At 36.7% G+C, this 144179-nt stretch overlaps 3 protein-coding genes, 1 long non-coding RNA gene and 4 other non-coding genes across 11 annotated transcripts; 5 read left to right on the top strand and 3 right to left on the bottom strand.

Annotated features, from left to right (window-relative positions):
* Window positions 1–2012: 2012 nt before the first annotated feature.
* Trnat-agu (transfer RNA threonine (anticodon AGU)) lies at window positions 2013–2086 on the bottom strand. Its single transcript has one exon. It is a non-coding gene; the product is annotated as a tRNA-Thr (tRNA).
* A 312-nt stretch (window positions 2087–2398) lies between these two features.
* Trnaa-agc (transfer RNA alanine (anticodon AGC)) lies at window positions 2399–2471 on the bottom strand. The gene has a single exon. It is a non-coding gene; the product is annotated as a tRNA-Ala (tRNA).
* A 1694-nt stretch (window positions 2472–4165) lies between these two features.
* LOC139780936 (U5 spliceosomal RNA) lies at window positions 4166–4286 on the top strand. Its single transcript, XR_011720384.1, has one exon. It is a non-coding gene; the product is annotated as a U5 spliceosomal RNA (small nuclear RNA).
* Window positions 4287–13721: 9435 nt separating this feature from the next.
* Trnac-gca (transfer RNA cysteine (anticodon GCA)) lies at window positions 13722–13793 on the top strand. The gene has a single exon. It is a non-coding gene; the product is annotated as a tRNA-Cys (tRNA).
* A 13607-nt stretch (window positions 13794–27400) lies between these two features.
* Window positions 27401–88347, top strand: Lim3 (Lim3 homeobox protein). Its single transcript, XM_071719680.1, has 8 exons — window positions 27401–31597; window positions 43935–43979; window positions 79688–79862; window positions 80652–80854; window positions 81206–81398; window positions 82995–83161; window positions 84261–84476; window positions 84876–88347. Exons 1-8 carry the CDS (start codon window positions 31315–31317, stop codon window positions 85088–85090), a joined length of 1497 nt encoding a protein of 498 aa, XP_071575781.1. The 5' UTR covers window positions 27401–31314; the 3' UTR covers window positions 85091–88347.
* A 191-nt stretch (window positions 88348–88538) lies between these two features.
* Window positions 88539–122456, bottom strand: Cnn (phosphodiesterase 4D interacting protein centrosomin). Of its 4 annotated transcripts, none has more exons than XM_071719676.1 (15): window positions 122241–122456; window positions 110155–110210; window positions 100041–100309; window positions 99416–99587; window positions 99124–99263; window positions 97755–98165; window positions 97166–97387; window positions 96769–97095; window positions 93192–93299; window positions 91240–92493; window positions 90751–91038; window positions 90454–90678; window positions 90173–90373; window positions 89551–89770; window positions 88539–89388 (listed from the first exon to the last, which is right to left on the bottom strand). In XM_071719676.1, the coding sequence occupies exons 1-15, from the start codon at window positions 122285–122287 to the stop codon at window positions 89177–89179; spliced, it is 4152 nt and encodes a 1383-aa protein (XP_071575777.1). In that variant the 5' UTR covers window positions 122288–122456; the 3' UTR covers window positions 88539–89176. The 4 variants fall into 4 exon arrangements, with proteins under 4 accessions (XP_071575777.1, XP_071575776.1, XP_071575778.1 ...); XM_071719675.1 differs by lacking the exon at window positions 122241–122456 and adding an exon at window positions 118069–119122; XM_071719677.1 differs by lacking the exons at window positions 110155–110210; window positions 122241–122456 and adding an exon at window positions 103431–103615.
* A 1707-nt stretch (window positions 122457–124163) lies between these two features.
* Window positions 124164–126850, top strand: LOC139780923 (uncharacterized). Its single transcript, XR_011720379.1, has 4 exons — window positions 124164–124458; window positions 125328–125487; window positions 125709–125811; window positions 125892–126850. It is a non-coding gene; the product is annotated as an uncharacterized lncRNA (long non-coding RNA).
* A 1060-nt stretch (window positions 126851–127910) lies between these two features.
* On the top strand, window positions 127911–133672 carry LOC139780924 (uncharacterized). Its single transcript, XM_071719670.1, has 3 exons — window positions 127911–128282; window positions 128363–128625; window positions 128743–133672. The coding sequence occupies exon 3, from the start codon at window positions 130471–130473 to the stop codon at window positions 133615–133617; it is 3147 nt and encodes a 1048-aa protein (XP_071575771.1). The 5' UTR covers window positions 127911–128282; window positions 128363–128625; window positions 128743–130470; the 3' UTR covers window positions 133618–133672.
* The last annotated feature ends 10507 nt before the right edge of the window (window positions 133673–144179 follow it).

Below are 144179 nucleotides of genomic sequence, written 5' to 3'. Positions count from 1 at the left end.
AAGCAAAATAAAGGCAACAAATATGAAATATTGAAGTGTACTGCTTGTAAATTCGAGAAAACTAATATATATATATATATATATATATATATATATATATATCAATATTAGTTTTGCTAAGATTTTTATTTAAATATTTAAGTTTTAATCGTTTACAATAAACATTGTTTATAATTAATACAAGATTTAGAAGCCAAAGATTAATTTCTATTTAAATAGAAAGAGAGAGTAGAAAAGCAATACAAATAGAAAGCAGAAGACGAGGATTTTGTGTCACTTTCAAATTCCCTGTTTAAAATTGCCTGAGACTACTTTAATCCTTTTTTTCCCGTTAAATAATTATTGCGTAATATGTTATAATACACTTGTTTGTCTTGAACTATTACGATTAAGGATTAGGAGCAGAGGGGAATTGTTAAACAAAAAAAGTAAAAAATTGCTTTTTTTAATTTATACTCTTCGTACTTAAACTTTTACATATATTTATAAGTAGTTTGTACAAGACGGTATGCAAATTATGCAAATAATAATTTGAATAGGATAGATTAGTAATTAATAATTAAACAAGAATAAAATACAATAAAGTGACTTACGTAATATCCAAAGTGCTTCTAAAAACACAAGATGTTCCTGGTAACATTAAATTAGACCTTCACTTTTTCTTTCGTCAAGGTTTGATCATGACAATCACTTTGTTCACGGTCACACTTTTTTAAACCAAGAAATATGATTACGTGAGTGGTTTTTAATCTATTTAGATCTAACAGGATATATAAAATATAGTAGCATCGTAAAAGCATAAATAATTATTGTAATATATCCATTTAAAAAATTTATTTTGCATAAGTGTTTGCATAACATATTCACACGTAATACAATACTTACCTTACTCTATTACTCTTGTATAATAAAGCATCTATTAATTCTAAAAATTCTCGAGCGTACAGTAAATTCGACACACTTGTTGTGCAGGTTTTAGGAATTTTTTAAAATGTTTTGTTAATTATTTTTCATAAAAAATTATTTATATTCATTTGTTCATATTCATTGCTTATATAACAGATATTGTTTCAATATTTTTGAAGATTACATATGTGAAAAATATTTTAATAATTATTAACTTCTACAAGAAATATTATGTCAGCAATAATAGTTCACTTTCTTTATTATCATCAGACTTTTCAGTTGCACTCAATAAGTGTATCACGAGACTGTCTGCATAAAATATAATATTTTTAAAAAGCTGTATAAAATGTGGCCATGAACGAAATGAATAAAGTGATTATTATGGCCAATTGTTTCTTATGCTGCCTGCTCCCCCAGTCTTTATTTTAATTATTTTACCGTAATTACAATTTTACAATTGGTGCATGACCGTAATTACAATTTTTATATCATTTTGAATTAATTAAAATCATTTTATTAAAGACCGAATACAAATCAGATAGCGATATATTGACAGCAATTGTTATGCCAGATATTTTTTAATAATAATAGAAAGCTATGCAGCCACTAGTAATGTAATCTCTCTTATCTTTTTATCAATTATTAACTACTTTAATTCGCTAATAAGAAATATATGATAATTATTATCCTACTCATCGCCTTTTATAATTATAAAAAAATAAGAAATTATATAATACAGAATAAAGAATAAAAGAATTAAAACAAAATTTCTGCGTGTACAAAGTATATTAATTTATTGAATTTATGTTTACTTTTAGTAATTGTTTCACTTAATTCTTCAGCGAGTTTATAGCTCTGTTTTATTTAGCTGAACTTCTTGCACAGTTCATCTTTTCTCTTTTTCTCTCCAGTGTGAAAAGAAAAAGAGGATAAAGAACCGTACAAGAAATTCAGCTAAAAAGAACAGGCCTTATCTATGCAATAAATAGCTAATTCAAGAATACAAATAATACGCAAATAACGCACATTACATATCATATATTAATACTTAAAAACTTATCAATATGAATAAAAAAAATAAAAACAGTATCCCCTTGACGGGATTGAGGCCCCGGAGGGATTCGAACCCTCGATCTCCTGTTTACTAGACAGGCGCTTTAACCAACTAAGCCACGGCGCCTACGTGACGTGAGAACGTTGTTGCTACATAGAAAAAGTTGACGCATGCTTTTACAAGACTAGTATGTAAAATCTCTAAATAATTAATTTAGATATCAATATATTCCGAATTATACCGCATTATTCCTGATAAACGTTTTATTTAAGCCATCGATTGTTAAGACTTCTCTGATGAAAGTATAAAAAGATATATTTTCGTATCAAGGAAGAGTAGATTAAAAAAAATTTTTAAGAATATTTCTCTAATAACTGTTGTTCTCGTCTTCCTTTCTCGTTGCAACAAGTTTTCGCAAAAGCAGCAAAAAAATAAACCTGGAGGCGCCGGGTATCGATCCCGGTACCTCTCGCATGCTAAGCGAGCGCTCTACCATCTGAGCTACGCCCCCTTCGAGATTGGGTACTCGCACATTAAGTACAAAGGTCAGCAAAATGCTTGATATATTGAATAATCCACATTAATTAAAAATATTAAAAATTAAGCTAAAAGAGCATACAAATATTAATTGTAAAAGTTTAAACACAAATCAAGGATTTAAAATTTTTTGTGCAGTCATATTTATATGCAAAATAAAATAAAACAGATTCATAAACTAAATGTTAACAGAATGCTTAATTATCTTAACTTAATACACTTATATAATGAGAACAATTAAAAAGAATTTAATTAAAATTGTACAAACATTCTGAGATTTTGTAATTTATCATATTATTGAACATTGTAATAAATAACGAATTGAATCGTAAGAACTACGCGCGAAAATATGTATCTGCAGATACACATCAAATAGCTTCAAGGACTTCATACTACGCTTTTATGTGCAAAGATTAGGGCAAACGAAATTTAGCAAAAACTTTTTCGGTGCGCAGTCAGCAGTAATTCACGAGAACGGGACAGGGCGAAGTGGGAAATTCGCGGTAGCGGCAGAAAATTGGATCCTTGTGATGCCGTGTTACTTTTATTAGATACCATTTACTACAGGTTTACGTTCTACCGGTGCACAGACATTCCTAAGGCTTCGACAATAGATTGGTCGTTCTGCTACTAACTTCGATTGATATTTTCATTTCTACAAGAGACAACAAAATTCTGTAATGCTCATTTCTGAAATAAATTTCAGTACACGAAATAGAAAATAATTTTACAAAGATTTTTATACACGACAAAATCTCTCTCTCCAGAATTAGATTTAAAAGAAAAATTTTTTATACCACACATTTAGGTATAAAATAAATTAAATTATATTTAAAATTATTTAACGGAATTAATTATATTATGTCACATATATTTAATATGCATAGTACAGCTATGGATATACACGTATTTCTAAAATGCTAAAATGATTAATTGTAAAATATCAAGCGACAACCGAGTGAAGCTGTCGGCTACGTTAAAACGTAAGAAGTACGTGCCATATTAAGGCATAGGCTGATTGTGAGTGGACTATTGCCGCTGAGAGCGGCAAATTTCAGAAAGAATTTTAAAAAGAACTTTTACTGCTAAATTATTGATGAATTTTCCGTATTATAGAATATAGAAAAAAAAAACATTTTAACTTCTACTTATTATCAACTTTTTAAATCTATACTTATTATATCCTTCAATTTTTGTATTTTGTTGCGCTTTTTTGGTTATTTATGTACCTATGTACTTCAGCCAAAATAAAAAAAGGATTTCTTAAAACAAAATCTCGAGAGAAAATTAATTTTTAAAATTATGAATTTTGTAAAATTTTATGGGCACTTGATAAGGAGGCCATAAAATATGTAATAATAATATATATAATAATAATGATAATTTTAGCACTTTTTCATGATCTAATATAACTCCTAAAAGAAATTTTATCCAGATGACATCACATCTTATAAAAGAGCGCTCGAAATATTTTAGCTCATGGGCGCAAAACCGGTTAATGCGGCACTGCCAGGAAGATAAACCGGAATAACAACCCCGCGCGGCCCGCGCGGCCCGCGCAACCCGCGCTTCTGCGCTAATACTTATAGCGGCCACTAGATGGCTCGCTTTCTCGTAAGTAAAATTCAACACCGTATACTATAATAAGACGAGCCGGAGAACGTTTCGGCACTCTGGTTTCCCTTCAATTCACGCATAAATCTTTCGCCTTTTACTAAAGATTTCCGTGGAGGGGAACAATTGATGAGTCTATAGACTAATTTTTTGTGTGCCCAACGCAAGTTGGGTCAGAAATTAAATACAAACATAAGAAACTTTTCTACTCTTATAAGAGCCGGTGAACCGGTCCTTGTAGCACAATGCACATATGCACAATATTTATCGAAACTGTAAAATTTTCGCGAGCTCCTTGTTCCTTCCTTTAGAAATATCTCAAAATTTATTTATTCCTTTTCGTTACCTTTTTCTAGAAAGATTTATTCACACTTAATATTCTTACGATATCATTTCCTATTTTTAACATAATAAAATGATAAATAGGAAGATTTCTAACACCTTTGTTGTGCCATTATGAAAGCGTTATAATGCTTCCTCGGATATTATGCAAAATAATAATATAAAAAACTTGTCGAGAGAGATGATACGTACACACACAAGTAGAAATTCAATATCATTAAAATATCATTTCAGATGCATATATATGGCAGTGACTGGCAAAGTTGGCTTCTCTGGAACTTTTTACTCAGATTTAATAAATAAATTAAATATTACAAATTATTGTTGATTTTTTATTAATAACGCGAGCCAGAGGTATATTAATAGAATCTATAATCCGAATCGTTCGCTTTGCGATAATCTCTACTTACAGTTAACGTATAAATTACAACAGTAATTGCCTCTCTTTTATGAATTTTATTTTATAAAATTACCTTTCTAGTTATTTATTAGCCATTTAATTATAAATTAAATTAGAACTTTAAACGTAGCGCGCGCGCGCACATACATATAACTTTTTATTCCTATTTTAAGTTTGGACGATGCATAAATTAATTGTAAACAGAAGAACTAGGAATATGGCAATTTCAATCAAATTCCAATAAACTAAATTGGTGATCAATTCAATCAGCAGAAATGCTTACAGCAAAATTTCTAACTATATCACTCTCTAATCTAATCTTACTTTTTATATATTATATCAAACAATGAAATATTTATAAGTTAATTATAAGTTAATAATTCGTTGAAGTCAACGATTAATCAAAAATACTTATTCCAAAGTAAAGAAGATCCAGTCTTTTTAAATAGAAAAAGTCATTATTTAAATATCTCATTATTCTAAAACTCCTCCACGCGAACTATTCCTGCGAATATCTATATAAATCGTGAATGACAGAACACAATTATGCAAAAAGTAAAGAAAATTACTGTGGGATACTAGGATGGATATATATTATATCTTCTCACATTGAAAGCTAATTATAAAATATTAATTCGGAATAATTAAAAAATATTGATCGTAAAATGTAGGGAGAGGAGAGGATGAGTCCAGAAAAAATACTAAAATGTCTATGAAGACCGAAATTACATCGCCTGCCCGTTCGAAATTGACTTTTCGCTCGCGCTAAGCGAACTATATATCCGGACGAAAAATCCGTGATGTTTTGAGTCACCTATATAAACAATAATATATCCGAAATGTAACGTTCTATTATCAATTCCAATGGTTCGTTTACAATAAAAATAATGCGATTGCACAGCTGAGAAATTTATAAACTATAAGTGACATCTCTCGATCAATGCTCATATTAGTCGTGTTACTCAGTCACGTCAGATGGCGTCACGTACCCTAAAATAATTCGTATTCTACATTGCTAGTACCAAAGAGAAACACAAAACGATTCAACGCGCCGCGGCGCGTTGATTCAGAACGCGAGGACGCGATCACTCCGCATTAATTTTACGTTAAAAATGCGCAACAAGCGCGATTTCTGCCGGGAGTGCTGATTAGAATGACGCGCAAAAACGCTAAAACGTAAACGATTATCGCGAATCTTCACGAACGTGACCATATTCCATCTGCCGCAATTGACGCTGCTTCGTGATTCGAAATGGTTACGGTGCCGGTGAGTACAGATTCCGATGCTACAGGTATACGCGAAAATAATCCTTCTGGTCTTTCGAGAGAATCGAAGCGATTGACATGTAAAGACAGCATATCGGAAATTGCATTCGAATTGTCGTAACGATATTACGTGTGCATTTAATGCAAAATCTGCCACTAGATATGGGCTGCGTTCGGAAACGTCACCCGGGTACACACGGGTATACTCTCTTCTCCTTCTAACTCGCTGAGATAGAAAGAGAAGGGAGTATACTCGTGTGCACTCGGGTGACGTTTTCGAACGCAGCCATGGTATATCCGATATCGTGTCCATATATAGAATCCGTCAATTCCATCAAGTGAATTTAACTTACGTAGTCGTAGCATTGTTTGTATACAATGAATTTACATGCGTGATTAATTGAGATATTTACACGTGACTTAATTGAATATACAATAAAATGCAAAAATGCTTCTTCTCTATTTTAACGTAATTTTTTTTTAATATGCGATATTAATTTAGTACCGAAATTCTAAAGCAATTGATAAAAAATGTATTATTTCTTAATCAAGATCATATATTTCTATCAACTTCATACAATTTTAACTTCATTAAGATTCTGATTATTATCAAACATTATAGTAGAGCTTCATATAGATATACAGCGATAATTTATTGAATAGTGATTCACATTAAATTATGTATGAAACTTATTAATTTTATTTGTGTATAAAAATTTTTGTAAACAAAATAATGCGTAACGCAAAAATAAGAAACTTGCAATAAATTCCCAATTGTTTCAAACAAATGCAATACTGTGTATTATCGCGGGTGATAAAACAAGCGTTCTCCGCATAGTTATCTCTCGTACTGCAAGATGGCAAAAGAGGTTCAGTTATTCGTACGAACCCTTAATTAAAGTGAAATGAACCTCGTATTAAACACAAAATTAGCTTAATATTTTATATAAATATTAATATAAATTTTTCTAAAGAATTAGAGATTATTTACACATATTCGGCATTTTTTATATTAATCTTTATGACATTATCTCAAATTATCAGAGAAAGTAATTCGTATCTTTGCCGGAAATTTATTTGGAAAGCGCTGTGGCTTTTTATTCGTCAATTATATGAACAGGAACATATTTTTTAAATTAATAAGTAAAAATATTCACATTAATTATTCCGTCCATTCAAATTTCTACCATCGAGACGTGGAAGTAACTAAATTTATAAAATAGCAGTCACTGAAAAATTTGATAATATTTTTCATGTCCAATTAACAAGTAATTTAATATTTCGCAAGACCATATACATCTTCTAAAATCTATATTACAGCTCGTTAAAAAGATTCTCCTCCCGTAATGTAATCTTGGGCATATTAATTAATCGAGCATCGAGCGAGAAAAATTTCGTTTTCGTGAAAAGTGATACACGAATTAGATTAGACTGACAACAAGTATAATTTAAAAAAAAACGACAAGAACTGCTGGTTTCGGCTGACAAGATACGTGCGAGAGGATGAGCCCGCGGTACACCTCGATGTCCCTAGCAGCAGGGGGCTCCCTCGATTGAAAAAGGGACAACCGATAACGGTATGAAGGGTAGATGAAATGGAGGTTCGTTTACCCCTGGTATGGAAGAGTCACCCCGTCCTCATCGATCCTCATCCTCCGTCTTCTCTCCACAGTCGTCTCTCTCCGGTGCGCTTCTCTCCCCCTCCCGCCCCCCCCCGTTTCCCCAACATCCCCTCGTATTTTCCCTCAACTGCCGTCACTGCTTCCATCTCTCTGTCTCCCTCTCTCCCCGCCTCTCTCTCTTCGTCGCTCCTCGTCGCTATCCTCTCTATCCTCCAACGTTCACCCTTTAAGCCTTCGCCCGCGTTCTTCCCCATCCCACCGCGTTCTCTTCCCTTTTCGCCCTCACCGCCGCGCGCTGCCTTGTCAGCCTCGCGAAGAAATTCACTTTCGCGAAAAAAAAAAGGGAAAAAGGCACGAAAAATCGATGCGCCACGCCGATTGGCCGCGCTCGGCCGGGCTCGCGTCTGCATTCGTTCGCGGCCTGCTCATGGGCGTGGCTTAAAGATGAGCTCTCGCTGTGTCATCGCTTATATTGATCCTACACTACCCGGTGTGTACGCAGCACCCACCGACGCTACACCCACACACACACACGAAGAGCTCACACGGCTGCGTCGGCCTCGCTCGCGATGCGTCCACGGGCGCGCGATGCATCCACAGGCGAGATCGCGAGCGTGCACACGGTCGGGGTGCACATAGCACCGCGGCACCTGCGTGTATTACAAGGGATGTATACGGGGTGGTCTGAAAAAGATGGGATCCGGCATCGATCGTCTCATCCGGCTTAATTTTAATGACTTCGCATGTTTGTCATTATTAGCATTAAATGTCATGTTTATGTCATCTATGAGTGATGTCTATAAGAGAGTTTCAAATCACATCTTCTATTATATATTAAAATACTCTCATTTTTTATTTGTGATCAGAAGACTTGACAATCCGTGTATCTGTAAACTAATCAGTCGCGTTTATAGCATCAACAATTGAACTCACCACAATTATCTTTACCTTCTGAATAACATATCGACTGACGAACTCGTAATTCTTCCATTCTCTACGAAAATTTAATTGGATATATATCCTGAGTTTCTTTCAATTATTTATTTTAACAAAATAATATAATCTTAATAATATAAGCATAGGCATTGGCTTCCTCTTTATAATATTAGGATTAAATTTTGCAAAGATAAAATAATTTCTGTTTGTAATAGAACTTTTATGCCATTCTATCGCTAAAAAGAATTTAATTTTGCTTAAAAATGCTTATTATCGATGCCCATCTCTTCTGGATCACCCTGTATACGCACACATATGCGTGCAATGTGTTACGTATAGAGAAATTATGAATATACACGCGACGTGACATTCGCGTATTTGCATAATGGATACGCGAGCATGTGTCGCACGTTAAAATGCCTGACAAGGTTCTTCGCGAAGAACAGGAAAGAATCGTGCTAATTTAATTCGTTCTAGGAAAGAGATTCTTATACGCGAATTTCGCGCGTATATTTTTTTCATAATCCGGATTTATTCGCAGCTAATTTTCCAAAGTAATTGACAAGAATATAACATGGTTGTTTGTGCCTAGAACGATACATATATTTACTGAGATGTTCTTTTTATTTTATATGCGACAAAATTAACAATTCTAGAAGAACAATTCTAAAAACTTGTACGATAAAATTTCAGAAAATCGTGGCGAAGATATAGATGTTCCTTAAGTACCTAAGTGTGCAAATTTATGATAAAATTATGGAGACTAAGAATGTGTTTTACATAATAATATTATTATATACTTTATTATTTTACGTAATTATTTTACATTACTATCACTTTAATATTTTACATAAATATATCTATTATTTAATTATAAAATATAACATAAAAACATAAATTGACGCTTATTATAGAAACAATTTTTACTTTCTTGCAAAAGGCTCTATTATTGTTACCGATCATTACTTCTGTCATGATAGTAATAATAAAAAGTAAAATAAGGTGCAAAATGCTTTACATAAAACAAAGACGAAATAATACGCTGAGAATGCGCACGAAAAGAGAATTTCTGGTGGTGAATAAATCTTTGATTGAATCCTGAATTATCGAATTGCGGAATTTCGAGGTCGATAGAAACGAAGACTCTCCTGCGCGAGAGAAATCCGTGATTAATTTATCTGCTAGGTACTCGCCTCATAATGGACGACATATATATATTTGGGTTAATGGTGCCAGTTGGTTTGATGCCAGGATCCGGATATCCATATATGTATATGTATATGTCATAAGAATTACGAGGATAAGAGTGCCAGTCATATATTTTCGAGAACTTCACATGAGCGCGATAACATGGCAAACACACGTGGCTTACTTTACTTGATTCGATAAATTACCGATTACGAGAAAAATGATCGTCAGCAATTAGAATCTATTAGCTTATTAAGTCTCCAACAGCATTTTAAGTTACAAATAAAGTAACAAATTAATTCTTTTGTTTATATTTAAACAGATTTCAGAAAACTTTAATAAATTAATATATTATATTTTTGCAAATCGGCTTTAGAATTATATAATTTTTTGCATTTAGATATGCAAATGCTTATTGAAAATATAATAGAATATTTCTACATTTAAAAAATTTCTTACGTTCTAATAATATCTTTTAATCAACGATTAATTATTGGAAATATATTGTGTATACATAATTGTTATGTATTTTTGTACTCTTGATGAGAAACACTCCTCACCAACGTAGGAAAATATTATGTTGATTATTCATTAATAGTAATAAAGTTCACTTACAAAAATACATTTCGGCTTCATGCTGTACGCTTCCAGCTCAGCACCACGTTACGCTACGCTACTCTCTCTGAACTCTCCGTTCCAAAAAAGAAAGACAAAAACGCATAGTTCTCCGCTACTCATTTTTATCGGAAGGCGCTTTTAAAATGCGCGCCGTGTAATGTAAGAGTTACCTGTTCACAACAATAATGTATATAAATATATAGAAATTTATGATGATTGATTCTTTTAATTCCAAAGTGGTACATATAGGGCCTTCTAGGAGGTTCAGTAATCGCTTTAATTCTAATAAATTTATGCATATTTCTAATTTTCCAAATAAGGATAAGTTCGCTACATTTTGACATTTTATATGGATCCATATATTTATTATTTTATAATCTATTTTCCATGTTTCTAGCAAAAAATCCATCAATATTGTCCGGAAGTAGCATTTGGAAACGGATGCTATTCAAATATGCTTTTCTGATGATCGATTCATTGAGACTTGACTAAGACTGACGGAGTGTTAAAAACAATTAAAATAAACTTTATATAAATATGCGCATATAAATATCAACGTTGTGAAAGAACCGTAGAAATTGAGTGTTTCCAATGCGTCGAGCAAGATTAGATTTAATCTTACTTGCGATTCGAGGCGACTACCAACGAAAAGATAAACGAATAATGTAATTGGCTTAAAATCCACTGATATGTACTTCTTCCATCACCTGATAATTATTTCATTAGGAGAGAATTTTCTCTGGATTAAAGCTAGGTCAATATGATTTTTTGTCCAGTGATAATGCTTGTCAATATCGTTCCGCGACGCGGCAACGCGAGTTAGACTTACTGCCGCGAGGAACGAAGTTATGGATAAGTCAGTCACGATCAAGACAGCGGAGCTTTATACGACACATAATAAACATTCTTGGCAACGAACTGTCTCGAACAAACTTTTATTTCGTGTTCTTTTTATATCCGCTCTTACAAAAGGTGGTAAACTTTCACACAAATTTATGCGATTTGTTTCATATGTGAAGTGTATATTTACGTCATTTCGATCAAATCGTCGTGAATGATCTCTCGATCGTTTAACGATCTGCTTTATCAATGAAATGTTTAAGTAATCGCAAAGATAAATCGATTGTTACTCAGCGTAAGATAGAAAAAGAAAAGAGCGACCGCTTTGGAACACCTTGTATAAAACGTAATCTCTTCTGTCTGCCTATACGGATGCGTAGGAGCGAATCAAATTTTCGTGCCGCCCGTCGTTGTTCGGTTGCATTTAAACGCAGCGTGCAATCGACTCTCGGACTTTAGGAGGCGAGCGCAGAGGCGGACGCGCGCGCGAAACAAAACAAGGAAGGGATGAGTTATACCGTGACCGTTTTGATGGATTAATTCGCAAACCAAACGGAAGGTTGCATAGACCGACTTCGACGTTACCCGCTTTATTTTTCTCGTTAAACTGGCAAGCATTACAAAACGATCAACCGAACTCCTTATCGATTGGTAAAATACATTGGATGCGAGTATCTGTTATTGATTTTTATGCAATAACAATGAGACGTAGTGGCACAATAATGATACATAATCAACGAATATTATAAAAAGAAATTAGATCCCTTAGATCTACAATAATAATAAATAATTTTTAATACTTTTTCAGAGAAAAATCATAATTTGCAATATATTGAAATATAAATGTAAAACGATGATTTTCTTTGCTTTTTTTCACCACGGCTACAATCTGTATTAATTGATAAGATTGTAAAATATAAATTTCTTTATGGTTATCATTCATAATGGAGAGCTTTCAAATTATATACTGGACGCCGCGAGAATTCCGTTAGGATCTCTGAATTATACAAGTAAATTAAGGAAAATTACAGCGACAATTTACTTTAATTAATAATTTGCCAGCAAATCCATTATCTAAGATAATGCACTCTCCACAGGAATATTCATTATTCATAACGTTTTTCGTCGCTATATGTATATTATTAATTATTACGATGTGCAAATATTATATAGCGTACGTAAAACTTCCAACGAAAAAAATCTATAAAAAATTTATGAAAAAGACCGCTAAAAAGCATGTTAAATCATAATTTCACCCAATGAGAAAAGATATAAAATACACATACTTCGCGACTATAATTTTATCACTTCTGTGACGAATATAAAATCGATTTTTTTTCTCAACGGAAATATTGAGAGGCGCAAACATCTTTTGAGTCATAATTAATTGAAAGAGAAGATAAAAATTGAGTGGAAAATTAGATTGATTTACCGCTCCAAAATTCTTCCAAAAATATACCGCTTAAATTAGTTCGACACTTCGAGATGTCGCATTTTAATGGGAAACGGGACATCTCAGTCGGTGTACGGCGCACAATGATCTCGACCATGTGTGCCTTAGTCACGCTGACATATGGCGAAGTCATGAAGCCACTAGGTGGTCCGCAGTATATTACTTTACCTGTCGCCATCCGTGCTCGTGGGGGGTAGCGCTCGAGGCTATTTGTACGACAACAAGGGCTGTTTTTGCGCACTGCCCTAAGAGACTCGTAAACTATACCTGACATTCTGGACGATATATATATTCAGTACGTTGAATATCTGTACACAAATATCTCAATACGTATTTGTCTTTATTCATTATGCCTGCGCTTATTAGCTGCCTCCCGCAATTTTCTACAGTTTTCTCCTTCGTTTCTCTTTTTTACCTGTCGGAGGATACACTCAAGGCTGTTTATATAATAAGAGTACAATAAAGACTGGTTTGCATAAAGAAAGCCATTAAGTACCTGCCATTCCTCGATATATTCGATACAATATTGAACATCTAAAAAGAAGAGTATCTCATTAGGGGAGTAGGGGCTACATTTATTTTATTTAACTCGCACGAAGCGTGAAAGAAAATAAACCATTATATTAAGATACTTTCTGTGTCTTATACATTGGAGAATTTAGTTTTATGTTCTCTTCAGACAAATTTTTTTAGATAAATTTTTATTTGCGACATTTCCGTATATCTCTGTATGTCTCTTCGTCACTTTAAATAGATATTAAAAATTTATAATATTCTGTAGAATTCTTCCATTAATCGTTTCCAGTACTTTGCGATATCTATTATCTACAGTGAATATAAAAGTTTGAAAAATTTCTATAAAATAGCAATGAAATATTATAATTATATTAGCATGATTTTCTTGAAATGCTTTCAAGAGAATAATAGAAGCGAGTATCATCAATTGGGGGTATAGCTCAGTGGTAGAGCATTCGACTGCAGATCGAGAGGTCCCCGGTTCAAACCCGGGTGCCCCCTCAAGATCGCTTTTTTTTTTGCTAAATAAATTTTTTCTCATTTTATTAATTATATTGCTTTCATTCTTATAGCACATCATATTCGGATTGAATTTTTAAAGGTAGAAGCTTAGCAATAGAAAAGGAATGTATCAAAACTGACGAAATTATCAATGAATAACTATTAGTTCTTCATTAAATATTTATTTTTGTTTAGTTATTTATGATTATATATGATATTTAAAAAATAGCAGCATGTAACATTGCTAAAAAAATATATATATAATCATATCATTTTTTAAATAGCAAATAGGAAAATATAAAAGATATTCCACGAAAAAAACATATAATTAGGAAAAAAAATCACTTTTTATTTGAATTCCCGAAATAAACGGAAAAGAAAGGAAAACGGAAAGAGAAGGAAAAACTTTAATTCTTTTCTCATCCTTTATTTTTACTTTAAAAATTTTTCAAAAAAGTTCAAAAATCTAAATACGTTCTTCTCTAATTTTATTCGCGAGTTTTGAGAGGTCGTGACTTTACATCACTATAAACTTATAAGCTAATTGTAAGACACATGCTGCGGAATAAAATAAAGCATAAATGTCGAGAGAGCGATGAAGGATAAAGCGGTGAAGCATGATACACCACCATAAAGACCATGACAAGAGAAGAGAGGGCCATCGGTTAATCCGCAAGACTGCCGACCGCAGAAGATGAATGTTCGATGTGGAAACCACCTGCTTTGACGGCAAGCGTTAAATCCGTAAAACCCCCACTAAATATTCGCCGAATCCGTGAAATGCCCGCAGTGCTCGGTCGGGACGATCAGGCCAATTGGCAGGCCGCCAAATGAAATGTATATCCGACATAAGTCTCCCTACATCCGTGCACGGGTTTTTGACGTATATAGTTCCTTAAATCTTTATCCGTGAATATCGTTTATTGCACGGTCGATGACGCGTATCTTTATGTTTCAACGCGTTATAAATATTCTAACATAATTTGTATATGTGCAATATTTAGTATATATAAAGTTCAACGAAGACAGCCACGATATTTATATCGAAGAAAACTTTTGAGAAAAATTTTTGATGTAATTTAACGTCGCAAAATTGATAACTAAGTTGGTTTCTTGAGGAACTGATTTAAATATAAATAGGCGTGTTGCACTTATTCTTTTATTTTTCTGATAAGATATAATAATTTATGCTAGTGTAAATATATAGGGTGTTGTAAATAGTGGATATAGATTTAAAGGAGAAAAAAAACTAATGATATTGTAAAAATGATTAAAATACAAGAAGATAATAATGATGTAACATGTTATTCTTTCTTTTTCTCTTTTTACCTTTTTCATTTATTGGTGACAAGTGATAGTCTTGGATTCTTGGATTTAAAATTAACTTTAAAAGGAAGGATAGAGAAAGATATTGTACTTATTATTAATAACTGTGTGATTCCGAAAAATACATTATTATTCCGAATTCTTGTTGCGTCAACAAAAAGTATACGTTATTGCATATAAATTTTTCAAAACATATAGCTTTTAAAGTCATAATAAATTGAATCATGATGTCCCTGTAAATGCGTTTTAGTAATGTACGCGAATAGTTCGTAAAATATTTGCTTGTCGCATACGTTTTTCGACTTATTTAAGGAGCACGCGAAAGCTTTCTTGTCTTGCTTCGGAATTCGATTTCACGAGTTACAATTTCACACAGACAATCTAGTTCGAGCCAACGTAGCAGGTTTCGGGGAAACTTATCGGGATTGCATAAGTCAATGACAGATGTGATCGTGCTAATCCACCATTATCGTTAGCAATGATCAGCTCTCGATCCTGAATACGGCCCTTTGTATTCGCCAGGCTTAGGGATCGACGCTGGAATCGGGCTCAATGCTTTTTCAGCAATCGTATGAGTCACGGAGTCGACTCGTGTGGCGCGATCTCTCGCTATGAATAAGATGAAAAGCCATCGATTAGATATTCACCCTATATTTACATTTCCAATTACTTTATTTTGCAGTATAAAAATCTAAGTGCAGCCTATTATTTACCTGTATTTCAAAATTAATTTCTTTAAAAAACTAGATTGTCAGTATTACGAAGTAGAAAATTTTTCTCCAACGTCTTCTCGCGATAATTGTCTGTTTATATATTTTATAATTGCATATATAAATTGGATAAAATGTTTATAACATATAAAGCTACTTAAATGCTCAATTAATTAACGAACTTAATATCTTCTAAGCCAATTTTTCTCAATCACTATTGATTAATTTTCATAATAACTTTTTTTTTGCATTGCAATTCCCTGTTTATTTCTCTGGTTATGCTAATCTTATGGTTAAATCAGAATAGAAGAAATATGGACTTCTGTTGTCTTACAGTGAGATATATTTATTTTATACTACGCGATTCTAAACCTCTCCTGCTTGAGAAGCAGCGGAGAGTGAATTGTAGAATAGATCAATACGGACGATGATCCTCCGTGGCTTACCGCGTAGTGCGGGATCAAACATTGGCGTCCTTGCTCCAACCAGCGACCAGGCAGTAACAAAGGGTCCATGTCCCTAAGGGGCTTCTGCGTTTTGTCCTCGGAGGATTGTCAGTTTTACCCTCGCCCATATTCAGGGGCAGAACGTTTAAATTATTCATAAACAGTCAAGTGATTTGTAAAATATGACTTACTATTGTGCTCGACAAGTTTCTCGCGTAATTCGATTCGGTTCGGTGTTTCTACAATTTACATTTTGCAGATTTATATTCAAAACAATTAAATAAATTTTATACAAAAAAACTGATACAGAAATGAGAGAAAAAAAATATATTAACAATATTTTGAGATTATAACAACGATAAAGTTAAAATAATTTTTAATTACTTTTTTGTATTTGTTAATTAATTTATAAATGTATAAACAATATTAAATAATTTTTTTATTAAAACAATTTTTACCTTTCTATTAATTCTTTGTAGATTAATTTTTTATAAAGGTTTAATTAAAATTTTCAATATTATTTTTTAAATTCTAGACTTTCAATTGCCACATATTTTACATGTAATTGACAACAAAAGATAAGATTTCAAGAAAGCGTGAATTTTTAAGTAGCTTATTTTTCGAACATTGCATAACACATTACATTATTATGTTTTTTTATCATAATGAAACGTATTGAATCAAATGGCATATTTGTTTAAGAATAATATATATTGATTTAACAATATTAAATCTAAATGCACACATTTATATTTTAATTTATTACATTACTTATACTTATAAATAATTATATATAGTTTTTTATTTTACATATACATATATTGTATTAAATAAATAGAATCCAAATACACTCAATCTGTAAATATATATCATAATAACAATCGAATAAATGTCGGTCGACATTATTAATAAATTATGAAGCGCGCAACATTCTGAGAATTTTATAATTTATATTTTTATTTAAAATCTAAATTATCACATATAAATTACAATTTACTTTCCGCGATGCATTTCGCGCAAACATGCTTATTTAAAATGCACGCAAAATGTGAACAAATGAATATACTATATGCGCCGTTAATACAGTATTTACTGCGAGTATTTACATTTCACTTTTAACGACGCACTTTGCGCCGGGTACATCCTCGTGCGTAGCTGACATCGTATCAGTTAAGCCACCCCTAGCTAGCTGGTGATCTAATTTAATTGACACCATAATAGCGAGCCTGTATGGCCGTTAGACTCTTCGGGGCACACGGTCTTCGTGCCGGGGGATGAAAATATGAGGGCGGTTAGCCGGGGCAAGAGATGCGTGGGGCGAAGACAATTGAATTTCATGGGGGTTTGGCCGCTTAACCAGCTAATTGGTTTGTTCATGTTATACTCAAAGTGTATAACTTTTCCCGCCGTGGCGCCGTACCTGACCAGCTTTGTCCAGCGTGCTTGTTCAGCCTCTCAAATTATACAATAATTGCTCGAATAATTTATCGATATGCAATAATTGCCCGGCCGAGTAATTGATCAATAGGTACTGAATATATTTTAAAATCTATGACAAGTTTGAAATTATTTCTGGTCGCAAATTTGACTTGTTCTCTAATATTCAATATATTAAGTATTTAAACAATTAGATATTAAATCAAACTTCTATCAGTTTCGTCTAACAAGGTGAAGTCTGATATGTCTTGAACGTAATCCATTATTATAAAATTAAGAATACCAATGAATATAAATTATTACACCATCGCCACTAATAGCTAAAAAATCATTCTCATTTAAAGATCTGAAATAATTCCTTGTTAAATTCTACAATTTCTCTAATCGACTTTTTAAGAACTGTCTTATTTGTTTTTTTTTTTAATTGACGGATTTGCGTGGTTTTTTGAATGTCTAAAAGGGAAAGAGTCATATTTGCTGGAACGATGTAATTAATACACGAGGAAAATCCGCTTCTGCGAAATGCCGGTGAGGTAAATGAATTCCGTCTCTCCCGGTTGGTCTTCCGCAAGCCATGGCAAGAGAGGAAACCGTGGGCCCTTTACGGCGCTTTCATGAAGTGAATATTTAACTTCACGTCTTGCGGGTTAAAAATGCTGACCTGCAACGCGCCCGGCAGAGGTTTAAAAAGTTGCCGAAGCACGGCGGTAAAAGATAACGGCTTATAAAACTTCCGAAAGTTCCGTCCAAGTAGGTACACGCAGACTTGCTCCGACGGAATTGTTGTCTCAATTAAGAAGTTCTCAACGCTGTTTGATGCGCGATTTTTTATTCGTGATCGCGAGCTAACCGCGTCGATTTTTCAATCGATCCAAGTATTTAAGCAAATAAAATATGAATAATTATATCAGACACGTGTAGTCTGTAAAAATAGGTTCACAACTTTCGCAATATAAAAGTAATTTATTCCTATATTAAGATTAAAGATACGCAGGCTTTATAATTTTACAAAATGAATGTCTAACAATTAATGCTCTTTATTCATTTTTTGTAACTTTTTTGTACTTTAGAATATGATGGAAATATACCAAAAAATAAAATAAATAAATATAAAATCCTTAGTTAAATGCAATTGACAAAGATAAATTAACGACTTGTTTCCAATTTTTAAAAATAAATGTTCTAATATCACGTCACTAATTGATCAAACGTTAAGATAGTTATATTTTGAAAACTAGCCCAGCCAAAACAAATGATTAGCCGAATCGAAGTCAATTTGATGTCGATGCGTCAATATTGAATGGTCGATGTTGAATACTGGTTGATATTTTTGTCATCTTCGATGTCGTCATTTATTTTTATGTTAATTATAATGAATATTATAGAAATATTATGAGCAATTATAAATATTTCTACAAGAATTCTATTGTCTTTCGATCAGTTCTATATCGAATTGATGCAAAATTAGACAGCGCAGTATTCCGTGTATACTATGTACTACTCGACATAGAATTGTGGAAGGGAGGAGGGGCAAAAGATAATAAAAATCTAATAGAAATATTCACAATTGTTCAATTAGCATAAAACAATTATGAGGTCAAAGATGACAAAAATATCAACCAGTATTCGACAGCGACTATTCATATTAATATCAAATTGATGTTGATTGGACTAATCATTTCTGACTGGGAAGTCAGAATGTTAATTAAGTATTGTATCGTCTTTGTATTCGATTTTTTATAAGATCTCTTTCAAGACCTTTCTATTTGACCTCTCTGAATCAATCTCTGAAAATCATTAATAATAAAACATTCCGTGAGTGGAACTGACTATCCTGTCGCCTCGAGGTAAACGTCACAATTGAAAATCTAACGCGGCAGGAATCAAAGCTCGCCGAACGCCAAAATTTGCCTGCATTCGTAATGACGAAGATTCGCGAACGTCGACGAGAATTGCCTGATGCCGTATGTCAAAGGGAATGCGATATGGCGTTGTCTCGCAGAAGCGCGATGTCTGATTAGAAATTACATTATTTCGACGCCGACCTAACGACCCGCCCAAACCAGGGCGGCAGTGCCCGGCGAATCGTTCGGTCTGCAATATTAAAGACGGAATTAATGAAATCGCGGCCAAGGCAGCCAGCACAGTCGGCTGGTTTATTAGCTTTTAATAAAGAAAGCGTCGTAAGTTTCAGCCAAAGCCGAGAAGAGAGAGGAAACCCTTACGGCTGCAGCTTCAATCTGTTCCTTTAGTCGCGCTAGTTTCCTTTGATCTTCCGTGAAAGTTCGCCCGGAGCAGAGCAGCGCGGCGCGCATAAACAGGACACGGTTAGAAAGCTGGTTAAAAAGTCAAATAACGCGCCGACGGATCGAGGTGCGTTAATCAAAGCGCTGCGCTCCTTCTCTTCCAGATACCACGAGCAAGGATTCTCGTAGATGTTGCGAATTATTTATCAAAAGAAATGCTCTCTATCGCGCACGGGAGTGGTATATTGCTACCAATATTTCATGTGATTACATCGGCGAACGAAAGAAAGAAGCTCGCGGATAGTTGCTGAAATTTTTTAACAAGGATGATTCTTTACGTAATAATTTAGAGAGAAAGAGAAAAAGATATTGAAAAAAATATTATATTTAAATAGAATTAAATACAGATATTTATACTAGAGTTTTTCTTCTTAAACAAAAGAAAAAGCAGAAAAAAAGAAATCGATGAAACGAGATAAAAGTCTAAAACAAGCAGGTATAAATTTTAAGAGAATTTTGTTAAAAATTTTATTATCTTTGGTGATGCATTCTTTTAATGTAAAATGTCTTCTTCTTCTTCTTATTCTTAATTTAAGTACCTATATTAAATTAATATACTTAAATCAATGTTATATTGATATTAATTTAATATATTAATTTAACGAAAATGTAAAAGATTTATTTTATACATAATATAAATATATTATATATAAAATAAATCCAGAATACAAAGACAGACATCAGAATAATCGAGCGGTGATATGGAAAAATCGACATTGACAAAAAAAATGTCGACATCCGTCTCGCAAGAAAAAGGAAGTCGACTTTTGATGTTTCCAAAGTGTAAGACGGCAAAAAGAGATAAAAACGCGGAGAAAGAAATGAGAAAGGCGAGCAAATCGACGAAAGCTCCGGAAAAGCAGGAGAGAGGGAGGGAGGGAAAGACAGAGAGAGAGAGAGAGAGAGAGAGAGAGAGAGAGAGAGAGAGAGAGAGAGAGAGAGAGAGAGAGAGAACGATAAAATACAGAAATGGGCGCGATCGAGCAGAGGGAGCGGGAGGGGGGCTACGGGCGCAAAGGAAGAAGCAACGCTGTATATAGGTAGGAGAAGAATGTCGATGGCAGCGTCGTAAATTCCTGCGAACAGCCCGGCGTAAAATATAGAGGTGGCTACGTTCTGCATATGTCATCCGTGCTCTTTCTCGCCCATCGCTCGCGCGCACGTGTTAACGCGCGCGTCCTCGCGCGAAGAAAGAGGAATGAGACGAGAGGGATGATGGCGAGAGGAGACGCGAAGGGGAAGAAGCCGGATGCGGAACTTCGAAGCGAGCGCGAAGCGGCGTTACGAAAGGGAGATGGAAGGAAGAGAGAAGGAATAGGCGCGAGGAAGCAGCGAGGAAAGCAAATCGCGAGGACGTTTCGCACGCGCGAGAGAGAAAGAGAGAGAGCACATGCTCGGTGGAAGAGCGAATAGCAGGATGGGTGGTATGCGGCTGCACCGCTGCACCGGCGGAAACGCATTGGGGAGGACAGGACAAGATGGGCCGCGCGAGAACGAGGACGAGATATCGGACGGAAGGGAGCAAAATGGATGGACGGACGCGCGGAAAGCGCGTACGAATTTGTTTGCCCTTTTTCGGCGGGAGAGACCGCCGCGCCGCGCCGGCTCGTATCGATTTGGCACCGTCGTTCGGATATTAACACTCGTATCTCGCGCGCGGAATTATTCCAAGGTAAATTTTGAAATTCAGCATAGCGAGAAGGGGGGAGGGGAAGAGAGTCTTCCCGCGAAGACTATTCCGTTTCGGAGATGCGTGGGGAATTAATGTGTCAAACAGGAGACGACTCTCGGGAGGAATTGTAGGATTCTAATCTTCTGCCTGACCCACTTTTAATCGTTCCTGAATTTAGCATATAAATTTCTGTACGTAAAAGAGTAAAAGGATCCTAATTCTGATTCTACTTTAAATAAAGTTAAGTTCCAGCAACAACTCGATTCGATTCGTTTCGTATTATAAAACGCTGTTTTCACAATGTCACTATCGCGACTTTTAATTTTCTTAAATGTAAGAGAGTACTCTACTTTTACATCGAAAATTTATTTTTGTAAAATACTCGCTTGTTTACGATCACATCTTTGCAGCAAATTATAAACAGGACAAGTGTATAAAATACATCTGTATTATCACACTATCATAGCAGAGATAAAATTATTGAAGAAATTTTTTAAAATACAGAGACAAAAAAAGAATTTTTAATAACAATTCTTGCATCGAATTCTCTCTGAACTATCAAATAATCATTTTCTATTAAATTACAGCTACTAGAATATTTCTGCATTGCCTCAAACAATTAAAAGTTGTTCGGAACAAGAATAGAACTAAAATCACAGAATTAAAATGAAATGCATGATACATATTTATTTTATCTTCAAACCTTGAAACAACGTTATTCATCGCATGTTTAAACCCCAGATATAATGCTCGCCGAAAAGATTAATCGCCAAGACATTTCAGAATAAGACTTTCTCGGGCGCGTCTCCTGACGTAGAACCATTATCGTTTCTCCCATTCTAATCGTACGGTTCGCGGGCTCGACTTCGGCTCGGAAAAATGTAGAGCACGTTGACGTGGAGCCAGGGAAGAGAGACGAGAGGATATCGAACCGACGAGGCCAGAGGGGCGGAGTTGCCACGCCGGGTTACCATGGAAACGTGACACTCTCTTTCGGGCTTTTCGAGCTTTTCGAGCTTTTCGTGCCGTTCGCTCGTGCTAACCATCGCGCGCGCTATCCGTTTTCGTTATGCAATGCCCCGATATATCCGGGTACCCGATTCCCTCTTCGCATACCAACGGGAAAAAAAAGTTGCTCATCGCTTTCGGTTGCCACTTACAAGGGTATCGCAAACTGGCAATATGATATTAAGTTTTCTTAATGAAAATTATTGTAATACAGAAAAATTCGATATGGATAATAAACTATCAGATATTGAAAATAAAATAACATAGGTGAAGATATTGTTTTAACTCGAATGTCTCAATATGTTAGTGATGTTTCGTAGAATATATTTATAGAATGTAATCGCAAAATTGAAAACAAAAATTAACTTGATTAGATTTGTGTTAATACAAAAAAAGAATACTAATACGTCAATGAAGCTAAAAATTAAAATTAGTTCCTTTGCTATTTAATATTACCTATAGCCAAATATAAAATTCAATTCTTGCGTAAAGTCATTTAAGTCATTTAAGGAAAGAAATAGATAATAAAAAGAACAACAAGTTCATAACAAGAACTAATTACGCAAATATATATTTTTTATGCATATTATATTATTGACTCTGCAAAATAAAATTTCAAAGTTTCCGGGATTGTGTAATATCACGCTGAAGAACGCTACAGACTAAGAATTTTATACGACTATAGATTAAATCTCTTCGAAAACATGCCGTTATTAATTTTCTCTCTCTCTCTCTCTCTCTCTCTCTCCCCTCCTCGTTGCCTCGCGATTCCGCGAGATCAAATACTACATAACCAGAATGGAAGGATTAAGGGTTAAGGGTTAAAATCCGTATACTGCGTGTCGCGGGGGCGGTAAGCTCCAAGCGCCGGCCGCGCTAAACGCGACGAAAGCCGTCGATGTCTCTCTCCTGATGGCGCGAGATTGCGACTGCCACGAGTTGGTCCGAGGTCGAGGAACGTAGCGGGTTTAATTTCGTTGAGTGCACCCCCGTCGACTGATCCGGTTGTACCCCCGCGCGCGCGTGAACACACGCGCGTACACGCGCGCGGAAGAATGTATACACGCGTGCGCCGCGCTCGTGAGCTGAGTTGAGGAGCACCGTACGAGGGAATCGAAGCGAGCGCGTTTACGCGACACGTGGGTGTACGCTATGACAATCCTTGTACGAATGTCTACGTGTATTTGTTCGCGGTAGACATTCGGATGGGGTGTCCTAGTAGTTGCGCAACTATAATTTTAATTACAAATCTTTTTATCGATTAAGGCTCTCCTTTTAACTTACAGTCAGAATTGCGAACCAAAGCGAAGATCTTGTCGCGCGGACCAGCTTTTGAGAGATGATTGGATAACAATGCTCATTTACACATTCACCACATGTACTGAAAATGGACTTCGCTCTTTCTCAAGATTTTAAATAAAATTTAATTGTTACATTTAACAGACAATGTTAGAATATTTTAATAAATCATAACTGTTCTCAAAAATTCCTTTATCATTCGACGTTAAATAATTCTGTAACTATAACGACATGTGAGTATTGTGAGTATTGAAACAATTGTTGTCCTTTCTAGTTTATTATCTAGTATCCAAAGGAAAGGATGCGCGATTTCGCTGCGTTCATGTATCTCTGCAACGACATCGTATTTGAATGCGCGTGTATCGTGAGTAAGCAGAGTAAATTCATACGGACGTGCTGACTGAATACAGACGGAGTCATAGACTCATATGGCGATATACGTGAATACGTGAGATCAAATATATGTAGGTAGGATCAAGTGTACACGGTATATACACGCGTGTATATACAAACATAATATACAAGCCCTTCGCAAATGCTCTTTTCGATGCGAGCTGCAAACAATGTACGCACCATATATTTTGCACGTAACGAGCTCCGTTTCTCGACAAAATCTATAAAAAAAAACCGATTATTTTTTTACTTTTGACATAATTGAATACATAACGATACTTTACTCAGTGCATAAAAGCATTTTCTGTATAATAAAAAGCAGGAAAAGAGGAAACATTTCGTAATAATTTCGTAATAATCCTGTAGTTCTGAAGTCCACTCATACATGGAGAATCGGCGTTAATCCTGTAATCGCGGTACGATTATAATTGATTTTTACTCGTCATTATTGGCACGGTTTTCCACGTGAAAAATCCGTTTACTAAAAGCTGTACGAAGCCTCCATGCGCGCATTTTCTCCAGCAACAAGAATAAAATACAAAATAATCAGGTCCACCGCGCGCGCGTAAAAGCGCGCGCGTAGACAAGCAGCCGGGTTAGATAACACACGGAGAAATGCTCCGTAGCAGTGATTCACCTAGCTACAATAAAAATATGTCTCGCTCTCCAGCTTCAGCCAGAATCAACCCCTGTCGAGCGGAATAGTGGGAGGTAGCTGGCGGCGGCAGCGGCGGCGGTGGCGGCGACTACGACGGTGGTGGCTTAAACCACCCTGTACACGCCCGGCGCCCGAGGGGTAGGTAGGTTGGACTTGGGTTGGCCGACCAGCCAGCCCGTGGGCGCCATTATTGACCATCGGTCTTGATTAGCGCTTGATACTATCCCGTTCCGTGTGCTTCTTGCGGAACCTTCGACGCCTGCGAAAGTTCGGACGCGCTTTTCCTCATGCCGCCCTGTCAGCCCCTTCTGCCGGCCGCGTTATTAATAATATGGCCGTATGATTTATCGCTCGCGTTAGATGTAAATAGGTTAAAGCATTTGCTCGGATATTCTCATTGTGTAGATTCTACACGTCGACTGTAATCTTGGAAAAGTTGGGAAAGTGAAAAGCTTTTTCTTTTGGCAAATCGTCTTGAATACATATTTTTTTATTTAATAAAAATTTCCGTATAATACGTAACTTAAAACGAAGAATATACGTAACACATAATCCTTATTTTTGAAAATATTTAAGATAAATTTAAGACTTGGAAAGATATTAATTCTCCAATTATATGTATATATTTTGAAAGATATAAAGGAATATGAATATCATACAGATTGCAAAAGATTCTAAATTTTCATTTATTTTTAAGATAATTCTTTTGAGGTATACTGTTTATACAATAAATGAATAAAATATTGATATAAATATAGAATTTTTTTTCAAACTTTTTATAGACGGGGCCGCCCGATATTTCTACTTCAAATTATTCCTGCGCATATAGACTTATTCTAACACCCATAGTTTTAATAATGCAGATTAAATATAAGGTTAATAATTATTGCAATTTAACTGAAAACATACACACATTATTGTGTGTGTATATGTATATATACTTATATTGATAAATTTTTGAATGGCTGAGAAAACAACTAATTTCTTATACTCGTAAAACAAAATGTTATAACCAATGGTTATGATCCACTTCTCCCTTTCTTGTCATTCTTTTTCTCAACTCTATAGTAATTTTTATATAGAAAACCGGTAGAAGGTTGATATTGATAACCCCGCTATAAACGTCATGCTCGTACGTGCATCATCGATCTTCCTTCCCATCGCATCGTCTCGTTTATATCGCGAAATCCGTATACAGAAATAAAATACAGTCGCGGTAAATATAAAATTTGGAAATAGAAATCTAAAAATAACATTACAAACTTCACAGATCTCTTATAAGAGCAATTAATATTAATTTGTTAGATATATTTGCCAAGCATATTATGATTAAAATACAATGATACTTGATATAACATCTTGATTCGAGTTATTTCTGCAGGTCTTTCCATAAAAAGAACTACACATGTAAGCGAAATATTTGCAATTAATGTCAACATTGAAATTATTTTTACAGCTGTTATATTATTAAAGTCAATAATTAAATCAAATATTCATAAATTTTATCATTAATAATAAACTATTTTACTTTCTAATAATAAGTATTTAATTATTTTAAATATATCACACAGAGATATTCAAAACCAGCTTAATATCCTTGAGTTTTCGTAATTAACTCCAGATATATACTCCAGATATACTCATTTTGATATTCCATGATTATGAAGTGAAATTATTTATTCACTTGCGTAATATTATTAACCTATATAAGAAATTAAACAGTACTAATCAGAAAACCCTAAGACTCGTATCTATGTCTTTATCTACCTACTTCATATTTACTTACAAATTTAATTGCGCTTTAATTTGAAATTATACTGAACATAACTTCAAATTATTATGAATAGTATATAATTGAAAATATTAAGCAAAGAAAGCTTATTGAATTATCTCTCCAAGGTTTTTCTTCTGTACTTTCAATGAGACTCTGTACATCTCACACATTAACTTCCGAGGCCATTCGCACCCATATGTCGGTCATCTTCAGTCACAGTAGGTCGTATTCTTTTTTCCTCCGAACGGGAAGCGAGGTCCATCGCGCTCGAGCAAGAGATAGCCAGCTCCGTTGGCTTTCGTATCGTAAACCATCTACGAAATCTTGCGCGAGATCGTAGCTCGGTATGCGTTCCCCACGTGTTCCGCCTCGCCGCGAGCAGGCAAGGGGGCCACAAAACGTCGCGCGCGCGCGGGGCGCAGGCGTGCCGACGGCTCCCCCACCGGTGATTCCCCTCTTCGAGGTGGTGTTCGAGGTGGCGGCGGCGCGGCGGCGCGGCGGCGGCGGTGGTCTCGGTGGTGGCCGAGTACGGTGGGTAGGGTGGCAACCTCTCCTCCGATAGCTGCGTACGCGATTTCGGACGGTACGTCCGGTGGGCGACGACCACCTCTCCACCTTCCGCGCGTCCTTCGTGCCCTCCGTGAGCCGGGTTCCTGCTGGCCTCCGGTGTACTACGCCGCGCTGAGGCTGAAGCCGGCACCATAGTACCGCGGCACCTGCTAATCAAATCGCGTGCATTCCACGATCGCGTCGCACGATCCTCGTCGAGGGATCGCAAACCGAATTTGTGTCCACAGTGCCGATGAGTTTTGCTTGAAGGAGACCTCGGGATAAAGTCTCGAAATTTTCATATCGATACGGTATCGTCTCTCGCCGATTGATCGTTACCACCGCTACTCTCCTCGAGCGAGCAGTATTTGCGTTGGAAATTGAAGAATCGCCGCGTGTATCAGATAATCGGATGACGATTTGTCGTTGAAAAATCAGTAGGTAAATTCAGTATCAGTGAATTTTACGGGACGACTCACGGAGACTCTGGGATAACACCGTTGTGCATCAGATATCCGCTGGATGATCTTGCTGGATGATCAGCTTAATATATACTTGTTATAGTCATTTCTTGTTCAAGAATATATCAGTGAGCAATTAAGCAAGATTCAAATTAGTTCTTTATGTTACTCAAGAGCTTCGGAATCTGAAGATCGTCAAAGGACAGTTACACCTGTGGGTACGAGACGTCATTAATTCGCATGGCTTAAAATCTACCGCGATTATCAATATCCAAGCGTCAAACTGCTAAACGCAAGATGCGAAGATACCGAGCCGAGCGGGAACGATCAGCGACGGTCGTCGAGGAGTGTCATCGAACGCGCTCGTAGAGCCGGGCCGGGCCATTGGGACGGGTCCGCTTCACCGATGCGAAGGAAAAAACGGGCAGGACAACGTGGCAGGTCGAAGATCGCGATCAGGAGGCCGCGGAATTCGGCGTTTCTTACCGACGGCCGGCGAGGCTGACCGCATATTCGGGCCGAATCGCCGAATCAACCGGACGGGGAACGGCGGCCGGCTAGATCGGCCGCGGTCCATCGCGTTTTTCTCCGCGTCGGCCGGTCGGACGATTTACGTCGGGCACGACGCGAGATTTACATCGACACGCGCGTAAAAACCGCGCGTCTCGCTACCGATCCGCGCGGCGCGGGCAACGATACTGCGACTCGATGCGTCTCGAGGGGGATCGAGTCCCGCAGGAGAGACTTGGAGGCTTCCAGTTTTATCAACCACGATCGAGTATACTTGGCGTTGAAAGAAAATTTTAGCCGCCCCGTGGAATATTGATCGAGATATAATTGGTGTAATCGCGTAATTGCAAAAAAAGATCGAGGAAATATTTGGATAAGAGGTGAATGCAGCCGCGGGGAAGCTTCGATATTAGAGAAACGAGAAATATGTGATTGTAGAATGATCAAATGTAGAGAACGCGTACAGATATAATTGTTGGCAAATCGATAATGGGAATTAGGAAATTTTTCAGAAACAAAGTCAAAAAAGAATATAGCATTGGTATTTAATACAATCTATATTTAAAAGATTATTGTCTTCTTATCACGATCAATAGAAAAATGGCGCAATGTGCAAGCATGCATTTTTATTAATTGAAGCTTCATTTGCATCCTAACTTTAAGTGGAATAACTTCAAATTCTTTTCCTTAAGATTATTTGTTTCAAATTAAAGAACATCGTTGTGGTTCTGTTGCAAAATAAAACAAACGTCTCAAGTAAATGCTTTCTCGTGTTCAATACTTCTTCAAAAACGTCAACGTCGTTCGAGTAACGTGTAACTTTCGAAGCTGAAGGATAGGTAACGAAATCGCGACGCCCGGCGAGATCGGCGCGATCGGTGCTACGTACTTCAAGGTTACGAGATAAACCGGGTCTCGCGAGCGGATCCGATAAGCGGCTGGCGATCCGTCGGCGGTTCTCGGGGGCATCGACAAGTGCGCGGCTGGCTGCAAGCCCGTACGGACCCTGCCGGAAGACGCGCGGTGCGTCGACGGCGATTTCCGGCCCAATCGAAGACATCGGAGCGACGTTGGCCCGGCACGACGCGATCGCAAGCTAGAAAGAACTCGGAAAACACTGTACCTACCATCCGAAGCGACCTAGATCGGTCGAAGTATAAGGAAGCGGCATAAACTTCGCGATCTTTGATCGGAAACATCGTACATATCGCGAGAAGTGTTGAAGAGAAATATAGAAGGTGGTGATACAAACTTTGAATTATCAACGTGAATCACGTTCCTCAGCATTCGTAATATATGACTGTCCAATTGCATTTTTTCGCCAGCAACAGCAAATGCAAGTGATTTGACATCCAAAAAGTGAAGGTTTTACTCCGAACGACGAAGATATCGTGATCACGAAGGCTCGGACTCCAACTAGATGACGTACGCTGAATGTTTAACGTGAGACGATCTCGACGAGTGTGTCAAAGTAGAAACGTAAGAAGACATAAATTCGACCTCATGTACGCCGAGAAGAAGTAGTGTCTAGAAAATCGCATACACTTGTCGAAAACCGAGTGAGAACATTGACAATAACCGACTTGTAGATGGTAGTATAGGTGGAACTATTTACAAACAGCCCATTCAAGTCTCGTGCAACGAGCTCGTAAACGAGTCCCGAGCGCAAAGAGCGTAACTTTGCGCAAGAGAAGCGTTTTCGTGACTTCGTCGTTTACGAGCAATCGCACGAATTTCGCGACGAAATTGGCCGCGTTCGAGAGTCCTCTTCAAGATAAAGCGAACGACGAAGACGACGAAACGATCGTTCGTCATAGGCAGGTGAAATCGGCCTACGAATTCTTAGTCGAAGACACTACGTAATAATTATTTGTGCAGCTTCCTTCGTTCGAGCATTTTTGGAACGCGTTTTCAGAATCGAGAAGATTTAATTTATATCTAATAGAAGTAACAAAAGTAAAATTGCTTGCGAGAGTGTCACAAGAACTGTATTCTGTTTCCTCAGTGCACCGTGTTAACGACAGCACACGAAGTGATAAGAAAGTGGGAGTGAATCGGTGAGCTTTCGAAGCGGCGTTAATAGTCTTCTTCAGCTTCGGCAGACCTCTGAGGAATTCTCTGTCCAATGATGAACTATCGTGCTTGAATTTTCCACTAAATGGACGCTACTTGTTTCGGGATAATCTCCTGTTGAGATATCTTGTACATCAAGTGAGCTCGATAGCTTCAAGAGACAGTTTGAAGATCAATAGCTATACATTTTGCAATGTTTAAATGACGGTGGAAGATACAAACAGCAAATCTCCTGAGAGACGCGGCTTCTCATCGCTGTTTCGCCGGCTGCAACATGGCAGCTAAAGCGTGCTTCCTTTGATTTGGAGATATTATAGAAATTTAATAATTTCATCTTTAGCGAGTAAAGTGCCTTGATGCACGACTGTATACTTCTATGTGAGGGAGATTCTCACTTCAAGAAATCCCGCGGCGAACCGCTTTCGCATAATCCGTATTAAAATCTCCGTCGAGCAACAGTTCAAGAAACTATCCAGCTACTCCGTTAATTTTCTCCTAAGACCAGAACGGTAGCGGACGCATGTATTCCGCATGAATCATCTTTCAAGTATCTCCAGGGTGCAACGAATTTATCCCCGTCACCGTTCACCGCTTTGCAGTCGATCTGGAGCATCAACCTGCGTCGTAACTTGATAGAAATCGTCGACATTGTCCAGCGTCGTCGATCTCGCCGTCCACGCGAAAACAGATCATCGGTCTCAGTGAGCTAATCGAGCGAAGGAGGCGACTGTCTCGCCGGGAACTGCTCCTCGACGCGGTTGCACGAGCTCGCTCTTAGACTGGAGCTGTACTTGCCGTACGCACCGCTGCCGGGGGGCGGCGGGATCCTCCCGGCGGTGAGCGGCAGCGGTGCTTCCGGTGGTTGTCGTCCGGTGCTGTTGGGTGGCGTCGACCTATCGATGTCGGCGGCGGTGCAGCCGCCGGTCGCGACGCTATCGACGAACCTGGCCAGCAGCGGCCCGATAGCGGCCCACAATTCCCTGCACCACACGTCGGGCGGCCTGGCCCTGCCGCTCGGGGCCGCCGCGGGCCCGCCGGTGATGATGCCGCGTCCGCCGCCGGGTGCGATGCCGCCGCTGGGACCGACCCTGCCGCCGACCCATCAGGACGAGGACCTGGCCGACGCGGCACCTAATCAGGACGTTCTGCTGGCGCTCCTCGCGAGAAACAAGAATCTAGAAGGTGAGTGCAAACAAATTATATGGAAGACCCTCTGAAAGAAGTAACGATTAAGGAAACATCGACTGCCTCGGAAATTGTCAAACGTAGAAGTCATTAATTTTCTTACTTGCTTGTAGGAAATTAAATTTTTGATTATGAATAATGAGTCTGAAAGATGAATGGGAAAAGGTGACATGTTTATGTGAAAGCTCTGGGACCGGATCTCCTTAGGGAGAAAAATGATTGACAATGTCTATTACCCATAAAAGAAGATATTATACATATGTCATTAAAAATAGCAGTTATAAATTTGTGAATTATTACATATTATTTGAAAACTTAAAAAACATTACGTCTTACCAGAAAAAAAATTATTTGCATGAACCGATGCTTTTTTTTCATATAAATAATTTTTTTCTGATAATAGCGATTTTTCACGGTTTAGTAAATCTTCTATATACATTTAAAAATTAACAACTGCTATTAAAGTGCATTTAAATATTTCCGAAAAGGAGATATAAAGAAGCCAATGATAAAAAAGAGGCAAACTTTCAAAATGTAATTATTAAACACTTAGAGTTTTATATAACTCGTTAATCATAAAATGACATATCAGCGAACCGATAGCTGCGAATATTATCAGAGATTATTTTCGGACAGAATCAAGATTGCTGGATGTAACTTATGCAACGCTCGCGTGTATAGACGACGTTGAAGAAGCTGTATTGTGGAAAGATCATTTTTATTTCCTTCAGCACGAAATTCTCGTTTTCCTTAACACAAAAGCATATCTATTCTTCAAAGCAATACATTAAAAAAGTTATCGTCCTACAGTGATGCATCGTTGCAAATGCGCGTTATATGCTGAGCACTCATTTTCTGTTACGTCTAAGTTATCACGTCGATTATTCAACATGTCGACGCTTGTGAAAAAAATAAACGTAAATTTTCACACTTATAGAGATTATCGGTATTCTTTTAATTTGCGTGTACTAATTGAAAGAAAAAATAATATTATACTATTAAAGTAAATCTTAATAATCATTTAAATTTATATCATCGCGATTTGATCGATACTTTATTAATAAATGTTTATCTTTGTAATACAATTAAACATATCCGAGGAGTGCTTTTGTAAAAATAAACATTCTCTTTTTACCATTTTCTGCTGAGATATGAAATGTAAATATGAAATGCATTATCAGCGTAAACATTAGACTCCATTTAATTATTATCGCTCGATTTTTCGTTACGTTCGTTGACTCGGAAACTCATCCGCGGTATTTATCCGCGAGATACAACTGCTAATTGTAAAATGGCAATTAACATCGAAAACAATTTACGCGCCGAAGCGCCATGATTATAACGGCGAAATTAGTAAACGCTTGGACAATTGCGCCGGTCATGGTAACTCCGATCGTGACTTAGCTTCTTCAATTTACGATGCGTATCGTTTGACATAATTTCTGCACTCAATGACTCCGATATCGCGCAATATCGAAACTGCCTTAAAATTCTCGCCTAGTCATTACGTGAACAGTGGCCGCTTTTTGATAATGTTTCCATCGGCGATCGATAAGATTAATAATCCCTATCTAAAAATTCGCTATCGCGTCCATGGCACCGTCTTATTGTTTCTCTTTATCGATTTTATGACGTCGTAAATAGTGAAGCCAGTACGATATTTTAACAAAATGACGTCAAATATTTGATTACCAGCACTTAAGTCCCCAGCAACGAAATGTCTTTGACCAAAGTTTGACTTTAAATACTGAAGAAGTCTTTTGCGAACAGTTTCATATTAAATAGTTAAAATCAAAATTAGTTTTAATAAAATTCTTTGCAAATATAATATATTTTCCTTAATTTTAAAAACAAAAGTTTATAAATTTAACATCAGATCGGTAATATACAATTGAGTTTTTAGATTTCGTATTATTTATTATTATAAAATTATATTAATCAATATCATAATTCACACACAGAGAGAAAAACATTTTGGAAAATTTTTATCTTAAAAATATTGAATATTTATCTTGCCGTAAATCGTCTGAATGTAATTTTACTCATATGAAAATAATAATATACAAATTATAAAAAATATTTATGATTGTACGCGCGCACAAGATTCTATTCTTTCTCTTATCAGAATATCTTGGTCTTATTAGAACTTAAATAACTAGATGTTACATATTTTAATTTAATCGCAGAATTGTCGTCCATATGTATATAATTTTAGAATGTAATTTATTTTAAATTTAATTAATCCTAAAAAAATAGAATATATAGAAATACAAATATAAACTTAAATTACTTAATTTAGAAACGACCAAAACCCATGGTCGAAAAAGTCTTGACGATTAATCTGACCAAAACCAATGGTCGAATTGTCACGACATTAGCCAAACGTTGTCGAATATAAAAATAGAGTTTTTCTCGTTTATTAATTATCGGCGAAACAAATACATATACTTTCTGTTAAATTACTTGGTTATAATAAACTTTAATCATATGGTATATAGTTTAAGTTGGTATAATTAGGTACAGTGCTGTTTAATCAACTTATATTAACGTTACGGTGTTATACGATAGTTCTACAAGATTACAATATTACAAACTTTTGATTGCAGAATGCAATAAATGCCTGTGTAGCCTCTATAAAATTTATTAATTTTTTTTCATTTATAATATATAGGAAATAATTTAACTCTTTTTCAATACATTGTTAACATATTTTTAAAAATCTAATATTTGTTTTATTACAAGATAAAAACTCGCTTTACGAGAACTCACACTGTAAATTTATATTATTTAACAATTGTATTATATTATACTTTATTTGTCTTATTCAATAACGGTCTCTCTTTATACGATCTTGAAATGACGTGGAAAATATTTCATATCTTGTTATCGTGAAATAAACTACATTTGATCGGTTGTATTCAGGGCCACGAGATATCATCTTTGTGTACAGCTAGAATAACATCCGCTATTTTTAATGTAAATTGTCAATGGCACACTTTATTTTCTGACATTGCAGATAAACGTTGCTTCTTGATGCAAAACACATTCGTATCGGAAATGTATCGAAATAAGACTTTATTTGTTATGAATTTTAAATTTTTTATATAATAATCGAGTGAAAAGTAAGATTGATTATCAGGTGCTGGGCGAGTCTTTTATTATCTTTTTCTACATTTCTGAAATTTCTTGAATTGTTTATCCTTTGTAATTCGAAAATCGTTGCTTTATTATTTCTGTTAAGCATATACTACGATTCCAAATCGATTCGAGAATCAGTGAAGGGAAATGCAATGTAAGACCACTATATCATGACGTTATTTAAAAAAGACACTTTTACTTTTAGCTCCTCACATATATTATAGGAATTATCAAATAAATATTAATCAGCCGAGGATGATGTTAGACTTTATAGATCTTTGCTCGGCTCTTACTCATCTCACCTTAACCACATCACTGTCCGCCATTTTCATCCTCCTCCTCCTCCTCGTCCTCCGCCACGCGCACCTCACCTTGTCCTCTGAGTTATTCATCCAGTCGATCTCGGTGAGTGGAGCAAGGTCGATGGCTTCCTAAATTATGAATGTCCGCGGCTGGAAGACACGACCTCGCGGCAGCGACGTAACGCCGAGTCGACGACCGATTTTCCGAATGAATATTCACGGCGGATCGCGCGAGTTTAGCGATAATTAAGTTCGCCATCCATAAACAGAGACTCGTGACCCCGTAACCCTTTTAGGATTCGAGAATGTGAGTTATATTTTACGCTTATTACGAACCGAGGAACTAGGACCGGTGGCTGTTGGGTGGTTCTTTTAATTTATCAATTAGGGTAACGACTGACTCAGAGCTTCTCAACTTCGTTCTTCGACTATGTCGACTCAGAAATAATAATTTTTATAGATTATATCTTTCCTAATTAACATTTAAATTTAAAAATATTTCTAAATATAAATTTAATATATATATATCTATACATATAATATTACTAAAATTAATAAATTTCTTTTATTTCAAAAACATTTATCGTATAATTTCGATTAAACTGCAAGAATCTGTCTAGAACAGATATGCTTGCTATTTTAATCTACAATAAGATTCAAATTTTCTCCGAGGTCCGTTCCGAATTCTAATCTTCGCATTCAGCGTCGAACGTGGTTCGAAATTGACTTGTTAGAAGAAAAACTGAATACATCTTCAAATCCAGTCGGACCGATTATTAGCGTCATAAGCACGATGTAAGGATTAACACCTATCGCGAAAAGGGTGGACTCCAACCGGTCGTTTCGCGACCCGGAGAAACCGATCAACCTCTGGCCGGCTAAAGCGTTTCTAGGTAATAAAGAGAGCGGCGCGGAGTAGTTCGCGGCTCCGCTTTTGTTAAAAGGGCGCGGCGAGGGTGGCGGATATTTTAATAAGGTAAGTGCTGCAAGGCCGGTTGCTATGCCATTGGGGCGGTTTAATCATGTAATGTGTTCGGAGGCTCGGCCGTCCCACAATCGATATACGGTATTGCTTCGGGCACGACGTGGCGCGTACGTACGAGGCGCTTAAATCCTACACCCGACCTAGAGCTAAACTTGCGAGCCGTGTAAACTGCGTCAGAGCCACGTCAAAGCCCGGAGAGAGAGAGCGAGAGAGAGAGAGAGAGAGAGTGTGTGTGTGTGTGTGTGTATCTCGTTGCCAATAAGTCTATTCTATTTAGCTCCTAGAACTTCTTGCACAGTTCATCTTTTCTCTTTTTCTCTCCAACGTGAAAAATAAAGAGGAAAGATGAACCGTGCAAGAAGTTCAGCTAAAAAGAACAGGCCTATAATTTTCGTGCTGTTGTGCTAATCGCAGCAAACGCTATCCGGCAAGATTTAAAACAGAACTCAACTGAGGACTTCATGTTACGTAACAATCGTCTGATCGACTAATACGAATGTGATAGGTCCGCGCATATTGCTGTGTAGATTTTTTTATGATGTTAAAAGTTCTGCGCAAAAATGCATAATTTGTCAGATCCATAGCTAATCCTAAATGGAACTTATATCAGTTATATCATCATTTTGACATGAACTATTAACTTCTCATATTGAGCCGTTTATATCTAAGAACTGACTTTGTCTCGATGTAACTTCAATTATTTGCTTCTTTTTACTCGCGGTCCTAGAAGAATGTAAAATGAATTAAACGATGGTATAATTTAACTAATTCTAGCGAAATACATTTTAATTAAAAAGGAGCAGAGCTGAAAAAGCAGAAGGCGGAAGGATAAAATCACGATAGGGATAAGACCATAGATTCCATATTTTAAATAAAATTGATCACTATTTGCTATAATTTTCTCTTTGAAACATTTAACGGATAATTTCATTGCTTTGGATATTATCTCGTACACAAGGGATAAACAAGAGAAAATCGCAAAATGAAATTGTCTCTCTCTTCTTCTTTTTTTTATGAAAAGATTGTCAGAAACGTACGTTGACAAGGGGGCGAAAAGCTCCAATGACGATGTCAACCAACCCCCGAGCGAAATGGTAACCATAGGAAACGACAGCTCATAGCGAATGAGGGCTGGTCGGCACGGGGATGAAAAGAAAATGGCGGACCGGTTACGGGGTAGCGCGTGGTATTCACGTGTATAGGGGTGGAGAGAAGTCGGTGGGAAAATGAGGATGAAGGTCGGTACCTTTGTTGCCGACGACGGATCGGCTTTGCCGCTTTAAAAGGGCTGAACCTTAAGGTTCCTACTCCGTATAATCGCACGCACTAACACGCGCGCGCGCGCGCTTGCAATACACGTTTACTTGTATACGTATACGAGTGTGCGTTCTCTTTGTATAGCGCGTGGTTGTGCACGAGGAGAACGTCTCCGAGCGCTTTGCGGTAGCCAAAGCCGATGATTGGACGAGTTGATCGTATTACGCGGCTGGGAGAAGCTCTTCTCCCTCTGGGGCTTAAATTCCTCGCGTCACTTTACGATGCCTACGAAGTATAGTTCCTGTAGTTTTTTTGTCTTCCTCAGCGAGATGACGTCGCTTATTCAAATTTCGCATTTCGAATAATGTTCGCAAATGCCTCTTCTCGCCAGATGGACCGAATCGCAATCGGAATCGGAAAATAAAATATCTTGCGCGTAACAATTTGTTTAATAAGCCTTGCATTAGCGTTGAAAATTGTCTTTTAATTTATTCGAACAGTGTTTGATTGTAAAAATTTTTTAATACCTTATTTAGCAAAGTACAATAAAATAGGGACGCGATATTAATTGATCATATTTCGCGATGTCAAAATACGTGTGCATGGAATAAAAATACTGGCAATTTTTCTCACATGTTCTATAATCGCGGCAATACCTTTTGCCTGCCTCCATTTTTCCTGAAAAAAGTTGCCTAAGTGGGAGAGGGAAATTGCTTTCCAAGTTTGAAAGTTCCTGCGGTAACGGCGGTTTTGCTACCTTTTTTTATGATTCGGGCACGGTTCGGGAAAACCGCCGAATCGGGAAGGCATCGACCGGGGCTTTTCCTATATATTTTCTTTCGTTTCCTTCGCTTTTCGTAACACGACTTTGCCCCGAGTGACCACTCGTTGTGATAGATCGATCTGGTAACGTCGTTAAATACCGGTTATCGTCCCCTTATTGCCAATCCGCGTCACTATAAGTCATAATTCGATCGTACCCGCAGAATAAGAGTATAAGGATCTAAGAGACAATTCCTCCGCGTTTATATAAAGAAAAAATTAATTTAATTTAATTATCTCTTTATCTCTATTTAAAGAAACGATTATCACGTTTTCCGTAATTCTTATGCCTACACGCTAAAATGTCTCGTCAAATCGATGAAAAAACGACGCAGAAACCTTTAGCGACGAAGAAAGGTCGACGGCATATAATATTTCCCGGCTGAAAAACAATTCCCGCGTACACGCGCGCTCGTGTTCCGCCACCCGCATCGGATTACGACATCTCACCCCGGGGTATTACGGCATTACGATTTTTTTTTCTCGCGCGTGGCTAACCCGAGGTCAACTCATTTCCGGCTTGGAGGACCGGCGACTAATCGAGGTTTGATCGATAGCTGTCTTTTTTCGAACGGTAAGAGAAAACGTCTAAAGATAGTCGTGGGATCATTGGGCCGTGTCATAATACAACGTCATCTTTTTTACGCACTTAAACGCACTTAAAAGTAATCTCTATCCCTTTTAAAAAAGATATGAAGAAATTATGATTTTTAATAACGAAGAATTTCAAGTATATATGTCTCTAATTTTAATTCTTTACTTTGTAATTAATATTATTATTATTGTATTTAAATTAATTATATTTAATTACTGTTTTTAAAAAGTCTTAAAAATGTCGTTGCACTTCGATTGTTTGAACACATTATTTTCACACAGAAAGAACGGTATGTTTTGCTGAAGTATCTAAAAATTTAACTAGATACAGTTTAAATACAGTTTAGATACAGTTCTAAAAATAATTTTGTTGCACCATCAAAATAATTATGTAGAACACTCAAACTGATTGCTAAAATGTCAAAATTTTTTACAGCTTTATTATCATACTTCAGCGACCTACTATAATTATTTTGATGGTGCAACAAAATTATTTTCAGATTTGTATCTAGCTAAATTTTTAAATACTTCAGCAAAACCGTTTTTTCTGTGTATAAATAATATTTTTATAAATATTGTACCGCACAATTGATATGTTCCTCTTCTAAAAAGGAGATGTGAAGTTTATTGTTGTCGCTTTTCCGCGATGCCGATTGGTTCTCTTGCTGCGCTTACTTCATTTGCAGCTGTCATTGTATATTTTGACAGTTGTGTGTATCAAGGAGTTAATAGTGTAATAGTAATAGCATAATGTTAAAGCTAAATAGCGCGCGCGAAGCGCGCGTCTGTAGTGTCTAGTCTATTAAAAAACGCAGTGTGAATTAGAACATCTTAATGTTAGTTTCAATGAAGGAATTACGTCAAGAGATAAGAACTATTAGTATGTCATTCTGATTGTAAACAGGCAGAAGCAAGCGATTCTTGATAAGATTAAGAACTGTACTTCAACTAAAACAACAAGAGTTATTTCAAACTAGAGCAACGAAGCATAAGTCTGCTTATAAACGTTCTATCGAAAGGAACAGCCGATTAAGCTGTTAAATTGTTATCAACAATTGTTATGGAATTTATTTCTTGGCTTCACTTTCCTGATAATTATGTATAATCTTTATATTTAAATTGAATTCATCTGAACAGCACACCGCAAAATTTATTTGAAAGTTACTTTGATATATCTCAATTTTTTTAGCAGTTCTATAAAAGAAATTTTATTAAAGTAAATAAATAATTAACTAAGGATTTAAATTTTATTAATAAAATTAAACAAACAATAAATAGAAAAAGGCATTGAGAGTGCAACGGTCGATGCGTAAGTTACCGTGTCACATTCTTTAATTAGTAATAAAATGCATAATTATACATCGATTTTAACTCTATTTTAAGCCATTTTTAAGGATCCGATAACAAGTAAAATAAAGCAATCTCACGTTCTTCGTCGAGCCACAAATACTTCCACATTGAATGGCCTAAAAAGTGTATTTTGAATGAGATTCGAGTGAAATTTTGGCTAATGATTACTTGGATTAATGAAGAATCCAAGAAACGTGAGAAGAAAACTGTAACTGTAAAATATCGAATGGTAAGTCTTAAGAGGAGGTAGTCGATAGAATTGAGTTAATAGTAAATTCAAAAGACAGTCGTGATATAAAAAATGTAAACATGGCTCAAAGTAGAACCGAAAACGTTCGATGTACAATTATATATAATTATCGATGTATAATTATCTTATCACTAATTAAAGAACGTAAACACAGATAAATTTTATTAAGTTCGTTAATATGCTGCAATAATCCACTCTGTAACTTCATTGAATTAAAAAAGAATGTTTTAACATTATATGCATACTGTAGTTTTCAATCAAGCTATGAACTAAAATTCTGCCAAAGTAAACTTCGTTTAAAATTAAATAGAATATAAAGCTTCATGACCTAAATACATAAAAAATGCCTCGTATATCCAGAAAAAATTTAATCCTTTTCAGTTCTTTGCTTATTGTGGACATTTGTAATTTTTATTTTATCTTACGGCAGAATGCTTTGAGTTAATTACAGCTTTATATTCATCTCGTTGTAACATAAAATAGAAACTTTAAGATAGTTTTCTCAATGAAAGGTACTGCGTCTTTTTTCTAGCAATGTACTAATTGTTAAAATGTCACTATTATTGATCATTAAAAATTACTAAAAAATTAATAAACTATTATTAAGTATTAATTATTTAAGAAATTGAATTTTCGGATGTGTATCGATTCGGCGATGTACTCCGAATATAAGCGGTGTGTAATCCGAACCGTTACTGGGATTGAGTTAGCGTATATACGTGGGAACGCAGGCCCGAGGCCTCGGGGTTGTTTTTCTTGGAGGCGTGCTCGCCGATCGCCTATCGCGGGTAGGGTAAGTTTTTCCATGAAGCGCTACACCGAAAGAGGAGAGAAACGGTGTTCACTTCTACGGCGCCACGTGACTCTTGCGGGACCAGAGAGTTCTCCTGTTTGTCGAGAACATAATCACATGCGTCTCTCTCTTTCTCTTCACAATGCATTGTTGGTTCCCTTCCCTGGTTGTTGCCACTGGGAGTTTACGCGATCGGAGATTAAGTGGCTCATGATGGGAACTAAATGGTGTTTAGGCCGCGTTTATGTAACCTTACGATTATGTCGCCGGCACACGGCGGGATTGCGTGGACTCGAAAGGACACGAGTCTAAATGTTACACGTTTTCCGCCACGCATTTAATCCAGAAACATATTTAGATATAAGCCACATGGGCTTTTATTTGATTTAGATTATAGATATGTATATTTTAGGGGAGGAGACAAAATTTTTTGAAACCATGAAGAAAGATAGCTTGAATAGAAAAATAATAATTTTCAGTAAATACAGTAAAAAAATTAAGATATCGCGATTATCTCATCAATACTAATATTACAGATCCAGATGTGAAAAATTTTTAACTACTAGAAAATTATAATTTTATTGGTTCTGTCCCAATTTTATACATTTTATCAAATATCTTTTATTGTTTATCATTTAATCGCGAACTTTTCAACAATAGCGAAATTATACGTATAACCCGGAATTAACTTTGATTAATCTATGCATGAATAAATCTTGATCGGTTGATATATAGATTGATTTGAAAGTATTATAATAGATTTTGATAAATAATACATTATAAATTATTATGTTTAAAAAAAATTTTTAGATTAATTTAGATATCTTTGCTACAAAAGTGCGAAAGTTGAAACTTCTATTTTTCCAATGTTTTCCTACATATATGTATAGAGCCGCAAGAAACAAAAACTTTCTAAAAAGAAACTATAGCTTTGTGCTTAACTCTTAAATTATCCCTCCGAGAGAAAACTCTTCTACGCAGAGAACTCTCATTAATTTCATCTTCCGTATATTTTCTTTATTTTTTACAACTTGATGTCGAGTGTGCTTACACGAAATTTGCGGAAAAGAAAGAAAATGTGACGTTACGGATTTACAAAGAATCAACGAATTACTTTTACTTTTTTTTTTAATTCGATGGCAATCTGACATCAAAATATTAATTATTATTAATAATAAGTGAAACTTTAACTGGTAAGTAATTTTCAACACTAAGCAACTATAGAGATATGTCATCTTCGATTCAATTGGTTCATTATAGCCTAATTGTGTGAATCTTTATACTTTTTTTCCACTCAAATTGCGCACAGATTATAATTATTTGTCGGCCTTAATGAAACACAGTTATTTATTAGAACAACAAGTTTTACATACTTACATCAATAATCCAATTAATTGTTATTGTTAATCGCTCGTTTTGAAGTTTGATCGAAGCTGCGTGGAACAACACACTTGAAATCTGCAGAAACTACGTTTTTAATGGTCAATGAACGTGATCTTACAATATGCACAGACAACAAAGAAACTGAAGAAAAAGAGAAACTGAGGAAGTAGAGCTTAAATACATGAATACTTTTACACGGATCTATTCCATCTATAATCTATAACATATTGCGAGCCTGATTAACAAGAATGTGATTATCGGTACTTTTCGAGAATTGATATCAGACGACTTCAAACTCGCGCGTGAAGTTTTAGATTTATAAATTGATAATATTTAGATAACTGAATAATATATTGATATACATAAAAATCATAAATAAAACAGGATACTATAGAAGCTATATGAAGGTCATCAAATCATTATATAATTAAACCGATATAAATTTTTAATATAAAATAGAAATTATTTGTGATATGGAAAATGCGTTTTAAAATATTACTTTTACTGCAATTTATATGCAAATTACTGTTCTCTTAATTGTTTCATTGAAAAATCCAAATTAATGTATTTGTCAGAATTCGTTACAATAATGTTATAATAATTATTAGCAAAGAAAAATCTTGTGTAATTTTTCAGCGGAATATTTTATTTCGCAATATCGTTATTTTGTTCAATTTCTCAAATATTTTTTTAACGATCAAATATTTATTCTCTATTTGTAATTAATCAGAATCGACGTAAATTACACAATACGCATACGAAAAAATATAATTATCGTATAAAGCACGATATGATTAATTCGCATGCGTGAAAATCACTTGGCAAAATATTTTTATACGCATGATACGATGGTATGATAAGGATTATCATGCGTACATAAGTAATCTAATAATTCGCGTTTGAAAGAGTGGTGAATCGCAATATTACGTCGCACGAAATATGTTAGAACTTGCTCGTAATAGCGGCGAGTAAATTATGTATTGCCCTGCCATGAGAAAAGTGCAGGCAAGTTAAAATGTTAGTGACGCACACAATGTTCTATAAAAAAAGTTATGGCGCCTACAACCAGTACAACCCCGAGATACGCAAACGGCGTTCGCATTCAGTGTCGACGCGCACTCAAATCTCTGGCAATCCCAGAATAGTAACGGTAAACTGACTTTTTTGAGGATTTTATAGAGTATTTTTTTATGTAATCCGTGCGACAAGAAGCAAAGAGATACTTCAATTAACGAGCATAAAATAATTTTAAACTTAAATTGGTCTGCAAGAGCTTGTTAGCAAATTTAATTAAATCCAAAATTTTGTTATTGCTATTATTTTATTGTTAAACAGTAACAACTACATCGTGGCACCGCCCGTTTTTCTTCTTTTTTTTAAACTTGGTTGCATATTGATAGGGGAAACTATTTTTAATTTAGCCCTTCAATTTGTTTACATTTTCTTTTCTTTTGTTTTAGAACGGAGGGTCAAAACGCCAAGCCGTTTTACTATCAAGGAAGAATGTGAGTGCTTTTTTTTATTTGACACTTTTATGTTATTTTCTACGATAAGTATTTCTTAGGAGCATCTTTAAAACTTAAACTAGGTAATGAACTGTTATTTTAATTTATTGTTAAACCTTAACGCTATAAATGCTAAAAGATTGAGCTGGCGCCAAGTGTATCACGCTTTTGTCTCGTCAGAAATAAATACAAGTATCCATCTTGCGTCAAAATTTGAATCTACTAAAATTATATCGCTTCCACTTAAATACCGAAGACAGCTTTTTACTGGAAAAAAGGATAAAATTGGACGTTGAAAATTGGGTGGAAGATAAACTATGTAGGGGAAAGCTAAGAGTGTGTCAATTTGCAAACGAGAAAGCCCGAAATGATGGTATCAATCCTTGAAGTAGTCTGTCGCGAAAAGGGTCACGAAACACACTGCGAGACACACTCGACTCTGTCCCATATGTTATCCAGAACACGTTCAACTTCGATCTATATAAGTGTCGACAGTTGGTCACGGGATAGTATTGTCGATTAGAAGTTACATCTCGAGAACTTTATTGTCCGATAAAGCCGTCGTCCACTTGAAAACATAATACTCGCTCGGAATGCGGGCGATCGTATAACGCGTTTTTATTTGAGACATACCATACGCATAAAAATATGGATGCATTGCAGAAGGGACGCTTTATTTCCGATGGTTCGTAATTCGAGGAGCATCGCTGCCCGGTCATTTTTGTTAAGAGGAGGAATCGTCGCGAGATTGAAGAGAGGCGAACTCCGTTCTTTGTACGAAGATAGAGAAAAAGTAACACAACACAGTCACCGCTCACGGTGTAATCCTTCATCCTGCGAAGCAACACGCGCGTGTCACCCCCTCCGGCGTACAGGGTGGTACATATTCATCGGAGGCACATGGCACGACGCGCGAGCGGGGCACCAGTTGTCGCGGCACGTTCCTGGCACGTGCGAGCACGTGGCACGTACTGACGAGTGGATTGTTCATTCCGACGTCTCTCGTGTGCGCCGATGTACGAGGATCGCCTTCCCGCTGGGTTTGTTGCCGATTTTCGTGGGCCGCCCGTTAATTGGGAATAATCGTTTAGATGGCTTCGCGGCAGACTTTATAGTTTGCTCGAACGAGGGACCGTCTCTGTGGGAGGGGAGGAAAGGAAAAGAACTCTCTGATTAAAAACGTATGATTTGTATCATTTCGTTTCAAATATGTCTGTTGCCTCTTAATTTTCAAATTATATTTATTTATATTCTTGATCCATTTTTTATTTGTTTCTATCGTAAAATTTGTCCCTGCGTTTTGAGGAATAACAAAAAAAAATGAAGAAAGGCTTCTTTGGGCAGAAACAAATAAAAAATAGATCAAGAATATAAATAAATATAATTTGAAAATTAAAGTAACAAAAGTTAAAATTAAAGAGGCCGTTGAAAAATAACGTATTTGAATAAGTGGTCGCAACAAAAAAGCTCATTGAAATACGCGTGAATTACGAATTCACGTATACGACGAAAAAAAGTCGCTTCGTGTGTCGCGCCAAGTTATATACTGTAGCTTGAGTTACGTAGAGAGTCAGTATAAAAGTGCTTACGTCGAATCGATAATGCGTGCTGGTGTTCACGGCTCCATTAGGATAATTGTACGCTCGCACCGTTTCTCTTCTCGATCTATAGCTATCTGTCTATCTATCTATCTATCTATCTATCTCTGCGTCTCTAGTCCCCCATAGTCGACTTTCTTCGGCAACCCCGTTGCCCTCTCCCTTCCCGGCGATGCGTAAGTGGATGATGTCCACGATAACATTGTGGAGGATCAGAAAATCATTAGGGAACGATATATCATTAAAACGTGAGACGGAAACTTGTCGAACGCATTAATGAGAGTCACGAACGCAGAAAAAAAGTAGACCAAAGCAGAATCTATATTGTTAAAAATAATTACATAATTACACTAGAATCTAGCGTTATAGAAAAATTAAATCTTTTTAAAATCAACTTTTAGCAAGAAAATCCAAAAATTTGTAAACTCGTGGCTTCTCCTGACTTAATGCATTTTCTTTTTTCTCATTTATCGGAAAATATATATTTTTTGAAATGTAGATTACACTTGAAAAAATCGAGCATAACAATTCCTGACGGTTTATCTCGCGCGTAATCGACAGTGATCATTCGTAAACGATGCCGTAGCAAAACCGTGATCGATCACGGTCATTGCTTCGCGGTTTTGTCAAACGGGCTATTGTAGACGAAATAGTTGCGCCCGGAACAATACTTGACGCGGCACTCCTACGCTCACCCAGAGAGAGAGAGAGAAAGAGAGAGATCCCACACGATCGTCCGTGGCACGCATTGCAAATCACGCGTAGATTTATGGCGGCACTAAATCGAAGCATTCCGTAGCCCAGTTCCCATGCTCTCGTCACGTAATCGTCCGTGAAAATGTCCGCTTATCCGCGTAAGTGAAATAAGCCGGTAACGGCGAGTGTGTCAACGTGAAGGAGTGCCGGCTATCGCACGGCCACATCGTAACATATTTCTCCTATTAAAAATGAAGAGACGTCGACATTTTTAACATATTTATAAGGTTATATGTGTATGTACACAAAATTACAATCAATTAAAATAAATGCAAGAACTGTAAAATTTAGTTAATTTTCAGTTAATTTTTTCTGAGATTGAGCACATCTATTAACACTAGAACTACCAAGGATGACCCGTTTGACATTTTTAAATAATTTATTACTTATATTTTTTATAAACATCTTAATTTCTGAAATTTTTTCTGACTTTTATTAAAATTATACAGATAATTAGTTTTATTAATTTGTTTTCTCTTTTTCTCTTTTCTTTTCTCAGATTTCTTCTTAAGGGGGGTATGTAATAATTTTTTTATATCAAAACGAACATTGTTTCAATTGTTGTCCAGCGTCAATTGTTCACCAGCGTTATCGCATACGTTCGTTTCTCATGGCATGGGCCTCTGCACCTCGAAAACGTTGTTGATTATTATTTAGGCGGAAAAGGAACCGCCCATGCTTTTACCGCGAAGTGAATAGACCATAGAGGAGGCGTTAAATACGACAAAACCATGACATCCGGTATAAGCACGAGTCGACACGTGACCTTCTCAATGCTCTTACGCCAAGTGCTCGTCGAGGCAGCTCGAGCACTATTCAGAACATCGTTACCACGTGTAACGTGTATTATTCGCACTTTTTTTCGCCTTGGTCGAAAATGCATAAACGCAGCTCCTCGATTTACGATATTCCCAGTGTGTTCGAACATAATGTATAAATATGATATATGAAGCCAAATATATATATAATGAATATACAGTTTCAGTATATTGTAATAAAATACGTGCCATGAATATAATTACTAAATTATGATAATAAATGTCGATAATGGGTAAAATTTTAGATTTATTAAATCTCGGATTTTTTAACTGAAAGTTCCAGCTCCTTCGATTGAAATATCACAAATAAAATTTTTGAAAAGTTTTGCATTTTTATAACATTACAATGATATGTACAATGTTATGATTACATTAAATACGAAATTTATATTTTTTCGACATTAATACATAATGACATTTAATATTCTGGCCAATTTACATGCATACACAATGAACATTAATTTCGTAATTTTCGTCAGATAATTTATAATTTCTATACAGTTCGCAGACGAGATGCGTATCGTTATACCCGTCAATCGATGCATAACAATATGATGAAAATAACCCGCAGATATTCAGAATTCGAGCACTGCCCGCATACCTCAATTAGAGCAATAAACGAACTCTGCGTACATCATTTATGGTCACCGCGTAGACTTATCATGGAGTTCAACGTCGTTATCCATAAATTCATATTAAAAACTATCATGATCATGTTAGAAAGATCGACGTACAATATTAGGTAAACACGATGATTTATGAGTGGCTATATTTTGAAAATTAACATGACGAATGCATTTCTGCATTATTAATAAAAATACTGACACGATACAAGTAAGAAATCATTTTGTGTCATTTTGTACAAAATAAAAATAAAAATTTAAAACATTTTAATTTCAAAACGTAAACTTTTGAATTACTTCTTAATTTAATAGGATGAGACATAAATTAATGGATAATATTTCAAACACAAAGCTCGAAGATGTTTTTATACTTATATACTTTATAACTTCGTAATTTAGAGCATTATTTGAACAATAGCGAATAATACTTTATAATATTTTCGACGTTCTATTTGCGTTTGTCAATTACATAGTGAGACGAGAATGAATAATAATCATCGCGCTCTTTCCCGGTCTCGTCTGCTCGTCATGGACGAGCAATCATCGCTCCTGTCATCGGGTCTAGGTGGAAGTCAACGCGTCACAGAGGAAATCTGTGAAGAAGAAAAACATATCGTCCCCTAATAGCCCTCATTGACAACCATAGCAAAGACGCGGCACGGTTTTGGGGTAGCGCCCTGTTTTCATTTCAATTTCTACCCCTTAGTGCCAACCCCCCGTCAGAGGCCAGATGGTGTACGATGCGGTTCTCTCTCTCTCTCTTTCTTTATCCTTCCCTCTCTCTCTCTCTCTCTCTCTCTCTCTCTCTCTCTCTCTCTCTCTCTCTCTCTCTCTCTCTCTCTCTCTCTCTCCCTCTCTTTTTCTCTATCTCTATCTGGCCTTACATATCCTATGTGCTTGTTCATGCCTCCCTCATTCCTTCCCCCCTCTTCCTCCTTCTCCTCCACCTTCACCTTCTCCTCCGTCATCGCTCTAGCTGACTATGAGAGATCGCTATGATTGAACATGTCAATGTTTGGTTTGGCTTATACCAGCCTGTAACGCGGTTAAACTCACCGGCTTGCTTTCGAGGGTTTGTGACAGTCTTGATTTACCTTGCATCCTTTGTGGTTTTCGTCATGCGAAAATCACGCATTATGGATTTTTAGCACTTACGAGTTTTTCCTCATATTTTTCATTACAATATATAATTTTACTTTGTTTGCATAAAACGATTATCTGCTATTGTTCGGGAAACAGCTACTATGTTTCTCGTCTCCGATTAAATTTTTAAATTTTTCCTTTTATTTTATACCTATTTATCATATACACCAGTTCTTCTTCTCTTTAAATTACAGGTAACATTTTTTGCAAAACTTTAATTTTAAAAAATGCTTATAGATAATTTATTTTTAATTTAAATATTTTTTAAGTCTTTTAACATTCGGCGGAAGAAAGTTATAGTTTCGGGCTACGATAAGTTTGCCCAAATTCGTCACCGCCAAGGACTCCTCAGGGGGGTGAACGGCGCGAGCCCCCTCCAATCCGGTTCTACGTCGTCTCGCGGCGGCGAGACGGGAAAACAAACCACGGGTATCGTAAGGGTGAAGTGTTTAAATTTAGACGAATGAAATAATAAGATCAAACGGTAAACAGCCACGGATGAAAGGTACCGCGTGCAAACAGAAGCTCCGCGAACTGGTGAGGGTGCAGTGCTCGAGGAGCGTACAAGCGCTTTCTGAAAATACATATCGCGATTCTCTCCGGGGAGTGCCGCGGTGCTTCATATATCGATTGCGGAGGCACAGGCTTTTCTCTTTCTCTCCCCTTTCTCTCTTTCTCTCTCTCTCTCTGCGGTCGCAGAATGGAGAGCTTTGGTAAACACAACAGCAAAAGCGACGCGCTAAATAATATTCGAGCCGGCCAGCGGGAATAAAATTTCATAACGTCCCTTTCCGCCGCGGGCGCGGTAGAGGCGCTTTACCGATTTATATTTAATATAACAGTCGAATAAAACATAAATTTTTTATACAAACGATATATATACGCTCGTGTACAATTGACGTGCAGTTAAATTTGTTTAATAAACGTTTATTTTAAAAAACGTTTCAATAACATTCGATAACATCAATTAAATTAATTTCCCTGGTGGGTATAGTGGCCATTACAATAACGTCTCGCTATAATTTCATATATTTATAACACGCACGGTGATGCTTTGGACGTAAATGAAAGCTGTATGTTGTCAGTAAAACGGGAAATAAGTTTGATTGTATAGAGAATATATGCAAGAATATATATATATATCTATATTATCTATCTATCATAGAGAATATATATCTAAAATGGCAGGAAAATTACGAAATAACACTATTAAAAATTAAAAGAGTTTTTAAATTAAATAAACCCTTAAAATATAAATATATAGTAAAAACTTTTTAAAAATATTTTTAGATTAAATTTAAATATCATTAATTACACACGATAAGTTACATAAAATGTAACAATCTGTTTTCTGGAAAAATATCAGAGATAGCAAATTTTAGAGATAACAAGATCCTTGATAGACTCCTTAAAAGAAAATTTCAAGAGTTTATTAACAAGTCTATATATTGTATCCAAAAATAGAAACTTTATTCAATAATTCATATCAAATCCGTCCAATTAACTCGTTAGAATTCGCCGACGTACGTTTGGGAAATCGGCTAGGTAGATCCTAGGCTTCACGTGGACGGCAGACAGCGAAAAAATCACGCGGGAAGATTCGGCGCGGCGTCGCCGGCGGGCGCCGCGGTTGAAAGTCATCCCGTTAATTACCGAGGAAGAGGCCGACAAATCATCGCGGGGCCGACCGCAAACCCCATAATTGCGGGCCTTATGGTTTCGCTGCGCGCCGGTGGCACGAGCCACCGCTTCCGCAGCTGACCCGGCCAGTCAGTCGGCTGGTCTATATCGGGAACGCAATATCCCGGAACACCCGCGGACCGTGGAAGCCATAATATGGAGCAACGCCCGTCCGGGCGCTCCACGGAACGGAGTGATTCACCAAAATGCACGACAGATGCGCGATCATTGAAAGATAGCTGGCCGGCGCGCCGCGGTATAGCGCTGCCTCGGAAGTAGCCCGATAACTTCTGGAAGCCTGCACGAGGACGTCGCGCTGTATATATGTTTTTACGCAGGGCGATCCTCGTGCTCGTTGATGCTCGTTAACCCCGACGGTGAGTCCAGCATGTCGCGCTGCTACCTGAAGGGGTGTGTATGCTTGCGTGAGGAAAAGAGATAAAAGAGGACGATAAAAGTGGTTACGCCTTTTCATTAGAAATTATAAGATTAAATTATGAAATATTTTAGTAACACACACTATAAAATGTACAGATATAAGATGTTAAAAGATATAAATGCGAATAAAACTATTAAGTTAATGCGCTCATTATTCATCATAATTATTTTTTAACTCTCTTTTGCTATAATACAATTAAAACTTAATAACGTGATCTTTATTTATACATCTAGAAGTTTCATTAACAACAACTAAACGCCATTTGCATACATAGGATATAAGACTTTATTCTTTAATGTCTTTTACATTAATTTAGCAATTATAAAGTCTCTTGATTTAAAATTAGAAAAAACAAAATTAAATTAAATAAACATTCTTTCCGCGTTGGCTAATTAAAATTCTAAATTTTTGACTGCAGTTAATTTAGGATAAAACTAACTTCTGTTCTCTCTCTCTTCCGCATCGACTTATTCTTATAAGAAATCATTGTTTTTTTTTCGGTTGTATCGCCAGTCAACAAACTATATTATATGTATATATTTGTATAGAACATGTACACCCCGTGCTGGTCGCATGCGTCGCGCGTGTGATAGTGTTTGTAGCTTGAAAATAAGGGAATCGCGCACATAATCATACGTGACAAGTGACGGTTCCGTGGAGAGAGAAAGAGAGAGAGAGGGAGAAACACAAAAAGAAAAAGAGCGAAGTCAGATCCCTGGCTTTTCGATGGGGGGCTATCCCGAGGGGGAGACTTACCCCTGTCGTATTCACGGTACACCCACGCACAATGAATGTCCCTAATAGGTACACGCAGTCCCTGATTAGAATCTAGGAAGCTCCGTTTTGCACGGGGAGACGCCGCTGACTTTTACAGATGGACGAGCATGTTCGCCCGAATGCCGAACTCAAATGCCGCCTTTGTTCCATCGCGAAGAACGGATCCCGCACGGAGTGATTAAATCCGGCTCGCTGCGCGGAAAGCCCTATATATAAATCAGTCAGTCTAATACCTACAAATTTAAGAAATAGAACGTAATTCATCCGCTCAGCAGCGTTGATACTGAGACTGCATCACGGTAATTAAAATTCGTTCGAAGAATCGTGCAATACAAACATATTGCAAGATAATATATATAAGCAGACGATAATTAAAACTATCAAACCTTATACGTGATTATTTAATTAAGTAATAATATTGTCGTGATGTTGCGCCCGACTGATATTGCAACGTACTTTTGATCTATAACCACTTATTGGACGGAGAAACAAACACAAGGTTTGAATTTTTGTGGTCAATAATTAAACTCTTAATCCTTTGTGCAATAATTTTTCATCGAATACATTCTCTACTTTTCAATTAAATATTATACGTGCAAATCGTGCAATATGCACCGTATGCATTCTGTGGACTCTTATTTGACGGTAACTTCGAGCTCAGAATTTTAAATTAATCAGCGAGTTATAGTTGACGGGTCAAAAAAAATAAGTACGCAATACTAGATATATTTTAATTAAAATACGCGTAAAGATTTAACAATTGCACGGAAGCATTTTAATTATATATTTTGTAATTTCTATTTATATATATCTTTCGCGTTTAATAAAAGTGTCGCGTACAAATCCGATTCGTGAAATAGACATCGCGATATATCATTACGAATAATTAATTAATAAATTAAATAATTGAGCCGACTTGCCAAATCGTAATTGTACACTTTGGCACTTATTGCATGCACTGACAGTGTTCCAATTAGTTACGAAACGAGAAGTAGCGCGCTGCCTGCCGGCTTGTGTCGTGTCATCTAACTGACAATGAGTGCAATGCCCTTTTAAACAATTTTTCCGACAAAAAAAACAAACACAAGACCAGCTTCGTACTTTTGCGATCAAGAAACTTTCAACACTTTGTAAAATAATTAGATCGAATTACGAATGCAACTTTTGCAGCATTTTATATGAGCTTATAATTTTACAATCCGTATGCTATTCTACAACTTAAAATTATGATCAATAGATTATGTTTATGTCATTAATCACAAGTTTAAAGTGCGAGATAAAATTTGTTTTAATCATAGTATTTACAAGGAATTAACTCGTAATCATAAATAAATACAAAATGTAGTCTCTATTGAAATTATTTTTACCGTAGCAGAGTGACAGATGTATCTTAGCATGGAAACATAACTCTTGCGTATGTATACTAATAGTTACTAACAACTTACCCATTAAAATAGAATTAAAATAAAATTAGCTTAATTATTAACAAAATAATTATAAAATCAGATATAGTATGGTATGGCCGCATGCGCCCCTACCAAGATGACACCGCACTAATTAACCGCGCGCAGGCTAAAACGCGCTTTCTCGCGAGCGCTCGGCCGCGCCGACTTAAATATATAAACAAATTCGACAACAATATTCATTACCCCGATCAACGCTCTCACTGATCAGTTCTCTTTGCCCCCTGCCGTAAATCCCAGACGCAGGTTGCGGATGTCTACCCCATGGCATTCGTGGCTCCATGCTGGGTGCGTCCGGATTATATTCCATATTAGAATGGTGGTTTCTTAAATGAGGTGGTGGTAAACTGGCAAGAGAGAGATCTGGCGGTGGTGGATTACCGTTAGGACCCTGCGGTGGTTCTGGTACCGTGGCCACTGGAACTGTTCCTGGAGCTTGAGCACTATGCGGTCCGAAACTCAAAACACGACTAAGTGCCACATCTTCCAGTACAACTGGGTCTGTGCCGTGATCATATAGGGACAAAGATCTCCCCTCATGCAGTATCCCTTTTCGTCAAAGTCTCTGCAACGTCTCTTTGCTTGTTGTTGAAAAGAACCTGTCTGATTATTTGGAATACTACTCGCGACAGTGACAACACTGCATATAATCGGACGACAAGAGCTAGGCGGGGTATACTTGTGGAGTCTTATTACCGTCGCGACTCGCAGAGTATATTTGATTGGTAGTTCTTCCAATCGTAGTGTTAAAATATAGAACATGCGATATTTGGTGGACGGAATATAATGACAAAATTTAAAGCTTGTGTAGCTTTATGAGTATATTTGATTTTAATGCATAATATAAACGAGAGTAGAAATAAAAGAAACCTATGAAATACGGTGCTCTTAACGTTAAGCAGATTGGATTCAATCTGAATAAGGATATCCAGTAAAAAAAAACATTAAATTAATGTTTAGAAATAGTGACTTTGTGTATTTCTTGAACGTATTTTAATAATATTACACACATATTTGAAAAATATTATACAACGAATATTTTTCAAATGTTACTCCGATATTTATTTCAGTTTAATGCAACAGTTCAAAATTCCTTGTAATTTGGACTTAGAAATAATGTTGGTAGTATATTAATGTTCTGTTGTTATATATATATATATAATATTTTTGCTTCCTCATAGAGAAAGCTTTGTTTTCGTGAAAAAAATTTTTTTCAGTTTTCTATGCCATGGCAATGTGTTCGGAATGTTCTAAAATGTCGAAAAATCACATTTTTACAAAAATGTGTGTGTACGTATGTACGGATTTGATGTCCTTGGTTGCTGTAACTTCCTCAAATTTTGAGATATCGGGCTATTTCTAATTCTGTTATATTCTTCAGTCTTTTCTACCCCTATTTGATATAAAATTCTTTAAGATTTGGTTAATTAGATCCAGCTTTATACGCGATTAAAAGTCCATATGCGAAGTCCATATATACATATATGCAGGACCATATAGCCTGAACTCCAAAAATCAACATCGATTTGACATTGTGTCGATTACAAAACCCCCATTTGTGCTAATAAGCTGACCCTCTATCAATTCATAAAAAGGTTAAATTTAAAATTTTAAAAAGTGTGCAAATTAAAAGAAATAGTGTACCTATTTTTAAAATGAATAGTTTTTAGAAGTTATCAAACTGGCAACCACTGACTTTGTATTTAATATGACGGTGTTAAACTTTAACACGGAGTTAAAACTATCAAAACTTATGCGATTATTTAACAGTTTAAATTTAACAAGTACAATTTTTCTACTACGATTCTCGTTCGTTATGCTTATCGTTAATCTCGGAAGTATCCATATTGTATCGAGAGGCTTTCGCAAGTAGTACAACACGATCCTCGCATGTCCTATCTTATATTTATGCAACAAGTTAAAAAGCGACGTTACGTGTAGATTGATCCGATATGAGCTGCACGAAAGCTACTTACCTGTAATTATTTTAATTGATCGTAATGTATGATTTACAGCGCACGTGTGTCCCGATACATGCAACAACGACATTCCGCATATAACGCGAAAAGCTAAAAGCTAAATTGCAAAAATATTTCAACTCACGTAACAGGCGTTTGTGTGAATGCTGTGTGGTAATTACTATTATACATCTTCCATAATTACGGATAACGAGTGTTTGGATACAGACTTTTATCTGGCGTACTAATTTAGATTTCGATTAATAAGGAAAAATAAATCATTCAAGAATTCGCTCTTTATATGAGATTCCTTTTCATACGAATATTAGCGATTAGTCTCCGAAATTATTTTTATGTATATCTACACATATTATAAAATGCACTCTCTAAATTTCTTGCACTCACTCCAAAAGAGTGAAATCTTACTCCAAAAGAGTGAAATCTCACCGGAGTGGCGCTATTCCCACTCCAAGAATTTTAGAGAGCAAGCAAGCTTTAAACTTAGATAATGAAATTTTATTTTTTAGTAATTTTATACAGGCTTTTATTATAATAGAATTTTAAGGGACACAAAATTTAAATTTAAAAAAAAAACCTTGCAAAATAATAGATATATCTAATTTAATTCTGTTAAAAAAAAAACGTTCTAATCTTCAACGAAAAGTTGGTTAATGAATTCGTACATGAGAGTATAACTCGTTGAATCCATTCAAAATCTCTCGGAAAAAATGGTCTCGCGCTGGGATGAAGGCTGTTTATTCAAATTTAAAATCATGAGACCGCTTCACGAGAGTATGTTGATCGTCTCCTTGAGGTTCACGGTTAAGAAAAATCTGTAGCACGTCACGACATAGCGCGGGGTGACACACGATGGTGCACACGCACGCACGCTTCGTATTATGGCTCGAATCGAGCACGGACTCGACATTAGGTCCTCATGGGACGTTATTACCGTAGCTATGATGCGTGGTGCAAATAGAGCGTATACGTTCGAAGCCCGAAAGCATTACGCTTGATTACCCAACCTGCCGAGGCATGGACGCCAGCGAAATCGTTACGCCTGTATAAACGCACGCGAGCCCCCAATTATAATGAAGCGTATAAAAAAATATTACCAGCGTACATACGCGGAATATATATTAGGAGGATATTTTTCAAGGCGTGCATTGAAATGTTTTTATTGCCGTTGAAGATGCGGATATATTGTAAAAAGATATTGTTGCTGAAAATTTTTTCTCCTGGCCCTTTTCAAATTGTTTTAAGTACTCTAATCTTTTATATCGTTCTATGTACCGTATATAGATATAGATTATGTAATGTGGGATGACATTTGCGCGCGCCATGTTACAAATTACCTAAAAGATATAATCGTTTAATTAAAGATATTATCGATTGATATTATTACTGCATAAGAATTAAAGAAATACAAACTTGAGATTGAAGATCCGTCCGCTTTCCAACTAACTGAATTAACTTTGTAATTAATTTTGTTGTAGCAGTTAATGAAACAATTCAACATGTCGAATATAAGTGTTATAAATGAAATATTGACGTCTATATCCAATTTTGTACCTTCCATTCTATTCGTGAGAAGATCTGGCGTAATTGAATCGCGACTTCCGCCGATCATCGATTACGATCTACCCCACCGAGAGCAAAGTTTCATTATTAAATTCGAATCTCCGTCCGATTCGGTCCTTTTCCATGCTCGTCGATAGAGATTCGGCACTAGGTCGCCGATCGTGAGAGCCCACATCCCTCGAGAACGGAGGGAACGATCTGGATTTTATCAGGCTGCGGTATCCCGCGGGAGAATTTTCTCAGTTCGCTCCCGTAATTATTACGATTTACCGTTATAACGCGGTAATCAGGATCAGCAATCTCGAATCATTGTTGCGAGAGCAAATTATATGTATTGTTGCTTAAGTGTTAGAATTCTTAACGATAAGAGTCATGTCGGACGTTAAAAGAACAAAAGTGCGCTTAACGGCTTAATGCCGCTAAAGTATTCTCTCAGGCTCGCTTTTGGAAAAATCAGCATTGTCTCTCCTCTCGGTTTTCCCTGCAGTTGGAACATTTTACGCTTTTGCGTTCTCTGTGTTTCTTTATGAACAGAATTGTACAGCTCCTTTCTCGTTGTCCGATTCACGGTAAAGTGAATAATATGCTCTGTCTCTTAATGGGCACCAATTTTATTTCCAAGAGAACACTTGCTCTGTCTCTTAGAGAAAGGGTTGCACAGAAAAAAAAGAAATGTTAAAACAAGACTCATATTTTTGTATATGTATAAGCAAGAATCTATAATCTTGAAATGAGATATAAATTATGCGTTAAACGAAGAAAACTTGTTTAAATGAAGGTATTTATTTATAGTTTAATCAAGAAAAAAAAGTTAAAATAAAAAGTTGAAATTCTTATAAGAAGATTATCTTATTTATATACAAGAATATAAGTCTTGATTTAACACTTCTTTTTTTTCTGTGCGGTGAACAATTTTTTCAAATAATCCACGAGACGCGACCGGCGACAGAATGTGCGTCACGCGTGCGACATTTATCAATGTCGCGGACGCCGCGAAGGACCGACGAGAGCTAGGATGCGCTCTCCGGCTCCATTCTCTTCCTCTCTGGCTACTTGTTCGCCGTTAGCCCGACACGTGACCGGATAATTGTATCCATTGATCCCGCACGATCGATAGCACTCAGAGAAGCTCATCCCTACAGGTTTTCAGCACGCACCGCAACGGTAACAGGTGGAGGTCCAAATGATTTCCGTGCGACGCTACGCCCTCGATGAAACGGCACGATAGCTTCGCGGTGACTCTTTCTTTTTAGCATTTTCGTATTCGAGCGTGAACGTAATTAATACGAACGTAATAAATACAGTTTCGATCGATCAATTCGATCGTCAATTTGTTCAGTCAGAACACAATTGGAAATGCAAATTAGATTTTTAATTAAATAATTAAATGCAAGGGATTAAGGGATTAAGAGCAATCCTCTTTATATAAGCTTGATTAATGCACTTAAACTGATTTGAAATAGATATAATGAAAAGTATTACTATTTTATAAATTTTATAAATGCCTCTCTCTCTCTCTCGTTTTCTAAATTTTCTGAAATATATATATTAATACATAAGCTTATATACTTTGTAAATATTCTTTATACTTATATAAGAATTATTGTAGAATTAATGTAATTAAATTTGCAACAAAATTTAGAAACAAATGCATTTTTCAACGTGTTTGTATGCAATCATCGAAATTGGGAAGTCCGAATCACGTATAAGCCTGTTACGACTAATCTCAGCAAATAACGGCGCGTGCAAGGAACCGATAATAATCGTTATCCTCGGATACTATCGGCACACAGCGCGTCCACTACGTGACCACCGGATAAATCAAAGGATGATGATGCAAACAGAACGATAGCCGACCGTTTTTATCCCTACAAGAGTGTATTTACTTCGTCCTGTACTATTCCCATGATCGGCGCGTACACTTCGTATCTCAACAACAAACAAACACACCAACCTTTTAACACTGCATCGATATTGCGGTGTTACATGCGATGCACTGACACGTTGCTCCTTGCACTAACACGTTGATTGCAGAATATTAAAATATTTAATTTTTTTGATAGACATTAGAATGAAAAGGATTTATAATCTACAGCAAAAATTTGTAGCAATTTAATTAATTTAATAAAATTAAGAAATCCTGGATATTATATTATTAGCTAATTTTACAGTTTAAAAAATGTGATTTGATTATAATTTAGTTTTACGCATCAAAAATAGCACTTACATGTCAAAATTTTTTAAATAAAAGCTTTGCTTTTATCAAGTGAATGATTTTATCTTTATAAAACAATAAATCATTTGCATGATAAAAGCAAAGCTATGTAAAAAAGTCAAACGGTCAATTTACGAGCACAAAAATCATGTTAGTTTAAAGATAAGACTAATTTGTTAAACAAAAGAATTAACCGCAATTAAAGTTTTAACTTTACTTCATTAGAACAAATTTAATAAAATCTTTACATGTTTCTCTCAGATAAAAAAAAAGAGCTCATGCATTTGAAGTAACTCCACGAAAGAGAGATATTTCCAAATGGTCTTCATCGCGTGCGACTCTCTTCGCGAAGTGCAAATCTTCGCTCGATTCGCTTGAAGGAGGAGAATTTAGCGGGCAAGGGCAGGTTTTACCTTCGGCTCCTCTCTGGCTTTGGCAGCAGCCGTTCGGCAGCAGCAACAACGAGGGTGCTCTACGGAGCACTGTCAACGCTCGTAAAAGCTGGCACGCGTGTTTCGGGCACACGTGCACGCTCGGTCGATGTGCGCCGCCGGCTTTCCACCTACCTACCGAGAGACCCGGCGAAGTCTCATGCCTCGCTGATTTCCCGGGGGAACTCCGGGGGTTGGTTCGTTTCAGGAGTCTCTAGTCCCTGAAACGCGCGCGCGCGCGCGGCCGGGCCTTCCCGCGTCGGCTATTTCGCCGTGCGGAAACGTGCGCGCGGCATGCGATGTTCCCGATGATTACAGCGATTCACTGATTTCGCCCCTTGTAGTCCTGCACGCCTGTAATCTATATAGTTTGCAGAAAGTAAACATCTGATGCGGTGGAGGAACGTATAGAGTCTTGCGAGAGATACCGCCGATTTCTCAAGATCCTGCCTCTCGCGTTGTCGTTAGTGTTACAGCATCCAGTTGCTCCATGGGGAAAAAGTAAAATAATGCCACGCAGCATCGGAGGGATTGATTCGGTTTTACCGTTTTTAGCAAGCATAGTTTACGTTGGATCGTGATTTCACTGACACATTTCTTTTTGCAATCGATATTTTCGTAACTAAAATGTAAAATATTCGATGCAAATACCTGCTATTTATACTAAATAGATACGTCAAATTGAGAGCTCGTATAGGGGAGACCGGGGCTCGTTGGCACCGTTTTCACAATTTCGGCATTTGAGTTTTTATACAACTAATTATCATGATTAAACAGTACTAATATGATAGAGAGAACCTTTTTCTACTATCTAGCGAAACCACTGCCAAGGGAACGGGCTTGGAAAAATTAGCGGGGAAAGAAGACCCTGTTGAGCTTGACTCTAGTCTGGCACTGTAATAAGTACATTTTCATGCCAGGAACGCTCCTGTATACTGTATAGTTTCTTTGTAATAAGTGAAATACGAACATGCTGCATTGTAGCCAACTTGCCCCGATAGTAGGGTAAGTTGGCTATGCGACAAAAGTCCATGTTAAATTAATGAAAACGTAATAGAAACACAAAACGGGTAACAGATACGTACTTCTTGATAAAGATTGTATCTTTTGAAGTTATTTTGTAATAATCGAATAGCAAAATGCTGTTGCAGAAAAACAATTGTAAACTATTTTAGATTTACCTTTCTTCAACATAAAAATATTAATATAATGTATATCTAGCTTCTATCAGCATTGTAGGTAGCAAATAACATGCTCAAACAGGTCTCACGCGCGCGGCAACAACAAGTCAAGCTAAGCGTGTCTTGATATGAGCCAACATACCCCATCGCGACATACGTTTTATTTCAGTCGTTTTCTTACAATAAATTACTATTGTTCCTCAAAATGACATGTCGTATAGTAACAGAAACTTTTCTTTTAACTAATGATACGTCACTTTGATTTACTTCTCAAGCTGAAGAACATTAATACGATATTTTTAAACGCTCGAAAATTTACTTGCCACCTCTTGACTAGAGTTTTCTCTTTTTCTATTGTAATACTTGTCTGATTAAAATAAAACTTTGGGAAAAGTACCTATGTCATATAAAAGATATTTTGTGATAACTTTTCCATTGTTTTTTTCGCTATAAATACATAAACGGGACGCATTGCCAACTCGCCTCTTGTGCCAACGACCCCCGGTCTCCCCTACTTCTGAATTAGAATCTTAATGGGATATCAAGAGACTCTATACAAAAAGATTTAATCCAGACAATTTGGTATACTACATACATGACTTGTGAACTTTTATAATCCGATATTTCATCGATTTTAGTTTGTAAGCGACGGTTTTTGTTATATCGCACTGAAGATGACCTTATTACAGGTCGAAACGTTTGTCACATTATTTATTTAAATTTGTAATGCATTACTAGCACGTACACCTTTATTCATTAATTTTATATCCTTTTATATATCCTTTGTTTTTAAAATATCAACGTTAATAATTTCTGAATCTGGTCAATTGAAAATAAAATGGTCAGAAATTGAACACTTGATCTGGAAAACTGTGTAAGAAATTTTCACATAGTTAAACATATAATTAACCACGTATTAGTTAGGTAGACAAAAATCCAGACAAAGCACCAACGAGTATAAATTAAGAATTTGCCACTGGACCTTTTTTACATCTTTATCCTTTGAAAACCCGTTCCTAATAAAATTCCGACATAGTTCAAGAATTTGATTTCGCTATAAGTATACACGTGTAATAAAGCGCGAACGGGATTTAATCGTGAAAGATGCTGAAATGCAGCTGTTGTTGGCTCTCATCGACGGGTGTCGTCGTTGGAGCGCGTGTCAAGTGCGACGCAAGATTATGGGCAACAATTGCGAGCACAATGGGCCGCGGTAACGTCGCTTGCATGCACGCTCGAACCTACCCTACGAGCGAATCCACCTCCCGCTGCCCGCGACGGTTTTGTCCCTCTCTCTTTTTCTTTCGCTCGACCTCGACTCCTAGCACGGAAGACCCCACGGGCTTCCCCGGCGCAATATGCTAGCGCGTACATCGGATACTCTTGGGTTTGCTGTTTGTCGTGCCGTTCCCATAACTCCCAGGCGAATTCCCTCGGCCTGTTACTTATCTCTGGGGACGTGCGCCGGTGATATAATGTGAGAATCGAAACGAATCCGTCGTTACACGCGCTTCGCGCGACAAACTCGCCCGCGGTGCGCCCTCGAAACGGAGGTTCCGCGACGAATCCTGGCAAATCTTATACGCCAAATCCAATCCGCGTGTCACTAAGATTGAATGGAACATTATTTATACGCTTGTTATAAATGTTATAATTTTCGTAGCAGTTAAGTGTATTTGCTAGCAACGAGGAATGTGTATAACTGACACAATTTTTGTTAGAAGAATTTTTAAATGCAGCTAGATGCAAGAAAGCTAATTTAAATTTGGTATTGAAAGGTTATTGGATGGGGAAGGGGGGAAGGGGGTCGGTATAATTTTGAGGAATTCAGATTTCGATGCTATAGTTATACATCCGAAATCGGCTTCTATATCTGTGATAAGAAAAACGTATCAATCGATAGGAAATACATTTATCTATATTAATAGGAAAACCACTTCTCTCTAATTTGATGAAATAATTCAGTATGACGGAGTAGATACTGTTATTAGCTTGCTACATCACGTACAAACAATTGCATTTTTTATATTTTTACGGGTTATTTTAAAACAAAACTTAATATAATAAGTAAAACAGAAGCGAAATATTACAATTAAATTAAAGAACAAGCTGTTTACGGTCAGGACTGGATTTTGGTTATAATAATATTTCTGTGTGTATTAATAATACACATATTTCCAACCAAATAAAACGCGCGCCGATTATTTGTCGGACTTAAAACACTGATTATTGCGATAAATATCATCACATGCCTCAGTGGTCGAATTTGGTAAGACACCCGTCACGGATTGAGGGAGGTTTCAGGTTCGAATCTTGGGTGAGGTGATATTTTTCACAATAATCGGTTAAGGGGAGCCTATAGTGGCAGTAATTACCGACACTTTTTTAAAAAACGATATCTTTGAATTGGCTTTACAGAATTGCCAAATTCTTTTAAATTTACACGATTAAAGTACGCATAAAAATGTAAAGGACATTTGTTGACTTTACATGAAAACCGAAAAAAAATTAAAAATATTACTTAATTTGGGCACATAGAGCTGTCATCTGACGACAATATTTGCTTAATACAAAAATACTGCAATTTATCCCAGGTAGCAAAGTGACGTCAAATGACATCTTAAGAACGTAAATACACACAAAAATATTACATTAGGCAACCAAGATCCAGTCCTGATCGGCTTGTTCCTAAATTTGATTGTAAAACTTTTATATTTATTTTAAAAATGTAAAATAGTTAAAAAAAAAAGCAAAATACTTTTGCTGAAGATATAAGATTATAATAAAATCTCGTGAAAGAATATACTTAAGTAATATTATATTAAGTAACAAGTTAAATAATAAAAACATTTATATCAAAATAATATTTTAATTCTGAGAAATATTGTATAATTACAATCATTCAATTAAATAATAAAAACATTATATCTAAATAATATTTTAATTCTGAGGAATATTGTATAATTACAATCATTCTCTCTCGTGAAAGCGAAGTCGTAAAAGCAGCTGCGTTCGGCGAGCCGAGAAAAATAAATTAATAACGTCCCGCTACGTCGAGCACCTTGCGGGCCCTTTGATTTCCGGCTTCGTTGACCTTTTCCGGAAATAACGTGTCCCGTATAGGAACAGTGACGTCGCGCTCCGCTTACGAATCCTGGTGAGAATAATTCGTCAATCAGAGAAGGAAGGAGGCGAAATAATAAAGGTATTAAAGACATCTGCCTTTCCGGCGAGTCGAAAATTAAATCAACGTACCATGAATGAATGCGAAAACAAACTTCACCATTGAACGAACGCAAAATGTCATCATTGATTTTTTACATGTATATTATTTTACCTAAAGATCTTACGTTTGCAGTACAGAACGTGAAATATAAAGACATAACTTATAATATATTTTAAAAATCGTAGCAATAATTTCGAACCATTCTGGAATACATATTTACAAGTTACGAATAAAAAGAAGATAAATCCATGAACACGCTGAAAAGAAGCGAAGAAGTTAAACGTTAATTTATCGTACCGGGTCATCGAGCAGGCTATCTTTTACAAGCTTGTAATAAATAATCCGCATGCTTTCGTAAGAACTTCGTGGAAACATGCATTTCTCTCATCCGACGTAACAAAACCTTCGGGACGTCAAATCTACATTCGTCCGCGTTAGCGAAGTGCCAGGTTTTCCATCGGATCGGTTTAGAGAGAGTCTGTCTCGTCCAAACGAGCGTGTAACAAGAAGCCACTTGGCCCGAGTCGCCCGGTAATAGATTAAACCCATCTTCGACTCACCTCCCCTCTCCCCCTCTCCCAGCGCGAGAGCGGTATATTGTCCCCTTAACACCCCCGTCCCGGTAGTTTCGCTTTAGTTCACTTGACCCTACTTGTCTCACCCGGGGTCTGGTAGAGCAGCCCATTTCCACCCTCGGATCCACGGCTCTCTTCTCCGCCCCATTGGCCCTCTATCTTCTCTCTCTGTGCCCCTCCTGCCCGTTATCTCCCTTCATTTCGCCCTCACGCGTGCGCTCGGTATCCACACTCGGTGTTACAGCATTCGAGAGCGTGCTCCTTCTTTTTCTATCCGCGCCACCTTACTTACACTGATGCGCGCCGAAGGGTGCGAGCGCACGGTTTTCTCGCGGCCGAGGACAGAGCCTCTCACAAGTGGAACCAGCGATGATAGAAGTATTCGCATAAGTAACGGAAAGCCAGTGTTCAAATAGTGAAAGTAAGGGCAAGATCTAGATATTATAAAAGTGAGAGATTCTATTATCTATATTTCTTCAATTTATCGTCTTTATTTTTTATATTTTTTATTGTCTTTTTTCTAACTCTGAAATTATTCCCTCGATATTTTGATTTAAAGAGCACGAAGCCGACGAAAGCCTATTCTCACTAATCCACTCAGAGCCATGTATAAATGTTCACTTTTTAATGAAAAAAGAAAAAAAACGAAAAGGCATCGCACGGATCCTTTTATAGTCTCTTCATTGTACTTTAGACTTTCAAAGGTTTTGAGAGACACTGCTTCGGAAAAGGCCACCTCCTGCAGTCGCTGACGCTTCCTTCGTGTGTGCTTAATACGAGCGAGTGTGAGAGGCGGTCTGTGGCAGAGGGCGCGGTGCAAAGAGTCCACGCAATTTCCTTAATGTACTCGCTAAATGTTCTAACCCGCAGTACATATACCGAGCGACGTTACGACACACATGCGGATGCGCGTGTGTGAACGTGCGTGCATGCGTCGTGTGTGTGTGAACGTGAGGATATTTCTACTATAACGCACGTTATTATGTGATCGCGAGCGTGACGATTCGCAGAAGTGGGTTAAGCGAACGCCAGTAAAAATGTGTACCGCGATCGAAACGGAGAACGTCATCGATCAGATACAATCCATTTAGATCAGGTTGAAGTATTTGCATGCATGAAACGCGCAAACGGGCGCAACATATCGTCCACCTTTTTAAACACTTAAATATGTCTCACTCCTCTTTTTTTATTAACAAATAAAATTTGTCTAGCGTGTTAGACTAACGTGGGAATCATCACACTTCCATAAAACCACCAAACAAAATTTGTGTTGCGCCTATTAATCTTTCAAAATGTATTTATATTTAACATTAATTTTCTGAAAAGAGAGAAGTTTTAAGAAGTTTCCTATAAAGGTCTAAAATTTCTACTCCAAATATAAATAAAACCGCCACATTTTAAGATGCTGCAAATCCCTGATTAACTTTGACGTATCGATATGATTGCGCACAATTCGCAAGCGTCATTCGGACCCCACTGCATATCGGCGAGAGTGATGGATTCGCCGGCGAATCGTCCAGGTACGATCACGTCCCTTTTTTCCCCCGCCGCGCCGGAGAAGCGCGGCGGATAAAATGTTTAATGGGGTAGCTAATGTCCCCATATGCGTGAACCGAAGCTCGCGCGCGCGCGCGCGCGCGTGTGTATCTCACGACACGCAATGGGCGGCGCGCATAAATAATGCGTGTGGGGTACCATCCTCTCACGCGAGGGAACCCTCGTCTATTCTACGTGGCATGGCACTTGCTCTGCCGGTACCTTTACGAGCGTAAACCCCGTTACTTTGATAACACGGTTGATGACGATAGCCGATGGCGCCGTGATTTGGCAGGTCTCTCTGGTCCGCGCGCACGCGAATTATCGTCTTTCTCTCTCTCTTTCGAGCGCGATTAATCGCCCCCCCCCTCCTGATTTCGATCGGCATCGCAAAGAGGATGGATCAAAGTTGTTCCGTGTACATAATAGTAAACTGAATCAATGTATTGAACATTTCCCCCCGGTGCTTTATCTTTGAGATAAAGCACATTGGATTAAATATATTACAAGTGGACTATAATATGCAAAATGTGTATAAGATTGATGACTTACGATAATTCAACTAATGACAATTTTCTCGAGACAAACGACCGCGTGCCGATCACTTCGGAGAAGGGCGATTCGGTGTCTGGTGCCTTTTTATCGAAGGTCCGTGAGCCGCAACGCGTATTACGCGGCTCCGCGGACACATTGTGCGTATTTTATACGTATTTGCACAATTTCTGGCGCACTCCGAACGGGCCAACTGTTTATGAGACCGGGGGCACGCGGACGGTGGGGGCGCGGAGACGAATGCGCGACGGCTCGGTTGCCGTTTTATCGGTCGGAAGATATTGGATTTATTAATATCGTTGGTTAGGTACGTCGGATTCGTTTTATTGCCGGCCGGAATCTCTCCCTCGCTCGATGTGCCATGCGCGCGCCCGGATGGCGCGCGGATCCCTGTATTCATGAGTGGATTTTTCTAAATCCCAGCCACGAAACTTTCGCGAAGTTATACAAATCGTCGCGTTGCTTTTGAAGCTGGCAACGTTGAAATTTGGCGACTTCGCAGAATTGCTTAATATCGGAATCATTCACGTCAACGCGTGGTCACAATTCCGAGTGCAGTGTTCGCCAATAACGTTAACGCGGAAGACTGACAAATAAATACTAACTATAGTTACATACTGACTAATTTTAACTCCAGTTATATGTTAATCAGAATCGATTGAAGTTAACGCTAAATGTTGATCGTAATTAACGTTAGGCAGTTAAACGCCAGTTGAATGAAGTCAAAACGCCGGAACCTTTGAATGGACTTCACCGCCCTTTATCCGCCCAGGTTTCCGCTCTCGTGTGTGTGTGTGTGTGTGTGTGTGTGTGTGTGTGTGTGTGTGTGTGTGTGTGTGTGTGTGTGTGTCCAGTCGTGTTTTACCTGGCGGGCAAATGCAAGTGAAGCGAGGTGGAAAGGTCTCTCTCCGCGCGCGCAAGTGCATCGGGCTCGGTGTAACGGGCAAATGCGCGCCCCGTATGTCGCTTAAGTCCATTTAATCGTCGAAAACGCTTGAGAGAGATCTCTCGCTCGAGCCGAACGACAATGGTAACAGGGCTGTCGTCGGGCTTTGCGAGGGGGGTCTCTCTCTCGCGAGGTACATACACGAACCCGGCTCGGGGACTGGGAGAGGAAGCGGGGATGATGTGGAAGAGGGTGCCCACGGTTTGTTCTACCATGTCGGCGCACCCACGCGCGAGCGCCCCTTTCATTCCGCGTTTCGCTTTTCCTTGTTCGTCCGCGGCACGTCGGTGCGGATATGCGCGCTCCGGGCATGTTCCACCTTCGACCAGACTCGCTTTTCCTCAACGCCGACATCACCGTGGACGCCCGGCACAATGGCACATCTGTGGAGTCGCGCGCATTGACTACGCGCTTGATCCGAGGAAGTCGAACTTTCTCTGGGGTTTAGAGTTGGACTAATGTTTGCAGATTTGAAGTGAAATAATTAGAGCGCTTTGGCAAGTAGGTACTTCTTCTCTTAAATTGTGCACACGCGAATCTGGTACGGATTTTGTCGATCAGATTTTAACAAACAGTATACATCTTTATAAGCTATATTATATTCTAATCAATAAATAATACAGTTGGTAGTGTAAATTGCTATACCAGATCCAAATAATGTTTTGTAAAAGATAAATTTCATACATCTTATTTTAGAAAGTATTGAAGATGTCTTTAAGACAGTTTTTTGATAATTAAAGTTTTAAAGACATTTTCGGACAATATATATCTATTAAAATAGAATGTTGTCCGGCTTTATCGTGCCCTTAAAGATTTATTAACAAATCTAAAACCTTATTAAATATAGTGTACAAGTAATATTATTTTTAAAAATGTGCGAGTATAAATATTATTTCAAGTAAAATGAATTTAAATAAAAAATATTCGTGTCGAAAAGGCAGTAATATAATGATTTTAAATATTACAAATAATTTAGAATTCAGAACGGTTAATAAAAAAAATGTTTAAAGGTATAACACAATTTATTTCTGCAGACTGTTGATATATTTTATAAAAGCTTATTATTGGCACGTATAATGTGCTATTATTAATATTATACATGATTATAATTTGATGATAATATCTTCATATACTGATTCTTCTAGCGAAGCATATACCTAACCTAACTATGCAACGACTCGATTTAACTAAACAACTTGCTAAAGAAATCGCCGATACGTTCGCCGCTTCGCTGGAAGAGAAATAAAAAGCATATGCGTAAGTGGGGCAAAGCAGGCAGCATAAATTCAAATCTATTTACGCGGCAAGGGTAGCATAATTTATTGCCCGCCAACGTAATGGAAACGCCCATAGAGAAAGAGATCTCCCCAGTGCAAATTCGATTATATGCAGTCGTATCCCCTGAGTTAGACTACCCCGCGGGTCTTCCCATTCCCACCCGTCTTTTTCTCTCTCAGCTCCTGGCTGGCTCTGGAACAAGTTAAATTAAAAAACGTGCCGCGTATATGGACCTTTATATTTCATAGCGGTCGCCTCTCTGCGTTCGCTAATTGTGAGCCTAGAACCGCAACAATTGATTCCAGCTGGTATTTTCCGGCGAAGATTGAAACCAATTGAATGGAACGTGAAAGCTATATAGCCTTTATCCGAACGAGAGAGATAATGGCGTTTGATATATTTAACTTTAATATGCCGTGGATACGTCGCGAAATAAATAACAGGATAAATATCAGAACGCGCGCGCGCGAAAAATACTAAGTAAATACAACATACAATACTAAGCATTATGTATTTGTTGTATAGGTATTAAATTAATTGAACGTCTTTTCTTCTCACAAATACGCTCATGGGTTGAAACAAATTCTCCTATATGAAAGCGGAGACTTTATATCGTGCACAACGATAAATGCGCGAACTATAGGTATATAGATGCGCGAAACGAGTGGTTCGACGGATTCTACACCCTTCTACGAGCGCTTTCGCCCTACAATCCCCCGCGGCGACGCTTTTTACGGTGACGGACGACTCCTGGAGGCGTGTCGACGTATATGCGACGGAACCGACAAAGGGTGGGCTCGCGTGTTCGAAGCTCGGGTAGAAGGACGCCCACGGAAGTCACGAGGTCGCGCAATCGCAAAGACACCCCCGTCGCCGTCGCCGATTTTCAGAGAAAGTCATCATCGTCGAAATCAAGACCTCGAGCATGATTCGAAAGGAAAATCGATGGCGTGTCGGCAATTGCGAAATCGATGACTGTATCGTTGGCGAAAACATCAAGCTTTACAATAAGTTTTTAAATTCCCTTATTAATTAAATATATACGGCACTTTGTACAATTATAAATATAAGTCTACTTTATATTCCATAATTATAAGTTCTGTTAGTCCTATATCGAAATTATTTTCTAAGTTCTTTATAGAAATTCGGAGAACTCCAGTCATAGATAAGACAGGAAAATCTTAAGCTTGAAGTTAGAACTTTACATATTTTGATACATGGAGTTGAAGATTTAGTTTATCATTATTATAAAAGATCTAAAATATTAAATAGAGTGCCATTTTCAGTCGGACTGGATTTTGGTAGCCTGATAATAATATTTTTTAGATTTATTTTTTTTTATATTTTTTAATTTATTTCAATTTTACATAAAAGATTTAGTTATAATTTTATACATTATTAATATAAAATAGAATGTAACTGGGAAAAATTATAAATCTCAAAAAGATCACTATTGTAAAATTAATATTTTGTCTACCTAGGATTTTTAATATAATATGGAGTATAGAAAATTAGTATTTTTTTGTTTTATTTATATGTACTTCTAAATAATATCTATAATATCTATGAATATAGACTTTAGTCTTATTAGTCTCTATCTTTTTTGCTTCTTTTTTAGGGAAAATAATTATATGCAAATATAAAATTTATAATCTTTTTTATGCCAAGTCTGCCGTGCGGAATTGAGAATTTTAAAAATCAAAAGAATTCAAGCTATATCAAAATCTACTCTATGTGACAGCTATAACGATTCAAATCTTCCTTACGAAATATTTAATATACCCTGTGATTTGTATATGTGCGGCATATATTTGGTGCATTCGCGTGGCACAATACTTTGATATAGAAATCGGACAATTTCTGATGACATTCATTTGCCGCGTGGCTTACTTTAGGCGGTACACCCTTTTGGGCGACGTAATGCCAACGACGCGTATGCATGACAGATTTTATGGGCATCAACCATGCGCATAGAAAACGCCGTGCCATCTGTTACCTCGTGGTCAGGTGGAAAATTTAACGATCGTCGCGATGCATTAGGGAAATATCGCACTTCGATCGATCAGGCCTTTATGCGAGTTCCGAGTTTGACGTATCTGCACCGCGTGAAATATGCCTGCGCGAACATGCGCCTCTGTTTCACGGCAAAAGCCGAGCCCGTAAAGACGATCGATTTAAATCACCGTTTCAAATGGATCTTCGGGAAAAATTGACCTAAATCACGGCTGAAATGCGAACAGATGGAATCTTCGACAAATAAGTAGAGTGATTAGAGTGATTAGACATGAATAAAGCGATATGGATTGCTGTAGTTAAATGAACAGATTTTGCACCTTAATCACTCTGCTGTATTCTATAATCCTTCAGTCAAAGTTGCTTTGTATATTGTCAATTGTCATGCATATGCGATAATGTATTAACAGTACATTAAATAAAATGAATTAATATTGGTAACATTTCATACGAATCAATACACCTCTTTTATTCAGGCATGTATCAAGATCAATCTTTTTTCTTTACAATATATTTCTATCACTGTTGGCAAATTTTTGTAGTTTTGTTAAAAAAGGTCCTTGTTAAAATTTTTGTGTAAATACATACATGTGTAGATTTAACATATGCCTGCTATGTTAATTAAACTTAACAAATTTAAAATGTAAAATTATTAAAATATAATTTAAAAAATATGTAAAAGTAACACAATTTGAACGTATTTATTAAATGTGTTAAAATTTATACAGAAAGAGAATGTTGATTTTACTCTATAACAAAAGTGGGAATAAAAATTTACAGGAAAAGAGTGTTGATTTTATCTTACAATCTTAACTTCAACATAAAAGTTATGTTAATTGTACACATAATTAACCTCAAATTACGATCAGAATTACATTTCCTTTCTGTTGAAATATTTTAACATAGTATCGGTGTTACCATTTAACACGTATCCATATTATGTTAAATTAACACAAAAATTTGAGTAGACCGTTTGGGACATGTAATTTATGTTATATTTAACACAAATTTTCCAACAGTGTATTGTAAAATATGTTAAAATAGAAATTCTACAAGAATGTCATTTTTTAATTATAACTTTCTTGCTTTTCGACGGGTTTAGTCCATCTCATGGGTTAAGCATGAGGTGAGTTAAACATTGGACACTAAGAATATAACGTAATTGTTAGTGCGTGAACTTAATTCGTAATTTATTTTAAATTATAGTAAAACATAAGGTTAAAAAGAAACGGACGTTTCGGCTCTGCTTTGAGCCATCTTCAGCGCACAAACGTCGTTACATACGTTAAAAACTTAATGAATAATCACACGTTCTCAATAAGGTCTATATGCTGAACTGCCTTATTGAGAACGTGGTTATTCATTAAGTTTTTAACATATGTAACGTTTGTGCGCTGAAGATGGTTCAAAGCGGAACCGAAACGTCCGTTTCTTTTACGAATTAAGCTCATCAGCACGCACTAACAACCGCGTTGCACTCTCAATGCTCAATCTTCAACTCATTTTCATTAACGAGAATCTTGTAATTGTTAATTTTCTATTATAAGCATAAAGAATAACCGGTTGAAAGTAAACCGAGATCAAGGAACCGTCCCATAATCACAGCTGCAGCCTTCACGATCTATAATGCGCGTTTATGTATACGCGCGTGCAATCGATCCGTATACGGTCGGACGTGCGCGCGGGCTTAGGGGAAAGGGTATAAAAAGGAAGAAACAGAAATGATGGGCGGGCGAGAAGAACAGAAGAAATATACGCGAATGATCCCGGGCAAGATTATAAAATGGCGTCCCTCATCCCCGTGACCGTTCTTAATTTCGCTCGGTTCCTTTTGTCCTCTCGCCTTCTTTCCCTCTCCGCCTCCTTTTTTTTTCTCCTCTCACTATCCCCCGGGCTCCTCGCTCGGAAACAGACGTTACCCTTCCTTATACGGCGCGCTCCGCGCGTTGCTTACCGAATCGAGGCAGAATCAGCAGCTCAAAGGGACTCCCGAGGGATGACTCTCGAATTCTTTTGCGCAACAATTCCAATGAATACCGCCGCCGCGACGCATTAATAAGCCGCCGCGTTGAGTTATTAAACGTAGACAATATATTTTCGGGGATTTTAGGCCAGTCATTAAAGACAGTCAATTCACTTTAATTACAAAAGTTTTCAAATTTTGATGGAATATTGGGTAAGTTGAAATAACAATAAATCTCATTTTGCAACCATCCCCGAGGTCCGGAACATGCTAAACATTGCAAAAAACGTTAATTTATTATAACTTTGCGAAAAAAATTGCAAAAGTCCTGCAAACTTAAAGCAATGTCTATTGTAATATTTTCCGCAATGTATTAGATTTGCAACCTATTTCGAGGCGCGCAACATTGAAATTTTTTATAAAATAACGTTTTTGTTTGTAACTTGGAGGAAAAAAGTGCAAAAGTGCTGCAAACCGATAGAATAACTTTTACAACTGCCCCGAACAGCTGTACCAATTTGCAACCTTCTATGTTACACGCAACATATTTTTTTTTAAATCAATGATGGAACAATTGTTTATTTAGTCGTAATTTTGCCTAAAAAATTGCAAAAGTTTTGCAAATTGATGGTTGCAAACGTTGAGATTATTTTTCGTCACAAGCTGTTAAGTTTGCAACCTCGGACAAGGTCCGCAATCTTGAAAAATTAGTAACAATTATTATTTTGCACTTTTTACAAGCGTAAAAAAATTGCAAAAGTTTTGCAAATTTTACGGAGTGCTTCAAATGTCTTCCCCTATCCGAATATAAATTTGCAACCCTCTACTATATAGTTACGCAAATTATTGCAACTTATTAATGACTAATTTTGTGTTACAAAATTAATGCAAAAGTGTTGCAAATTCAGGGAAACAAATTAAAAATACATTTACACATAATGTCGAATTTGCAACCTTCTATCTGTCACGCAAAATATTCAAATCAAATATATTTTTCTTTACTTTTCGATGATTGTATTAATGTACTGAGTATTTATTGATGGAATGTGAGTTAAGGAGATCGAATACAATATTTTGACTCCGACGATTGTTACATTTAGAAAGTTTTGAAGAGTTAGGAAAATGATAATTTCTTTATTTAAAATACAACTACTTTACGATTTTTGCAGAATTGAAAAAGGGAACAAGACACTCTCGAGTTCTAAGTTTTCCCAAATGCAACAATCTGTAACTAAAAGTACTATGCAATTGTTTTATTGTAGTTAAAATAAAATTTCGAGCATAACATAAAAATCACTATAGTTATGAGAGTTTTCGTCTCTTACTGCCAGAAGGTCCAGGATTGTCAGAAACGTTCATCCCCGCATTCTCAGGGTAAATTTCTCTAAATTTCTGATGCACTCTCACATTTTTCAGTCCGACAATAAGAGCTGCCTTCCCGTCCTGTCTTTTTCACTACTATTAATTAAAGAACTGATACCTATAATGATTTTTAAATATATTTAACGCAAAATATTTTTTGAAGGTATATTAGTATATTTTAAGCTTAAAATTATTTCGTAATGTCTTATAAATTTAAGAAATTTTTATTTGCTTAACTGATACCTTTTTCTTTAACGTCGTCAATAGCCCACTTTGTAAATCATTACCGCAAATAAAACAAACATTTTCGTTTTCCATAATTAATTTATAAGCACGATGCTGTCAAACGATGCTGCTCGTGTAACGTTTTCTTACGTGAATAATAAACAACAAGAAAGGTCAGAAAATAAGCCGAAAATGTGTACCGTTAGGGGAGATAGGAGAAATGATAAGAAAAGTCCGCGTACTTTTCTATTGTCACGCACCACAACAACATAGAAAACTAAAGCCTCATACATAGGTGCGAAGCAACCATCGGGGCCTCGTAGTATTGAGCATGATTTGAATATTTTGCGTGACAAGTAGGAGGTTGCAAATTCGACATTATGTGTAAATGTATTTTTAATTTGTTTCCCTGGATTTGCAACACTTTTGTATTAATTTTGTAACACAAAATTAGTCATTAATAAGTTGCAATAATTTGCGTAACTAGTAGAGGGTTGCAAATTTATATTTGGATAAGGGAAGACATTTGAAGCACTCCGTAAAATTTGCAAAACTTTTGCAATTTTTTCACGCTTGTAAAAAGTGCAAAATAATAATTGTTGCTAATTTTTCACTGTTGCGGACCTTGTCCGAGGTTGCAAACTTAACAGCTTGTGACGAAAAATAATCTCAACGTTTGCAACCAATTTGCAAAACTTTTGCAATTTTTTTGGCAAAATTACGACCAAATAAACAATTGTTCCATCATTGATTTAAAAAATATATATTGCGTGCAACATAGAAGGTTGCAAATTGGCACAACTGTTCGGGGCAATTGTAAAAGTTATTCTATCGGTTTGTAGCACTTTTGCAATTTTTTCCTCCAGGTTATAAATAAAAACGTTATTTTACAATAAATTTCAATGTTGCGCGTCTCGAAATAGGTTGCAAATCTAACACATTGTGGAAAATATTACAATAGACATTGCTTTAAGTTTGCAGGACTTTTGCAATTTTTTTCGCAAAGTTATAATAAATTAACATTTTTTTGCAATGTTTAACATGTTCCGGACCTCGGGGATGGTTGCAAAATGAGATTTATTGTTATTTCAACTCACCCAATATTCCATCAAAATTTGAAAACTTTTGTAATTAAAGTTAAATTTTCGAATTTTAGTGTCTTTACTGACTGGCCTATTTTTAATACCCGGCAAGATAAGGTTTATCCTATTCCGCTCCTTTTTACGCTTCTTTCTCACTGCAATCTATATTATAATAATCATGCTTTACATAATTCTCCATCTACTTATTTTTAATAAATAATGCCACAAATATCGAGATACCGAGGTATCTCTTCCATCATGAATGACATACTTCTATTTTTTTATAAACAACGAAATTATACATCCCTTGTTTTATAGAGCTATATTTTAATAACACAGTAAAAAACATTTTGTATTTGAGTAGATTTCTATTTGTATAGAAATTTTTGTGTTACATTTTTAACATACCCTGGTCTTAATGTAACATATTGTCATTGTATAATTTTGACTTTTCTACGATAAGTTAATATTCAACATTTCTAAGAGTTAAAATAACACAATTTTTATGCACGAATTCTTGGTGACATAATATTTTATGTTAAATAAACACCCAAGTTGCGTTACTTTCCTTTCTATGAGAATTTCCATCTGTTAAATCGACATTTTCTTATGTTACATGTCGCTGTCTTCTATTTTTTTGCAAGAAAGAGAAAAGAAAGAATAACATTTTATTTTAATTAAATTTAACATTATAAATATGTAAATTTAACATAAACTTTCCTTCCAGATAGCGTCTATGTGTTACAATTTTGTATTAATTTTTCACATATTACTTGTTGTGTTACTTATTTACATATTTGCCTTCTGTTAAATTAACATAAAAATTAGAGTGTATAAATTGGGACATGTAAAATGTTAAATTTAACATAAAATTTCTTACTGAGAAAAATTAATTTTTTGTAATTATAAAAATTAAGTATTATATTTCTAATTAACACTGTCAATTAATATAATGTCTCCTTGAGTATCAGCATTGCTAGTACATATCAATAAAAATATACTTCTATACATATCGATCTAAATGCTCGTTGTCAAAACTCAGCGTCTCTTCTCCAAGGGCGTACGATCAAACTTTCAACAACGCACGAATAAATGACGGTAAACGCGGAAGATCGGATTACATTCGTCAGCGTCTTACCGCAGACACTCTCTCCGTCCGAAAGGTTTAATATATCGTCCACCATCAGCGAACCATCAGATGACGACGATAGTCGGCCCGCCTCGCTCTTCCAGATCCTCTCATCCTCTCTCATCTCCCGCGCCACGCTGAGGACACCCCAACAGCAACCCCGGCAACGCGGTTCCCGGCAAAGTCGTATAGCGTTGGTGGCGTGCGCCATATTGGGGGGCGGTCGGGCGTCCCACCAATCGGCACCTACCAGACGCTGGCGTGGGTGCCGACCGCACCCAATAATCCAGACACTCGCCCCACCAATCAGCCGCCACACCCACAAGTGTCACGTGCGCACAAGCAACATCATCGCTGGCGAACTAGTCGTGCGCGTACCCTCGTCCTGTACTTGTCGTGCGACGAGTGTGCTCTTTCTTTTACGCCGAGGTATTAATAGAAGTGTTGGTGCGCGATAAGATATACTTGACGAATAGTCAGACTTGTTTGTTCGGATTATCGAAGCTTCGCTGCAAGCCTTCGTAATACGTCGATGTTATCCATAATTATGATCTAGATGAAGTTCTGACAAAAGATACTCCGGTCGTGCATGTTGAAGAACTTGTCTCGTACAATTCCGTGAACTCCAAGTGTCTGATTAAAGAACGAACTGCAGTCAAGATGGATTAAGTGCCAATGGCAAATTTAAGGAACTTATAGCAACAGCTTTTGAAAAACTAATAGAAAAAGCAAGAAAGTTTTAATGAAATGTGTCCTCTTTTTTTTCCAAGAATTAATAACGAATTTGCTCGAAGAAAATTTTTTCGTTTGAAAGCTTGAAGTTATTCCACTCGACAGCCTTTAGGACAAGGACGCCTGGATTTTCCAAAGATATGTCATTTTTCCTTACTATCATGCCTCGGTAACCGTCAGGAAGATAGTGGGCATTCTTTTTCTTCCAACGCTTTCTTGATAAAGAGACTCGCGATCGCACGCACGAAAAAAAAAAAAGAAAAGAAGAATCGATATATGTTCTGATGTACGGAGCGTTGCATTCGCTGAAGTCGCGGGAGCACGGTAGATAATAGCGCGGCGAGTGTGATTGCATGCACGCGGAGAACGGTGGCAGTTATGACTAAGATGAGACTGGAGTTGTTGGGGTGCGATGCTCATCCTCTGGAAGGGATGTACCGTTCGCAACGGCACGACGTCCTAACGCCGCAGAGTAGCCCGGAATCGCGGAGCGTTCGCCAGGAACAGCGCAGCAGCGCGGGCAGCGTTGGCTCCACGATATCGCAAGGCGATATGTATCCGCTAGATCAGCCCACTTTCGAGCTCGATCATCTGCCTCTGCATATCCCAACGATCCTTCATTGTAAGTGTGTCGACGGACGATAGGCGATAGAGAGAGAGAGAGAGAGAGAGAGAGAGAGAGAGAGAGAGAGAGAGAGAGAGAGAGAGAGAGAGAGAGAGAGAGAGAGAGAGAGAGCACCGAGACGCTATTGAGATTATCTAACATTCCTCGAATTCGAGCTCCTGCAAGCTTAATTTTCTCGAGGAAGGTGGAGCAAAAGAACAGCTTTAATCATGCCATTTTATTAGCATAAATAATACGCAGCAGAGTCTTCTCTATTGGAGGGATTAATATTGCGAAAAATTATTATCCCGATTTAGAAGTCTTAATCTCTTATGTCCATTTCTATCAATATAGATTAACTTCTAATTCTTAAAACTAGAAAAAGATAAAAAGTAAGTTAAACCGAGATTAAAGTTAATCTGCATTAGTAAAATGGATATTAATCTTTAAAAGATTTAAGAAATTCTAAAATTCAAAACTTACGAAAATTGGCTTTAAACAATAATGATAGACATTATAGCTTCGCATTTAATTGTTGTGCCAGTTAATACTTAGAATTCGTACTTTAATTTGAGTGTATTTCATTAAAGCAAATAATAAAGAAAAGAGGGAATTCATAAATTAGTTAAAACTTTATACTGTATAGAGTAAAGAATTATTAATTATTATTTAGATATTAAAACTACTGAAACATTGATTTAATTTGATCATTTTCTAGAGCATTGACATTATTGCAGATATTCATATTATAGATATTATTTATTAATATCATATTCTTTAATAAAAATTTAAACTACAATAAACTGTATAAAAGTAATGACAATAAATTTAATATATAAAACTATTTCTCTCATGTGTCTATACTTTTCATATCATATCTATATATTAATTATTATTAACGTACAAAATATGAAAAGTATAAGTGTATATGAAAGTATAATATGAAATAGTATATTACACTACAAGGGCCGAAAGTTGAATTTTCGGCCCTGCGCGTCATGATGCCCCGAGGCGAAGCCGAGGGCATCATGACAAGCAGGACCGAGATTTCAACTTTTGGCCCGCGTAGTGTATACGATTTTTCTTCATAGCCGGTCGAAAGTACGTTATTAATTTTACTTTTTTTAACTTTAAATGTTAATAAGCATGTTTTTGATGCCTGCCCCCGACATTTGCGGCACGAGCGAAGCGAGTGCTGCTGGTCGTGGGGGCAGGCATCAAATACATTCGAAGAGTCAAGTCTAAGAAAATTATCTATGTTAACATTGTCTCTTGAATTTAATGTGCTTTTCAAAATTGACCAAACACTCCATAAAGTTGACGGCTTTAATTTTTTAGATAGGTCCTTAAAATACACAATCAAATTATTTTCTTCACAATTTGACAGTGAAGTTTTGTGTTCTATCTGCCACTTTTTATACGTGTTGTAAACAAGATTGTATCGATCAACAGACTTCTTTGGCAACGTATCTGTATTTATTATCAATCGCGCTTCTGCATCGAAATTTCGTATAACTTCTTCCTCGTCTACGGATTCATCAGATGACATATTGTTCATTTTTGCTAGATTATTGAATTGACTTTAATAATATTTTAATATTAAATTAACTGACGACAGAACAATATTGATGACTATTTTTAAGGTTAAAGGGCGTTAAGGTTTAAGGTTATAGAGGGAGCGCGTGTACTTCTCACAGGGAGTAAATGTTAAGCTTTCGTCCCTGCTATTAGGGACGAAAGTACGTACTTTCGACCGAGGTATGAAGAAAAGTATCTTTTTTTGTACCATGCTTATTACATCCGTTGCGTTGATATGTTGCAGCCACGATACCAAAATGCGGCGGATGTCAGGAAGTTATTTTGGATAAATACGTTCTAAGGGTCCTGGAGAGGTGTTGGCATGCAAGGTGTCTCACGTGTCGGGACTGCGGTGCCAGATTGACCGACAAATGTTTCGCGAGAAACGGCCACGTGTTCTGCAAAGATGACTTCTTCAAGTAAGCACCAATAATTGCTGTCACGACATTACTTGCATATATACACGTGCAAATATTTTCTAAATATTATGTAGATCATGTAGATTTTTAATATATTTATAATATATATACAGAAATTATCTTTGTACATGAAGAGATTATATATTACGGTTTATCTAAAATATTTGTTACTGGTCATTATTCTTATTAATTTTTATTTTTGGTATTTATTGATTATATCTTTAAGAGACCATCTAATCTATATAAATTTACAAAAAAAATAATAGACAAATCTTTTCGGCGTTTTTCGCAATACTTTGTTCGACTTATCCATCTTATCGCGATAATAACGAACTATGACAAGGCAAAAAAATATTATATTTTTAAAACATGTACATAGGATATTTCAATATCGATTCCGGAAGATGTAGCATGTATTTCCTCGTTTATTCGCAAGATATGATATCACTTTTCTTTTCTTTGAAAAGCTAAACCGATTTTCTCTCGTTCTATCCTTCATTCTTTATATCCTTGATTTTTTACTTGAAATATTAAACTACCACAGAATTATTTTTGTTTTAATTACATTTTAAAATTATAATAAAAATAAAGTAAAGAATATTAGCATAAATAATTATGTATAGTAAGCAGAAGTTATTACTTGTAATGATTACTGCAAGCGCATATCGTTACTTGCATTCGCATCGATTGTCGGATTTGACGAATCGCGACAATGTTATGTCAGTTATATAGTTTTGTCATTGATGTGTGAATGTAATGTGAAAATATTGTATGTTGTTGGTGTGGCAGGCGTTTCGGGACAAAATGCGCGGGCTGCGGCCAAGGGCTGGCGCCTTCGCAGGTGGTACGAAGGGCGCAGGAGTTTGTCTACCACCTCACGTGTTTCTCGTGCGCTCTTTGCTCCCGGCAACTGGACACCGGCGATGAATTTTATCTCATGGAAGATAGAAAACTCGTCTGCAAGCCTGATTACGAACAGGCGAAGGCGAAAGGTAAGAAGTGATCTTTATGTAACCTTTTTTAAATTGCCAAAATAGCATTCTCATAAGAAAGGATTCCTTTTCGAAGAATCTTCTATTCAGAATGTAATTTTTTACAGTAATTCTTTTTTTTAGCATTAATTTAAAATTAAATAAATAGTTTCTACTTTCGACTTTTTATAATATTCTAGATATTTTCATAATTTTCCTTGATAATAGAAAAGATATGAACGAAAAATCAAAGTTTAATAGCGTTTGAATATTTTTAATACACGTAAATATGGTTGATAAATTATTGATTGATTAATTAAATAGAGATCTCCAAAATATGTATGTATGATGCGTAATTTACGGGACTTTTAGAACTGGCAGATGGGGGAAGTATAGACGGTGATCAACCTAATAAGAGGCCGCGGACGACGATCACGGCGAAGCAGCTTGAAACTCTCAAGCTGGCGTACAACACCAGTCCGAAACCGGCGAGGCACGTGCGAGAACAGCTGTCTCAGGACACAGGTCTCGACATGCGCGTCGTTCAAGTCTGGTTCCAGAATAGGTAAGAAAAGTTGGATAGTTGAGCTACAGGGCTTCCCATATTCTCTCTCTCTCTCCGAGCTCTTCACGTAGAGATACCTTATATTACAATTCGTCGAACTATGTGTATGTGCGCATTGTATTCGATATAACGTAGACAGGAATAATATTCGGAAGAAATAGAGTCCGAGATTAAATGTATCATCTAAAATTACGCGTTGTATAAATGACAAGCAGTGTGAACGCGATTCATATACTAAATAAAGAAGTTAGATGAGAAAAGTTAATTTTGGATCCTGATGAAATCATCAAATTAAGAGAGAAGCTTATCGTCAGGATTTCTTTTTTCTGCATTAGCGTCTGACGTGGCCTTTGATATGGTTTCTGAAGCCGTTCGTGGAAGCAATCGAGAGATTCGAAGATGTTGAGAGACATCACTCCGAATACATACATTTCTTCCGCAACACAAAACATGTTAGATAATTTAATTAACGACAGCAGAAATTAATTCCCATTATAAAAGTTAATTTCCGAATTAACTCTTGTTCGAAAATTATGCGTCATATACATAATTTGACACAAGCTAAGTAGAGATGTCACTTAATTTGAATGGGAATTTAAATAAATCCCAGAAATATAAACTAAAGATTATAATAATGAAATTGATGTCTACGTTGTTAACTTTATTCTACGTACCCGAGATCATGATATCTGCAAGTATATACTGTACTTTGTAACGGATGGATGCACATTTTTCCCTCTTATCGCTCAAGTGGCACTACGTGATATTGTAAGCAAAGTATAACGATTTGTCGTGAAAAATTGTTTTATCTGTATAAAAGGAGAGTCCTAGTCGCTGACCTCCGTCGCTTATCAGATGCGAACGGTGTTAGAAAGCGCGCGCGCGCCCGTGAAAATAACGCCCAAGGATAAGTAAATAAGGCCTATCAATGACTGCAGATAAATATACTACCTATATAACACACGTAAATTCATAAAACTACACACGTGTGGTGCAGAGTTTTCCAGAAAACTTACACCGATATAATCGACGTAATACGAGATTAATGTCGGACTGTCGCCGCGAGATAAGATACATTTTTTCATTATTCAGCGAAATGATAATGGAAAGTAGAAATTTGTACGAGACGTTACGAGATATGAGTATTTATCATAAATAATCGAACACCTAGCACAACGAGTAAAATGTTTATCGTCCCAGAATTTATTCTTTTTCTTGATTTTATCGGCGTTCAGTATCAACATCCATTGAACGCGTGATATTGAAAGCGATAATATTTGTATTAGCGTAGCATGATATCCATAGTGTATCAATAATTTTTAAATATTGTCTACAAAAAAATAATTAATGATCATAAGCGCAACGAGATATCCCAAAATGAAGTTATAATTTCATAATCATAATTAAGGTTTTTAATATAAACCTATTTTTCGTCGAATCATTAGAAGCATTTAGAAACTTTTTTATTGGTAATTTTATTAATAATCTATTCTATTAAAATTAATGATCTTACCTCTTCGGAGGTTTCCAAAAACAAAACTTTATAATGTAGCTATTAGTGATTGTTATTAATTACTATCGTTATGGTCTCTGTAGGAGGGCGAAAGAAAAGAGGCTGAAGAAAGATGCTGGTAGGACGAGGTGGTCTCAATATTTTCGCAGTATGAAAGGCGCCGGTGCGGGCGGTCACTCGCCTAGACACGATAAGCTTCTTGACAAAGACGAGCTGAAGGTAGACTTGGACTCCACCTTCGGTCATCACGGTGAGTTGCATTATTGCATTATCATTTTGTTGATATAAATATAAAGATGGCAATAAAAAGGCAAGAAAAGCTGAAAGATAGACTACGCAATTCTTGTGTGTCGCAGTTCATCCCAACTATAAATACTAGTTTATAATGTATCGATTCCTTCAACGTTAAAATTAAACTTCTAAGCAAATTAAAATTTTGATTAATAAAAATATTTTTAGTTGAATACAAGTAGAATTTGTCTACTTCATTGTCTTTTTCAAAAATAAATTCTTATAGTTCCAGCTAACTTCTGCAAGAAAATATTATATCTTAATACTTATGATATTTAGTTATCAAGATAAAAAAAATTAAATATAAATTAAATACCAATTGGAAAAAGATAACGATAATAAGAAATATTTATCTTCAAATGTGACAGCGTGATATAAAAATATGCCCATACAACTGGTAGCTATCGTTCCTCCCTCAAATAATTATGTATCAAAGTCATTCATAATAATCGCGTCAGCCGCTTCCGAAATAATCTAGACGAGCGGTGTGTTATACGCGGTACTCGTTCGAGTAAGTGCAGGTAATAGCGAGCATAAATTCAAGGATGGCCCGCAATCTTCCTGAAATCTCGGACACGGTGAGCCGGCAGTTAGCCTCCGCGATCTCCTGAATATTTGAGGAGATCGTCCTCCCCTCGGATAGCATCTGGGTACTGGGAGACCCAGACACAATGGATGCTGCCAGTCGCTGGCTTGACTTTCGACTTCCAACTTACGGCGTTAGAATGATCGCTCGTTACGATAGCTCCCGACGCGTGACGGAAAGCACCACTTTAGCCATATATATTTCTAATGTCCTGATTCGTATCATTATATCTAGTTTCGCAAGTTTTATAACAATAGAATATTCCCAGTGAACATAATGTCCCAAATCGGGATATGATATCTTAAAGACATCATTAAGACGTCTTAATGACGTTATACATCCCGATTTGGGACCTGCGTATTGTCTGGGTTAGCTTAAATGAATATTTTCCCTTAACGAAGGGTTTATATAATACATTCTAATCTAATTGCGCTAGTCTGATACTTAAGAAGAAAACGATTTGTTTTTGCAGACTTGAGTAATGACAGCTACGGAACAGTGGTGAACATGGGCCTGGACGGCGAGGGCGCGAGTCCAGGTGGCGGTGGCAACGGAGCCGGGGGTGGACCGCCCCGCGGGTACCTGGGTGCGACGACACCTCCGTATCTCTCAACGTCCAGATCACCGTCCTTACCACCCCAGTTCCCGTATCCGCCGGACGCTGGTCTCTCGGTGTACACCACTCTCGGTAGGCCTGACGCCAATTACCATACAATATACTCTTGAAAGACAATATACACTTTTGACTCTCTTGACTATCAGTTCTCTCTGTATCTTCAAGTCTTCCAATCTGTAACGTTCCTTAATCCTTTTAACTTTCTGAGTTCCCACAACTTCTTCGTTTCTTCAACCGTGTCGAGAGATCCCGACTCTTTTTAGTTCTCTTGGCTTTCCGAACAATCTGCATGGATTCTCGCAAATCTGCCAATTTTCTCAGCCCTCAGCCCCCATTTCGGACAAGCCTTGCTCGCTAGGTGATCAATAATACACTATAGCTCGGTTTGAGACGAGAAGGAACTCTCGGGCGTTAAACTATTCTACTGCGAGAATCGGAACTTTACGACTGACGTAAACCGTATGATTCCAGGGGGACCGGGCGGCATGGTGCCAGGACCAGCGTCGGATCTGAGTAACGAGTCGAGCGGAGGCGGCGGTGGCGGCGGCGGCGGCGGCGGCGGCGGTGGTAGCGGCGGTGGCGGCGGTTACCCCGACTTCCCGCCGTCGCCGGACTCCTGGCTCGGCGAACCGCCGCCCCCGCATGCTCACCATCATTCTCATTCCCATTCCCATTACGCCACATAACCCGCCAAAACCGCGCGTCGCCAAATACCGTATAGAATAACGTGCTGGCGGAGCGGGGCGTTCACCTGAGATCGTCGATGCCGGTCTCGTCGTCGTCGTCGTCGTCGTCGTCGTCGTCGTCGTCGTCGTCTTCCCCGAAGACGTTTCTTCGAATAAAATAATGAATTTCGTAAATTTCAGAAAGCGCTAAACCTATTCGACAAGGCCTGATTTTATTTGACTGAAGAAGTTCTAAAATCTTTTTTGTGTGCAAGATCTAAAAGCGAAAAACGAATCTTTATTTTCGATTAAGAATGTGAATTTCACATTTTCGTATATTTTCATGGAATATTTTGTATAAAATAATTATATTATGTATATAATGTATATATATTATTTTTTTTAATTCTCTATGAAAAATTTGTATATTTATTTACATATATAAAGATTATGTATCTATACATATATCAAGATTTTTTCATGTACTAAAAATTAAAAAGATTATTGTTATCTCTCTAAAATATATCGTTAATTAATTATTGCAGTGTGTAATTATGATTTTGTTCATGTGCATTTACAATATTTTTTACTTTATTTTGGAACAATGTGATTTATGGAGAATTTAGAAGACTCTAAATCATAATTATCTTAATGATTTATCAATATTTGAATTGATAATTGAAATCGCTTTCTTCGCTCTTAGATCTTTTACACTGTCACTCGATTGCCGGTAAGACAAGTTTGAATTAATCACTGTTCACTAAAATTCCGGATAGACTACAAAAGCATTGCCAGAAAAATCTCGAAAAAATCATTCTTGATAAGACGACGTGGTATCTTCAGCGACGACGGATTGCGCGACGCTTGCAAACGTCTCACATGGTCCAAGTCCACAAGTTATTCTACGCTGGTATTTTACACCGTCCCTCCTCACGATCTTTTGTCATCCGAGCGGCCGTATCGAAGCCTTCATGGCATACGTACGATTCGCATTCGATACTACGACTAATCTAAATATATTTATGTACAAGTTCCTCGTTTCTCGGAGTTTGATTGTCGAGTAATAATAGGAAGTAGTGTTAAACGTGCCCCGGACTGTTCGCGGATCCATTCGTCGTGATCTATGATAGCCCGTTCGTTAATTTCTTTCAGTCTGTAAGTAAGTCGAGCCCGAAAGACAATTTGCAGAATATGAGTGGAAATCAAGATTTTATAACAGGACACGTGCAAATTTTGTTTCTAAGGTATTGAGGTATGACGGATACGGATATTTGATTACTATCTGAATGAATTCGCATCATCACGACGAATGTGATCATCCGTATGGTCATACCATTGCCTCTAGGCCCGATTTTCATAGTGCAAGTTTTTAAAAAGAATACACTAATTGATAAGTTTACATCAATTTGATATTACAGCTTACATATAAAATTCAAAATTTCGCAAATATTCAAGAGAATTAATATACAATAATCAAACTATTTTCTTGCACGAGTATAAAGTCTATTCTTTATATCTTCCTTTAGAATGTGCTGAGATAAAGTACCTGTATAATCTCTAAATTTTTAACAAGATTATCTTGTCGCTCTATTTTATCGTCAAATGGAAGAAGCAAGGAATGTTCTTCGATATCCGATCAACATAAAATGATTTATTTTGATTTAATTATCATTGTTCGAGCGATCTTTGAAGACTTAAATATTGAAAATCGGGCATCGGGCATGCGTGTTGACGATTTATCTTGCTTGCGTGTGACGCTAGAATCTTGAAATGTGTATTGTAAATAGTACGAATTAAACCTGTAGGAAAAGTTGATCCAATCCAGGATATCCGATTTTAGTTGTTACTTCTTAATTACTTGCATTATTGGCATATAAAAAAAAAGATATTGAATCATGTTAATTTAGTGACCAATAATATAATTACAGTTCGTGTGAATGAGATCTTTCCGAATTTAATATTATACAGATATTGTACAGAAACAATAATACTTTTTTTCAGAATCGAATAATGTGGATTGAAAACTTTTCTTTGCTAGTTGAAATTGTGCGTAAGAAAGATTGACGTGCAAAATCTCAACGTGCAAAATCTCAACGTGCACAGTGATGTTTACGTTAAACAATATTTGCAATTTAATTGACATACTTGCAAACGCTTCTTCAGACACGTATTGTCCGTATTACACCATCGTGGACACGCTTTAATTATTATTACACCTGACACAAATTCGAAATCTGAAGAAATCTGAAAAGCGAATGCAAAGTCAAGCACAATCTTCGAGCAGAATTGCGCGATCTTGTACATTCTTGCTATTTTTGCACGCCGATCTGTGCAATGATCAAAATTATAAATTTCGAACTGCACCTCGCTGCTGATTGACCACGAGGTCACGTAAGCCGTCGACTAATGATAACTTGTGACTCGTCATTGTGTATACAGAGGAGAAATTGGAAAATCGTTCTCTCGAGTCGTAAGTCGCAAAATATGTTGATAATCAAAACAGGAGAGAGATAAATTGAACGACTTGAATGTACGATAAATCTTAGGCAAAATGCATGCAATAGTAATACGAGTCTCGCTTGGATTAACAAGTTGATTGCTTTTGTATCTTTTTAACTGTCATCTTTGACATCTTCACAAGTTACAAAAGCACGATAAAACATCTCAGTTTACTCTGTATTATCATGATTCTTCTAATATTTTTATAGATTATATTACCTCTACTAATATTACAAAAATAAATTTCAGATTTTAGAGATTTTAAATAAACGTAATACACTGAATATATTAAAAGAGACACGCTTAGTGGCACTTTGCAAAAACATTAAATAATTTCGTAATAAAATGGAACAGGAATAAGTTGATTAATCCAAATATGGTCTCATATTATTATTAAATGGCATGCTGGCGTGCAAAACGAGCGGCAGCAGCGATAGAAGCGCAAAAACGTCACTGTAGAATTGTATATATCTCGGTACTGGCTCCCAGCTCTCTCCATCCCCCATCACGCCTCCCCTTGTCTTACATGCTCTCATATACGTTCTACCAACGGGTGGGATTATCGCGAACGGAAGGAAAGACGGTAAGAAAGGTATATTAGACTTATAAGAAAGATTAATGTTGTACAGTATTTCTCTCCGCTCCTCGCCGGATGTGCGGTCGAAGGAATTCGCGTGTCTGGCGCAGTTCGTACACTTCACATCACTATGAGTTATTACGGATCTTTATATTATTATCTAGTCATGGAGTGATAATAAAAATTCTATCATAATCTTAAACTCGCCGTGCCACGGTCTTTCATTTTTATTCTCAAGTATTTATTCGCACGCGGCGAATAAACCGCCTCGGAAACAGAAGATATAGGACATCGACGGCGAAAAGGAGAACAGAACAGAAATTCGAGACGCTAAACGTAACATAATTAACACGACGTACGTCACGAACATGCATTTGTGATTAACGCATAAACTCCTGCATATCAATGGCACTTTATTCGTGGTGATTATGTACAAATGCTACATATATGAGATAATTATTAATTATATATACACACATATTGCGAATTTCTGTTATTCATAAAGCAAAATACGTCAACAAACGAAGACAGACTCTAATATCGGCGTTCGCGCCGTATTCAGCATTTGGAGGACTTTTCCACAGTGAAAGAAAATCTACAAAAATGTCAAAAATATCATCCGCGTATCCCGTATAAATATATACAAATCTCAATATACAAATCCATTTTAAGCTCTCGTTTCGTTTTTTTTTTATATTCTTTGAAAATAGTTTGTTTCTATGTTCGTATGAAAATATCTGTCACTTAGAAATCTTTTCCGTTTAAAAATTTTGTAACACGTAATTCCTAGTATTACAGTATTACTGAGTATTGCAATTTTTTGTACCGATATGTATCGTTAGTTCTCTCATCTCAAAAAAATGTGAGAAGAGATAAATGAGAAACGCAGATAAAACACGATACATTGAATGAACAATTAATCTATGAGAAACACAATTCAACGAGTAACAACTTCCCTATGTTCTACTTCCCTTTTTTTCACACTTCGTGCATAATATTTTTTTGATCAGTCAGTCAGTCTGTAATCTCTGTTAGTTGTCCGAAGGTTCGTCGTATGTCCTCGTCTTTTTGAGGATACTTCTTGTGACCATAAGTTGCTTTATTATCGCCTTTTCAACATTTTTCTTGTTCTTGTTTGAGGTCGATAAGTGCTCAAACGTATCCTCCAATGCTTTCCTAGTTTTCATCAGTCTTCGCTTTAATGCTTCATTCTCCTGTTTCAAAGCTTCAACCTCTTCAAGACCTGTAAAAGATAATTACAAGATCACTTATCATTTTAAAGTAAATTAAAAAACAAGTATTATTAAATAAGACTAATTAACCTTAAATTAAGAATTTTCAAAAAGAAGAAATATAATAAGAGAGGAGATTAATAACAAGTTTTTTAAAGCATTTTGAAACGCACCTTCTATCGGTAATGGACTTTCACTGTTTGAATCTCTGTGATTACTACCGTCTTCGTCGCTCAGTAAGTTAGTCATAGATTCTGTGATTTTTAATGTGTCTTTCAAAGGTCTCATTGTAGTAACGGCAGCGTCGCTTTCTATCCCCAAATCTGGCGAACAACTGGATTTACTGCGTCCTCCGAGTGCAGAGTAATTCGTCAGTTGCCAAAACTGCGAGCCCTGTAATAAATTGTAGAAATCAAAGCTTAAATCTTACGTTCACGATCACGGAAACTTACAATGTTTTAAACGAAGAAGTGCGCGATATAAAATTTATTATAAAATATGCTTAACTCATCATAATATAAACTGATCACAAATGCAATCACATAAATCTATAAATCTTTATGCTACAATAATAAATGTAACAGCAATTTATTTTTAATGTGCAATATTTAAATTAAATAAAGTGTGCATGCTATTTAGCGTCACATATAATTGTTAGAAGATTTCTTGAAGTATCATGATATGTATCAATTATGTATAATTCGCGACTTGCACTTGTCCATTTTTAATATAATACAATTTACAAATGAAGCTTAACAACAGACAGCTACATTCAACACTAGAAAATGAACTAACGTTATAAGGTTGATATTCCTGCAGAATATCGCAAGTTTGCTTGAGCGTGGCGTCCGTAGGTATCGACGATACGCCGCTCGAGCTCGCCGCCGAATCGCTAGCCTCGCACACCGCCATGTGTCTCCTGAATTCTTTATTCGCCGTTTCGAGTTCTTGCACTCTTGCTCTATGCGATTCGTTGATCTGATTGAGATCGCATATCTATACGACGACGTTACATCACGTATTAGTAATGGCACACACCGGGAAACACTTTCATGAACTAATGCAGATTCGCTTACCTCTTTGCTGAATTTATCGTGCAGCGAACGAACAGTCACGTCATATCGATTTTCCATTTTTCTTATATCTTGCTCAAGTCTTAACTTGTCGTTCGTCAACTTGGTATTCTCCACGAGTATTTGACTATGCGAAAGAGTGAGATGGTCCAGTTCTTTTCTGAGAGTGGATATGGTTGCCTTGGCGGTTTCCGTTTCATCCTCTAGCTGTTTAATTCTCGCTCGCAACTGAAATGGATCAGATAATTAAAGTTTTGTAAGTATTTTTATAACCAGTGTAAACAAGCAGCACGCACTCACCGATTCATTCTCTTTATTGAGTATCAAAAGGGTTTCCGTAGTCTTTCTATCGGTGTTTTCCTTGTACTGCAAAAATTCAGCTTTCTGTTTGGTAATTTCGCTCGCCATTTGTTCGACATCGTTGATCTTTTTCTCCAATTGCATCTTGCGAACGCTATTCTGCTTGCTCTCCTTTCTCAACGTATGGAACTCGTGTATCCTCTTTTCCAAAGAAGCTTGTAACTTTTCACAAAACCTTTGCGACTTCTCCAACTTCGTGATGAATGGCGTTAATTTTTCATCGATTACCTATAAAATTCAGCTTTTGTAAATTCAATCATTTATAAATTCCTAAATTAATGGGATGTTTATATTACAAATTAATTCAATTTTTAATTAAAACTTTATACATAATTTAGTTTTTTAAAAATTAGTTTTAAAATAATATTTATTTAATCGCGTTAATAAGCATGGGTAATTAATGACCTAAAAATATACAAATACACTTACACAATCGAAAGAAGCTTTTGTGATCAAGTCATTCCTTAGGGCGCTAAGTTCAGAATACAACATGTTATTCGTTTCCTTCAGCTCCTGTATCTGGTGGCTCGCGTCCAGATCGCTAAGGTCGTTCTGATAGGTCTTATAATAAGGCACATAATCCGCGGAGTCCTCGGAGTCGCTGCGGGTCTTGGTATACTTCGTGAATCTTGGACGGCTCAGGTTCTTGTATTGCTTTTCCTGCAGACCGATTCTGGCCATGGAGACGGTCCGATCGGGTTCTGAGAACGTTTCTGAATCCGACTGCGACGCCTGATTTTTCAACGTCTCCACGACGTTGTCGGACCGACTCCTTTTCACGGAACCATCGATCCTATCGTTCACGATCGCACCACCGTCTTCCACGCTCATACCTTCAAGAGCTCGCACAAAATCGTCCGACAGTATTTTGGAGCTGAGCAGAACATCGAGCACGATCTTCTTGTGCTCGTTACCAATAGTGTCCGCACGATCGGTATTCTTGAGCATCTCCTTCATGAACTTCACCAGGTCCTTCAGATGCGTGCGCAGCAGCTCGCAGTACTTCTTCGCCCGTTCCGTCTCGTTGCCACAACCATCGATTTCCGCGGCGATGTCGGGCTTCGACACGAGCTTCAGCCACTTGAGATAATCCACTTCCTTTTCGAGATCATTTCGCTGACTCGTCAGCCTCTGAACGCTCTCGCTTAAAGTCTTCACGTCCACCGTTTCGTCCCCGTTGATGTAATCAAGTTGAACAATGTCGTTCGTGAAATTTACTTTAACACCGATTTCATTCAACTCGTGCATCAGATTTGTTAACTGCAAGCTGCTATCAACTTCCTGGACAATCTCGGGCTTATTACGGTTCCTGTCACTACACGATGCTGTCATATGATTGTGCAGCTTGGCGATCTCCTTGTTCTTGCTCCAGAGTTCTGTGTTAATCAACATCTGCAGATTCTGAGTCGTCGCATGCAGTTCCTTCGTCAACTGTTCAATCTTGCGATTCTTCTCCTCGACCTCGACGTTTCGCTGATTCAACTGCTCGAGCAGATTTTCTCTTCGTAGAGTATCATCGCGATAGTTGGTGGTGGTAACTTCATCCACACCGTTCATCTCATCAACATGTCTGAGTTTATCGAGTTGAGCGGTTTTGTTTTTCAAATCTTCTGTAACGATCTGCTTCTCCATCTCCAGGACCTTAATCTTTTGCTCCTTATTGAGAAGACGAACTTGGAATTCCTATATACAATGAAAAAGAAATAAATTTATTTCATCTGTACCAAAATAAATTATAATTTTATATTTTTTAAATTGTTTTATTTAAAAAAAAACAAATATACAAATAAAAATATAGTAATGTAATAAATTGAAAATTTATTTCAAAATTAATTAAAAATTGTGCTGTCATGTCTGTTGCACAGATATCAATTAAAATTAGTATATCATGTGTAAATTATGTATTTTTTTTTAATTTGTTTGAATAAACGATATAAGATATGTTACAGCAATAACAAAAAAATTTAAGTATATCATTACAGTTACTACAAATATACTATAAATTATAATAAATTTATATATTGCTTTTTAAATACAACATTTAGCGCTTCGTCTTTAAATCAATATTCTATTTAACGTTATTATTATTTAAAATAAATATCATAATATATTTCTTGTTGAACTCTTCCATTTTATATTTGCATAATTATGCAATAAATTGCTAGTTATATAAACACCAAAGAGAAATATAAAAGATAATAAACACAATATAATTAATAAGCATAAAATTCAATTAAAAAGCCGATAATATGATGTCATTCACTTATTTATGAGATTAGTTATTATTTTATTATTATATGTACATACAAATATATCGTAACTGCAAATTATAATTAATAAAATTGCAATAAATAAGAAATTATATTTGCATTATGACATACGTTAAACTCGACTTGCGTCCGTTTTTCCAGGAGATTCTTTTCAGCTTTTATTGTCTCGATTTGGTCTCGCAGGTCGCTAATCTTGCTTTCCATTTCTTCGAAACGTTGCTGCAAGCATAAAGTGTTGTTCCATATCAATAAAACTCAAAACGTTAGGTTCACTGGGAAACTGCTTTATTCAAATATATATAATTTTGATTACAATGAAATATAAAATTCATGTATATAATGTAAGAACCAAGCTTTCGAGAAGTGATAAGAAAAAATGCAAAGACATTACATGCAAGTTATACATTCTTATGCAGGAGAACAGTTACAATAATTTAACTTTTCGTTTTCTTAGACCAACATCGCGGCGGTACGAGTGTGACAATCGCCGGTGCCTAAAAGGGAAACACATTTCTTATAATTTCTCCTGTTTCTTTGCTAAATAAACATGCCATTCTGAGACTTATCTAGTAAAAGAAACTTCAAGAATAATTGCTTCTACTGTACAAAAATATAACAAATTTTCTCGTCTTTAATAATTTGCGAACAAAATAACTTAAAAAATATGATTTAGCTTATGAAAGCAATATAGTCTTCCATCATTAAAAACATTTGTCATGTAAGTTGTCATAAATCATCACTTGCTTTGTGTTAATTTTACAATCGTACTTAAATAACTCTTACAATTGTAAATTGAAATTGTAACTATTTGTGTAAAAAAGATAAACTCATGTCAGTTATTTGATTTCGTGAACGTAAATAAAAATGTATTATATGGGACATGCATGTTTTAATAAGCTATGAATATATGTATAAATTAAATGTTTGAACAGAATGCTTTTTAAATCATAGATTACTTAATAAATTTAGAGAATCTGTTTCTTTTTAACTCGAGATTATTAATCTTCTTCATTTTCAACATCAAATATCTATTTTGTCTATTTTCTATCATCAATATTACACATTTTAAAAATTTCTATATTCATATAAACTTAAAAATGCTGATATTAACAATAAGACTAATCAAATTATAGAACACGGATGTAAAATTGCATATTATTGCATATTATAAAATGTATGTTAATTAATTTCTTAAGATTTTTAATCCATCAAAAGTATTTAATAAAAAATATTTATCTAAATAACTCAATAAATTATTGACTTTTTAATTTAAATCATTTTCAGATTTTATTCTGTAATATGTACGGCTGAAAGAGCACGCTGCAGAGAGGAAATCTATAAAGCCTGATGGCTAAGCACGACAAGTATCCTTTGACGAACATACTGAGAAAGACAGCACTCACAACAACAACACCTGACACTATACCTACCTCCATTCGCACTGAGGCGCACAGACAAGAGAACATATTTAATTGTCGTTGAACTTTTAACTCAACCGGAAAGCAGCAACGAAAGCAGCGACCGATTAATCAACTCGCGAATAGATACTCTACGTCAGTGCTAGTGCGATCAGCACTGGTGAATATCCGTTAGCGTGAAAGAAAACTATGCCAATATAAGTTACCTATGCATCTGGTTCTAATTACTAGCTAATTTTGAATCGCTACAGTTTCCATGAAGCGCAATTATACAAACAAAATTTCTTCACTCTTCTATTTAAATTGTTTTTAATATATAATTTGTTTAATTTTCACAAATTCTTTGGTTATCTCTTTGTGCTCCCTTAACTTATTCGACGCGTAGAGCAAAGTAACAACTTCCTCCCGCTATGCTATGTTAAGAGTTAGCAATCGCGCGCTATTTTCGGAGCGTACAGACGCGAGTCGTTCTCTCGTGATATCGTCGAGATAGCTGGACGATCGGCGACGGATCTATCTCGTTGTTTCTCGTGTTGTTGTATTCTTTGTATTATTATTCGTTCGGCGCTACCGCGGGCTGCGGCGGCTGATCGGTCGAGATGAGTATTCGTATGAGGACTGCCGCGTATCGCGATGCATAGACCGTAAGAAGTCGCGAGAAGAGGCGGCGGTCTCTATTAATAGACGACGACCGCGTCTTCCCGCACGGTATTCCCGAGATACCAAACGAGAGTCGCGCTTTATGCCTCCAAAATCTTTCTCTGACCAATATACAACAGGCTCCTTAGAAAACTTTAGAATATTGACAAGAAATTGTAAAACGCGTGCAACAAAGTTTTATAAGACAAAAGTAAAAGGAAAAGAAGACTGATAAGAATTATGGAAGAGATATGTGATATGAAAGTAATGAGAAATAAAAAGTAATAAGAAAAATTAAGGAAGCAGTAGTTAGTTCTATAGATATTTATAGAATTCAAATTCTTTCCTTTATTTTGGATTCTATTATTTATTTGGATTCTATTATTTAACCCTATGCTGATATTTTTCTATTACTTTTACACAATTTTTTAGATATCCTAAGATTGATGACACCCTTCTCTAATAAATTTTGATGGAATAATTCAAATTTCTATATGCGATATAAACTCTGCAAAATTGTTCTTTTACATTTTAAGGAAGGTTATAAGGTTTAAGAAAGTTTAAATAAATAACTGAAAAAAATATATAAGCAATTCACTAAAGTATATAAATAAAATATTAAATAAATATTAAACAAAAAAATACAATTTTACAATTTTGTCTGGAATTTGACATATTATTTGATATTTTATATTTGAGTATAAAAAGATGTTGAAACATTTAATACATTTTTCTAATAAAGAATCTTTTATAGTGAAGACTATAAAGGATCTCAGAGACTTTTTTATCCTCAATGCAGTGAACTCAAGTGAATATATAAGATTCCATATGTCTTGGAAATAGTAGACTCTATAAAAAGAGTCCTATTATTTATTATATTAATTAAATATCATTAAATATATTAGAAAAAAATCATGTAATGCTATCGTGAGAATTTTGAAACGTTAATAAAAATCTATGCCCTAAAGAAACAGTTAACTTGAAAGTTAATTGTTAAATATTTACAACATTTAAAACATTAATATTGTGCGAACAAACTATAAAATTGTACAAATGCACAAATTCCTATGTACAATAAAGTGTAACCGTGTCTGTTATGGCATATTTTGAATACAATTACTGAAATAAACTACAATAAACAATGTCCAAAATATGAATTGTTAAAATTTATCTAGTACATCGCATTGATTACATCATATATATCATAAAAAATAATAGAAAATTACCTTGTATAAATAAAAAGTGAAAAGTACAAGATATAGTCAAAAATATTTAAAATAAAGTATTACATAGTAAATCTTATTCATGCACTGCAAGAAAAGCGATTGTCAAGCGAGATAGTTAAAAAACAACAAAAATCATGCAATCATAATAACGATGGCATAGAGCAGAAAAGGAGAAACAGAAGTTAGATGAATTTAGCGATTCTGAAAAGAAGAGAGAAACTTCCGATATTTCAAGCTGTTCAATCGTGCTTCTCGGCAATCAAAGCGTGTCTCTACGTTTCAGGATTTAAAATAATATTTAAAGATAAGCATCGCATAAATCTTTCAAAAGGTTGAGTTGTCAAACGTACAATTCTGAAACGTAGAGATCGGCAAACAAGATCAGAGATGAATCGCAATATTGACCTGTTTGCAGGAATCGTTTTGAATATCGTCCACGTTCTTAACGCTGAGATCCTTCAACGAGACGGGACTGTGGCTGTTTCTTCTCTTGCGTAACTCTGACTCTAGTTCCACGATCTGCCGTTCTTGGTGGGAATCCGTATGTAGCCTGTGTTTCTCGCGCTCCATGAAGCCTTGTATCGCTCTAATGGCCTTCTGATACTCGACCTCCAGCTTTTTCAATTTTTGCTCTGAATTTTCTGCCTGCTTCTGGGCGTTGCACAGTTTTAATATCAACTGCTTTCTAGTATCTTCGTGCTGTTTTAATTTATTATCCCTTTCTTCCAGTTCCTGCAATTAAATTCTTTTTGATAAGACCAGATTACCTTGTAGCAAAACAGGCAATAAATATTTTATTAACCTTTACAAGATGCTTAAGTTCCTTGGAATCTCTGTCGAGTGGTGAACTCAAACTCGTCGCTCTTTCTTTACTCGATTCACAATCATAAGAACCATCATGATTCGTTGTACTTTGTACATAAGATACTTTCTGTCCCGTAAACGGTGATAGATAATCGTTTGTCAACGAAATTAAAGCTGAGGGACTACTAGGCGGCGAACGCTTGCCATAATTATTTTCGCACTACAAAGTACAATAAATATAAGTTACAACAGATATAATAGATATAAGTATAATAAAAAAAACCTGATACATAACTTTTAATACAGGTAAATTTGAGAGCTTCTACAGCTGTATTATCAGTATATATTTTTCATTAAAAGCATTTATTCTAAAACTAAATTTATTATATACTTATTATCAATAACGTCAAAAATAAAGAATAAGATGTTTAGCGTCAAGAAAAAAAAAAAGAATAGTAATGCCAGATTATGATTGTATCAAAACGATTAATGTCTCAAGATTCAAGAAATTTTCCTAGCACCAATATATAAAATAATCAGAATCTTGTGCTATCTTATTTCAAAAAATAAAGATCGATTTACTTCACCTGTGATAACAACGCACGATGCTTATTGTTGATCTCTGTGAGGGCGTCATCGCGTGTTTTTACAGATGCCCTCAATTGAATGATCTGCTTTTTCCTTTTTTCGGAAACCTGGCTGATCTCCTCATATGCCTGACACTTTTCTCCCAACAATGCGCTCTTCTGTTTAAGCAATCTGTCCCGTTCGGCGAGATCGTTCTCGTATTGCTGCACGATTGAATCCTTCTTGAACAACTGGTCCTTCAGCTCCTTCACTTCATCGCGCAGTTCCTCGATATTTCGCACTCGATCATTGTCCTGCTTCTCCCGCAGCCGCGTTTCCGTGTCTAATCGCTCTCTGAACTGATCCCTCTCGTTCTCAAGTTCTTGTGCCCAATTGCGCTCCTCTTCCAGACTGCCGGTTATCTGTTTCACCTAAACCGCAAAGCAAATGTCACGTATATTATAAATTCTCCCGCTCGCGCGTACCACTTTCTTTTTATAGACATTATTATACAATCGTGAAATAAAAAGCAAATTCGTATCTCCAATTTGTATCCCCAAGAAAAGAAATGTTTTAATCCGTAGCTGGTTTTCTTACATTCTCTTTGATTTTTGCCTCCCACGATACCCTTAAGACTGCTATCAGTGAAGCAACGTAAAACGCGATTTCGATATTGCAGTAAACATCGAACAAACAAGCACGTAGAACTTATTAATCATGTATCATAAAACTATATGTTTTGTCAATGAATTCGAGTTATAGCGCAAATCAAGTCATCGCGTAAGCAAAAATTTCCTAACTAGTTTCTTCACTGTTGAAATTATCAATATTCAACTCGCAATAAGGAAAAGAAACAAACGCTGATAATATACTACATTTAGAAAGATACTCATTTAGAAAAACTATCATAAACTGGAGGAACGGACATTTTTAGAATAAGAATGTCTATAAAATTTCGAATAAATTATTAATTAAATCCTGTTTGATACGAATTATTAGACATCTTTTTATAATGTAATAAATCACTTTTAAGTAATTTTTCTGTTTGAAGGTATTATACATATATAGGACTGCGTTCGAAAACTTTACTCGGGTGCACACCACGTCGTTCTATCTTTGTTATTCACTAAAAGTTGAACAAGGACAGAACGATGCTGGTGTGCACCCAAGTGAAGTTTTCGAACGCAGCCTAGAAATATTATTTTTTAATAATTATACGTAACTTTTCTATATTTAAACTTTTTCTTATTACTATTAAGAGTTAATAAGTAATTTATAATATTATTGATTGAATTTTTTGTCTCAAAAAGATAGAGTTAAAATATTCTTATGAAACAGAGTTTATTAACAGTGTTAATCTTCATTAAGGTTTATTTTATACGGGCATACCTCTGCTTCGAGGGAAGCCACCAGTTCTTCCATCTGTCGCAACTTTTCTACATTTTTTAACGCCTGTTCCGGAGTGATGCCAAATGTTTCCTTGTAATACGAGGATGTATCTAGTTCCCTTTCTCGATACTCTGCTAATTCTGGGGTAACAGAAAGAATTTATATATAATAGAGGCGTAATAATAATAATAACTATCAGAATAAATAAAATTTATATTGCATTCCAAAATAAATTTAAATATTTGCGCAATAATCAGGTAGCAGACAAAACGAGACAAAAAAGTTCTCTTACCTCTCTCAAGCTTGGTTACTTTTTCTCGTTCTTTTTCAAGCGATTGCTGATATTGATCTTGAGTACGAGAAGTCGCTGCTTTCTGTTCCTCATATAATTTAAAAGCTCTGGCTGCCTGATTAAGCAGGACCTGCTTCTCCATCAATTCCTTCCTCAATTTCTCCAACTCTTCCTGAATGCCATTGAACGTCAGTGATTAGTTAATAACACAATAAACAATAAAATCGCAATAATTAATATAAACTTACAGGTCTTATATAATACATAATTATGTTCATAATAATTTTTCCTTCGAAAAATACGCGTCTAAAGTGAACAACTTGCAATGATAAAAACAAGCTAGAAGAATTGAGACGAAACAAGCTATGATATTGACAATGTCATAGAAACAAATATAAACAAAGATAGTTTACAACGAAATTTGTTAAACGGAAACCTCAAACATATTTGGCAAATATTTTAAATCACTTTCATGAAAACAAAAGTGCGAAAGAACTACTGTGGAAAAATTTTATTCCACACGTTCAATTAATTCTTTCAAAAAGAATTGTTCTTCTTTCAATTATATCATCACATAGAAACACCTATATATATATTTTTTTTAGTAGATTGAATATTAATCAACCTTTAATTCTACGTTCGTTTTGATTACATCCTCGTCGGAGAAACTACTGATGCCATTTCTTGCCGGGTTTCCCTCCTCTAGCAGATAAATTCGCAACTTAAGCTGGAAGTTCTCCTTTTTCAGGTTGCTCAATTCATCCTCGTACTCCTTCATGGTTCTACCGTAACCGACTCCACCTCCACCGCCTCCTCCACCATCTCCTGATCGTGCCATCGTCGTTCCGTCTTTGTCCTCGGAGGAATTTTCACCATATGCTCTTGTGTTTCCACCTGAAACAGATATTTCCTTGTCGATAAACTTAAATTCGTTAAATATATGTATATGCATACAATATATGCAATAAACTTTAGAACTTTACTATTAAATTATTAAACATTCTTCTGTAGATATAAATAATAATTTCTGCTCACACATGTATATTTAATTAATATTTCTTATATGTTTAAATAAACCTAAGTAGAATTATTATTTAATAAGCTCGTGTTTCTAACGTAATTTAAGACGTCACGAACAAATGGCTAAACTATAAATTATTTATACAATACGGTGTTCATATAATTATTGCTAACACATCTGTTGCTTCACTTATTCCTCGAATACATATCCTTTACGTTAAATTGCGCCGGCAATGCGTTTCCTGCACGCGGTACCTTAAAAGAGAGCAATGCGACGATATCACGTGCAAAGCTGGCGCGGGTAATCCCAGATTCGCCTTCATGCACAATTTTCTATCTGTCATTCGAATAATCACGAATTCCCAACTCTGACCGCATTATTTCCGACACGTGTTGATGGAATCCGTATGAATTTTGAGCAACCACGATATGCCACATGTGCCGCATTAAACCCGAAATTAATCATCTTGAAATACTCGATTTTCCTCGCTCGATCGCTCGATGTCGGAAATAAAACGATACAAATAAAAGAACATCATTCAGTTACTTTCAATGCCTACAGTTTTTTACGAAAATATTCTCTAAAAAAATATATTATTTCCTAACAAAATATTTCTTAAAAATATAATACGAACATTCTTAAGCTATTATTTTTATAAATTTTAAACAATTATTGACATATATTTATTAAACGCTTGTCTGGGAAATTATTTCAAAAATAGCACGTGCTTCCAGTGCGTTATCAATATACGAACCTTTCATCTGATTAGCAATCTATATTTTTGTTTCATAAAAACACTAGTTTATTATTTATATTCCCTGTACAAATATAATTTCTTTTTCATTCCATGTACACAATCTATTAAAAGTTCAGGGATTGATTTATTTCCGGACGCAATAACGGAAACTATATAGTTAATATGAATGAAGCCTACTGAGTCCACCATATGTTTTTTCGTCGTCATCGACTCGGTAGTCGTGTGCAGTGCGCGTTTAAAGTTTGTCAGATATTTTTGCGTTGTCACAATTTTCGAAATAAAACAGAGCCGCAATAAAGTTTTGCTTTAAATGTGAAAAAAAACTGCTACCGAAAACGTACAAAATGATGAAAATTGCATATGGAAATGATTGCCTGGCTCGTAGCAAGATATTTCTGTGAAACTCACGATGTTGATCGCTTTTTCGACTCGCAAGGGATTGAGAATTCGTCCTGCTAGGCCGGACTATTAACCTTCCTGTTAATGAACGAATAATCGGATGATACCCAAAGACTTAAATGTTAAAAATTTTTATATTAATTCGCGAATTGTTTTTTGACGCTTCAGATCCCCATCCTTGATGTAATAATTATAAGAAACAATTTTCAGTAGATTTTATGTTGATATCAATTTTACCTTTGTTGCTTGATATCAATTCAGCACGGTCGCGTCGCCACGAAGTCGAATTGTACGTCATTCGATATATGAGTCCTGGGTACTCATTGATATTTTGTGAAATGTTGACAACACGCAGGTACGTGAGTACCCGGGTACCCATATATTGAAGAAAAGGTGAAAAAAATGCATTAATAAAAGGGTCAGTGGACCTTTTGAAGCGAATTCGCCCAGTCAGACCGGATTTGTAGTTTACCAATCGGGAGAGTAGTTCTTCCTGCTACTTGACAAAAATGCTCCGACTCATTCCTCGCTGATTGTCACTAGATTTTTGTCTCAAAAATCGATTACCGTGATCACATCCCCATCGCACTAGCCGGATCTGGCCCCGGCTAACTTTTTCTTATTTCCAAAGCTGAAAATGGCCCTCAGAGAAACTCGTTTTGAGAATGTGCAGGCAATTCAAAGCAGAGTGACAACGATCCTAAACACAATTCGAGAAAGAAGACTTTTACACAACTTTTCAGAGCGGTTATAGGAACGGTGCCAGGCATGTGTAGAGAGGCAAGGGATGTATATTGAAAATTAAAGAATAAAATTTTGTCTATCTATAAAATTCGATTTTTAATAGCATCACTCCCCGAACTTTTTGAACAGTGTATAATATAACATAAACAATTCTTATAATTTGTATATGTATTTTAAATAAATCACACACACGTTATGCTATTTTTAGAATATTCTTCAGATAAGCATCTGTCGAATCAATCAGTCTATTTTCGGTCTGTCTAGGCAGATCTAACCGATGCCAAATCCAACTCACAAGATCGAGCGGCGCCGTTGCCATGCACCTTTAAAATTAAATTATTTTGGCGCATCATCGAGCGCCAAAAAGATTCTTTTTTAACACTCTCGGAGCGCAAACATCCAAGAAAATCTAGCGCATATATAACTAACATATTTTTCCCATTACACTTTTAAAGAGAATTCAACATTTATATATCACTTTCTATAATAATAAGTATTGCTATATCCTTTATATTTTTTATAATCCAATTATTTTTTTAAATTATTTTTAACGTAATAAATAAATTTATTAATTTTAGAGCACGAAAAGAAATATATTTCAAATGCAAATAACAAGTTTGGCTTTAAATAACAAGTTATTTTTATCTTACGTTAAAAATAACTATTACAATTAATAAACTGCGTATAAAAATTTCTCTACGGTCTAGACCAGATGTAAGTGGTCGGTAGTGGGCTCGCACATTCAGCTTTGAAAGAGTTAATGATCGTTTTCTTCTCTCTTTTCTTCTCTTCGTTCTCTTCAAAGAGAAGATACTATTGCATCTTTAGAGCTATCCTCATTTGTCACTTGCTAGTAATTGCTATAGCAAACAGAAAGCAAACAGTCGCGCTACAATTCGCTACACAGTGTCTATGACTTGATCGCATCAATTTATCAATGTATCATTAACAGCAATCGCAATCACAAAATCGGGATGAATCAATATTCAGTGCACGTCTCACGCTCCACAACGATTCAACTCTAATCAGCAATAATATATTGATATAGATTAGTCTTCAACATCTAGCATACCGAACGTGATTTCGATCCTTACTGGCTCGCTCTCGAGATTCCCTGGGAGAAGGAAAGATCAGCTGCGACCTACCGCATCCCATTCCACGAAAAGCGCGTTTTTGAAGTCGTTACATTTTTAAACGTAGCGAAATCGCGAACAGGACCGAGCGGGACATCTCGCCTCACCACAAAGGAGACTCACACGACGGCTGCACAAACACTAACTGCGACAGAACAACAAACAGCACCGAAGACACAAGGCTATAACTTGTGGTTAAAATTATATTCTAAATGCGCGTTTGAGGTGTCGTATAGATGGATTTCACGAAGGTCGGACGTCCACGTGCGTTTTCCAATTGATCGCCTCTGAAACGCGTGAATGAAATATCCTGCCCTTTAACTCGCGATAAACTGCTTTGGCATTTAAGGGATAATTCTCACAAATTTGACATTTTCTACAAATTTTTATTAATTTTGCGATACAAAGAAATCTGCAAATATAAATAAGTAAAAAAAAAGAAAGTTTTTAAAAGACTTATAAGAGAGTAATTTAAATCATTTTATGTGTGAAATTTTTGTATTCCTGTATTTTATTAATTACAGCAATATTTTATATTACAGTGATAAAAGATTCTGTTATATCTGCTCAGGATTGAAAATAAAAAGTTAAGAATAAAAAAATACCAATTCTGCAGTAAATGCCAGAGCATATAAAGCAATTTAAAATGTTTGCATGTATATATACGCGGTTCAATAATCGCAAGTTTGCGACAAATCTATATTGAAATTAGCTATGTACAAGCTATGTAGACGTGATGGTCATTCTCCGGTGGAACACGAATGATTCATCTTGCCTAATTAACGATGTACAGGTTCTCCATACTCTTCGTAGCCAAAATATCATGCTGTCGCGTTGAATAACAGCTGACGAAGATTATCCGCTGCAGCATCCTAATTCTAATTACGTCTTTTCGTTAAAGTCCGATTCATATCATATTCATTGTACCTACTGTACTATGAGAATAAATATTACATTCTTTGAAATATATATTCCATACAATATGCAGAAATATGAACGTATAAATAAAACAAAAGAAAATAACTTTTCCAGACAGATTTTTTTCCTCGAGGCAAGGTATTTTTACGAGTGCGAGGACTTCGTTATGGGCACAAAAGTTAATACAGTCGTAACGTCAAGCATAAGTTCGTTTTTCAGCTGTCATTGATGGGGAGGCCATCGCGTGTCTTAATAGCCGACGTAAAAAGCCTGGGGAACTTAAAAGAGCAGAAGAGACGCGAAAGCTTTGTGCGCCCACTAAAACAAATCTATTTCCTGTCTGGTCGGTCGGTCGGTCGGCCGTGTTGTTTTCGCAATGGGCGATTTTCGGCAGAAATGCAACTGTAATATCGATTCGCCAGCGAGTAGATGCCGCGAAGCGAGAGAGCGAGCTCACGTATTTATAGATGACACATTTAGGCCAGAACGGTTTAAACTATCTTTATTTTGGCAGGTCAGCCTCCGCGGGCCTCCACTCGTTGCTCTCTCCAGATCTCCGATCTCTGGTCAGTCCCCGAACGGCAATTAAAATCTCAACCACCGACCAAAGACCTACGCTGCTCCTGATTTCGTCTCGACGAGAATATTTATGAAAGCGAATGCGCTGTATCTCATCACTTTTGTTATTCTATTTTAGAATTCTAGACTATTGGTCCAGTAATAATAAACTATTAGTATCCTGATAGGAAAATCAGTGCGAGTTTAAATAAATTAATAGACTTTCTAGATCAAACACAGACAGATATTAAGCAAAATTAACCAAATTTATTTTACTAATTTTATAGACAAATTATATATAATTTGTCATAAAACAGCAAAATAAATTGTTATAATTATAACATAATTTAAGATAAAAAAACATAATTTTAAAAATTGACTATCAATTAAGTTTCATGAAAAAAATTTGCTTTTTTTAACGCGTTATTTGGGGTTCTCATACCGCAGTTTATACCTATTAATACATTACATCTGGCACATTACAATGGTCACATTACAATGTATATGAGTCATCCCACGTTACTATCATCCGCGAAATAGCTTCTTATTGAACGCTGGGCTTAGAACGACCGGCACTTCTCTCTCGTAAAAGCGCGAAATTGAAGCTGAGGCTTTGGCTCGCTCATCTCCGGGTAACGAGAAACGGGCCAATAATTCCTACGGTAGACCTGGATTAGAAACAAACGATATTGCCAATTTATTTCGAGAGCCCGGCTACTAGTAGGGCGCGACGCCACGTGTTAGTGGCTCGACGACACTCGATGTGTGACACCCTACCAGACTAGGCGTCTGCTTATCGGCAGGATGTGATAGCAGAACGTGAAATCGAGTTCATCTCACGATCAGTCAAGAAATGAATTTTACATGCGTGATTTCATAACATATTAGAAATACAAATCCTGTTGGAATACACGTCTGCATCGCCAAGCATGTGATGTCACGTTGAAAAATTCAGTATACATCAGGATATTGCATAACTCAAAGCGTCGTGTAGAATAATCAAGAGAGGAAAGCTTGTACTAGGAAGAACAGTTCAGTTTTACATTTCAGATTATTTTCTGGAAACAAACATTTGACTTCTCGATTTTTTAATGTTGTTTACTTTTGTATTTTATAACTTAAACATATCCATATTATTATCATCATTATTATAACTGGGTCCAGCCGTCACTTAACGAAATCTGATGAAAGTATATTAAAAGAACTCCTATAGGAGTTCTTTTAATACTAATGCTCTCGCAGTTTTCCAAATTAATACATTGTAAAAATTCATGAAGTATTTTAAAGAATTTATATTTATGCACGATACAGAATATAACAAAAAATATAAAACTTTGCGCTGAGTATCCAATGATAATAAGAATTATATGCTCTCAAACATAGGAAACCATTTTTCTAATTATAAACAATTAAAAATAAAATACTCTTTCTGCAAGTTAAACCACAGGAGGCTGCACTGAGAGAAAGGTTTTGTTACTATGTGAACAACCAACATATTTTTGCTGCGAGAACTAATTAATTTTGCAATAATAACAAAACTTTGCTGTAGCAACAAAAGTTTTGCTATTATTGCAAAATTAATTAGCTCTCGCAGCAAAAAATGTTGGTTGGTCACATAATAACAAAACCTTTCACTCAGTGTGGAAATATAAATGCGGAATTATATTTTTCTCCTGTGTTTCAGAATTAAATACATCACGCTCTACTGTCTCGCTACTTCGTTTGTGCCGTTCGAGTGGTTCTTCTTCCCCTACCACGTCGTCACGAACACGCTTCTGGACCCCCGAAATAAATGCTCGCTTCCTGTAACGCGAGATCGCGGCAGACATTTTTCAGACAATGATACAAACAATCATTTCGGTCGGAATTAGAAGACTAGCTAATGTTATTAATTACATCCATATCCTAATTTCGTTTGGCGACATGCAACTCGACCTTGACCATTTTACCATTTTAGATCCCCTCGAGAACCGAATCAAAGTGCGGATGTGGTCCAATTGATATAATTTAAGCACTGCTAGATTCTTACGATGACGTGGAATAAATCATGAAATTTGGGTCGAGCAGTTATGCTCTTTCAAACCCTTTAAATCTGAAACATTTGAGATAAAAACTTTGAGGATCACATAACCTAACCAGGATATATTAATATCGGCAAATTTTCGATTATATCATTGACAAAAATTAACAACAGTTCATTGAATTATTTAATTAAGATTAGTGCCTTCTTATATAGTATCCATAAATTTTAATCAAAAGATTAAATCCATATGAGAAAAGATCAAATTAAATCACTGAATTATTAAAATAATTTATATTGATCATTAAAATTCATATTGTATTGCTAAATTTATCTCTGCTAGTATACTTGTAACTTTAAAAATTAATCTTGCAGCATATACAATTTACATTACAGTGTCCCAAGTTTTCTGTATACATCGATCTCTAGGCCAACTCTTACCAAGCAGATTCTCCGAAAGTGACGGTCTTCTTGGACAGATTCGCGAACGAGATCGCGGAAGCGTAAAAATTGGCAGATAAGTACATTGTGCGAGACGCACGCGGTTACTATAGGGGAGACCGGGGCTAGACCGCTAACGGGGTAAATCCGCCAAATCAAATATCTCGGAACCTATATATTGTGCGAACTCGCTATTAACATTGTAAACGCTGCTTATGGTACCCATGTGACCAACGGAGTTTCGGCAGGTTACCTGCCGTGTTATGATTTTTACGGAGGCAAACGTGTTTTCGTGGTGAAAAGTGAAATTTTCTGCGCGTGGAAATTTTGTAATATCTGCAATAATATTTGCTCTCCAAATCTCGAGGTACGTGATTATAAATGCATGCTGATTATAAAGAGTAATGCATGCTGAACACGAATCCAGTGTAGATATCTAATATTTCATGGGCGATCAAACCTGAAACTGATTTATCCCGGGGGGGTGGCGGTTCAACCCCGGCATTTTTGAGATTTCAATTTTTGCACCGTTGTCGTTTTTTCTCTATACCGGTTAAACAAAGCGACGTAGATAAAAATTTCCTGTATAAATTTTGTAGCTAAAGGTTCACTCTTTACAGTGGTATACCACATTTAACTACAATTATTTATTTTGTTGTTAAAAATCGGCACCGAAAAAAAACTAACGGTCTAGCCCCGGTTACTATACCTACTCGTCGTTCGCTCGAGTAAAACCGCGAGCGAGAAAGTTCGTTGGCCTCACACCACGGCGTGAGATACAATTAGGCGGCCACGGTGTCACGTGCTTACGTATATCTTTCTTTTTAATTAAAAAGTATAAATAAAAAATGAGCTTTAGCTTCCGCTATCCAGATCAAACACGCGTAACACGTAGATCTTGTTCCTGTTCTCATTCTTCTCATTATTCTTAAATTAGGTTGCATCTTGCATCATACTTCACTTTCCCTCAAAAGTTTATCGCACTATGGCTCACAAAATATCTCTATATATAAAAGTGTATAATGCGCAAAGGTATATGAGTATTTGCAGTGTATTGAGTTCGGGTCCGTGGGTTCGCTAACAATATAAGCCTATAAATGACTGTGCGGGACAGTTATCCTTGCGGGGGGATGCAGGATATTCTCCCTGATCCATACACAATACGGAATCTCCGTATAACAATGCCGAACAACCGCTGGCTAACGGCGGAAAATGCAGATCATGCGAATGGGAGTAACGAACTGTATACCGCGGCACACAAATTAGCGACGACCTCCTATGCATTTTCACGCGGCCTCTGAACGGACGGATGCAAATGTTCGTTGTTTGAGAGCGGATGGGAAGTACGGAGAGGATGTATGCGTTATCTTGAATATGGAAACTGGAGATATTATACTCATCCCAAAATTATTCCAATTAGAAGAAAGATTTAGAAGAAAGATAATGCATCTTAATACCGAGGTTATTCTAAATTTAAAAAATCCATTCGCGTCTGATCACAAAAGGTATTTAACGTGTGGGCTGAGAAATGCGCTTTATGGATTCTGCGTCGAAAATAGTTTGTTTGTGTTGGACGGGCAAAGCGCGCCGATCAAAAATTTGGGTATTAAACTCGTGAAATTCAATTGTTAGGTAGAAATGGTAACATGTACGAAAAATATTTGTAAATTAAGAATGATCTGAGTTTTCGAATTCTATTGCTTCCGACAAAACTTTAATCTACATTTATTTTCTCTGTAACTATATATTTGCTTTGCCTAATATTTTTTAGTAAAAATTGATTGGAAAATTTGACAAATTTCCTGTTTAGGGAGTTTCAATTAAATTCCAAGAGTAGAAACAGATAAAACTTATCTATTAATAAATTCTGAATTTTTTTAAAGAGACTATTTAATTAATGATTAAATTATTATTACAAAAAAATGTATATAGAAAATAACAAACACCATAATTTGCTGTTAAATAACAAGGAAATGTATGTATTCTTGTAGAGATAAATGCCTATCAAAATAGATTAACTCTAATATTTCGCGATCGGGACAAATTGTAGCTATCTAGGAGCAGTATAATTGAAAGTGTGGTCAACAGCATCACATGCACGTTACATCTGCAACCATAATTGGAATAGAACCGGAGGGGGATTCAATTACTTAAGGGAAATGACCAATAAAGGTGGGCGTGCAGGGGAAAAAGCCACATAATCGAGTCACCCTATCGTGCTCTGCAATATCGATGACGACTCGCTCAAGAGGCGTACCGATCCGTCGAGATATCTGCCGATATATGATATAATCTCCGCTACAAGGCCGTAAATAATAAATACGAGTGTAATCGTTCGCTATACGATCGCTACGATCTTCTGCCTCGCCTTCGCCTTTATAGAGCGTAAAATTATATCCGGCTATTCTTAGGAACGCTCTTCCCGGCGAAAGAAATATTAATTGTACGCATCATCGAAGAAGCACGACACACACAGATAACAGAAGAGAAAATTTAAAAGATTTAATTATCTGATCTTGAACTTTGCTTCTTAGATTTATAATTATTTCTCCTCTTTCTCATTTAAGCTTTATTTTTATTTTTATCTTATCTCAAATATTAAGGATTTTATAATTGGTTATTATTAATTGATTAGTGCGATATAAATTTATTATGCTAAAGATGGCATAATATTATTGTATCAATAAAGATTTACAATTATATCGCGTTACTTAAGTTTAACAAGATACCTATACAAATGTTACTCACCGTTCGTCAATGGCAGGGTTTGACTCAATGTGATATCCTGCAACGGCATATTGGTGCTGCAATAAAATAGAATATAGATAAAAAATTAGTCAGTATTATTCGATTATTAATATAGGTAAAACATCTTATAATTTTGATCATAATATAAAATATAGGGGAGACCGGGGCTAAAAGGTCAACGGGGTTGAAGCGTCAAATCAAATATCTCGGAACCTGTATATTGTGTGAACTCGCTATTAACATTGTAAACGCTGCTTATGGTACCCATGTGACCAACGGAGTTTCGGCAGGTTACCTGCCGTATTATGATTTTTACGAGGGCAAACGTGTTTTCGGAAGGTGAAAGTTACATTTTCTGCGCGTGGAAATTTTGTAATATCTGCAATAATATTTACTCTCCAAATCTCGAGGTACGTGATTATAAAGAGTAATGCATGCTGAACACGAATCCAGTGTAGTTTTTTCATTATCGTTGATGTCTAATATTTCGTGGGCGATCAAACCTGAAACTTGTGTTTGGGGCTAATCGGTCAGTAAGCAGTCCAGATGCATTTCCAAGGCATTTCCAGGCTCATTGCATATGGAATATGGATGAGACGGGAATTACAACCGTTCAGACACCGAATAAAGTCATCGGACGTCGAGGAGTGAAACAAAGTCGGGCGAGTGACTTCTGCGGAAAGAGGAACCCTCGTAACTATTTTTTAATAATGTTTTGCATAAAAATTTTAAATAAATTTTTATATTTTTCTCTTAAAAAACAATTATTAAAATGTATCCTATCATTTTTCAGGATTAGATGTACGTATATGTATTGAAAATGCAGTGTGACGTTTAAACCCCGGCATTTTTGAGATTTCAATTTTTCCACCGTTGTCGTTTTTGCTCTATACCGGTTAAACAAAGCGACGTAGACAAAAATTTCCTATATAAATTTTGTAGCTAAAGGTTCACTCTTTACAGTGGTATACCACTTTTAACTAAAATTATTTATTTTGTTGTTAAAAATCGGCACCGAAAAAAAACTTGACCTTTTAGCCCCGGTCTCCCCTACAGTAAAAAGTAAATCTATATGGACATTTCTTTATATCAATTTCTTATAAATACTAAATGATTCTAATGCTTAACACGTGCAAAAGAGTGTTACTGAAAAATAATCGTATGAAAAGAACAAATTCCATACGACAAATAACTTTAGCGTTATTGATGGAATGGAATGTAATGAACTAATGAAAAACGGTGAATGAGTATCTATTTCCGGAATAAAACCAAAAATGGTAAGAAGATACGTGCTTCTGGTGAGATATAACGAGGACCGAATTAGATAAAACGTTTGAAAAGGATCAAAGTGAGCATCGAGGGTTCTATTTTCAGGACTCCGACTGGGACGTTTAAAGCCAAAAAACTGACATACAAAGCCAGCATCGACACGTAAGCGAGTGGACAATGATTTACAGGAGCACGAAGAGCGCGAATAAAGCTTGCCTGCCAATATTATTAATAGTACGTTAGTTATTAATAGTCCTACAATTTTTCGAAATATCGCGCTCGCAACTTTTTATGATGATTAAAAATTTAAAAGTAATGTATTGTCATGTATTAAACTTATTTATATATAATTGCAAGAACTACAATGTATACATAATCGTGTATGAAGGAATTTTAATGTAACATTTTTCGTTACAAACTATTTTTAAAAATAAATAATTCATAATTTATATTATTAGTATTTGATTAATCTCACATTATATTCTTCTGTAAATATGTATTTTCCATGATAATTGGTAAACGTATATTATTTTTATCAACTGAATAAAATCAATTAGATAATTGTTAAGTATTTATGAGAAAAAAACTCTGACGCTAACAAAATATTTCCATCAAAAGTTTTCAGTATGTAATAACGAAACGTAACAAGTCATTTTCGTAATGGATGCAGAACAGAGCCTATTGTGTGAAATTAAGTAATCGTTTATGCGGAATTTATTTCGTCCGGGCCTGCCAAGCTCTGCCTAGAAGTCATTACTGATACAGTTTAAGGTGACGCAGTGTTTGCTACGAGAGTATATTAATTCACTGCAGCCGAGCCGTCTCGCAGCTCTTTCGGGCGACGAAAGAGCGGCAGGGTTTCCAGTAAGGTTTTATTTAGATTTCACGTAAATTCTATTTCTCTCTCACTCTCTTCAGTTCGTCTTCCGAAACGTGAAATGGATAATTAATCTACGCTTCGCGTCCTTTACGTTATACTGCATGACGAATCGCACCAACGAGCCGATGTACGATATCCAAGAAGAATATGCGAGATATGTTCTAAAATTGGTAATATAATTGTCTTTGAAGAGATCGTAAGAGTAGCTAAGAATTACAACAGTTGAATAACGCGGTTAAAAATAAATTTTTTTTAAATTAGACTTATAAACAAATAGAAGAAAGTGGGGCAAAGTGGGCATGTAGAGGCAAAGTGAGCACTTGCAATAAATTTTTATGTATTATTATAAAGTTGTAATAATTGCATTTAAAACTTCTATTGGAATGTATAAGATAATGATAATAAAAATTAAAAATTACTTCGTTTTATAATAAATACATAAAAATTTATTGCAAGTGCTCACTTTGCCCCACTCTCCCCTACAGACCGTGAAACCTTCCCTTTCAACGAGATGCGTGTGCTATGCTTTACAGAAATCCGCAGTAATTTCAATCTCTTAATGCTAATACTTTTCGCATTAAAGATTAATACAATAAATCATTTAAAGAGCGATGACTAAATACAAAAATTTTATTTAAAAAAAAATCAGTCGAAAATTATTAAAAAATCTATATATTGCTGTATATGTACTTCGATAGTTTAATATACATTACGTCCTACCGTTGCGAAAGATTAATCATACCTATTCTATAGAGAATCTTTATCATAAGATGAATATTTATACTATAATTTTGCAATGAGAATAATTACTAATGTAGATCTTAAAATATAATGAATACCGAATTACGGTGTAAAAATGACAGTCCATCACGGAATAAAGTACATAAAAATCTAAAGCACATAAGATTCCGTCATTCGCGTAAACAGGAAGAACAAATCCAAATAGTAAATACATGATAATATGGGTGTGAAATACAAGCTAAAAGCACACAGTGACACAGAATCGATAAGAGGACTCACGTTGTCTTTGCTTACAGAATTTTTAGAAAATTAATTAATTGATTTGGCGTTATTTATATCAAATAGTTTATTTGAGAGCTTGTTCTGTAAATATATATAAACCTGATACGAAATTTTCATTGAGAAAAAGCTTGCTGAATATATAAACTTACCTTTCGTTAGACTTAGGTATATATAAACTTCTTAATCTCAATCAGGAGATAACACACAGACTATTTATCGTAAGAGAGCTTCATGTTTGACTGCGCGAGTCACTTTGATATCTCGTCAAACCTCTATTTATTTATCATAGTATTAGGTACAGTATAAAATAACTAACAAAATATGTTATTTTTGTAACAACGACTTTCTTCCAATTAGAATTTTTTTCGGTAAAACTATACAAAGTAATTAATTGTAAAGTAATATCTTCTTACATTCACAGATCATTAATTTATAATTATTTTATAAAAAATAAATTAGATGTGATAATAAAGAAATGCAAGAATTGAAAACGTTACGAGGCAGTTATAATAATTAAAGAAGATAAAATAAATTAGAAATAATCTATAAAAAATGTGTAAAATACAGGTCTCAAAAGTTATCTTAAAACTGAAGAAATTATTTATTAGTTATTAAATAATTTTCAATATTCTCTATCATATATTCTTATTTGTTCCAAAATAGTTTTAAAAAATAAAAAAAAACTAAAGAATTATAAAAATAATAAGCCAATGTTTAAAAAATCGAAAGGCGTTACTTAAGCACGATTTAGTATACTAATATTACTTGCAGATTTCTATAAGAATAGTTCTTAATATCTTATGTACAAAACCATTCAATTCCTCTAAAACAAAGAACGGCAATTTACAGATTCTTTTGCGAAGCGTCTACCGAATCTCGTAAGCTAGAAATAACCGCGCCATGGGAAGCGTTCGCGAATCATAACGCGCAGTAGGATCCGTGCAAAGAGTATCGCGTTTCGTAGTAAAGGCAATATTCTAAGAGAAACACACGGTCGTAATATAGGGCCGTGACAAAATGTGCTCAGGAGCATTAAAGATCACGATGCGAGAAGATCTATAATGGGTATCACGGAAAATGTACACTTTCCCCGAAGAGCGAGCCTCTCGAGTCTAATCTCAACTAGAATCACAGCTGCTATACAATTGGCAACATATATATAATTGCCAATTACAAAATCTAAATTAGATTTACTCTACAGATACACTATTAGATATTATACAAATAAAATTATTGTGAATTATTTATATTATAATATTGATTACTATATGGCAAGATTCTTGTGCAGATTATAATGTAACAATACTAAGAAAATAGCTTGCATTTACAAAGCATATTGGGTGTGTCGTATTCGTGTATAATCAGGTTATAATTAGAAGATAAAAGACATGTGGTAGACATAAGGAAGGTAATGTCACAATTTCATATGGTTTATACGTAAGAGAGAATTCAAATGTACGTATATACAAATAGCGCATGTGTCGTTCGTAATTACTTGTACTCGTGCTTATTAGTGCCTTTTCCGCGAAAATATTCATAGAAGTTATTTTATGCGTCAACATTATCATATATTTTAAAATCCAAATATCTATTGGATATTCTATTGGATTTTGATAATTGACCTAGATGTTAAAGAAAATTAAATAATAAAATACGATAAAATAACTAAATAGTTAAGGTGATAAAGTGTAACAAAGTAAATTAATGGAATTTAAAAAAAAAGTCTACATATTTCTACTTTAAATATCATAAACTTCTATTTATTTTTATTTCTGTATCTATCCCACGTTAAAAACTTGTTGTAATAAAAACAGCCTGCATGGGATAAAAGATTAAGAAGCAAATAATGGCGCGAACATAAGTATAGATTATTTTGGAATGACATAATATTCAAGCTATTTTTGTAGGCCTCTAAAAAACAAATCGGATCTTATTTCCTCCTATACTATGTTGCGGTAAGCAAAACGCAAATGTGAGTGCTATAGGCCCGAGAAAAATAGAACTTTTATCTTATTTCCTTATTGTTATAACATATAAATATTTTCTCTAAAATTTTAAATGTGTTAATTTTAAAAAAATTATTTAGTTATCTGTAAACGATCATTAATATTCCAGCAGTATATTTAAATATTACAATTGTGTATATATACATACTGTACATCATGATGAAAAGAAGATCAATCCTATTGAGTTATCAACTCAGGAAATTTTCCGACTTGATAATTGAGTTCTCTTTAACACATGCCCAAGCAGCGGATGCAGAGAACACGTGCACAACTGGCGGCTTTTCGACTTTACCCCTGCGTGCATCCGACACCGTTATATTAAGCACTACCCTTACACCAGGTTTAACCATTCCGGATACGGACTTCTCAGAATTTTACAGTTCTACCGGGGACACGCGTGTCGGATGACGTTAAAGGGTCCCAAAGACAAGTGCAAGGCGCGCGTTATGCGATAACACAGCATTAAGCAGTTCGTTCACTGTTGTAATTATACGCGTTGCGTGAAACGATATGATTCACTTGTGTGCTTTTGTATGACATATTGTGAGGTGATTCAAGTTTAGATTACGGTGAAGAGTGAAACAATCTGTCGAAATTTAATTCCGATTTTTCCAAAATTAATATCTTTTGCTGCGAACTATATTCAACTATATATGAAAAATGTTACCATTACTAGAGCCACCATTGTATTAGAGAAAAAATATCTTGCTAATGTAAATAATTTTAATTATTTTCAATTTAATCTTACTTAATTTTATTTAACTTCATGTATCTGATTTTACTTTGCTTAATTTAAATTTAAAACTTTGCATATCTTCTGCATGTCATCGTTTCAGAATTTATAACAATATTAATAGGACGTTCGTAATACAGATAAAATTAACCTTTAGAGGCCGAAAAATTTTTTTTTTTTACTATTTTTCCCTTATTTAACACACCAAATTTTGTGTTTTTTGGGTGGTCGATATTTCGACCACCCCCGGCCTCTAAAGGTTAAAAATCAAATATATTTAAAAAAAATATGCGACATATTAAAATGTGAGTTTTGTTAAAAAAATGAGTAGCAATTCGTAACATTTGTTTGTTGATCCTATTTAACAAATAGGATCTAGACAAAGGCATCGCTTGTAAGCACACGGAGAAGAGGAAGTAGTTGATGAAAGGGCGCACCATCAGTTATCATCGTCTGACAACATGGTGGATGTAACAGATAATCGATACGGAGTGTATAACAGTCGGTTGTAGCAGCAGCCACATGGACCGAAATGTGCACGCGTCTCAATCTTTGATACTAATAATTAGAACATTATCAAAAATAGATCTACAGACCATCTTATTAAGTGATTTACATTAACTTTCTCATCCTTTTTTAAATTATAAAAAATCTCTAACAGCAGAAGTCAAGAAAAGTGAAAGAATAAAACCCGAAAAACATTAAGCTAAAATTGAATCTATAATATAAATCATCGTCATTCATCACAGCTAATATTTAATATTAATATTATTAATAATGTTTTATTTAAGTTTTGTTGCAATATTAGAATATTCATTTAATAAACAACAGCGAATGTGATGTATTTTCATGCGAGATAATTCAGACTTTTGCTTGGGGTTATACATGTAACTATCACGTAGGTGTCAGCCGTGCAAAGTTTCCTCAATTAACGGTTCGTTAAACGAATTGACCGAGCAGTTAAATAATTAGCTGGATCCTGTCAGTAGGACTTTATTTACGATACGATGTCGCGACTATGTGCCCGTATGAATAAGTTATCCGCTGTCTATATACGTTACAATAATTTCGTTTTTTTTTAACTCAATGTTTTATTCAATTATTTGACTTCTGTGGGTGTCGAAACGAAGGGGTCTCTTTCGGGGTCATTGCAAGATATCGGAATAATACTTAAAGAGACCGCAAGTATGTAGATTAATGCGATGTATCTTGCCTCATGCATATGCACTATGCGATACAATAGCGACTGACAGACTCCTGCTTATGTACGGTAGAAAAAAATTATTACATTCTGAATGTGAAGTAAAAGTACCGCGATAATTTCTCAATAATTGGCCAATAATAATAAATCAAATAACAATCAAAATAATAATTATATTACTACGTCATAAAATCTCGTCAGATAATTTTTTAAAAAATATTTCCTGTATTTGGTACAAACGTAATCAAATTCTATGATGCACTATTAATTTTTATCAGACTATGCAAGTATATTAAAATAGACGCTAGCTACATGCACGCACGTTAAAGGATACGCGATAAAGAGCACAAAGAAGGCAAGATAGCGTCATTAATCTGCATTAACCTTTTTAACGCCGATAATACATTCGGCGCAGCGAAATTACCTATACCTATAATATCCATCGTTTTCGACAATAAAAACACGGTATCTTTAATTTTCTAGCGCGATAAATTGTTTCGAAAAATAAAATTTAATTTTTTTTTAATAAAAAAAAAAATTGTTTGCGAATACATTAATTAAATATTTGTAACATTAAAATTCTCTCTCTGCAAACATCGAATGTAAGTTACACATTTTTATAACTTAACGATAAGATACTAGGATGTGTTCAAATCATTGAGACAGATATATAGAAGCAATTATTGCAAAAATTTAAATAATAAAAATATAATATACCGAGACTTACTGGGCTGTCTGATTTCGATAATCAAAAGAATAAATCAATGATCAATCGGATTAACTACGTATATACGGCACTCACTTTCGAAAAGAATTATAAGGACCCCAGGCGCCGCCGGTCCTCGTGGACGGTACATTCTGACTCTGGATGGAATATCTGCAGCCACCGAGAAGCATATTCCGCAGCAATTCGGCAACGATCACGAGGCGAAAACACGTGATCTGTCCACGTGAACGTCACTAAATCTTCGACACTGTATGTCACGGTTATCGTTCGAGCCCCCAACCCTCCCCCCCCCCCAAAAAAAAATCTCGAAAACAAGATGAGACGCGTACCAATCAACTCTCCGCGACAAATACAATATCTTCTAAAATTCTAAAAATACTAACGTCTTTTATCCCTTAAAAAAAAGCAAACGACTCGGGGGACACGACAGTGTTCCTCGGGGGAAATCAGGTCCTCGTGGACCACGACGACGATCCTCCGCGACGATTAACCGCCAAAATCGCACTCACATCCTCGCGTAAATCCTCGAGGCATACCCCCCGACCCCTCTTCTCACCCTTTGTTGCGCGAGGGTCGAGCATATACAGCGAGTTCGGGATCGCTCTGCTCGAGAGGGGCGGCGGCGTTAGCGCGAACGTACTATGCTCCTCCGCGCGTAGCTGGACCGATCAATGGAATCAGCTCTCGCGCGAGATGACGCATCAGACAATTCCCCACGGACGTTATCCGATCTTGCGCGTGTCGCGTGACAAGAGCGAGATGTTCGCGGTCGATGTCACCGGTCGGCGATGATGATCCCGCGACGATTCGCGCCGATCTACACGATGGACCGCGGATCTCGTCGCGCGCGCGCGATCTTCCGCAAAGGGATGAAAATCCTTTCTCCTCGACGTCTCCGAGACGTGACTGTGACGTGACGAGGCCCTCGCTATCTTATCTCGACGAGATGATATCTCGGGCTGAACGCGATCCGCGCGTACGTCAAGTTCTGCGTCGTCAGTCGGTCCAACTCCCTTTACTCGAGCGCTCGGTGAATCCTCCGACGCACCACGAGGATCGTGTTACGAAACGTCACTCGCGCACCGCGCAACGCACCGAAAACGACTGACGGCGGGCAACACGAGTCGGGCAGAAATAGAGGAATGGAGGCGAGGGGCGCGGGGACGCGGGGGACAACAGGGGAAACGAGAGGGATGCGCCGTGTCGACCGTGGAATAACGAGAGGGGAGAGGAGCAAAAGGCAGCATCCTTCTCCGGCGTGGCGAGACTTCGGGGAAAATGCAAAATCTCTGAGGAACTTGAAAACTTGAAGAATGTGAAGTGGTCCTTCAGTGCCATAAATCTTAAATATTATTCTACGCATTTTTTTGTGTAAAAATAATGTTCAGCTTCTAGTTTATTTATCCCTTTCAGATTCTTCTTTAGATAAAATTCAATTTTAAAATATTTAATCTTTCAAATACTTGTTTCTTATTTTATATATATTTAAACACATGTACTAGAATTTTGACAGATATACTATTTTAATAACCAGCAATGTGGTCTAAATAATATTTATTTTGCAGATAATCAATTTTTTCTCGACAACTTCTTTTTCAAGAACGTTCATTATTTGTAGAATTTAAACTTATGTATATTTAATTATTTTCTACAAAGACAATAGATTAATGTCTGTTAAAGTAAATCGCTGCTCCTATATTTAGATAACAAAATAAATTACAATTTGTTCGTTCGGTGATTAAACGAATATTCGTAAATGTCGATCAAGAATACGATTTGTATTTATTACGAGTTTCCCTGTCCTTCTCGCCTTCTCCGTTATCGACGAATGTGTAAATCAGCACGCAATAGCCAATGTAAACGCCGCTACACCGTCAGATCAAAGAACGGAAGGGAAAAAGGGACTTCACGAGAGAGCAACGCACACATGCATGCGAGGAAAAGGGGGGAGAAACAGCGCGGGAGGACGAACGAGAGGGGCAGATGCGAAGGGCCCGGGCGGACTAACAGTGAATGACCAGAAGCAGAAAACGGGGAGTGCGGAAGGCCGTAAAAACAAACTCGAAAACGAATTTAACGTCGATCGAGGAGTCAGGGTTTCTCAGCCGAGCGATTATGACAATTTTGCAAGTGTGATTCTGCCCTAATAAAAGAAAAGGGCCGTATATCTGCAAAAATTCACATTTTGAGTCATAAATTGATTCTGACATTTTTCACTTCTCGAGGAATTCATTGGACTAAACAAAAAAACCGTAGCTACAACCGTTATATATAGGGTGGACAAAATAAAGCGTAACAAATTTTTATCTCCAAAAAAATATTGTTTCTAGAGAAATATGTTTCGAAATATTATGAGAAAATTTAAAATATCTCAGGAAATTCTTAACGAAAGAGAGCTTTAGTATAATGTCTTGAAAACGGCTCGACGAGATCTGCAACTTTTATCTTAAAGAAAAAATCAAATTCTATTTAAGAAATTAGTCGCCTTTAAAATTTCTTGAAAACGACGACATCTATGACATGACTCACATCGAAATGACGTGTCCCCCTTCAAACCAAATAACCTTTATTTGAAACATTTTTTTCTAGAAACAATATTTTTGGAGATGAAAATTCACGCTTTATTTTGTTCATCCTGTATAAAGGTATCACACACACACACACACACACACACACACTTCCCGTAACACCACTACTAGAAAACTGCAGATGCGGCAGTTCTATGATGAGTACACACAAGTATATCTAAGCAAAAATGCAGTAGCTGCTTTTCTTACATTCTACAATATAAATATTGTAATTTTAGCTTCACAGACTGTTTTTCTCAGTTTGAGGTTTTCGCATGGATACCGCACTCTTCCTTAGCAGGGCAAAATTGATGTCGAAAAAACGAGAATAAAACGTTATACAGGGTGTCGCGTCAACTATTTTTGTTCACGAAAGATTCTTAAAATTTTAATCGATATCTGTTGCTAAGATTTCTTGTGAGATATTTAATTACGAGAATTTCAATACTGTCAAGTGCATCCAAGAGCTCTTTCTCGTTAGACTTTTAGTGCTCAACTTCAATCATATCCCGATTAACTTAATCGGCGATTAATTTATCAACAATATTATTTCCTATATTATTTCGTCATACATCTAGATAGGTAGAGCTACCTATCTTTAAGATTAGATTAAAGACGACGAATTGTGTAAACTGTCAGAAATTTCGCTGTGAACGAATTTTTCCGGTTGAATTAATCTTTTAAATTAATAGGAATCTGATTGAGGTCGCCCTTGACGTTTGTGCCTGCTTTTGAGGCCGACAGACGAGCGCACAGACGAGAGATTGATAACCGCTGAGATATGTAAGATGATCCTTAACCCCGCAGGAAGATAACCACTGTTAAATGCAAACAGTGAGTGAATTCACGATTTTATTGTGGAATACATGTTGCGAATTACGTGACATGACGACGTCTGAATGTCACTTTACTTTCTTACGTTCCTTTCGTCAATGTGGATTAACTTTAATCTTAGTTCAACTTACTTTTTATCTTTCTTCAATTCTTAGAACTAGAAAAAGTTAAAAAGTAACGGCTATTTATGGATAAATATAAATAAATAATGGACAATTGTAATTCATATATAATTTAAAAAAAACTCGCTTGTAAGGATACTCGTGTCAGATAAAATTTGTTCGATTCTTTTGTTTACTTTTAATTGTTTTTTAAGGTAAACAAAAAATTATTTATAAACAAATTTCGAACAATCAAATGCCATATTAATTTTGTAAAAAATCACACTTTGCTTCCCAAGTAATCCCTATCTTGGATACGAAAGAACTTCTTGTAACTGTAACTCATCCATTCATACGAGGATAAAAAAAGATCTAAAAGGCGATAGAAAGACAAAGGGAATTCACAGAAAAATAACGTAATGGTCCAAAAAGCGACAGACTCATTAATATCGATTAGGCAAAGGCCGGGTGTTTTATAAACAATACGGAATACGGAACGCGGTGACGTCACTTATTATCGTAATTCACACGAGTAACGAGTCGAATCTCCGGTGCGTCTTGACAGAAACGGCATCGCACAGAGCAGCGGGAGGGCAGAAATATATGTGTCTATTTATATTTACAAACGCAGGGCTTCCACGTGCGAGTCGTAGCACTCGTAGCGAGCAAACGCGCGGAGGGGGTCGACGGAACAGAGGCGAAGGGGGATCAGAGAGTGTCGGAACTGCTAGCGTGATTTACTCACATGTCGAACTCCACTGTCGGTGCGAGCGTCTCCTCGAATTCCGTCATCGTTGAATCGTTCCGGCAGGCTCACCGCATCCTATCACACTGTATCCTGAGCGTCGAGACGCGTCACGCGCGTAGTCAACTCGGCGTCGCCGTTACTTTTCAAAACGATGCTTCGTGAAGCGGCCGCGCCATTTGTCGCGGCGTTCTCGGTTCTGCCAACCGTCCGTTTGTGGTCGCGCGGTCCTTCAGGTCTACCAATCGATTGAAATATCACTGCCCCTGTGTGGGCTCAGTCACAATGAGAAAAATAAGGAATAAGATAAAGGAATAAGGAAGGGCTCAGACACAATGAAAGGAATAAGGAACAAGGAATTAAACATAGAGAGAATCCCGTGTCTTGAAAAAAGAGAGAAGCTGTGTCTTGAGAAAAGATGCGACTACTATGTTTAATTCCTTGTTCCTTATTCCTCTCATTGTGTCTGAGCCCGAATAAGGGAATGTTGCATCTCACTTCAGTACATGTACATTAAAGTGAGATGCAACATGCCTTATTCCTTATTCCTTTATCTTATTCCTTATTTTTCTCATGTATCTCTGATCCGCAAACGCGATACGCCCTCTGGGAACAATGTAAAACGTGCACATGAACTACGTAGCCAATGTCCACGTTTGGGCCACGGGGTAACACATACGTGCACGATTTAGGTTGCGTTCCGTGCTAATGTCGGTAACGCAAAGTTATTGATTTTTCGTTATGTGAGCGAGCGATAAGATATAAGAGTGAGCGAGATGACAATAAGAGCGAGCGAGACAGTAATTGGAGTGAGCGAGATGAGAATAACACATGCAGAAGGCTCGGGGGTGGGGATCTGATCGAGGATCGAGCATCGAGTCTTTTCCTTGCGCGCCGTTGTTTGGGAGCAAATACTTTATCGAATGAAAATTCTTGTTTTGTTCCTCGTAGCTTTCAACTGCAGCTCATTGCATCTAATCCATCCGATTTACCTACTTCAATAGTACAATCGTCAATGAAGCTTATATTACACAACCTGTAACAAACAATATTTTCATTTAGATACACAAATCAAAATATCAAAATAATCTCTTTTATTCCCTTGAATAAAATATATTTTTATTTATAGTAATTGCTGAAAGAAACTCATCAAATTAAGAAAAGAATTAAGAAAATGTATTATTAATTTTTTAATTTCCAAATTTGATCTTTTCAAAAACTTTGTACACAATTTTTTAATATACATTATTTATTATATATTATTATATACTAGCGTTTCGGCCCGAGCTTCGCGCGGGCCTCAAAGCTAGCGCGTGGAACTCAAAGCTAGGAAACTATAGATCTATATGAGGAACCCAGACAGCACACAATATTTATGATAAATATTCATAAATATTTTTTACTAAATATTTTTTTGAAATATTATATAAATATTTTATACATATTTCATATATATGAAGAAAAAATCTCATAAAAACTTTATTCAATATATTATTAAAATATAGAATAAATATTTTATATAATATTTATGGTAATTAAAAATAAATATTTGTAGTAATATTTTGTAAATATTTATCAAATTTTTGCTGGGAATGCCACCTCTTTCATAGAGTGTAAATTACTATAGCGCGCACCCGGCTGTATATATGATCGAAAGAGGTATAAGAAACATATATATTACTTATTATGTGTGTATTTTTATGAAATTTTTTTAATATCGGTATAAATAATTTTACTTAATTTGAGCATGATATGCCCGTGTATAATTCAGCAAGTAAAGATTGTTAGGACGATTCGTTTTCAATACGTGACAGCGCGGACATATCATCTGCGTGCGTGATGCAGTGTCGCACGAAATATATGCGCGCGCAACTCAATTGGTCGACGGTGTCGTTAAGGTGGCAGCCGCCCCTGCGTCGTTGTTGCGCGGCACGTCCTTCTATCATTTTCTACGACCTTCGACCATTGTTCGCCAAGTCATCTTGTCTGTGATCGTCTTGGATCGTCTGTGATCGTGCGGCCGGCAGTTCAAAGTCCTGCGTAATATTATAATTAAGTCATGTATGTAGTATTAAAAGTCGCGTATATATATAGTTATAGTCTCGCGTTGTAGTTCGTAAAAATTTTATCGGCCAGTGTCGTTATATATAAAGCTACGTGTGGCTTTCCATAGCCTTTACAGGGAATCAAGTGTTAAGAAATACAGCAGGTGATACAGGTACGTGTACGTTAATTAGCTTTGAGTGCGTTCCCCTTAACGCTAACAGCGCTCATCATATATAAGGATCATTCGTCCTTGATGGTTAACATTTGACAAACAAGGATGAAATGATTCTAAGAGTCTTGTGAGTGTTAAGTGTAACGCAGCCTTTATGTCTCGTTGTCCCCGGTTATCCTTTTTCATTCTATCCTCATTTCGTGCACACCACGTGAGGTCTGACTATTTCGGCCAATACTCTCGTACTCTCGTCGTTGCCGTATTTGTTGCCGTGGCTATCACTTTTTCCAAATCGCTAACTTAGCGACGCTAAGGGCTCATGCACAATGCCAGATAAAGGAACAAGGAATTATAGCCAATTTCTTCACCGTCAGATAATTCTATCCTTCGGTTAACCTTACTCTTCATTTCTTTCTAACCTGCCCCCTTAGAAAGAGATGAAGAGTGAGGTTAACCGAAGGATAGAGTTATCCAACGGTGAAGAAATTGGCCCTTAAACATAGTAATAGTCGCATCTTTTTTCAAGACGCAGCTTCTCTCTTTTTTCAAGACACGGAATTCTCTTTATGTTTAATTCCTTGTTCCTTTTCCTCTCATTGTGCATGAGCCCTAAAGGCCAAAGCACATAACAGGCGTAGCAAATGTACTTGCTTATATTGCTTATTGCAATTACTATTATTGCTACGTCATGTTATGTGCTTTGACCTGAAAGCTGCTTTGCAATGTTTTATGCTTGTTGTAATATTCATAGATTAATATATACTTTTGGCTCTGGCCAAATTTAAAAGCATACGAATCACGTAACAATATATTAAATTAAATTTTGAGAATTATTATTAATTGTATTTATAACTGTAAATTTGTTTCAGGTTGAATTTTTGAAGCAAAAAGGAGGTCCGGATGTGCGGTCTCACGTGTTTAATATATTAAACAGTACAATCAGCAATTTCGTTGCAACACAGTATAGCTATAAGGGTCAAAAAAAGAAAAAAAGATTTCTGGATCTAATGTTCAACACCTGTATATATAGTAAGTAATTGTTAATAACATATATATTTTTAAGATTATAAACAAATTTTTTACACTTTATGTTTTTATTTTATTTAATATTTTGAATTTACTTTTTTGAATTTAAATTTACGTAGTAATTAAATGTGAAATTTACTACGTAAATTTTGATTTACTACTGGAAAACACATCTATCTTTCAATCTTACAGACTCACGTAAATACTTATGTATTTTTTTACAGAAGCTGCACAAATGCACACACCTTCAGCGACAGATAATAATGTGAGAACCGCTATAGCTGCTTGGCTTGATAATTCATCATCTCGTTTAAAAAATGAGCATAAGTAAGTAGAAGAAACATTTTTTTAAAACAAGTTTTTATGTTACAAATGTAAGATAAATAATTAAAAATTATTTGTTTCAGTAAACGTGCTAAAGAACCTAACCTTAGAATGACTTTTGAAGATAATTCTGACGAAAATTAAGATTGATGGAAGGAGATAAATCGAAGAGGAGAAGGAAGAAAAAAAATAGATATTGTACTCATTGTTGTCCGCAGTCTGTAATTAGGCTAAATAGTACTTTCCATGGGAAATGGCCCATTTTATAAACAAACGCGGCCCGACGCCGTGTGACGAAATATTACCGAACGATAATTAACATATTGTTGCATCCAAACCGGCCGACTGTGTGTGGTATAGCAGGAGAATTTAACCGCGCAATTAACGAATTTGCCGAGAGTAATGCGAGTGCCGACATTGCTCTTTTCATAGAGAGTGGTGAGCTGAAAAATAATATCCTGGGTTACCTTACTTCGTGCGTATTTTTATAAAATAACATTGTGCCGAATGAAATATTTGAAAAGTTTACATTGTTTGCGACATTTTTTTATGATAATATCAATCGAGATATTAATACTCATGCATCTGTTGCATCAACTTTTTTTTACAACATGTAACGAGACTATATTTTATACTTGCAGATTTTAACGGCACAATTAATTACATTCCGTTTTCTATTTTTATATGTATTAAGTGTATTATCGCGTTATCTAAATTCTTCATATTTAAATTCTTTCTCGAACTTTGTTAAGACTCATGATAGATGTGATTCCTTTACGATCTTGAATTCTAAATGATCGTTTTAATTGTGTAGGCTTTATGAAAGACTAATCTTTCTTAATATAGAACTAAAAGTGTATTTGTGTTATTTATTATAGCAACACTATTATTGAGATTAACAAAGCACGAGAAAGTAAAAGACAAAATTGTCAAAATGCACGTTGTCTAAAATACATAGCAAAGCGTTTTTTTTAATATTACATAGAATATATATATATTCATTTAAAAATTTTGTGCAATAAAAAGTGCAATGAAAAAGAAAGACATTTTTGTTAATATATATCATTAGACTCGTGAAAATGTCAATAAATTAATTAAAAGACGGCGATACGAGTCAAGCGCGGTACGTGGTGCGCAACTAGAGAAATAATAGTTACAGAAGTAACTATTATGTAATTCGTTACTTCTGTAACTATTATTTCTCTAGTTGCGCACCACGTACCGCGCTTGACTATTATGTAACTAGAGAAATAATAGTTACAGATGTAACTATTATGTAATTCGTTACTTCTGTAACTATTATTTCTCTAGTTGCGCACCACGTACCGCGCTTGACTCGTATCGCCGTCTTTTAATTAATTTATTGATATTTTTGTTACCTTTCCAAAAACCTTTCCTAAACATTTCGTGAAGAAAGTAACAATATTTTACAAAATATTTATCATAATGATTTAATAAATATTTAATAATATGTACCATAATATTTATGATAAACATTTTTATAATATTTATAATAAATATTTATCATCTGTTCAATCGAAGACTACAAAAATATTTATGAAATATTTTGATAAATATTTATAAAATATTCAAATAAATCTTATAAATATTTTGTAAATATTTTATAAATATTGTGTGCTGTTTGGGAAGCAATGTGCAAGTTTCTACTTGCACACTTAAAAGCAATGTGCAAGTTTCTACTTGCACACTTAAAAGCAATGTGCAAGTTTCTACTTGCACACTTAAAAGCTATGAGAAAGCAATGTGCAATTTTTTACCTGCACACTTTTTTATTATCCTAAAACATCATTTTTTGAAGTCTCAATTATTGAGATTTGAGATGTTCTAACTGTCCCCCTTAGAAAGAGATGAAATAGTGAGTAAACTAAGGTTTAAAGTTAACCGACGTTTGTCACGACAATAGATTTCCTCGTCACCCATGAGGTACTATTGTTGACGCGTTTTTTTTTACTTATCCTACATATCTTATCTATATATATTTCATTTAAAACTGATCAACCTATGAACGATATCATTTGTTAAATTTATATTTATTTTTATGAAAAGGATTTATTTATTATTAATTTTATTACATTTATTTACTATATTAATTAAAAAATATAAATATTATTGAAAGGAATTTTATTTTACACCCACAAAATATACGTTTTGCAAGATTGAATAAAACTCAATTAATTATTAATTAATATTTATAATTACAATTTTTGTAATCTTCCATTTCCTTCGTCCAATCTTCTGAGATCAAAATATTAATATTGTCCAAAAAGATCGGTAACAAAAAATTATACACTTTATGGCACTTGTGGTAAAAATTCGGTCCAATAGTTATTAATGTTCAAACATACATCACCCGTAAAAATTAGAAAAAAAAAACGTGCTTGGCGCGGGAACTTGAAAGGAGTAGCAATTTCTTCATCGCGGTGAAGCAAGGAATGCGTCTCTTAAAATGTCACGTAAGTATTAGGTTATAAATAAATATTATAAATTTTTAACGGCAAAACTTGCAATTTTGATAATTTCTTTCTATTTTCAGAAAGAAATAATAACAACTTGCCAACGCTGCAAGAATTAATGCAACAATTGCAACTGCAGCAGTTGCAAATTGCGGAGCTCCAAAGACGTCTGCAAGAGCGAGACCAGCCGCAGGAGGCGCAACAGCAGGAGGAGGTCGAGCAGCCACTGCTGGAGCAGCCGCTAGCGCAGCAGCATCAGGTAGTACACGAGCAGCAGCTTGCGCAACAGCAGGAAGCCAATGTGCAACCGCTGGCGCAAATACAGCATAGCAGGGACCAATGAGTATGTATTAATAAAAATTAATTTTTTTTAATTTTGTATTTAATAAAAATTAATTTTTTAAATTTTGTATTTATTATTTAGAGTATTTTTATACTATTTCATATTTCCTTGTTACAGGAAATCGCCGAGGAAGAGGACGCGGTCAGAGCCGGCAACGCTGGTATACTCAGCGGGGCCGCAGCAGGGGTGGTCCTCGACAATATCCCATAATAAATCAGTATTACGTATAATACGGAGAGCAAGGAGACGAAAGGGGAGAGTGGTGGAGTAACAGGTAAAGGGGAACTAAGGGTAGAAAAGTGGCAAGGCCAAAGGCAGGTTAGGCACGAGCAATAGCGAGAGTAGAGGGGTGTCGCGGTGGGGGAGCCGAGCCACGTGCGGCAGCGAGCGCGCGCGCGGCAAGGCACGAACGTACGCAAGTAGGTGTAGAGGGGCGACTGGACGGGAAAACTAAGACACGGCAGAGCATAGAGTATAGAATAGGTAGAGGGAGAGAAGAATAGGAGAGATAACGAATAGGAGGGTCAATTCAAGGTAGAAGCGGCGGATGGAGCAAGAGAAGGAAGTAAGAATAGAGAGTGAACAGCAAGAAGGCAAAGAAAAGAAGGGAGAGGGTGAGGGGGAGAGGAAGGCAAGGGGCAGACCAACAAAGGCGGAAGAGCTTGGAAAACTGAGAGGGAGAACGGATAGCCTAGGGTCGGTCTTAGATTACTTTCAGAAAAGGAAAAGAGAAGAGGAGGAAGCGAAGGCGAGAGCAGAGGAAGAGATCCTAGGAAGGTTCAAAGAAACAAGGAGGGTCTATAGATCACCGCCAGCGAAGATCAAAAAAGGAGAAGAAGGGGAAGGAAATATGGAGGCAGAAGAGATGTTTAAGGAGATCTTAAGGAAAATGGAAGAACAAGAGAAGGAAAGGAAAAAAGACAAAGAGGAAATAAAGAACGAAATCAAGGGACTGAAGGATGAGATGTTGAGAAGGGAGGAAAGATGGAAGAAACAGAGAGAAGCGCTGGAGGAGAGAGTAAAGAAGCTAGAGGAGAAGGTGGAGGAAAGAGATAAAAGATGGAAGGAGAAAATGGGAGAGAGGAAGGAGGAGAGAGAAGGGGAGTCAGGAAACGAAAATGAGGGAGTGGTGGAGAGGATGAGAGAGATAGAGAGAAAGTTGGAGAAGAAGGAGAAGGAGGAGAGAAGAAGAAATGTAGTGATAAGGGGGTTAGAAGTGAAGGAGGGAGGGAGAAGACAAGAGGTGGAAAAGCTACTGGAGGGAATGAAAGCCAAAGTAAAGGTATTAGAGGTGAGGAAAATAGGGGGGGATAGGGAAAAAGGAAGGGAAATGGTGCTGTTGAAGTTGGAAAATGAGGAGCAAAAATGGGAGATAATGGAAAAAAAGAGGAGTTTGGTGGGACGTAGGGAGAGAATCACGGAGGACTTGTCTTGGGAAGAAAGAAGGACGGATTGGATATTGAGAGAGATAGGGAGAAAAGAGGGGTGGAAGGGAAGGAGGGCGTGGATTAAGGCAGGTAGAATAAGATTGGAAAATGTATGGTGGAGATGGGACGTAGAAGAGGGGGTATTAAAGGATGAAAGGGGAAGGGTAAGAAGGGAGAGCGGAGGAGGAAAAGAAGAGGAGGGAGGCAGATTAGGAGGGGGAGGAGTAGGAATGGAGACGGGGGAATAGGAGGAGGAGAAGCTGGAGGGGTGGAAGTCGGGAGGGGAAAGGCGGAGGTGGGAAGAGAGGGAGAGGGGGGAAATAAAGCAGAATGGAGAATCGTGTTCTGGAATGTAGCAGGTCTGGAAAATAAAGATAAGGAGTTCTGGGAAGGGCTGAAGAAACAGGACGTCCTAGTCATGGTAGAGACGTGGATAGGGGAAAAGGGCTGGGAAAGAATAAGGGGAAGGCTGCCAAAAGGATATGAATGGGGAGTGCAATTGGCAAGGAAAAGGAATAAAAAAGGGAGAGCGATAGGAGGGATGATAATGGGTATAAGAAAGGAGTTAAAAGAGAAGGGAACGGAAATAGAAATAGACAGGGAGGGGCTGATAGAAGGAAAGGTTAGGATAGGTAATGAGAACTGGAGTATCGTTGGGGTCTACGCAAAGAAAGAGGAGATGGAAGAAATACTACAGGAGCTGGGACTGATAATGGAGAAGAAGGAAGAAGGAAGGTTTACGATAATTGGAGGAGACTTCAATGCAAGGACCGGCCAAGAAGGCGGAGGGATAGAAGAGGAGGAGGGGGCAGGACAGCGCGGAGGGGGAAGAAGATCAAAGGATAAAAAGATAGACAGAGAGGAAAGGCGGCTGATAAATAGCATAGAAGAGAGAGGATGGGAAATCTTCAATGGAAATGTGAGAGGAGATGAGGAGGGGGAGTTTACTTTCACGGAGGAAAGAGGAGACACGGTGATCGACTATGTGATAGGAGAAGGAGAAGTAAGAGAGAAGGTAGAGAGTATGACAGTGGGGGACAGAGTGGACTCGGATCATCACTTCTTGGAAATAGCCTTAAGGAGGGGGAAAGAGGGAGATGGGAGAAGGAGGGGGAAGAAGGGAAACAGGGGGATATGGAACGAGGAAGGAGCAAAGAGGTTCATGGAAAGAATAGGAGCGATGGAGGAAAAGGTGGATGATGTGAACAAGGAATGGGAAGAAACGGAGGCAAGAATAAAGGAGGCAATAAAAGGGGTGGAGGAGGAGATGGGAGGAAAGAGGGGGAAGGTAGGATGGTGGGATGAAGAATGTAGAGAGGCAAAGAAAGAGGCAAGAAGAAAATTAAGGACGTGGAGGAAAGGAAGAGGGGAGGGTAGCGCGTACAAAGAAAAGAGGAAGGAGTTTAGGGAGATGTGTAAGAGGAAGAAGGAAGAAGAGAATCAGAGATGGGAGAGAAAGGCGGAGGGAGCAAGGAGGGAGGCGGAAGTATGGGAGATAGTAAATAAGGAGAGGAAAAAGAGGAGGGGGATTGAGGAAGGAATAGAAGAAGAGGAATGGAAAGAGCATTTTATGAAACTTCTGGGAGGAGTGGAAGGGAAGGTGAGGATGGGGAAAGAAGGAAATAGGGAGGAAAAGGAGGGAGAAGAGGAAGAGGAGATTAGTCTAGAAGAAATGAGGAGAGCGGTAAAGAGGTTAAAGGACGGAAAAGCTATGGGAAGGGATGGGATACCAGGCGAGGTCTGGAAGCGAGGGGGGAAGGAGCTGGAGAGTTGGGCATGGAAATATATTAATAGGGTATGGAAGGGAGGGGGATGGCCGGAAAACTGGAAAGAGGGAATAATTGCGCCAATTGTAAAGAAAGGAGAAGGAAAAAGAGCGGAGGAGTATAGAGGTGTGACAATAATGCCGTCGTTATACAAGGTGTATACGGCTATTCTGGCGGAGAGGTTAAGAGAGGAGACAGAGGAGAAGGGAATAGTACCACAGAACCAGACAGGTTTCAGAAGGGGGATGGGAACAATAGATAACATTTATGTGTTGAACTACTTGGTGAACAGAAGGTTAGAAAAGAAGGGGGGGAAACTGATAGTGTGTTTCGTGGACCTTAAGGCGGCGTTTGATTCGGTAGATAGAGGAGTTCTAATAAAAGCAATGAGAGAAAGGGGAGTAAGAGAAAGGCTGGTGAGGAGAACGGAGGAGTTGTTAAGCGAGACGAAAAGTAGGGTAAGGGTAGGAGACGGAATGGGAGAAGAGTTTTGGACGGGAAGAGGAGTAAGGCAAGGGTGCCCATTGAGTCCATTGTTGTTTAACGTGTTACTGGCGGATATGGAACAGGAAATGGGTAAGGTTAAATGGGGAGGAGTGGTGTTAGGAGGTAGGAGGGTTTATACTTTGGCGTACGCGGATGATATAGTGCTTTTGGCGGAGGACGAGGACCAAATGAGGAGCATGTTGAAAAGAATGGAAGGTTATCTAAGTAGGAAGAGATTGGAACTGAATGTGGGGAAAACAAAGATAATGAGATTTAGGAAAGGAGGAGGGAGGGACAGTAAGAGAAGATGGAGGTGGGAAGGAAAAGAATTAGGAGAGGTAAAGGAATTTCGATATTTAGGGTACATGTTCCAAAGGAATGGAGGACAAGAAGCGCAGGTAAGGGAAAGGATCAAGAAGGCGGCGGCAGTGATGGGGAAGATATGGGGGATAGGGAAGAGGAGATTTGGGAGAGACTGGGGAAAAAGATTGTGGCTATTTGATAGGCTGGTGTGGACAGTAATGGGATATGGAGCGGAAATATGGGGATGGAAAGAAAGGGAAGGAATGGAAAGATTGGAAGAAAGGTATATCAGATGGGTATTGGGAGTGGATGGGAGAACGCCATGGTATCTCGTTAGGGAGGAGACACAAAGGGATAAGCTGAGAGGGAGGGCAGGGATGAGAGCTTGGAGATTCGAGAGAAAACTAGAGGAGGGTAGAGGAAGTGAATTGGCAAGGCTATGTTGGGAGGAGGTGAAGGGGAAGGAGAAAGAAGGGAAAGCAAGATCAAACTGGGAGAGAGAAAGAGGAAAGTTTTTTGAAGACAGAGGTGTGGAATTGAAGGAACTGGAAAGATTGAGACAAGACGAAGAAGAATGGTTCCACAAACTGTTCGGAGGGGACAAGGAAGTACAAAGAAGAGAGAGATGGGTAAGAATCGAGGGAGCGGAGTATAACAGATGGTACAAGATGGTAAAAGGAGAGGGTATTCCGGGGTATTTGAAGAAAGGATGGGGAGAGAGCAGATGGAACAGGGTGGCGAGATATAGATTAGGAAATGAGATGAGAGAGAGCAAATATTGGGAAACGGAAGAGAAAAAGAAATGTAGGTTATGTGAGTACAGGGAGGAATCATGGGAGCATGTGTGGGAGGAATGTAGGAGATGGGAATCAGGAGATGGAAGCTGGCAGGAAGCGGTGGGATGGGTGTTAGATGAGGACGGAGGAGGTGAGGAATGGATGATGGAACTAGAGGGGGAAAGAAGGAGAGGAAAAGGGGGGTTGGAGGAGATAGAAGAAGGAACGAAGTGAGGGAGAGGGGGAGTAGGGGAGAGAGTGAGGAGGAAAGAGGAAGAAAGAGGAGGTGATGAAATTAATATATTACAGATTACCCAGGACTAATTAGGATGGAGGAAGAAGGAAGAATAATAGCGGAGGCGATGGAAAGGATTATGGAGAAGAAACTAAAGAAGGTGGAGAAGGAAAGGAGAGAAGTGGAGAGAAGGAAGGAGGAGAGAATAGAGGAGCTAGAGGAGAAGGTAAGGAAGATGGTGAAGGAGAAGAAAGAGGAGGAGAAAAAGAAGGAGGGGAGGATAGAGGAGCTTGAGGAGAAAGTAAGGAGAATGGAGAGGAAGATAGAAAGAATGGAGCAAAATGGAGGTAAAAGGAAGAGGGAAGACAACGAGGAGGGAGTGGGGGTAAGGAAGAAATGGTGGGCGGGGGTGGGTGAGAGCAGTGAAGAGGAGCAAAGGAAAAGAAATGTTATAATAAGGGCGGAGAAGGAGGTATGGGGGGGACAAGGGCTCGAACTGGGAGAAGGTGAAGGAGGTGTTTGCGGAAGGACTAAGGATAAGGGTTACGGTGAGAGATGTGTGTATAGTGGGTCAAAGAGGAGCATGGATAACGCTTCTGGTGAAGCTGAAGGATGAAGAGGAGAAATGGCGGGTGATAGAGGCGAGGAGAAAGGCTGGAAACAGATTAGGAGTGAAGATAGACGAAGATAAGTCGGTGGAAAGGAGAAATAAGGAGAGAGAGGAGAGAGAGGAGAAAATGGAAGGCAGGCTAAGGAAGAAATCGGGGAGATCAGAGGAAGAGGAAATTTCCAAGGATTTGGAAAAGAAATTGTTGATGGAGTCGGACGAGGAGAAGGAGGCGGGAGGGAAGAGGGATTGGAGCAAATGAGGATGGGACGAACGGGAGGAAGGACATGGAGGGGTACCGACGCAAGAGAGGAAGAGAAAGAAGACAAAGAAGATTATTATTATTTACTTTTTTTTATTTGTTTGTTATTTTTATTTTTTTATTTTTTGTTTATGTGTAAGTCTTCGAGTTCGCTTGTAGAGGTTTGGGTACGTTCCTAGTAAAAACAAAACGCCTTGTAAACCCCATGGGGATATGCAATAAATATTCATACATATTTCTTTTTCCAGCCTCATTCTTGTCTTCTTTTCGCTTGCTATTCTCAATCTCTATCCCATTACTACACTCTTTCTCTGCTTGTTTTTGAAGTTTTTTCTCCGTTTGATTCTTTTCATAGGTTACTAAATATATATATGAAACAGGGGTAGAATTTTCTAGGGATGGCAATAATGTGTATTATATTTTGTTACCGATTTTTAAACCAAATCTTAAAGAATTATTTTTGATAATCGGTTCCGAAATTTTTTGGGAAATATACATAATTTTTATAGTTCCTTTTTTCAAAAAAAAGTTTCATTTTTTACAAAAAATGTTATTTTGGGAAATCGGTTTTGGAAAACAGCGCGGTTTTAAAATTTGTCTAATGTCTGTCTGTCTGACCGCGAACTACTTATTTATTAATGGACCGATTTTCTGGAAACCGGTATCAAAATTTGTCTAATTTTTCGAGGATAATGTCGATGAAGAATAAATTAATATAAGAAAATAAAAATAAAAATAAAAATAAAAAAAAATAAAACAGGAGCTTTCATACAAAATTGTCTAAAAAAGGTCTATTTCTTCCAAAAAATTTATTTTTGTGGGTAAATATTATTATTTGAGGAAAAAACATCGTCTACTGTCTAATAAATTAGCTCATAGAGGGTTTTAGGAAGGGGTCGAAGCGAGGGAAAAATGTCTGCTGGGAAAGAATGTTTATTAGCATCAGGTGCGTTTAAAATTTGATGATCAATTTAATTTGTGATATTATTATTCTACTCTCACAGTTTTCAAATTAGAACAACCAAATTTGGTATACTATCTCATGATACTCTAACTTAGACCGTAGAGGGTTTTGGGAAGAGCTCTGAGCCCGGGGACAAAGGGCCCTCATACAAAGTTATTTAAAAAAAGTCTCTTAAAAAATAAATTTTTTGGGAGGTAAATATTACTATGTATGTGTATTTATTGTGTTTCCCCACAGGGTTTACAAGGCGTTTTATTTTTATATGAGGAACGTTCCCAAACCTCTTACACAGACATCAAAAACAAAACGAATACAAATCAATCTCAACATCAGAGTCAAGCCTCTTACAAACAACAACCTCAAAGTCAAAACTCGAATCATAAATCAAAGTATCTCTTCCTCGTGTTCCTCTTCCTCTTCTTTCTCCTCCGCTCTTGTACCGGCCCCATTCTTTGGCCCCCCCTCTTCCCAACTCGGCCTACCCTCGATTGGCCCAGTCCCTCTTCCTTCCGGCCTCCCCATCATCGTTCGACTCCATTAGCAGTTTCTCCTCCATACCTTTGGAGATTTCACCCTGCTCAGATCTCCCTGTACTCCTGCTTATTCTCCCTTCCATTTTCTCCTCTCTCTCCTCTCTCTCTCTATCTCTCCTTTCCACCGACTTGTCCTCAACGATCTTCACTCCTACCCTATTTCCCGCCTTTCTCCTCGCCTCTATTACCCGCCATTTCTCTTCTTCGTCTTTCAGCTTCACCAATAGCGTTAACCAAGCTCCTCTCTGTCCTACCACAAACACCTCTCTTACCGTCACCCTTATCTTTAATCCTTCCGTAAATACCTCCTTCACCTTCTCCCAGTGCGAGCCCTTATCTCCCCATACCTCCTTCTCCACCCTTAAGATTACGTTCCTTTTCCTCAGTTCATCCTCGTTTCTCTCGCCCACCCCCGCCCACCATTTCTTCTTCACCCCCACGCTCTCTTCGAGTCCTCCCTCTTCCTTTTGCCTCCATTTTGTTCCATTCTCTCTATCATTCTCTCCATTCTCCTTACTTTCTCCTCTATCCTCTCCTCCTTCTTTTTATCCACCTCTTTCTTCTCCTTCACCATCTTCCTTACCTTCTCCTCCAACTCCTCTATCCTCTCCTCCTTCCATCTCTCCACCTCCTCCTTTTCCTTCGCCATCTTCTTTGATTTCTCCTCCACAATCCTTCCCACCGCCTCCGCTATTATTTTCCCCTCTTCCTCCATCCTGGGTAATCCTGGGTGATCTGTACCTCTATTAAGCTGGACCCCCCACCAGCGCAAATCAAGTTCGCACTAGGTCAAAAATTTAGTGCTATTTAGGTGCTAATTAAGTGCCCTAGTCCGAATTTTGGTGCTCGAACGGTTTAGCAGGAAATCACGTAAAAAATGGGGGGGTCCAGCTTGCCATTAAGCTGGACCACCCCATATCAGAAAATAAAAAACAAGTACACTATAATTTAGTGCTAATTAAGTGCTAATTAAGTGCCCTAAAATAACGATAAAATATTGACAGATTATAACATTTATTTAAATATACAACTATATATTGAACACAGTACCGTCGCGGTCGACACAAACACTTAAAAAACTTGCTGCATGAATATATTCGTTACTAAAATGATCGAAAACATATATTATCAAAATATTCCCAAATCTGAGTTTATTGCTAACAGTAAAACAATTACGATAATTAACTTAGACCAGCCATTGGCGCTGAGTACTAAGTTCCGTCACCTGATCGTCTACGAATTAGTTGCTCGCATGATTATAGTATTAAAATAATTTTCATACATTGTACTTTAAAAGAATATCACGATTCGAAGCGCGCCGCGCTCCATGGATAAATTAATTAATTTAAACGCTATGCAGCTAGCACTAAATTCGAATCGTGATATTTTCTTAAAGTACAATGCCTCAGGATTACTTTGGGACCATAATAACGCAAGCACCTAATTCTTTGACGATGCAGTAACGAATTATAGAGCGCGGCGCGCGCGCTTCATGAGTTAATTAATTAATTTCAACGTTTTGCAGCTAGCACTAAATTCGAATCGTGATATTTTCTTAAAGTACAATCCCTCAGGATTATTTTAGGACCATAATAACGCGAGCACCTAATTCTTTGACGATGCAGTAACGAATTATAGAGCGATGCGCGCGAAATTCATGAGTTAATTAATTAATTTCAACCCTTTGCAGCTAGCACTAAATTCGAATCGTGATATTTTCTTAAAGTACAATCCCTCAGGATTATTTTAGGACCATAATAACGCGAGCACCTAATTCTTTGACGATTCTGTAACGCACTTTAGAGCGCGGCGCGCGCGCTTCGCGGATAAACTAATTAATTTCAACACTATACAGCTAGCACTAAATTCGAATCGTGATATTTTCTTAAAGTACAATCCCTCAGGATTATTTTAGGACCATAATAACGCGAGCACCTAATTCTTTGACGATTCTGTAACGCACTTTAGAGCGCGGCGCGCGCGCTTCGCGGATAAACTAATTAATTTCAACACTATACAGCTAGCACTAAATTCGAATCGTGATATTTTCTTAAAGTACAATGCCTCAGGATTATTTTAGGACCATAATAACGCGAGCACCTAATTCTTTGACGATTCTGTAACGCACTTTAGAGCGCGGCGCGCGCGCTTCGCGGATAAACTAATTAATTTCAACACTATACAGCTAGCACTAAATTCGAATCGTGATATTTTCTTAAAGTACAATCCCTCAGGATTATTTTAGGACCATAATAACGCGAGCACCTAATTCTTTGACGATGCAGTAACGAATTATAGAGCGCGGCGCGCGCGCTTCATGAGTTAATTAATTAATTTCAACGCTTTGCAGCTAGCACTAAATTCGAATCGTAATATTTTCTTAAAGTACAATCCCTCAGGATTATTTTAGGACCATAATAACGCGAGCACCTAATTCTTTGACGATTCTGTAACGCACTTTAGAGCGCGGCGCGCGCGCTTCGCGGATAAACTAATTAATTTCAACACTATACAGCTAGCACTAAATTCGAATCGTGATATTTTCTTAAAGTACAATGCCTCAGGATTATTTTAGGACCATAATAACGCAAGCACCTAATTCTTTGACGATGCAGTAACGAACTTTAGAGCGCTGCGCGCGCATTTCATGAGTTAATTAATTAATTTCAACGCTTTGCAGCTAGCACTAAATTCGAATCGTGATATTTTCTTAAAGTACAATCCCTCAGGATTATTTTAGGACCATAATAACGCGAGCACCTAATTCTTTGACGATGCAGTAACGAATTATAGAGCGCGGCGCGCGCGCTTCATGAGTTAATTAATTAATTTCAACGCTTTGCAGCTAGCACTAAATTCGAATCGTGATATTTTCTTAAAGTACAATCCCTCAGGATTATTTTAGGACCATAATAACGCGAGCACCTAATTCTTTGACGATGCAGTAACGAATTATAGAGCGCTGCGCGCGAAATTCATGAGTTAATTAATTAATTTCAACCTTTGCAGCTAGCACTAAATTCGAATCGTGATATTTTCTTAAAGTACAATCCCTCAGGATTATTTTAGGACCATAATAACGCGAGCACCTAATTCTTTGACGATTCTGTAACGCACTTTAGAGCGCGGCGCGCGCGCTTCGCGGATAAACTAATTAATTTCAACACTATACAGCTAGCACTAAATTCGAATCGTGATATTTCTTAAAGTACAATCCCTCAGGATTATTTTAGGACCATAATAACGCGAGCACCTAATTCTTTGACGATTCTGTAACGCACTTTAGAGCGCGGCGCGCGCGCTTCGCGGATAAACTAATTAATTTCAACACTATACAGCTAGCACTAAATTCGAATCGTGATATTTTCTTAAAGTACAATGCCTCAGGATTATTTTAGGACCATAATAACGCAAGCACCTAATTCTTTGACGATGCAGTAACGAACTTTAGAGCGCTGCGCGCGCATTTCATGAGTTAATTAATTAATTTCAACGCTTTGCAGCTAGCACTAAATTCGAATCGTGATATTTTCTTAAAGTACAATCCCTCAGGATTATTTTAGGACCATAATAACGCGAGCACCTAATTCTTTGACGATTCTGTAACGCACTTTAGAGCGCGGCGCGCGCGCTTCGCGGATAAACTAATTAATTTCAACACTATACAGCTAGCACTAAATTCGAATCGTGATATTTTCTTAAAGTACAATCCCTCAGGATTATTTTAGGACCATAATAACGCGAGCACCTAATTCTTTGACGATGCAGTAACGAATTATAGAGCGCTGCGCGCGAAATTCATGAGTTAATTAATTAATTTCAACCCTTTGCAGCTAGCACTAAATTCGAATCGTGATATTTTCTTAAAGTACAATTCCTCAGGATTATTTTAGGACCATAATAACGCGAGCACCTAATTCTTTGACGATTCTGTAACGCACTTTAGAGCGCGGCGCGCGCGCTTCGCGGATAAACTAATTAATTTCAACACTATACAGCTAGCACTAAATTCGAATCGTGATATTTTCTTAAAGTACAATCCCTCAGGATTATTTTAGGACCATAATAACGCGAGCACCTAATTCTTTGACGATTCTGTAACGCACTTTAGAGCGCGGCGCGCGCGCTTCGCGGATAAACTAATTAATTTCAACACTATACAGCTAGCACTAAATTCGAATCGTGATATTTTCTTAAAGTACAATGCCTCAGGATTATTTTAGGACCATAATAACGCAAGCACCTAATTCTTTGACGATGCAGTAACGAACTTTAGAGCGCTGCGCGCGCATTTCATGAGTTAATTAATTAATTTCAACGCTTTGCAGCTAGCACTAAATTCGAATCGTGATATTTTCTTAAAGTACAATCCCTCAGGATTATTTTAGGACCATAATAACGCGAGCACCTAATTCTTTGACGATTCTGTAACGCACTTTAGAGCGCGGCGCGCGCGCTTCGCGGATAAACTAATTAATTTCAACACTATACAGCTAGCACTAAATTCGAATCGTGATATTTTCTTAAAGTACAATGCCTCAGGATTATTTTAGGACCATAATAACGCAAGCACCTAATTCTTTGACGATGCAGTAACGAACTTTAGAGCGCGGCGCGCGCGCTTCGCGGATAAACTAATTAATTTCAAAACTATACAGCTAGCACTAAATTCGAATCGTGATATTTTCTTAAAGTACAATCCCTCAGGATTATTTTAGGACCATAATAACGCGAGCACCTAATTCTTTGACGATTCTGTAACGCACTTTAGAGCGCGGCGCGCGCGCTTCGCGGATAAACTAATTAATTTCAACACTATGCATCGTCAAAGAATTAGGTGCTCGCGTGTTTTTGGTCCCAAAATAATCCTGAGGGATTGTACTTTAAGAAAATATCACGATTCGAATTTAGTGCTAGCTGCAAAGCGTTGAAATTAATTAATTAACTCATGAAGCGCGCGCGCCGCGCTCTATAATTCGTTACAGAATCGTCAAAGAATTAGGTGCTCGCGTTATTATGGTCCTAAAATAATCCTGAGGGATTGTACTTTAAGAAAATATCACATTTCGAATTTAGTGCTAGCTGTATAGTGTTGAAATTAATTAATTAACTCATGAAATGCGCGCGCAGCGCTCTAAAGTTCGTTTATGAATCGTCAAAGAATTAGGTGCTCGCGTTATTATGGTCCTAAAATAATCCTGAGGGATTGTACTTTAAGAAAATATCACGATTCGAATTTAGTGCTAGCTGCAAAGGGTTGAAATTAATTAATTAACTCATGAAATGCGCGCGCAGCGCTCTAAAGTTCGTTACTGCATCGTCAAAGAATTAGGTGCTCGCGTTATTATGGTCCTAAAATAATCCTGAGGGATTGTACTTTAAGAAAATATCACGATTCGAATTTAGTGCTAGCTGTATAGTGTTGAAATTAATTAGTTTATCCGCGAAGCGCGCGCGCCGCGCTCTAAAGTGCGTTACAGAATCGTCAAAGAATTAGGTGCTCGCGTTATTATGGTCCTAAAATAATCCTGAGGGATTGTACTTTAAGAAAATATCACGATTCGAATTTAGTGCTAGCTGCAAAGGGTTGAAATTAATTAATTAACTCATGAATTTCGCGCGCGCAGCGCTCTATAAGTTCGTTACTGCATCGTCAAAGAATTAGGTGCTCGCGTTATTATGGTCCTAAATAATCCTGAGGGATTGTACTTTAAGAAAATATCACGATTCGAATTTAGTGCTAGCTGCAAAGCGTTGAAATTAATTAATTAACTCATGAAGCGCGCGCGCCGCGCTCTAAAGTTCGTTACTGCATCGTCAAAGAATTAGGTGCTCGCGTTATTATTGTCCTAAAATAATCCTGAGGGATTGTACTTTAAGAAAATATCACGATTCGAATTTAGTGCTAGCTGCAAAGCGTTGAAATTAATTAATTAACTCATGAAGCGCGCGCGCCGCGCTCTATAATTCGTTACTGCATCGTCAAAGAATTAGGTGCTCGCGTTATTATGGTCCTAAAATAATCCTGAGGGATTGTACTTTAAGAAAATATCACGATTCGAATTTAGTGCTAGCTGTCATAGGTTGAAATTAATTAATTATCCTCAGAAGCGCGCGCGCCGCGCTCTATAATTCGTTACATGCAATCGTCAAAGAATTAGGTGCTCGCGTTATTATGGTCCTAAAATAATCCTGAGGGATTGTACTTTAAGAAAATATCACGATTCGAATTTAGTGCTAGCTGCAAAGCGTTGAAATTAATTAATTTAACTCCTGAAGCGCGCGCGCCGCGCTCTATAAGTGCGTTACTGCAATCGTCAAAGAATTAGGTGCTCGCGTTATTATGGTCCTAAAATAATCCTGAGGGATTGTACTTTAAGAAAATATCACGATTCGAATTTAGTGCTAGCTGTATAGTGTTGAAATTAATTAGTTTATCCGCGAAGCGCGCGCGCCGCGCTCTAAAGTGCGTTACAGAATCGTCAAAGAATTAGGTGCTCGCGTTATTATGGTCCTAAAATAATCCTGAGGGATTGTACTTTAAGAAAAAATCACGATTCGAATTTAGTGCTAGCTGCAAAGCGTTTAAATTAATTAATTAACTCATGAAGCGCGCGCGCCGCGCTCTATAATTCGTTACTGCATCGTCAAAGAATTAGGTGCTGCGTTATTATGGTCCTAAAATAATCCTGAGGCATTGTACTTTAAGAAAATATCACGATTCGAATTTAGTGCTAGCTGTCAAGAGTTGAAATTAATTAGTTTATCCGCGAAGCGCGCGCGCCGCGCTCTAAAGTGCGTTACAGAATCGTCAAAGAATTAGGTGCTCGCGTTATTATGGTCCTAAAATAATCCTGAGGGATTGTACTTTAAGAAAATATCACGATTCGAATTTAGTGCTAGCTGCAAAGCGTTGAAATTAATTAATTAACTCATGAAGCGCGCGCGCCGCGCTCTAAAGTTCGTTACTGCATCGTCAAAGAATTAGGTGCTTGCGTTATTATGGTCCTAAAATAATCCTGAGGCATTGTACTTTAAGAAAATATCACGATTCGAATTTAGTGCTAGCTGTATAGTGTTGAAATTAATTAGTTTATCCGCGAAGCGCGCGCGCCGCGCTCTAAAGTGCGTTACAGAATCGTCAAAGAATTAGGTGCTCGCGTTATTATGGTCCTAAAATAATCCTGAGGGATTGTACTTTAAGAAAATATCACGATTCGAATTTAGTGCTAGCTGCAAAGCGTTGAAATTAATTAATTAACTCATGAAGCGCGCGCGCCGCGCTCTATAATTCGTTACTGCATCGTCAAAGAATTAGGTGCTCGCGTTATTATGGTCCTAAATAATCCTGAGGGATTGTACTTTAAGAAAATATCACGATTCGAATTTAGTGCTAGCTGCAATAGTGTTGAAATTAATTAGTTTAACTCCTGAAGCGCGCGCGCCGCGCTCTATAAGTGCGTTACTGCATCGTCAAAGAATTAGGTGCTCGCGTTATTATGGTCCTAAAATAATCCTGAGGCATTGTACTTTAAGAAAATATCACGATTCGAATTTAGTGCTAGCTGTATAGTGTTGAAATTAATTAGTTTATCCGCGAAGCGCGCGCGCCGCGCTCTAAAGTGCGTTACATGAATCGTCAAAGAATTAGGTGCTCGCGTTATTATGGTCCTAAAATAATCCTGAGGATTGTACTTTAAGAAAATATCACGATTCGAATTTAGTGCTAGCTGCAAAGGGTTGAAATTAATTAATTAACTCATGAAGCGCGCGCGCCGCGCTCTATAATTCGTTACTGCATCGTCAAAGAATTAGGTGCTCGCGTTATTATGGTCCTAAAATAATCCTGAGGGATTGTACTTTAAGAAAATATCACGATTCGAATTTAGTGCTAGCTGCAAAGCGTTGAAATTAATTAATTAACTCATGAAGCGCGCGCGCCGCGCTCTATAATTCGTTACTGCATCGTCAAAGAATTAGGTGCTTGCGTTATTATGGTCCCAAAGTAATCCTGAGGCATTGTACTTTAAGAAAATATCACGATTCGAATTTAGTGCTAGCTGCATAGCGTTGAAATTAATTAATTTATCCATGGAGCGCGGCGCGCTTCGAATCGTGATATTCTTTTAAAGTACAATGTATGAAAATTATTTTAATACTATAATCATGCGAGCAACTAATTCGTAGACGATCAG

The sequence above is a fragment of the Temnothorax nylanderi genome, unplaced genomic scaffold, assembly GCF_030848795.1.
Source record: "Temnothorax nylanderi isolate EJ_2023f unplaced genomic scaffold, tnyl_v1.0 TNYL_tig0306_pilon, whole genome shotgun sequence".
In the NCBI taxonomy this organism is placed as follows: domain Eukaryota; kingdom Metazoa; phylum Arthropoda; class Insecta; order Hymenoptera; family Formicidae; genus Temnothorax; species Temnothorax nylanderi.
This window is presented reverse-complemented; position numbering and strand designations above follow the sequence as displayed.

Coding starts and splice junctions, on each gene's coding strand:
- Cnn (XM_071719675.1), bottom strand. CDS start 118,163: ATGCTTCTCGGTGGCTGCAGATATTCCATCCAGAGTCAGAATGTACCG. Junction 110,211..118,068: donor CCTTATAATTCTTTTCGAAA/GTGAGTGCCGTA, acceptor ATTTTATTGCAG/CACCAATATGCCGTTGCAGG. Junction 99,588..100,040: donor AAACGAACGTAGAATTAAAG/GTTGATTAATAT, acceptor AATGGCATTCAG/GAAGAGTTGGAGAAATTGAG.
- Lim3 (XM_071719680.1), top strand. CDS start 31,315: ATGTCGGCGGCGGTGCAGCCGCCGGTCGCGACGCTATCGACGAACCTG. Junction 81,399..82,994: donor CAAGTCTGGTTCCAGAATAG/GTAAGAAAAGTT, acceptor TGGTCTCTGTAG/GAGGGCGAAAGAAAAGAGGC. Junction 83,162..84,260: donor CTCCACCTTCGGTCATCACG/GTGAGTTGCATT, acceptor TTGTTTTTGCAG/ACTTGAGTAATGACAGCTAC.
- LOC139780924 (XM_071719670.1), top strand. CDS start 130,471: ATGGTAGAGACGTGGATAGGGGAAAAGGGCTGGGAAAGAATAAGGGGA.